This window comes from Schistocerca gregaria, chromosome 1 (assembly GCF_023897955.1).
Source record: "Schistocerca gregaria isolate iqSchGreg1 chromosome 1, iqSchGreg1.2, whole genome shotgun sequence".
Lineage (NCBI taxonomy): Eukaryota > Metazoa > Arthropoda > Insecta > Orthoptera > Acrididae > Schistocerca > Schistocerca gregaria.
The window spans coordinates 220,088,451-220,232,629 of record NC_064920.1 but is presented as its reverse complement, the minus strand read 5'-3'; the positions used below and the strand labels follow the sequence as shown (position 1 = coordinate 220,232,629).

At 43.4% G+C, this 144,179-nt stretch overlaps 1 protein-coding gene, 1 non-coding gene and 1 pseudogene across 2 annotated transcripts; 2 read left to right on the top strand and 1 right to left on the bottom strand.

Moving 5' to 3' along the window:
• Window positions 1-32,112: 32,112 nt before the first annotated feature.
• Window positions 32,113-128,906, bottom strand: LOC126337818 (uncharacterized). The gene is made up of 4 exons (XM_050001501.1): window positions 128,766-128,906; window positions 100,988-101,092; window positions 88,541-88,731; window positions 32,113-32,328 (listed from the first exon to the last, which is right to left on the bottom strand). The coding sequence occupies exons 1-4, from the start codon at window positions 128,854-128,856 to the stop codon at window positions 32,239-32,241; spliced, it is 477 nt and encodes a 158-aa protein (XP_049857458.1). The 5' UTR covers window positions 128,857-128,906; the 3' UTR covers window positions 32,113-32,238.
• Window positions 63,633-63,750, top strand: LOC126292797 (5S ribosomal RNA; annotated as a pseudogene).
• A 10,199-nt stretch (window positions 128,907-139,105) lies between the features above and the next one.
• On the top strand, window positions 139,106-139,181 carry Trnas-cga (transfer RNA serine (anticodon CGA)). Its single transcript has one exon. It is a non-coding gene; the product is annotated as a tRNA-Ser (tRNA).
• The last annotated feature ends 4,998 nt before the right edge of the window (window positions 139,182-144,179 follow it).

Below are 144,179 nucleotides of genomic sequence, written 5' to 3'. Positions count from 1 at the left end.
GATGAACTAAATGGCTTGACACCTGTTTCAATACCACTTCCACTTCATTCTCACACTGTGGAATTCCTTAGGTTCCTTTCTGATGAAATGTGAACTTCAACAACTGTTGTAGACATTATGCAATGTTTGGCTTGTTTATCGTTACCGTTGCTCTGCTTTGTATCAAGACCACTAGCACTGTAGCACTGTTGTGAGTTACTTGTCGATTAAAGCAGTCCAACTATGCTCCGTAGCCTCATGCTGCGCCCATCATTGGATACCTCCATTCTCGCCCCTATTGCCACTGTCAGCCAATAATGTGGTTGCATGGTAGACAATATGCGAGGTGTCGAATGGCATAAACATTATTGGGCTTTTGCGACATCGCACTCATAGGGTTCCTTGTGAATATATCTAGCACTAAATCATATAACACAAAAATAAACGCAACAAATGGCAATAGAATGATGAACCCAATAAAGTTATCACTACCAATGTGTTACTAAGACTTTAGAACGCTATTTAACTTCATATGTGCATTTTACGATAAGAAATAGTCATGACAACAACCTTCTGACAAATAAATGACGTTCCATACAAGGGAGAATGAAGACAGCTATAGAAAGAGCATATATGTGATGCTGCTGCACCAAAAGAGGGATTAGTTATAAATAAAACTATTGCACTGCAACGATTGAGTACCAAAACAGAGAGTCCACCACAGTTACACATCCAAATAGGTTCTGCATAAATAGTTTACATTACTGTGGTTTTTATGTATTAGTACATAACTCTAGTACTGTTGTGAGCGGGTCATTTGAGTAAAGCAGTAATGAAATGCATTTAAATGAAGCTGTGAACTTGGCTAGGCTGCAGCAATTCCAATCCATAATGTAAAAGAATTACCCGAAAGACATAATTTGAGATCTATAGAAAATTAATCTGTATAATACTGGGATTCAAATGTAATGTAAAAATAATTGTTGTTTATTTAATAAGAAATATGTTCCAAAATTATTCAATGGTACACAACCAGGCCATTAAATGTATTAAACCATTGTGTTCCTGCTTTCTGGGAGTTGTCCAGAGATATCGCTATAGGCTGGTTTCATCAGAGAGTAATCAGCAGTAACGGATCATGCTGTAATTGTTCTTCCAGCTTCATCTTTTCTGGAGAAATGCCATAGTATTCCTAATGCAGAATGTAAATCAAATTTAACGAAGGTATGAGGCGTGTTCAGTAAGTAATGCAACACATTTTTTTCTGAAACATGTTGGTTTTATTCATGTTTCCAATACATCATATTATTCCCCAACCTTCTGGCTGCAAAAACCGATTTTTCAACAAAATCTCAGTTCAACGCAATAGCCTTATGCCACCTTACTGGGAGTGCCTGTATGCCAACGTATTGCTGCATCAATGACTCACTCACTTATAGCACACACTGAGCATCGAGTCCGATGGGGCAGGAGACTAAGCAGCGAAGCTGCTGTTGCTCCTTGGTAGGCAATGGTGGTAACGATGGCCTCTGGTACGGATGATCCTCAGGCTACTTTCGAAGATTTTCGAAGTAGGCATGGCGGCTGCGTCCTCTGGGGCAGGTTTTCTTCTTCCGGAGCGCCACTCCTCCTTCAGCCGCTTCTAAGCGATGTGCTCCCAGTCGTCGGAGGTGAAGATGGGGAGGGCGTTGATCGCTCGTAGCTCCTTCCGAGACACCACCTCGTTCAACAGACGAGTGTAGCGGAGGTCGCACGGGCAGAGGGGAAGGGGAAGCTTGAGTACGTTTGGTGGCGTAAAAGGACATGGGTTGTCTCTATGAGGGTACGACCCATCTGCAATGGACGCCGCAATCTTCTTAAGGAAGGGCTGCACACTGCGCTCATTTGGGAGCGGGAGGCACAGGGGCAGCTCCTCCTCCTCGAAAGTCTCTTCCTCGACGTGGGAGGTGACGGCGCCTTTTCCCCGGTTTGCAGGACTGCCTCCATAGGGGGAGGCAGTCCAATGGGCCTCGACGTCCATCGCCACCCGCATATCTGAAGGTGGCGAGGTGATGGGCGTCTGCGTCTGGGTGGCGGCGTCCATCCCCACCGGTCGCATCGCAGAGGAGCCGGGGGTGGGAACGGGCACCTTCTTCTTGAGAACTCGCAGTTCCTCACGCAGCTGCTGGAGCTGACAATGGACTGCGACGAGCTCTTCCTTAAGCGCGGCCCGTTCGGCCGCAAAGGCGGCTTGGAAGCTGGCCATGGCGTCCACAAGGGCGGCTTCGAGTCGGCGAGGCTCTCACTAGAGATCGGTAGTGCGCGAACGAACGGGTGCGAAGGAACGGTTCACCAAGATGAACTAAAGGACCAAGGAACGCATTCCAAGGAACGATCGGTTTATAGTTTACTTCGGTTGTGGCGGTCTACTTATAGTTCCTGGGAACGAGGAACGATCGGTTCATAGTTCACTAGTTCACTTCGGTCGCGGCGGTCACTTCGGCAGTTCTCGTTCCAGCCTCGGTCGGGTGCTCGTCTCAGTCTCAGTCTCAATCTCCCTCAGCCGCACTCGTCGTTCTTCGTATGACCACCCGTCTCAGTTCCACTGCCGACTGCTCCTAGTTAGTTCCGTATCCAGTTGTTCATTTCGTTCACTGCGCTCGCCCATTTTACATGTGTTTCAAACTGTTTTTGTACTTGGTTCTGGCTATTCAGCGTCCACGACCGGTAATCAAAAAGTATTTTATAGTTACGTAAATTACACAAAAATTGCGTTGTATCTAATACTTTTCAGATAACAAAAGGGCATATCAGCTCACTTCATTATATCGATGACCAGCAGAAGACATGACAAGGCAAGTTATTTTGTTATTCATAATTTTTTTGGTATCATCGACTTGTTTTAGCAACTAGCTTTCAATAATTCGCTTAATTTTTAGTGTATTCATATAAAATGATTCTTGTGTATCTTTCATATACAAAACATTACATTTAGGAAGGCTCTAATTATTTTTAAGTTTGGTTGCTTCCAATTCGCATTACCTGCTAGTTAGGTTTCTTTGAAAAAAAAGAAAAAGAGTGGGTTGTGGGTCATTTTGGCTCACTAGGAAAAGCAGTGCCTCTCCATATGAAAAGACATACACTCCTGGAAATTGAAATAAGAACACCGTGAATTCATTGTCCCAGGAAGGGCAAACTTTATTGACACATTCCTGGTATCAGATACATCACATGATCACACTGACAGAACCACAGGCACATAGACACAGGCAACAGAGCATGCACAATGTCGGCACTAGTACAGTGTATATCCACCTTTCGCAGCAATGCAGGCTGCTATTCTCCCATGGAGACGATCGTAGAGATGCTGGATGTAGTCCTGTGGAACGGCTTGCCATGCCATTTCCACCTGGCGCCTCAGTTGGACCAGCGTTCATGCTGGACGTACAGACCGCGTCAGACGACGCTTCATCCAGTCCCAAACATGCTCAATGGGGGACACATCCGGAGATCTTGCTGGCCAGGGTAGTTGACTTAAACCTTCTAGAGCACGTTGGGTGGCGCGGGATACATGCTGACGTGCATTGTCCTGTTGGAACAGCAAGTTCCCTTGCCGGTCTAGGAATGGTAGAACGATGGGTTCGATGACGGTTTGGATTTACCGTGCACTATTCAGTGTCCCCTCGACGATCACCAGAGCTGTACGGCCAGTGTAGGATCGCTCCCCACACCATGATGCCGGGTGTTGGCCCTGTGTGCCTCGGTCGTATGCAGTCCTGATTGTGGCGCTCACCTGCACGGCGCCAAACACGCATACGACCATCATTGGCACCAAGGCAGAAGCGACTTTCATCGCTGCAGACGACACGTCTCCATTCGTCCCTCCATTCACGCCTGTCGCGACACCACTGGAGGCGGGCTGCACGATTTTGGGACGTGAGCGGAAGACGGCCTAATGGTGTGCGGGACCGTAGCCCAGCTTCATGGAGACGGTTGCGAATGGTCCTCGCCGATACCCCAGGAGCAACAGTGTCCCTATTTTGCTGGGAAGTGGTGGTGCGGTCCCCTACGACACTGCGTAGGATCCTACGGTCTTGGCGTGCATCCGTGCGTCGCTGCGGTCCGGTCCCAGGTCGACGGGCACTTGCACCTTCCGTCGACCACTGGCGACAACATCGATGTACTGTGGAGACCTCACGCCCCACGTGTTGAGCAATTCGGCGGTACATCCACCCGGCCTCCCGCATGCCCACTATACGCCCTCGCTCAAAGTCCGTCAACTGCACATACGGTTCACATCCACGCTGTCGCGGCATGCTACCAGTGTTAAAGACTGCGATGGAGCTCCGTATGCCACGGCAAACTGGCTGACACTGACGGCGGGGGTGCACAAATGCTGCGCAGCTAGCGCCATTCGACGGCCAACACTGCGGTTCCTGGTGTGTCCGCTGTGCCGTGCGTGTGATCATTGCTTGTACAGCCCTCTCGCAGTGTCCGGAGCAAGTATGGTGGGTCTGACACACCGGTGTCAATGTGTTCTTTTTTCCATTTCCAGGAGTGTAGATTACCATAAATTCGTATTTACTTATTATTTCAAAAACATTTGTTCAGAAGGAGCTTCCAAACCAAAATCTTTATTACTGCGAACTTTATTATTATTATTATTATTATTATTATTGCTGCATTAACTTTAATAACGCAACATAAAAACCTAATTTTTTGAAGCGTGTGATACAAGTATGACGAGAAAACCACACTTTAATTTATGCTTCCATAAAGTCTCTATTTCGCCTACGAACTCAGAGACAACGTGAAGTACATATAGTGTGTAAACGATTATTGTTTACAACGTTGCATAGCTATGTAGTGGAAGTCGAAACGAAGAATTTTATACAAGACAGTTGCGGTCTATTAAGTTGGGAAACAGCCACCAACAGGTTTACAAGACTACATGAGCTATAGACCATGCGCGTCGCGTGATATGTTCATGTTCTCTTCTCCAGCTCTCTACATATCGTTATCGATTGTTTCGCAGTTGTTGTTTGCATTAGCTTGTCATTTTTTCACTGCCTAATTATTACATGTTTGTCTGTTTGTTGTATTTGCTCGTAAAGGGCAACACATCGTCCGTTATTGGCGAGCAGTCTGTACTCGAGGCCGGTTTTCCGTACGCCACCCTATATTGTTTCCCTGCGATCAGCCACACAACGCTACAGTTGGTTTAACGAGAGGTTCTGCAGAATCACGTAAATTACTTCTAAAAGTGTGTAAGAATTCAGTAATGAGTAAAAACTCTATACACCAGGGGGAAGGCAAGTGCTCCCTCTTGGTGCCCTCCATCCTTCAGTCACCTACACTACTAGTTTTCAGTTTTTCATAAGAAACATATACCAAGCACAAATGAACGGTGAACGAGTAAAAATGAACGGTTCCCAAAAAAGAACTATCAGCTGTGAACTACGAGCTGCATTCAAGTTCTAAGGCCTCCGATTTTTTTTCTAATTAACTACTCACCCGAAAGCGATGAAACTGGCGTTACTTCTCGACATAATCGCCCTGCAGACGTAAACATTTTTCACAACGCTGACGCCATGATTCCATGGCAGCGGCGAAGGCTTCTTTAGGAGTCTGTTTTGACCTCTGGAAAATCGCTGAGGCAATAGCAGTACGGCTGGTGAATGTGCGGCCACAGAGAGTGTCTTTCATTGTTGGAAAAAGCCAAAAGTCACTAGGAGCCAGGTCAGGTGAGTAGGGACCATGAGGAATCACTTCAAAGTTGTTATCACAAAGAAACTGTTGCTTAACATTAGCTCGAGGTGCGGGTGCGTTGTCTTGGTGAAACAGCACACGTGCAGCCTTTCCCGAACGTTTTTGTTGCAGTGCAGGAAGGAATTTGTTCTTCAAAACATTTTCGTAGGATGCACCTGTTACCATAGTGCCCTTTGGAACGCAATGGGTAAGGATTACGCCCTCACTGTCCCAGAACATGGACACCACCATTTTTTCAGCACTGGCGGTTATCCGAAAAATTTTTGTGGCGGTGAATGTGTGTGCTTCCATTGAGCTGACTGGCGCTTTGTTTCTGGATTGAAAAATGGCATCCACGTCTCATCCATTGCCACAACCGACGAAAAGGAAGTCTCATTCATGCTGTCGTTGCACATCAACATTGCTTGGCAACATGCCACACGGGCAGCCATGTGGTCGTCCGTCAGCATTCGTGGCACCCACCTGGATGACACTTTTTTAGGTCGTCATGCAGGATTGTGTGCACAGAACCCACAGAAATGCCAACTCTGGAGGCGATCTGTTCAACAGTCATTCGGCGATCCCCCAAAACAATTCTCTCCACTTTCTCGATCATGTCTTCAGATCGGCTTGTGCGAGCCTGCGGTTGTTTCGGTTTACTGTCGTATGATGTTCTGCCTTCATTAAACTGTCGCACCCACGAACGCACTTTCGACACATCCATAACTCCATCACCACATGTCTCCAACTGTCGATGAAATTCAATTGGTTTCACACCACGCAAATTCAGAAAACGAATGATTGCACACTGTTCAAGTAAGGAAATGTCGTCATTTTAAGTATTTAAAATAGTTCTCATTCTCGCCGCTGGCGGTAAAATTCCATCTGCCGTACGGTGCTGCCATCTCTGGGACGTATTGACAATGAACGCGGCCTCATTTTAAAACAATGCGCATGTTTCTATCTCTTTCCAGTCTGGAGAAAAAAAATCGGAGGCCTCAGAACTTGAATGCACCTCGTAGTTCCCAAGGACGAACGAGTTTGCCCATCTCTAGCTCTCACCCCTCGCCAGAGCGGGAGGGGGGGGGGTCGCCTTCTTGGCACCAGACACCGCCGTAGGACGTGTCGAGGCGAGCTGGCGGCGAAACCCCTTGAGATAGCCGCAGCTACGCGAGTTGGCGGCGTGTGAACCGCCTCAGTTCGCGCATCTGCTGGCCCACCCCTCGTGGCTTGGTGCAACTGCGAGCGACGTGTGCTGCCGCGCACTTAAAGCACGCGACGGCGTACCTGCAAACATTCGCAGTGTGCCCCAGTTGCTGGCGCCTGTAGCATTTCACGATCGTGCGTTTCCGCTGAGTGCGCTTCGGCTGTCGTCGGAAGCAGCTGTTGCTCCCCATCGCGATGATGAGAAGCTCAAGTGCGGCTGCGAGCTGATTTCCCTTGCCTCCAACCATGGCGTTGGGCTAGTGGCGTTGGTGTGCGCGAGCGACGGTAACGAAGTGAGCCGCAACGAGTCGAGCAGTGGAGTGCGTCTTGCTGCATCAACGATCTCCCCATCATTCTTCAGTGGACCAAACACCTGGAATTCAGAAGGTGCGAAAACTGGGCTGCAGGGTAGATGAGAGAGAACAGTCCAATGAAGTTTTGTGAGTTCCTATCAGGTGGGCAGATTTGTGTGAGGGCAGTATTGTCTTGGAGAAGGAGAAGTTCGTTTGCATTTTGCTGGCGACGAACACACTGAAGTCGTTTCTTTGGTTTCCTGAGAGTAGTAGAGCTGTGTGCGGCCAGCCGGCATGAGGGAAGTTGGACAGGTTTGCACGACTTTGTTGCATGAAGACAGACGCCTTGCCCAACGACTCACCATGCTTTTGTTTACTCTTAGGTCTTCTCCCGCCCCCCTTTCCCCGAAAGAAATTCAGTGACAGCTTGCTGTCTGGTACGCACCTCCGTTATAGACGCGTTTTGAGGTCTAAATATAGCACAGCCAGCAATCGGAATTTCATGAATCTAAAGAGCCTGAAGTTTGAATATTCCGAGGTCGCAAGAAGCTACGCGTTTTTTCAATCGAAACTGACCGAGAAGAAAAAATGCCGCTCGTAGTATTTTCAACAAACTGTTTGGTGTCTGACACGGTTACCGCTTTGCGCTGGCGGCGTCCGGCTGCAGCCTTGCTTCTCCTCCCCCTCCTCGCCTCTCACCATCACTCATTGCTGCGCTCAGAACAGTAGGTATGAGTGCGTTCTGAATGCTCGAGCTCTAGGAGTGCTGTTTGGCCAGGTCTGGTCTACTCCAGACAGCATCCCAGAAGCAACCGTGTTCTCACCAATTTCTTCCTGCCCACTAATTTGGCCAGAAAACCTCTGACGTCAGTTATTACCAGCAGCATACAATAGAGTTCTACCACACATGCTGTTCAGATGCAAAGTTCGTTGACTGAGAAAGTTATTTTGGACGGAGAGCTATCGACGGATGCAGAAGCAATTTTGGTGTGCCCCAGGCAAGTACATTTGGACAATTGATGTGTTCATATTTTATGTTACAACACTACGGAGAATATTAATAGTAGCCTCAAACTTATGAATTTGAGGAAGATACAGTAATCTGCGCTACTGGCCATTAAAATTGCTACACCAAGAAGAAATGCAGATGATAAACGGGTATTCATTGGACAAATATATTATACTAGAACTGACATTTTCACGCAATTTGGTTGCATAGATCCTGAGAAGTCAATACCCAGAACAACCACCTCTGGCCGTAATAACGGCCTTGATACGTCATGGAATTGAGTCAAGCAGAGCTTGGATGGTGTGTACAGGTACAGCGGAACATGCAGCTTCAAAAAAATACCACAGTTCATCAAGAGCAGTGACTGGAGTATTGTGACGGGCCAGTTGCTCGGCCACCATTGACCAGACGTTTGCAATCGGTGAGAGATCTGGAGAATGTGCTGGTCAGGGCAGCAGTCGAACATTTTCTGTATCCAGAAAGGCCTGTACAGAACGTGCAACATGCGGTCGTGCATTATCCTGCTGAAACGTAGGGTTTCGCAGAGATCGAATGAAGGGTAGAGCCACAGGTCGTCATACATCTGAAATGTAACGTTCACTGTTCAAAGTGCCGTCAATGCGAACGAGAGGTAACCGAGACGTGTAACCAATGGTACTCCATACCATTACGCCAGTATGACGATGACGAATACACGTTTCCAATGTGCGCTCACCGCGATGTCGCCAAACACGGATACGACCATCATGATGCTGTAAACAGAACCTCGATTCATCCGAAAAAATGACGTTTTGCCATTCGTGCACTCAGGTTCGTCGTTGACTATACCATCGCAAGCGATCCTGTCTGTGATGCAGCGTCAAGGGTAACAGCAGCCATGGTCTCCGAGTGGATAGTCCATGCTGCTGCAAACGTCGTCGAACTGTTCGTGCAGATGGTTGTTGTCTTGCAAACGTCCCCATCTGTTGACTCAGGGATCGAGAAGTGGCTGCACGATGCGTTACAGCCACGCGGATAAGATGCCTGTCATCTGAACTGCTATTGATACGAGGCCGTTAAGATCCAGCACGGCGTTCCGTATTACCCTCTTGAACCCATCGATTCCATATTCTGCTAACACTCATTGGATCTCAACCAACGCGAGCAGCAATGTCGCGATACGAAAAAACGCAATCGCGATAGGCTATAATCCATCCTTTATGAAAGTCGGAAACGTGATGGTACGCATTTCTCTTCCTTACACGAGGCATCACAACAACGTTTCACCAGGCAACGCCGGTCAACTGGTGTAGCAATTTTAATGGCCAGTAGTGTATCATGAAGCACTGTCTCAAAGAAACTGCACAAATATTCTGTAAGATCTTGGTAAGATTTTATAAGATGGTGCAAACATTGGCAACTTGCTTTAAATGTTCAGATATGTAAAATTGTGCACTTCACAAAACATAGTCTCAGATTACTAGCATGCCAGTGAGTCACAGTAGGAATCCTGGGTGTAACATTTTGTAGGGATGTAAGATGGAATGAACATCCTGCTATCAAGGCTTAACAGTGTCAACTAGCAACATCACATCAATGCTTCAAAGATGGCTAACACACAGGGGACAATGTTCCAGCAGACAGACGGCCATGTTCCAACTGTCGATCAGGAGGTGAGCCAAGAACTGCCAGAGGCCACAGGTTGCTCGGATCTATTCTCTTCCACGAGGCACATGACAGAAAATATTCTTATCTGTATCTTAGCGCCATATCGTATTTAGGACAGTGTTCTAGCCAGATCAGACCAGTTCGTTCAGAGTGAGTTTCTTGGGCTACGTGCCGCTTCCGCAAGGATTTCAATAATCAGGATTCTCACTCGAGAGCAGGCTCCTCGACATCGTTACTGCCTGCGTCTGACCATGACGCCCTGAACTGCCAGCTGTGGACTTAGAGTGTTCCTGACCTACTTGCCCAAGAAGATGGGGACTCTGTCGTCGTGGCAGACTTGTGGACTAATAAATTAATTTATGTTTATCTTTCGAAGAGCTACATACTACTCTTAGATAATTTTGCACCATATGGAAATTTAATAAAGTGTGTGTTTAGTGAATTTATACTCAGTGACAATCCAGCCATCCTTCAGCCACCAGAATTATTACTCTTCTATTTTAAGAGATGACTTATTTTCTGTTTTGTTGCAATCCACGTCAGCGAAAGATTGTATTAATCTTTGATAAATTTGTCCAATCATTGCTACCTGAATATTTTTTGTGGCACCTTCAGTGGACATATCAGTTGACGATGAGGTTTTGTGGTCATGTCAGGCTCAAGCATATGCTCCAATCTACATAGTCCGCGGTTCCATTTGATAGTACACTCATTACACTGCTTACCATGGATCCCTGTGCTCATGTGTTGATACTACTCCAGCTGATGCAATGGATGTACGAACTCCTGATTGAGCATCTAACAGCCATCTTCATTTTACTTCTGGAAATCTCCTCCCATGTCTCTGAGATCGGCTCCATGGTCAAGGATTTCTGGTTGGTGCCGGCCATTCGACAGAAAGGTTAGACCACTGGCAAATTGCGTCGCAAGCATAAAGGACCATTTCCTGACTCACAGCATCTCAGGTAACGACTAGAGGCATGCTTTCTTTTTGGCATATGCGGGCCCAGACATTTATCACCTATTACAACATTTAAATCCGGAAGCAGAGTCCAACGCCCTACCGTATGACAATCTGTAGACCAGTTTACTTGAATACTTTTACTCTCATGTGAATGTGGTGCCAGATCGCCACATATTTTTAAATTGTCGTTGACTCCAAGAACACATACAAATAATGGATTGCCTACCTATGGGGTTCATCTTGTGACTGTTGTTTTCAGTGTAGTCACCCGGAGTGCAAGGAATCATATACTGTTCGCTTGGTTAGTGCACATTAGTTCACACCCTGGATAACAGTTTTAGAACTGGTCTCTTGACACTCAAGGACACATCTCTAGATGTTTTCCATCACCAGGGCCTTTGAACAATATCTGCAGTGCCTGACTAACTTACAAGACCTTAAGCAAGTGTTTGCCACTCAGACTACATGTATCCTCAGAGCCAATTATGGGCACCCACCTCATTAGATTTACAAATTTCAGGCAAAGACATGGCACCTAGGAGGAATCTCCAACAACTTCCTCCCTGCAAACACTGCTTTATCGGTCATCAGCGACACCAATGCCATTACAGGCGAGCAAGGTGCACCTATTATGGGAAATCCAGCCATAGAGCCGAAGTGTGTCAGTGTACTGCACCTGCATAGGCCCCTCAGATGTGTTGTCAGACAAAATGGATGAAACTTGTGGGCTTTCCAATACAAAATGAAAGTCAAGTGGGTGGTGGTGGCCCTTAACTACGTACACTCCGACTCAACGTTGTAATTATTGAAACACCAAATCACAACTTAGGCATTTGTGGGCTTTACAGGATGACCATCAATGCCCAGTCAGTCACTGATACCCAAGGTAGAGCACATCACGTCCCAGCTAGTGGGAAGAAAAGTGTGTGCAAAAATTGATCTCAGAGATGCATACATGCAGCCACCATTGGAGAAAGAATCCTGACTATCCCAGTCATTAACATTCCCTCCATGTTGTTCCAGTTGGTGTAGCCATGGACACAGCGATATTTTAACAATATCTGGAGTGGCTCACTCATAATGCACCAGAGGCAGCAAATTACTCAGATGGCATTATCAGCACAGGCAAATGTACCCGGAATTGGCCAACAACTTGGACGCTCTGTTTACAGTCCTCCAACAGGCCAGTCTAAATTGCAACAGGTGCAAGTGTTGTTTCTTTGTTTTTCAAGATCAATATGTTGGACACATTTTCAGTGCTCCTGTCATCCACCTCAAGCCTCAGTATATTGAGGCAGTACAAAAAACTTCTGGCTCCTAACAATAGTAGCCAGTTGAAATCAGTGTTGAGACAATTACATTAGTGCCGAAATTTTATTCCGCATGCAGCCGTCTTTGTCAAACCATTATGCCACCTGCTGCACAAAAACGTGTGTTGGCAACAGACCTCGGCATGTGACAAAGCTTTCAGAAACTTAAAACAAGCCATTATCCACCCCTCATGCATCATATCATATAATCCGACTGAATCTCTTATCCTGGCGGCAGATGTGTCAGATTATGGTGTGGTAGCAGTCCTGTCCCAGGTTACTGATGAGTTGAACGTCCGAGTTTGTGCCCAAAACCCTCATCGCTGCTCAGCGAAATTATAGCCAGATTTGCAAAAGAAGGATTAGCCACCATTTTTTGCCTTAAAAAAATTTCATGATTGAATGTATGGTAGTCTTTTCACGTTATTCACCTATCACAAACCTTTGCAACCTGCTTTCAACGCTTGAGCCAACATTCTCACCGAAACTACAGCCTCCTAAGGTAGTCGGTCCTGTTCCTGTGGTGCTATAATTATAGTATTCAGTATCACTCTACCACACAACATACAAATGTTGCCCTCCCTTTCTGCTTATAGCTGGGTCAGGACCCAGTGTTCGACAATGATACCGAAGTGTGTTTTCACCTGGACATTGCTGTAGAAGAAGCTGTGGTAAACCTATCTCTAGATGCTAAGCCCATCATGCACCACATTATGGAGGACCCAGCACTTAATGAGGCCCTCTGGATGGTATGTGTGGTTGGCTGCCAGACTACAAACAGCTCTGGCAGCTGTAGGACCAGGACTACTGGCACAGTTAGAATAAGCTCTCAACATTGAACAATGTGCTGCAGCTCCAAGGAGAAAATGGACCCTACATCTCTCCAGCAGTGCGTTTTGTCACTTCTCCACTTCCCCACACTAGGCACTGGGATGTGGTCGTCAGTAAATGTCTGCCACCATGTCTATTGGCGTGGCCTGGACACTGCTATCACTCAAATAGTATCCTCCTGCACCTGCCAGATCGAGTAGGCTGCCCATCCATACCATTTCTTCCCTTGCCGAGACTCTCCCAGTCCTTGGCTTCATCTGGATTTTGTGGGGTCTATCTTAAGTCACACTTGGCTCATTGCCATAGATAAGGACTGTGGGTTTGCATATGTTATCCGCTTGTCTGCCACATTGACTAGTCAGATTCTTCAAACCTTACCTCGTTTTTTACACTGAAGGACTCCCTGACACTGTTGTCACAGACAATGGTCCCCAGTTTGTATCTGTTGAATTCTCTGCTTTTTGTTACAATTGTTAAGTCCCATAGTGCTCAGAGCCATTTGTTACAATAATGGCATTATCCTAGTTCACACAGCACTGTCCCATCATGCCTCTCAGTAGCCTAGCAGAATGTTCCGTCACTAGAATATCTAAACTTCACTGTCACCATTCTCTGTACGAGGCCCTCACTACGTTTCTGGTGTCCTAAATGTCAACCCTGCAGGATGCTTTGTGTCCTGCTGAAAAACTCCACAGCTGCTATCATCAGCCCAAACTTTCTATTTTTCAACCCACAGTTCACACCCCACCTACTCAGCGCCATTTTTCACTTAAAGACCCAGTGTGAGCCCTTCTTTTTATTAAGGGACGCCAACATTGGTTTCTGGCACTAATTTCCAAATTACCAGGAACATCATGGCCAAGATGACACTTAAGGACAGCACACTGTGACACCAACATGCCAGATGATTATGAACTTAGCATGGTCTTTCTCCTGACACTGAGCAACTACCACTTTTTTTTGTTGCGGAGTTGGATCCACCTGCCATATCTACCCTGGCCACTGCCAGGTCATTTCAAGCTCTGCCAGCGGCCAGCCCACTGAAGAACCCTTCAGCAATTCCACACACCAAGACTGACACCAAAGGACGTGGGCATCATACCTCAACCATCCCAGCCACCAGTGTGGAACCTGCGTACTCCATGGACACATAGATAAGCGTTGATATCTCATCCCTTCCATGTGGGGGGTCTGTACCAAGGTTGAATGCCTGTGGTGTGAGTAACCAACATCACATCAGTGCTTCGAAGATGCCTAACCACAGGGACCAGTGTTCCGAAAGACAGAGAGCCATGCTTCGACCATCCCACAGGACCGAGCGAGGTGGCGCAGTGGTTAGACACTGGACTCGCATTCGGGAGGACGATGGTTCAATCCCGCGTCCGGCCATCCTGATTTAGGTTTTCCGTGATTTCCCTAAATCACTCCAGACAAATGCCGGGATGGTTCCTCTGAAAGGGCACGACTGACTTCCTTCCCCATCCTTCCCTAATCTAATGAGACCGATGACCATGCCGTCTGGTCTCCTTCCCCAAACAACCAACCAACCATCCCACAGGAAGAGATCCAAGCTCCACTAGAGGCTGCAGGATGCTTGCATCAATTTCTTCCACGAGATATGTGATGAAAGTAGACCCAGCTGTATCCTAGTGCTGCCGAGTGTTATTTGGGGCAGCGCTCACAGTTCCACAAAGATTCCATCAATCAGGATTCTCACTGTCGCCTGCACAACGTTGATGCCGTTCAAGGTATGACTTCGCGACTGAAGGGGCTGCCGAGTGTGTTTTCAGTCTTCTCGTTGGAGAAGACTGGTACTCTGTCGTTGTGCGAGATTTGTGGACTTCCCTGTTTATCTTTCGAACGGCCACATGCTGGACTAAAACAAATTGTTATTTATTGTTATTGAATCATTTGCCGTAACAGAGTCCTCCACGTGTTTACAAATTATCAGCAGCAGCACGTTCCATTCACAATAAGCTCCACGTAGTAAATATATACAAAAGCATTCTATTATAATTATTAATGTTAACAGTGTTTGGTGTGACTAGTATGCTGCTGCCACAGCATGCAGAAGTCAGTCATACATTTGTCTTGAGTTGGGCCATCCGTTAGTAACCTGCTTACAAGACTTCCTGCAAGTATGATGTCATTTTTATGTCACACGCAGTTCTCGAAGACCGCAGGAACTGCTATCGACTTTCGGTAGCGTTCGATGTGCGGTGCTTGGGTGATAGCATACTTCATTCGTTCAAGGCATCGGCACATAGAAGATTTATAAAAACACTTCGTTCTTGGTATTATTCGCTGTAAATGGACGTCACATAATGGCGTATCGACGGTTAAAGCTTTCATGGTCTTAAGAAATACAGCAATGGACGTTATTTCGCAACTTCATTGTGGCGTAGTGGTTGTAAGTGTCGAGTTTGGGAAATGTGAAAATAATCAAGTAGCTGGTTCACTCCTGGCACATACGATTGTTTGTTTTCCTTAGTCTTCGAGTTTCTGAAAGATTTTAGGATTTAAAAAAAATTTAATACAGTGTGTTCTGTAATATTCGATTTTATGTACATATAAGAGCTCTCTCTCTCTCTCTCTCTCTCTCTCTCTCTCTCTCTCTCTCTCTCTCTCTCTCACGCACACACACACACATACACATACAGCAGTGAGTTGTCATTACCAACAATTTACAAATTAAGCGCGGACAACGCATATTCTAATTAATTTTAAAACACATTTATCATCTGGTAAAACAAACAGCCAGGCAGAATAAAAATCACGGAAAAGACCGACACGTTTGGAATAGGTCTCAGCCATCTATAAAGCAGAAAAGACAATTTACGAGCTGGATCTTTTTAATAGATTTCTTTTACAGACAAGAAAGTCTTCAAGTAAAGTGCATGTTAACCGCTAATATTACCTTTATCGTCATTTAATTACAGCAAGTTTTACCAGTACCTGTGCGTTTTCGACAGATCATCAACGTCTCGTCGTTTTGGAACAGCATTTATTCGTAGGACATTAGATAAAAAAATGGTTCAAATGGCTCTGAGCACTATGGGACTAAACTGCTGTGGTCATCAGTCCCCTAGAACTTAGAACTACTTAAACCTAACTAACCTAAGGACATCACACACATCCATGCCCGAGGCAGGATTCGAACCTGCGACCGTAGCAATCGCACGGTTCCGGACTGCGCGCCTAGAACCGCGAGACACATTAGATAAAAGAGGTGCTGCTTTAAGTCATCAGATAGAATGGCTATCCACGAAACAACTCTTGAAAGTAGTTTTCAGAATTTTTAAAAATAAGCTAATGTTGTTGAAACATCTTAATGAACAGTGCTGAATATACACGGTACGTTCAATGGATTCAGTGTTGGCTGACTTCGGGTTGCGTTTTGCCTGTAAATCAGCAAGTCGTCTACCTTTGGTTTGGTGAAGGCTTATTAAGAAAAATAGCTGGCACAACTTCTTTCAGTAAGTTTCGGAGTTAGATCTAGCAGACACTTTAATTTCTCCCTTATCCACAGCCCACTCCACACGAACGCAGAACTTTGCGCATTTACGAAAAGCGTAACTTCGAAGTTTACATATCCTGCAGAAAAGAAATACTGTAACCTCCAGTTATCACTATTTGAAGTGAATGTTATTGTTTTTAACAGCATGTTCGTCTCAGGTTTTCTGAACCTAAAGAACACGAAAGTCGATAGACAGCTCTTTCGTCTTCGATACAGCGTGTGACGTCAAAATGACGTCACGTTTACACAAAGTCTTCTGAACAGACGGTTACTTGCCATCCGCTCACTACAAGTGTAATTCATCTATTTTGCATCGAAAACTTACAACTACACTCCTGGAAATTGAAATAAGAACACCGTGAATTCATTGTCCCAGGAAGGGGAAACTTTATTGACACATTCCTGGGGTCAGATACATCACATGATCACACTGACAGAACCACAGGCACATAGACACAGGCAACAGAGCATGCACAATGTCGGCACTAGTACAGTGTATATCCACCTTTCGCAGCAATGCAGGCTGCTATTCTCCCATGGAGACGATCGTAGAGATGCTGGATGTAGTCCTGTGGAACTGCTTGCCATGCCATTTCCACCTGGCGCCTCAGTTGGACCAGCGTTCGTGCTGGACGTGCAGACCGCGTGAGACGACGCTTCATCCAGTCACAAACATGCTCAATGGGGGACAGACCCGGAGATCTTGCTGGCCAGGGTAGTTGACTTACACCTTCTAGAGCACGTTGGGTGGCACGGGATACATGCGGACGTGCATTGTCCTGTTGGAACAGCAAGTTTCCTTGCCTGTCTAGGAATGGTAGAACGATGGGTTCGATGACGGTTTGGATTTACCGTGCACTATTCAGTGTCCCCTCGACGATCACCAGAGGTGTACGGCCAGTGTAGGAGATCACTACCCACACCATGATGCCGGGTGTTGGCCCAGTGTGCCTCGGTCGTATGCAGTCCTGATTGTGGTGCTCACCTGCACGGCGCCAAACACGCATACGACCATCATTGGCCCCAAGGCAGAAGCGACTCTCATCGCTGAAGACGACACGTCTCCATTCGTCCCTCCATTCACGCCTGTCGCGACACCACTGGAGGCGGGCTGAACGATGTTGGGGCGTGAGCGGAAGACGGCCTAACGGTGTGCGGGACAGTAGCCCAGCTTCATGGAGACGGTCGCGAATGGTCCTCGCCGATACCCCAGGAGCAACAGTGTCCCTAATTTGCTGGGAAATGGCGGTGCGGTCCCTTACAGCACTGCGTAGGATCCTACGGTCTTGGCGTGCATCCGTGCGTCGCTGCGGTCCGGTCCCAGGTCGACGGGCACGTGCACCTTCCGCGCGACCACTGGCGACAACATCGATGTACTGTGGAGACCTCACGCCCCACGTGTTGAGCAATTCGGCGGTACGTCCACCCGGCCTCCCGCATGCCCACTATACGCCCTCGCTCAAAGTCCGTCAACTGCACATACGGTTCACGTCCACGCTGTCGCGGCATGCTACCAGTGTTAAAGACTGCGATGGAGCTCCGTATGCCACGGCAAACTGGTTGACACTGACGGTGGCGGTGCACAAATGCTGCGCAGCTAGCGCCATTCGACGGCCAACACCGCGGTTCCTGGTGTGTCCGCTGTGCCGTGCGTGTGATCATTGCTTGTACAGCCCTCTCGCAGTGTCCGGAGCAAGTATGGTGGGTCTGAAACACCGGTGTCAATATGTTCTTTTTTCCATTTCCAGGAGTGTATTTGGATACTAAATGTGACGTAGATACCTAAGAAATTGTGAATATGCTTATTATCTATGATGAAATTGTAAATATTACATTTCTGTGGCATAGGGAAGCTTATGTCTTGTATACAGCAATGCGTCACATTTACGAAGCTAAAGTACATAGGCAGAGTGAGTCTCGAGGTCTTTTGAAAATTGGATGGTGTCTTTTCGCTGAGGCCGGCAGAACCTTCATTAGTGACATACTTTGATAATATTATATTTATGAGTGTGGATAAAACTTTTATACGTGCTGGTGATTACCTTACTGACTTGCTTGCAGTACGAACTTTAACGGTAGATAGCGCAGCAACACCGCTTACTGCTGTGCTTGCTGCTCACTGTTTGTTTTATTTATTTTATATCAGTAATGCAGAACCACTTAACCGTAAGAGAATTGTATGACTGCAGTACTTATACGATTTCTTAACATGTGATACAACGTTGCAAGTTAATATTTAATTCAGAGCATTCGCCCACATTATTCATGCTTTGACATACTTTTCCTTTACCATTATTTTTTAATTCTCTATAAGTATAATTTGAGTAATCGCTTGGTCATCAAGTTTTATAATTTGACTAAGTACCCTCGTGCTATTGATTAGCGAGTCACGTAAATATCATGCTTGCCCGGTTAGAGGGCGACTGTCAGCTTTGCTCTCAGTTATGGCATACTACATACTGTGGTACTCGTAGTTTGAAAAATTCTCGGAATAAAATAGAAAGAAACGATGTACCTCAGTGAAACGTTTTCATTTTTCAGAGTAATCTCCTTGTACACTAATGCACTTGGTCCAGCGATATCCAATGCCTTGATCCCATCTCGAAAAATTGACTCCTGCAAAATACCCGTCAACTTCGGCTGTCAGTTCTTTGTTTGAAGAGTATCTTCGTCTGCAGAGGAAAATTCTTAGCTCGGGAAAGAGATGGAAGTCTGACGGAGCCAAATCAGACGGCGTGGTAACAATTCGTGTCTTATTTCATGTATTTTTACCATGGCAATGACGTCGGTGTGTGAGCGCACATTGTCTTGAAGAAAGATGACTTTCTCCCTTGCAAAACGTGTCCGTTTTTCCGTATGTTTTGCTGTAGTTGATCCTGGAGGTTGTCGGAGTATTGTCCAGTTTTGACCAGCAGGGAAATTAGCTTTTAGGACAATCTCTTTCCAACGCTGGAAAACTGACGCCAAGATCTTTCCGCCCGACTGTTCTGGCTTTGCTTTCTTTGGTGGGGGTGAATTAACATGTTTCCACAGCTTTGACTCCTGTTTTGTCTCTGGGTTGTAGTAGTGGACCCAAGTTTCATCTGTGATCACAAACAGCTCAAAAACCTTGTTGGTTGCTCTGAAAACGGGAAAAAAATCCTTCAAAGATTCCCGTTCTTACGCGTTTTTGATCCTACGTTAAGCCGGCCGCGGTGGTCTCGCGGTTCTAGGCGCGCAGTCCGGAACCGTGCGACTGCTACGGTCGCAGGTTCGAATCCTGCCTCGGGCATGGATGTGTGTGATGTCCTTAGGTTAGTTAGGTTTAAGTAGTTCTAAGTTATAGGGGGCTGATGACCACAGCAGTTGAGTCCCATAGTGCTCAGAGCCATTTGAACCAATCCTACGTTAAGACTGTAGCATCCATCTAGCACATAATTTTCTCATACCCAATTCCAATGTTAAAATAGATTTTCCAATTCATAAAAAATCTCTACAGTACCCTTTCTTGCACTTTCAGTAGAGGAGCCTCCATGACCTAATTTCTGGGGTAGCTGCACATCTTGGTCGACTATAAAGCAGGTCATCAGCTAAGCTGCCTTGACCAAACTTAAACTCGTTTGTCCACTTGGCAGTTGAATATGAAGGAGCAGAGTCCTCCTGTGTCTTCTAAAAGACGGCATGAATTTCCTTTTCTTTCATGCCTTTCTTTACGAAGTACTTAATCGCTGCGCGAAGCTCAATTTTTTCTATCTTCATAGCTCACTACACGAGAACAACGACAACAGACAGACGTCTGCACCAAAGGTCTCTAGCCAGATTATCACGTATCCATATATATTGTCAAAATATATGTACGTAAGTATGTATGCATGTAAGCATGTTCCACATCTCCTCCTAAACCACTGGATTCATTTCAGCCAAATGTGGTCCACACATCACTTACTGTCTGGAAAGAATCGCTGTGGGGGTAAGGGTATCGAAGGAGCGGGGATGGGGCTGACAAAGGAATGGACCACACGATGCGCAAATTCGCAGAATTTATTCATCCAGTATTTGAGAATGGGAACACTCAGTGACTGGCAACGAACTTCACATAATTTCAAACCTTTACGAAACTTTTTCTCCTGACAAGCCGCACAAATTGAAAGGAGAAATGTTTAGCAGTTACTACATTTTCGTTCTTTGTGTAGTAAACTTCGCATCATGCACAACGTTTCAATTTATTACCTCCTTACAACCAACTGTATTCACTACACATTTTGCACACAGTATTAACCTTTACCACTGAAAGTTCTGCAAAATTATACTATTGTACGATACATTGTCTGGGAGATTTGACGTCATAGAGATTGAGCTGCGTGAAAACGAAAGAGTAGGACTAAATTAGCTACAGGTACAGGTGAAATATGTGTACAAATATGTGTGAAACAAACACAAAATACATGTGGCATGTGCGTATTCTGGCAAAGCCATGGGTAGAAAGCTCCTCCTGAATCACTGTATCGATTTCAGCGTAACTTGGAAAACATATTGCTTACTGTAGAAAGGAATACTGTGGTGGGGCGTAAGAACAAGGAACCTCCTACTGGAGAAGAGGAGATGGACAGTGGAAAGGAGAGGGGGAAATGGATGGAGAAAGGAAAGAGCAGGAGATGGACAGAGAAGGGGAAGAGGTGATGCACAGATTAAGGAAAGAGGTGGATATGGACAAAGAGAGGGGGGAGGGTGAGATGAACTGAGACAGGAGGTGGACAGAGAGATGGGAAGGAGTAAATAAAGGGCAGAGAGAAGGGGAAAATGGGGATGAACAGGAAGAGGGGAGGAGAGGATGGACATATAGGGAGGGAGGAGGGGATGGAAATATAGAAGGGGAAGAGAGAGGGTGGAGAAGGAGATAAAGCGAGTGAGGAGGAGATAGGAGAAGATGGACTCAGAGAGGAGATGAGTAGGAAAAGTAGCACATGGATAGAATGTGTGTGTGGGGGGGGGGGGGGGCGGGGGCGGAGTAGGGGAGCAGAGGGTGTAGGAGATGTACAGAGAGAGATGCAGGAAGAGATTAAGAGTGGGGGTGGAGGAGGTTGACAGAGGGAGGGGGAGAAGAAAATGGACAGAGAGGAGGATGGAGGAGACAGACAAAGAGTGGGGGAAGGAGAAAATGGGCTAATACAACTGGAATAAACACATACACGAACAATGCTGGGATCTCAGGTAGTTTACTAATAATGGATGAGGTATTGTTATGCAGGAACCCCGTTGCGCTAGCGCTGACATCTGGTGGCGATTCTGCGAACTTTTCAACCTATCTCCGTAAATGTAAAGTCCCACACCCGAAAGGTCCTATCTTGTGCAGCTCACTTGCCAGTTCCTAGCTCAATGCACGCCGAGTAGGGATGCCGATGGTACAGTAACAAAAGGCATTTTGCATATTGTACAGGTCAAAGCATTGGACAGTGGCACGAGCAGTACGACTGTACTCGTTTTGTATGTAAGAGGAGATCGACAGCCCCCCTTATTCCCACTGCGAGCTCTCTCATGACGTAGATTACATTCAACACAGTTTTGCGTGTAGTCCACAGAAGTCTGCTAGTAGTGGTAGGACAGAATTAACATTCCTTACGTGTCTGGCGTGTTTTGCGGCGACGCATGCATTTAAAAACATACAGGATAGAGTTTCTACATGTTCTTCATGATGGTGACAAATGATTTTGGGTAGTGTTTTGTGAATTCATTTTGGACACGAAGATGGAAGATAAAAATGTCTCGTTTTCAGTTATGAGGCTACGTTCCACTCGAACAGAAAAGTGAACCGCCAAAACGTAAGATATGGGTAACAGAGCAGCCACTTACAGTACTGCCCATTAAAACTGCTACGCCATGAAGATGACGTGCTACAGACGCAAAATTTAAAAGACAGGAAGAAGATACTGTGATACGCAAATGATAGGCTTTTCAGAACATTCACACAATGTTGGCGCCGGTGGCGACACCTACAACGTGCTGACATGAGGAAAGTTTCCAACCGATTTCTCATACACAAACAGCAGTTGACCGGCATTGCCTGTTGAAACGTTGTTGTGATGCCTCGTGTAAGGAGGAGAAATGCGTAACATCGCGTTTCCGACTTTGATAAAGGTCGGATTGTAGCCTATCGCGATTGTGGTTTCTAGTATCGCGACATTGCTGCTCGCGTTGGTCGAGATCCAATGACTGTTACCAGAATATGGAATCGGTGGGTTCAGGAGGGTAAAACGGAACGCCGTGCTGGATCCCAACGGTCTCGTATCACTAGCAGTCATCTTATCCGCATGACTGTAACGGATCGTGCAGCCATGTCTCGATCCCTGAGTCAACAGATGGGGACGTTTGCAAGACAACAACCATCTACACGAAAAGTTCGGCGACGTTAGCAGCAGCATGGACTATCAGCTCGGAGACCATGGCTGCTGTTACCCTTGACGCTGCATCACAGACAGGAGCGCCTGCGATCGTGTACACAATGAAGAACCTGAGTGCACGAATGGCAAAACGCACTACTCTTGATGAACTGTGGTATCGTGTTGAAGCTGCATGGGCAGCTGTACCTGTACACGCCATCATAGCTCTGTTTGACTCAATGCCCAGGCGTATCAAGGCCGTTATTACTGCCAGAGGTGGTTATACTGGGTACTAATTTCTCATGATCTGTGCACCCAAATTGCGTGAAAATGTAATCACATGTCAGTTCTAGTATAATGTATTTGTCCAATGAATAGCCGTTTATTATCTACATTTCTTCTTGGCGTAGCAATTTTAATGGACAGCAGTCTATTACTGTCGATCGTTATAGAGAACATACTAACGGTCCGTCTTTTTTGCCAAAAATACGGTTAGAGGAGTCACGTACCTGGATATGCTGGAAGTGCTTTTCCCACCATAATAATGGTAGTGTCAACTGTCACCAACTCTTCGCCCGTGATGGGAGGGAAATTTTGAAAAAAGTTAAAAAAGAAGTATTAGCTAGCAAAATATGCTCGTGAACTAAAAAAGGCGCCTGCTCACAGTGCAGTCGTTGACATGGCAACTGTACACAAAAGTCGCTTCATAGTAGCTCCCCAGACTTGGATCCTATACCCTTATACGGGTCGTAACATCAACAAATGACCTAAGTATTCGTCGAATGAGGAGGTTATCTCTGCTACTAAGGACCGGTAGGCACAATCGAAAACTTCTCTCTTTTCTGAAGGAATAAAACATCGACATCTCGTTGAATCCAACACAATGGGCTCAGTCGAGATGGTGTTGAGAAATAAATGTGGATTTTGTTAAAAATGCTTAACAGTTTTTATTAGACTTATCAATATATTCTCCTGCACATTTAGGCTGTTACTTCACCTACTACGTAATCCGAGACCTAAATCAGAGGCGCCACCCATCGTCCCATTACAACTTGCTGATTTATGACAGTAGTGTGTCGGAACTGACATTTGTTACATCGCGATCTAATCCAGCTGACAGAGTCCTCTTAAATAAAGACCACTGTGGCAGATTGTGGTTACCTTATCTCAGAAATGTCGCCGAGAACACTTTCCATAGATGTCTGCACGGAATAATAGTTTGAACTGTTTCGTCACGAGTGTATATCTTTTCCAGTATCATGTCGACCTTAAGTGCCATGAATTTATCAGTTGCGCAATAAACGTATTTAAGCACCCATCCTAAATTTATTGATGGAAATCAGCTGATTAATTTTCGCCAAATTGTCCTTGATGGAGTTCCTATGCAAGAACGTCTGCCACTGCCTTTCTACAGTCATTTTTGTTTAATGTCATCTGGGTACTTTCTTCTGTAGTGTGTGCCAAATGCTTAGGGTCATAATTATGCGAATTGTAAATGATTCTAAACTTTTCACTCTGAGAAACGAAAGTTGTCATTATTCTCGGTTTTACAATGCATTTACGTTTCCCAGTAACGCAAGACAATGTAACAAATTTAATTTTCGTTCAGAATTTGTCCGTATCTGTCGATAAATTTTCTTCGATATTTTTTGTTCTGATTAATAGCTGCATTCCGTGTACCTAAGTGGCCGGGGTCTCCCTCTTTTCATCCTTCCTAGTGGTTCCCACATCATTATCCATAGTGGCTGTCTCTTCTCAAGACATCCATACCATATGAGTTGTTTTTCTTCCGTAGTATGAATAATCGAACTTATCACATCCGTTCTCTTGCTGATGACGTTATTTATGATCCTTTCCTGCTTTTATATCCCTGCAGCCGATCTCCAAAAGCCCAATTAAGGTGCCATCGATTATTTCATTAACTGGAATTTAACTACACTTTAGGAGACAGATAAAGGCACATTTTGTATTTTATTGAGCGGTTTCGCTCTTCAAATGCACAAGAAATCATCAGAACATACAGTGTATATGGTACAAATTGAGATAATACGGAAAACTTCCACTGACATTACGTAAAATACATATTCTACTTCCAGTATCGTGACTTATGTTTAAAGTTGGCTGATCAGTTTCTTTTGTGACACATTAATCCGTTACATAAGAGGCGTATTTTTTTAAGTAAGTACCGTTTTGAAATTTTTAAAAAATGCTAAGATATCTCAATGATTTTATTTTTAGATGAAAGCCTGTGCCTTAATCTACTTTTCTACATAATTTCCGTCAATATTGAGGCACTTGTCATAGCGTTGCACCAGTTTTTGAATACCCTCCTCATAGAAGTCTGCCGCTTGACTTGTTAACCACTGCATCACCACTGTTTTGGCTTCGTCATCGTCTTGAAGACGCTGACCGCCCAGGTGTTTCTTCAAGTGCAGAACAGATGGTAGTCGCTGGGCGCAAGATCGGAGCTGTACGGAGGATTATGTAGAGTTTCCCATCGAAAAGATGTGATAAGATCTTTGGTCTGATTCGCCACATTCGGAGGGGCATTGTCTTGCAGCAAAACGATGCCGTTGCTCAACTTTCATGGATTGTTGCTTTGATTCTGGTGTGACGTAGGCCACTCATGTTTCACCGCCCGTAACAGTTTGGCTTAAGAAATCATCACTGTCGTTGCGGTACCGCTGAAGGAAAGAAAGTCAATGCACTGTCTACACGTTTGGTTTTGTGCTCATCTGTTAACAATATTGGTACCCAACGTGGGCACAATTTTCGGTAATTCAAGTGCTCCGTCACAATGCCATACAAAACACTACGAGAAACATTAGGAAAGTCATCCCGCAAGGAGGAAATCGTAAAGCGTCTGTTTTCTCTCACCTTATTGTCCACTTCCTGCACCAGACTTTCATTAACGACCGAAGGACGCCCACTCCGTTGTTCATCATGCACATTTGTGCAGCCATCTTTAAATGCTCTCACCCATTTTCTTACCATTCCATCACTCATAATGTTTACTCCTTAATCTGCACAGATCTCACGATGAATATCGATGGCTTTTAGGTATTTAGCACTGAGAAATCTTATAACGGCCCGTACTTCACAGTCGGCGGGGCTCACGTTTATCGGAGGCATCTTAAACACTCAGTACACAACATAAAGAAGGAAGAATCAGACTGTAATGCGTCGGTGCATAGGTTAAGGTACAGGCTTTCATCTAAAAATAAAATTATTGAGATAGCTTAGCACGTCTTTTTTAATTTCAAAACGGTACTTACTTAAAAAACACGCCTCGTATTTGTTTCTTTTATACGCTATGAGATGGTTACTCTCCTAAAAGAGGTGGGACTTGTCTCAGCAGCCAATGCGCTACGAGCCGATCGCAAGCTTCCCCTTCCAGCATCTTCCGCACGGGGGCCACGTAAAAGTGTGCGATCAGTACACACATTTAATATTAACCTACTTTAGTTAACAGCAAACTTTAATTTTATACCATTAAAATGCTGTTTTTCTTAATCTGCGATTTTTCCGTCCCCTCCATTCACGAAACTATTAGTCTTAGAAATAAAATGAAAATAACATCTTTTTTAAATAATTTAGTTTAATTTTGCTCTGGGAAACATTTTCGCTAGAAGGCGCAGGTTAGGAGATATTTAAGAAAAAAAAAAGAACAGTGACTTTTAAACGCTCCCCTCCCCTCCCCAAACCCCAACTCTCACACCCCATCGGTCAGTATTTTTAGTACATAGTTCATGACACATCCTTCTAGTACTGTACAAAAATTTGGGACTATACGAATTTTTTCCCAAGTCGACCTTATTTTGGCCTTCGGTGACCAGGCTACAAGTGAGAAACAGTAATTCACCATACCCTATACTCCCATCTAACTACTTTTGTTTGTAGTGTGGACTGATTCCGAGGCACAGGCACAGATCGTAATGTCGTTGCTACAGTAAATGATGCAATTTGTTGCGTAAAGGTATCAGGATGCAATTTCGTTTTTTCCTCCTCACACTTTAGATGGTTCAAATTGCTCTAAGCACTATGGGACTTAATTGCTGAGGTCATCAGTCCCCTAGAACTTAGAACTACTTAAACCTAACTAACCTAAGTACATCACACACATCTGTGCCCGTGGCAGGATTCGAACCTGCGACCGTAGCGGTCGCGCGGTTCCAGACTGTAGCGTCTAGAACCGCTTGGCCACTCCGGCCGGCACAGTTTAGATAACACGACACTTTGTTCCATTTCTTCTTATCCAACAACAATTGTCTCGTGCATAGCTGCTATACCCATTTCCATTATACACGCATACTCTGATTTTGTTCGTATATGTTACTGGATTAGCTAATTTCATTCTTAATTTTCAAAACGTTCAAATGTGTGTGAAATCCTATGGGACTTAACTGCTAAGTTCATCAGTTCCTAAACTTACACACTACTTAACCTAAATTATCCTAAGGACAAACACACACACCCATGCCCGAGGGAGGACTCGAACCTCCGCCGGGACCAGCCGCACAGTCCATGACTGCAGCTCCCTAGACCGCTCGGCTAATCCCGGGCGGCCTTCTTAATGTGCGACGGCACTTAGATCTTGTATACAATGACAAGTAAAGAGGTTACCCACTGGAATTGTTCTTCTTTGAGAGACAGTGATATTTGAGATTTATGCTACGAGTAACTAGCGAAGCCGAATGACGGTATCCATGATGCACTGGGAATGTTAGTAAGAGTAAAGCAGGCAATGCACCAAAGTAGCGAAGCGTAGAAAAAATTGCGTAAAATACATTTCAGATAGATCATTTTCGACCATGTGTATGTCAATAGTATGGAACCAATATGTCTCTAACATTTGAAGGGTGGTGATCCAGAAATATAAGGCTGTAGACTTACCTTCTCCCATAGTAACTTCCAGTTTTAGATTGTAAAGGTTCGTTTGGCTTCGCAGTACTCCAACTAGTCTCGTGAATACATTATAATTTTTATAGATTATTGTCGACTGTTAATACAAGAAAATTGGTGCAATGTACACCTATTCCAAGAATGAAAACTGGTATGATCGTCGTGCCGGATGCAGATAAGTCGTCTGGTAATTCATATGCTGGTCGTTGGTCCTTGATAATATGACAAAATCAGAGGCATGAGCACAGCAGTACAATAAGTATCTGGCTGTGGCGTACAGAGATAAAGAGCAAAACGTAACGTCAGTTAGAAGAGTAATAATGAATTGACCCTCACGATTGGACGGTCAACCATATAGCATATCGTTACGTTGTAATTGTGCGACTGGAAAATCGCCATTCACTGCCTTTTAATGGTGAGGGAAGCAGCTGATGCAATTATAAAGGGCAAGCGTAATACCTTCAGTATACTAATGCATTATGCGTTTTAACTATGACTTCTCTTCATTTAAGTGTGATCGGTTGCTGCGTGTAGTTTTCTCTGGGAGAGCACATGTTAGACAGTAACTTATGAACGTACGGGAAACAGAATTTCTGACAAAATGTGGGAGGGGGATACGGTTTGCTGCGTAGATTTAATTTTTCATTACTTTTAAAGAGGCAAAGGCCAGTGCAGGTGCTAACTGGGACTTCAGTTGCTTCTGAAAATGTTCAAATGTGTGTGAATTCCTAGGGACCATACTGCTGAGGTCACCGGTCCCTACACTTACACACCACTTAAACTAACTTAAGCTAAGAACAACACACACACCCATGCCCGAGGGAGGACTCGAACCTCTGGCGGGAGGGGCCGCGCAATTCGTGACATGGCGCCCTAATCGTGGGGCCACTCCGCTCGCCTGAGGCTTCTGATTTAGCAAGCCACGTCATTGTGTAAGACTTTTGGTGTTAAACGTCCCTTGGGCCTCAGACTTTTTACAAAAGATGCTTTCTAAAGTCTGTTGTAAAATATGATACCCCTAGCCTAATTTCCACTGCCTCCATAATGGCAAGATTAAGCATTTAAAGTGGAACAATATTTTCCACCTAGCTAGAAACAAACGAGTCATAAAACCAAAGATCATTGTTTGAGTTCTTAAGGTGTCTGGCGAGGAACCTGGGGCAAATTTTTGGATAAAGTTAACGAACCAGCTGCGAAGAGCGTAACATCCCTCTTCGACTATCTGTTGTCTCCACCGCCTCCCATTGTCCAAAACACATAGTCAGTATTTCCAGACTGCCATTAAATTGTTCAGTGATATAGCTATGGGGCATAAATTCGCTGACATCCCCTGATCTAAGCATTGATTAGTCGCATTCGAATTCGTAGTGAAATACTTGTACACAATAAATAATAGAGATTGAATAATTCTAATAAGAAGTATTACGACAGGATGCTAATGTGCTTGTTTATGTTTTTATTTCAATCTTTATGTCATGAAGATCGCGTTAATGATTACAGTTAGAACGTAATTAGTTTATCACAGGACAACCCGCAGATAAACGAACTTATCGGAGGAAAGTGGCGTAGTGTTCTCGCCTGATACAATTAACTGGCTCTATGGGAACGCATACATTTACTTTTCCGACATAAGCTATCAACACGGGCCTTCACGTTTTTCTAGTAGGTCATTAACTTTCTGCGTGATTGGATGACGCCCGTAACTACACTCATGCTCATAAATTAAGCATAATGCTGATACACGTTAAACAACGCTCTGGTGGGTGGCTTGCAGGGAATGACGATGCGGTGCATTTGACCTCCGGTCGTCGCACGGTGGCGCTGGCAGCAGTCCACATACGCAGAGGTGTGTTGGTGCATGTCAGAGTACGGTGCAGCGAGTAAGTGTGCAGACGTTTTCAGACGTGCTAATGGTGACTGTGTGTTGAAAATGGCTCAAAGAACACACATTGATGACGTTATGAGGGGTAGAATACTAGGGCAACTGGAGACTGGTCAAACACAGCAGGCGTAGCACGGGCCCTCCGTGTGCCACCAAGTGTGATCTCAAGATCATGGCAACGATTCCAGCAAACCGGAAACGTGTCCACGCGCTACAGTACGGGATGTCAACAGTGGCCAACATCACAAGAAGACCGATATCTCACCATCAGTGGCTGCAGATGGCCACGGAGTACTGCAGGTAGCCTTGCTCGGGACCTTGCCGCAGCCACTGGAACAGTTGTCTCCAGGCACACAGTACAGATGACGAAAAGACATGGTTTATTCGCAGAGAGACCTGCAAGGTGCATTCGACTGATCCCTGACCACAGGAGAGCCTGTAAAGCCTGGTGTCAAGAACACAGTACGTGGTCATTGGAACAGTGGTCCCAGGTATAGTATGAACAGTGATTCTCGTTGGGTTTTCATCTGGCGTGAACCAGGAACCAGATACCGCTCTCTTAATGTCCTTGAAAGGGGCCTGTATGGAGGTCGTGATTTGATGGTGTGGGCTGGGATTATGATTGGTGCACGTACACCCCTGCATGTCTTTGACAGGGGAACTGTAACAGGTCAGGTGTATCGGGGCGTCATTTTGCACCAGTATGTCTGCCTTTTCAGGAGTGCAGTGGGTCCCACCTTCCTCCTGATGGATGATAATTTACGGCCCCTCCGAGGTGCTATCGTGGAGGAGTACCTTGAAACAGAAGATATCAGGCGAATGGAGTGGTCTGCCTGTTCTCCAGACCTAAACGCCATCGAGCACATCTGGGATACTCTCGGTCGTCGTACTGCTGCACGTCTTCAAACCCCTACGACACTTCAGGAGCTCCGACAGGCACTGGTGCAAGAATGGGAGGCTATACCCCAACAGCTGCTCGACCACCTGATCCAGAGTATGCCAACTCGTTGCGCGCCCTGTGTGGGTGTGCATGGTGATCGTATCCCATATTGATGTCGGGGTACATGCGCAGGAAACAGTGGTTGTTTAGTAGCACATGTGTTTCGGGACGGTTTTCTCAACTTATCACCAATACCGTGGACTCAGATCTGTGCTGTGTGTGTTCTCTGTGTGCCTATGCCATTGGCGCCAGTTTTTGTGTAGTGCCACGTAGTTATCATTAATTTATGATCATGTGTGTACTTCCTCTCCTGTGCCAAACTTTTCATCTCAGAGTAGTACTTTTACTCAACATCCTCGATTATTAGTTAGCTGTTTTCTAATACCTGGCTTCTCCACATTTTTTATGCTGGTGCCATGGAAGCTACTCTCTAATACCTTGACAAGGGACTCATCACCTTATTTATCCCTTCTTGTCGTCAGTGTTTTCCACGTGTTCCTTTCCACAACGATTTCGTGGAGAACCTTAATATTTCTTATACTACGTCTACCATACCTAATTTTCAACATCTTTCTACAGTACCATTTCTCAAAAGCTTCGATTCTGTTCTTCGCCTATTTTCCCACAGTCCATAATGAATGCTGTTCTCCAAACGTACAATCTTTAAAAAAATTCTTCCTGAAAATGACAGTGTTTGATATTAGGTGACGTCTTTTGGCCAAGAATGCGTTCTTTGCCTGCGCTAGTCTGCTTCTCAGGTACTTGTTCCGTCCGTCATGTTCTATTTTGCTTCCAAGTTAACAGAATTCGTTCATTCCGGCTACTTAGCTATCTCCAGTTTCCATGTTAAGTTTATCGGTAATCTCATTTCTGTTGCTCCTCAATAATTTTTTTGATTCCATCAACAGGTTCTATGATTCCTCCAGACTTTCAATGATCCGTTGTGTCCTATTTTATATGTATCTCTAATCAATCAAAGGTGACTGAGTAGGAGGCCTGGGCACAATTTCAGCTGACAGTAGGGAAATAAATCTGATGCTTTGCTATAACGATCATGGCAGCAAGTTCTCAGGCACTTAGGTGTGCGTGGAGGGTGTTTGAGACACTATCCTGCCATAACCTAGAGCAGCATTTTTACAGCAGGAATGGTGGGAAATTCTGTTCATATAATTTAACGATGGAAAAATTCTTGAAGAATTGCGCTAATACTCACATCTGTTCTTCTCTGTGTAAAAACCTACGTGCTTGCTAGCAGTCATATTCGAATTAGACTCAGCATACCTCAACAGCTGTAAGAAAATATATGACTTTAGGTAGGATTACTAAAAACATGAATAAAAGAATTTGTCTATTGAGTGGAAAATGTAGTAGTTGCACTACATTAAGAATTATATTCTCTTAACATATCACTAATACTTTATTTACATGTAAATGGTTGTGTATCAGAATATATACAATAAAAATGTGTTACACACAAAAAAACTTGCAATAAATAAATAGGAAACGAACATTCAACACAAAACACTTACAATGAGGCTATAAACAGGAATGCAATGCAAGATTAATTTATTTATCAAGGGAGCAATCTTAAAACATTAGTGTTCTTTTGTCTTTCTTGCAACAATGCAAGTTGACGTTAATTCAGCAGTCTTGTTCACGGATCGGCTGACATCTCCTACGGCCAAAAAATCTGGACTTCGACCTTGTAGCATATGATCTTGTGTTGCACTTCATTGTACATCTCCCAAACCAGGCTACCTTCCACCTGAAAATAAATTTAAAACTTAGCTTCGTACTTGCTGAGTTGATGCACGTATTTGTAATACTTCCTAACCGCCTTACAAATATGCACTGAGTGAACAGCATGCAGAATCAAATGTTTTGTAAGTTAAGCTGTTAAAGTGCTGACAACAGTCACAAAAGAAGGTTCACTTTATGCTATAGGGATTGTATCTGTCTTGTATCTTCCTTTACGTACTAAATTAAAGCTACCAGCTGTTTGTATATTTGGGCTAATGTCAGGAACTACTGTACGGACTCTGACGCACTTTTCACAAATAGGCTCACAAAGAAGATTTGTGTACACAGTTTATAACTGCACTACTGGCCATTAAAATTGCTACACCAAGAAATAAATTCAGATGACAAATGGGTATTCATTGGACAAATATATTATACTAGAACTGACATATGATTACATTTTCACGCAATTTGGGTGCACAGATCCTGACAAATCAGTACGCAGAAGAACCACCTCTGGCCGTAATAACGGCCTTGATACGCCTGGGCATTGAGTCAAACAGAGCTTCGGTGGAATGTACCGGTACAGCTGCCCATGGAGCTTCAACACGATACCACAGTTCATCAAGAGTAGTGACTGGCATATTGTGACGAGCCAGTTGCTCGGCCACCATTGACCAGACTTTTTCAGTTGGTGAGAGACCTGGAGAATGTGCTGGCCAGGGCAGCAGTCGAACATTTTCTGTATCCACAAAGGTCCGTACAGGACCTGCATACGCGGTCCTGCATTATCCTGCTGAAATGTAGGGTTTCGCAGGGATCAAATGAAGGGTAGAGCCACTGGTCGTAACACATCTGAAATGTAACGTCCACTGTTCAAAGGCCCGTCAATGCGAACAAGAGGTAACCGAGACGTGTAACCAATGGCAACCCATACCATCACGCCGGGTGATACATCAGTATGGCGATGACGCATACACGTTTCCTATGTGCGTTCACCGCGATGTCGCCAAACACAGATGCGGTCATCATGATGCTGTAAACAGAACCTGGATTCATCCGAAAAAATGACGTTTTGTCATTCGTGCATCCAGGTTCGTCGTTGAGTACACCATCGCAGGCGTTCCTGTCTGTGATGCAGCGTCATGAGTAACCGCAGCCATGTACTCCGAGCTCATAGTCCATGCTGCTGCAAACGTCGTCGAACTGTTCGTGCAGATGGTTGTTGTTTTGCATATGTCCCCATCTGTTGACTCAGGGATCGAGACGTGGCTGCACGATCCGTCACAGCCATGCGGATAAGATGGCTGTCATCTCGACTGCTAGTGATACGAGGCCGTTGGGATCCATCACGGCGTTCAGTATTACCCTCCTGAACCCACCGATTCCATATTCTGCTAACAGTCATTGGATCTCGACCAACCCGAGCAGCAATGTCGTGATACGATAAACCGCAATCGCGGTAGGCTACAATCCGACCTTTATCAAAGTCGGAAACGTGATGGTACGCATTTCTCCTCCTTACACGAGGCATCACAAAAACGTTTCACCAGGCAACGCCGGTAATTTGCTGTTTATGTATGTGAAATCGGTTGGAAACGTTCCTCATGTCAGCACGTTGTAGGTGTCGCCACCGGCGCCAGCCTTGTGTGAATGCTCCGAAAAGCTTATCATTTGCATATCACAGCATCTGCTTCCTGTCGGTTAAATTTCGCGTCTGTAGCACGTCATCTTCGTGGTGTAACAATTTTAATGGCCACTAGTGTATCTCTGTATTTGAATACGCATGCCTATTCCAGTCTCTATAGCGCTTCACATCTATACTGTCATACTGATTAGGTACAGTAAGGTTTTCAGCGACACACAATAGTAAAATGTCTTTATCAGCATCAGTATGTAATAACAAATGCGCATCAACTTCAGTTTTCGCAGTAAATGTGTTCATCACAACATGAACTTCCTGAGTACGAGTAGGTAATTTCGGCAGAATTTTCCTCCTAGCTTTGTAAATGGATTTACTTAAGCTGTTGGCATTTTAATGGCTATTTCTTCTTTTTGGTTGGTACTAGATACTAAAGAGGGGGGCGTAGGTCCTGCGCCCAAAGCTATAAGATTCACAGTTCCACTGGAGGTGGCCATTTTGCAATGCCTCTGACGTGTTAAAAAAAACCGGCGTGCATCACAACTTTCTTTTCTGAGTAACTGCTTTCCTTAATTTTTCCTTAAATTAAGAGCAGCAGAAGCAGAACAAAAAAGAAAGATAAATTTGCTGCAGCAACGCAATGCACAAGCGCTAGCTCGCCAAAAGCAGCTATCAAGGAGCTTGGTTGATTAGGCATTTGCACATTCCCTACATTCATCCAAAATTGCTCTCTCAGATTTCCATCTTTTCCTCTTTGTACCCAATAACTGTCGAAGACATTGTTTCTGCGACGAATTCGTTGTGATTTTACAGGTTCCGCCCCACTAACAGTCTTGCACTTATATCAGTTTGTTCTTCTCATCTTTACCCTCGCCCTTATCCAGTTTTTCTACGGGGTCAGCACCTTTGGATCTGGCAATGTCAGTAATACGGGGTGGCCTCTGGCAATCGCCATCTCTTCCTCCTCTGCCTATCTTTTGTACCTCATCTGCCTGCGCCCAGTGTTATCACATGTGAAAGTAGTGAACGTTTTCGAATCCTGTAACAGAGGAGGGATATGGATACCAGCCCGGTATTCACCTACTCGGAAGTGGGGAACCACGTAAAAACCACATCCAACTTAGCCAGCACACCGGCCGTCGTCTGTTGGGGAAATCTGGGCGAGTGGACTTATTTCAGTTGAACAGAGGGAAATTTGTGTAGAAGGTTGTGACTATGTTTCGTTAATTCTTACTTAATATTGTACATCTCCATTTAACTCAGTGCAGCATGTTTTCCTTGCACTCCAAAAGATAAAAATTTATGATCTACGAGGGCGCACTGAAAATTAATGCTTCCGAATTTTTAATGTGAAAATTCTTGAAGCATTTTTTTTAAAAAAGAATACATTAGTAAGATAATCTTTACTCTTCGTTTCAAAATATTTATTTCCCAACAAGGTCACGCTAGCGACGAATCCATTCCTCCAAACTAGAGACCTGTTTATGGATACCGTCACTGCGGAATGTTTGAGTTTGTTACAGAGCCACAACCTCACCTGTGCTAGTATCGCTTTATCACTGTCAAAGTAAAGTAAGATTGATAGATTAGGTCTTTGAACATCCCACAGTGTCGCGTCTCAGCACAGCCACTATACCAGAATGAAGTAAGTTCGAACTGCGTAGCGCAATCGGGACGTTAACGAAAATGGGTTAATTATAAAATTGCTGTCAACCTTTATATCGGAGATGAGACGGAGAGAATCTCCTTGGTTTGAAGCAAATAAGTTTCCTGAAAATAGGTTACAGAATTGCAATTGACAAAAAAGATTGGCTAGTTTCTATGAAGTTTATTATCACATGTACTTGTGTGAGGTGTTGGACCATAAACGGCTTAGCAAGATTCAGTCTATTTATTTGGACTTGCTACTTCAAAGCTAATTGCCAGTATATATAAGAAACAAGTAAAAAGCAATCATTTGTTCTTGGTTAGCACTGAAATCTCTCTAAGTAATTGAGACAAAGACTGACAGCCTCTGTTCAACACTATTCCAATGAAACTCTAAAAACCCCACTTTACCTGCAGTTCCTGAGTGTCCACCAGAGTCTATCACCGTCTTCTCGTAGTTAAGTCTTTATCAACTGTATCGGCTGCTACGGGCCTACTCGGCCCCGCTGGCGTCTCGTTGTGGAATCTCCAAACTGCCGGCACTGGCTCTGAATCTGCATCTGAATCTCTGCTGCTAGCTATTCCGCTGCTTGGCCGTTTATTTCGTTTCTCATGTACTTGGGTGCACACGAGTTAATTTGTTTCACACGACCCTTTCATTTCTAAGTGATCGGATTGCACAAGAATGCCTATGGTTCCACACGACACTCTCGTTTCTAATTGGTCGGCTTGCGCAAGAATGCCTTCGGTTCCACACACTTTCGTTCCTAGCTGCACACAATTTAATTTGGTTCCACACGAGTCTTTTCCGCACGTGACTGACACTCTCTCTTGCTGTATTATCGCCCTGGTGTTTGCGTCTTCCATTGCGCAAGTTTGATTCATGCTGCTTCCTCTGGCAGGAAGTCAAACACTAAGTTATTTGATCAACAAGCCATACTTGACAGCCTTTGCCGCTTATCTGTTTGCCTGAGCCTGGACTCTTATTATGGTCACAAAAGCAAGAATAAAAATTAAAATTTTCTACGGTCACAACAACACATTCTTCCAAAGTTGATCTCTCAGAATTCCAACTTTTCCTTTACACTTTTGGAGCAGCTGAAAATCGGATGGGGCCACATCGAGAATATACAGAGGATGATCGAGAACAGTGAATACAATGCATGGTGTTGCTGCAGATGTCACAGTGCTCCTGTGTGTCCTGGCTTTATAATACTGAAGGAAAGGATGCTCCATGTGTGGACTAAGTATTTGAATTCGAAACTCGATCACAGAACATTGTTTCTCGTGCACCGACATAGTTACACGCTACAATTCGTAGCCCTCTAGCGGCAGAAGGGTGCAAATATACAGGGTGTTACAAAAAGGTACGGCCAAACTTTCAGGAAAGATTCCTCACACACAAAGAAAGAAAATATGTTATGTGGACATGTGTCCGGAAACGCTTACTTTCCATGTTAGATCTAATTTTATTACTTCTCTTCAAATCACATTAATCATGGAATAGAAACACACAGCAACAGAACGTACCAGCGTGACATCAGACACTTTGTTACAGGAAATGTTCAAAATGTCCTCCGTTAGCGAGGATACATGCATCCACCCTCCGTCGCATGGAATCCCTGATGCGCTGATGCAGCCCTGGAGAATGGCGTATTGTTTCACAGCCGTCCACAATACGAGCACGAAGAGTCTAAACAGTTGGTACCGGGGTTGCGTAGACAAGAGCTTTCAAATGCCCCCATAAATGAAAGTCAAGAGGATTGAGGTCAAGAGAGCGGGGAGGTCACGGAATTGGTCCGCCTCTACCAATCCATCGGTCACCGTATCTGTTGTTGAGAAGCGTACGAACACTTCAAATGAAATGTGCAGGAGCTCCATCGTGCATGAACCACATGTTGTGTCGTACTTGTAAAGGCACATGTTCTAGCAGCACAGGTAGAGTATCCAGTATGAAATCATGATAACGTGCTCCATTGAGAGTAGGTGGACGAAACTAAAATGAGCTCTAACATGGAAATTAAGCGTTTCCGGACACATGTCCACATAACATCTTTTCTTTATTAGTGTGTGAGGAATTTTTCCTGACAGTCTGGCCGTACCTTTTTGTAACACCCTGTATAGACATGAATAATACAGATTTACAATATTAATAACGTTTGTTTCACTCAAAAGCCTTGAGAGTTATCACATAAAAAAAATTGGAGGCATTCCTATTCTGCACGTCCCCGTAGTAAGGAGCTGTTATTGTGTTTATACTGTTGATGAAGGTGAAGAGCCCATTTCTCTTCAATAAGACCTTTAGGCCGATTGGGTTAACTTTCTGACAGATGGATCATCGTTAACAGTCCCAAAAGGTTAACGAGAAATCACGCACATGCTACTTGTATAGCGCTCAGCTTTAGAATATTAGCGTGTGGCTGTAATAGCTTCCGTAGGTGCGAAGAGGGGACAAAAGTCAACTGCGAGCATCGGTAGGTGAGGACAAGGTGTGAATGGCAGCACCTATGCCAACAGTTCCATTGCGTGCGGACACCTTGTTTACGAAAAACATGCACACCTGAGCAGCAGTTTGACGTCACCCAGTTAGCTGCTGCAGGTGTCCGCTGAACAGTCCCGAAAATTGTGTTTTGGAACTGATAAAGCTTGATGGCGTGTCTAAGGTACAGTCTCGCGAAAGTGACGCAGGCTTTCTCGGTATTAACAGACGCAAAAGGGCGACAGGTTTCGGGAGTGTTACTTAGAACACACACTATTTACATTACACTGTTTTTCTATCGCCAATGTCACAAACAAAAGCACTACGTCGCCAGTCGTCTTATGCCTTTCTCTTCCACCGCCGGTACCAAAACATAAACATGCTGTTTGGAATAATACAGTGCGACATCTACCGACTGTTTTCTCAGAAATTCACGTCTGGTTCGCAGCTTCTGTTTCCAGAATAATGTCAAGACACAAATTCTGCTATTCATTAGCGTTGCTCACGGTCTCTCTCAGTGGCAACTGGGACTGCTAGTTTGACGGCATTTTGGATGTCATGTACCAAAAGCTTTCGATTAAAGTTTAAAAAAATTCTGACTGAAGACCAAATGTGTAAAAATAACAGAAAGCGAAAAATTGTCGACAGACAGTATCAAGTATAGTATAAGGGGCGTTCAAAAAGAAACGAGCCGGAGGTATGGTTACAGAAACCAGTACCTGTATCTTTGCAAAACAGACATAATGTCTTATGGGACAACAGCAATCAGTGAAATTATAATGTTACTTAAAAACCGTCTTGATTGCAAATATTTTTATTCATATGACCGGTTTCGGTTCATTCAGAACCATCTTCAGATCTGATATTTCAGTTACAAGAGTAACCCGTCCAAATCCAGCAGTTTTCACATGCTACGTCACTCATTCAGAACCATCTTCAGATCTGATATTTCAGTTACAAGAGTAACCCGTCAAAACTGCTGGATTTGGACGGGTTACTCTTGTAACTGAAATATCAGATCTGAAGATGGTTCTGAACGAGTGACGTAGCATGTGAAAACTGCTGGATTTGGACGGGTTACTCTTGTAACTGAAATATCAGATCTGAAGATGGTTCTGAATGAACCGAAACCGGTCATATGAATAAAAATATTTGCAATCAAGACGGTTTTTAAGTAACATTACAGTACCTGTATGTTGGAAGTACTGACCCTGGCTGTTGAGGCACTTGTCCCACTGTGACACAAGGCGGTGAATGGCGGCAGGAAAGGTTATGTTGAGGTTCTTCTTTGACCAAGATGGCCCCTTTCTGATTCACTACCGGCAGCACGGCAGCAGTGAGTGCCCAGCATTACTCGCAAACGTTGACCACCCTTCGCCAAGCAATCGAATCAAAACGACCAGGCAATCTCACCTGTGGGGTCATTCTGCTCCACGACAATGGAAAGCCTCATACGGCCAACATAGTCGAGGCACTCCCGTAAACATTCAAATTGGAGGTTCTCGGCCACTCTCCATACAGTCCGGACCTCTCTCCCTATGATTTCGCCATTTTTGGTCCCCTTAAAAAGGGGAGCTGGACGTGCGGAATTGGTTAATATCGCAGCCCCGGGAATTTTATGAGACAGCCATTCACCGCCTTGTGTCACAGTGGGACAAGTGCCTCAACAGCCAGGATCAATACTACTAACATACAGATACTGGTTTCTGTAATTATACCTCCGGCTCGTTTCTTTTTGAACGCCCCTTATATTTAACAATGATACATTTGATCTTTATCGATTATACAAATTCAGATACAGAAATATCAGATTGTAAATGCATTTAATACTTCCGGCTCCGTATCCGAGGTCGCTATGACATACTAATGCGTTGTTCGAGTCTGGGAGAATCGTATCGTGTCTTAGTGATGCTAGGAAGTTTCATCAGAGCGATATGGCTGGTACGGAGATAAGAAAAATATTAGCATGGCGTTTCTGATCAACAGGTCGTGTGCAGTGACCAAGTTCTCCGTAGTGCCTCAAGAAGTAATCACATATAATTCCTTCAGTGTTTCACCGATTCAAAATTTCAGATTAGGGGATTTGTGTCCTCTCTGTATCTGACCATCAAAGAGTTCAAATCAAATGGTTCAAATGTTTCTGAGCACTATGCGACAACTTCTGAGGTCACCAGTCGCCTAGAACTTAGAATTAATTAAACCTAACTAACCTAAGTACATCACACACATCCATGCCCGAGGCTGGATTCGAACCTGCGACCGTAGCGGTCGCTCGGTTCCAGACTGTAGCGCCTAGAACCGCACGGCCACTCCGGCCGGCTTTTTTTTTTTTCAGGACAACTAAACATCAAAGTGTCTAGGAGTAAGAATCTGTAGTTATCCAAACTGGAAATACGTGGACTGCTGGTCCTTTTCAAGGTCTAGGTTTCGTGTGAAAGAACATGCCATCCCATACAGCTTAGATATTGTGATGCTACCATTACTGCTTTTAACATTTGTTGTCGTTATTATTGTTACTACTATTAGTAGTAGTAGTAGTAGTAGTAGTAGTAGTAGTATTCTGAAACATTGATTAATTCAAGAGATGATTATCTGGACTGTGGTAACTTTTCACTTCTTATTACACAGGTCAGCGATGGAAAACTGTTTTAATGAAACTGATTTTCTTGTGTTTTGTAGAGTGTTGAACTTTCATACAATAACAAAAAATCAGATTTTAATGTCATAAATTTCATCTATTAATGTAGTAATATGAAGCTGAAATTTCATGTGATAGTAGTTGCACAATTATAAATTGGTATCTGCTGCGATACGCCCTTGGTCTCTCCTGGCGTTTACGATGAGTTTATGATTAATGAACGTGAAAGAAAAATTACAGGTTTCGTAAAGAGAGTATACTTTTCGCACTTTAGAAACGTTCTGTCCCTACTGAGACAGAGGGAGGTGATGCTAATTAGTTTTAAATCAGTTGCAAAGTGATAGAGCTACAACATATTGAATGTTTAGGACTCTTAAGCACTTCGTCGGCGTCATAGGGTTAAGTGGTTGTCACGGAGTCCGTTGTGAGGCCACGTCATATTCTACACGGTATCAGCGACACAGATAATACGAAAACAATTGGAAAACAGGTACCAATGCTGGTAGGTGTTAAAAGGCTTAACTCACTGTGCAGTGGGATACATTATTTTTTGGTGAAAAATAATGGGGAGGGACAAAGCCCCGCTTACTGAAACGATTACGAGATTAGTCAACGCAGAGAAGATCAGAAATGTTTGTTCAGGCTGCTGTTTTTAATCCTGTATACTGACAAGTTTCGAGAAGATCATCGGTGATTGTGATAAGAAGAGCAAAATTCGTTAGTGTATTAACGAGATGTAAGAGACTTCTTTTAAGAGCAATGTGAAATATTGTAATATTGTCACAGAAAAGAAGCTACAGAGTTTTGGCGATAGCTTGTTTGATATGGTGGAGCAAAACCATTTGAATCTCGTGTGTGCCATAGTAGGCTGCATAGTTTGTGATGATGATGTTTGGTTTGTGGGGCGGTCGACAGCGCGGTCCCCATTTTTACACAGTCCAATATTTGACTCAATTCAATCTAGCAACTGTCACGAATGATGATGATGATGATGATGAAATGTTGAGGGCAACACAAACACTCAGTCCCCGTGTAAAGAAACTCCCCAACCCGGCCGGGAATCGAACCCCGGGCCCAGAGGCAGCAACGCTAGTCACTAGGCCACGAGCTGTGGACTTCACTGTTTGTGAACTGAGAAAATGGCTACGCATCAACGCCCGCAGACTTACTGTTCCGTGAGAAAACGATCTTCATCAATGCTACAAGGATTTCATTCATACAAGTAAATGTTCAGACAATGGATAGTGCAGGGGAAACGACTAATGCCGCCACAAATCTGATTCTTTATTAAATCGGACTCTCATGTATAAAACTGACGCGCCAGGGTAGCCGAGAGCGCTAATGCACTGCTTCCTGGACTCGGTTAGGCGCGCAGGCCCCGGATCGAATCCGCCCGTCGGATTAACGGCCAGCGTTGATGTGGTTTTTAGGCGGTTTTCCACATCCCGCTAGGTGAATACCGGGCTGGTCCCCAAGTTCCGCCTCAGTTACACGACTCACAGACATTTGAAAACGTTCGCACAATTTCATGATTTACACTAGACGCGGACAGCTGGGGTACACTAATTCCGTACCAGGGTCATTCCTGTTGTTACACAGTCTGACTTAAGTCCATGTGACTTTTTTCTTTGGGGTGGCGGCAGGAAGAGCATCCGGCCACCCTCCGCAATTAACACTGCCAAATCCGTCATAACAAAGCCGACCCCGCGTTGGAGCGGGACAAAGGCCGAAGAAAGAAAGAACTCTCATGTACAAAACTGCCTGAAACGTCTGATTAATTTCCAGATGCGTTAATGTGGTAAAAATTTGAAGGTAAGGATGTAAAATTTTTGTGGCTAAAGATGCAAAGCCCTAATTATGTTAGTTTCATTAACGTCGGATTGATATAAGAGGTGTGTGGGATAGGAATGAGGCTGGCAACACTGCGAATGATCTGGCAACTCTGAGTTGTTCTACTTGTGTAGATCAGTGTGTTCATCCCTTACAGATGCTCAGTCCGAATTTCAGCACCGTACAGTCGTCGCGTGATTTTTGAGAGCACTGTCAGCGAAGCTGTGTTTTTGTTGTGTGTTATGAAAATGGAACAGAGGAATGTAGAGGAACTTCATGCCGTCAGGTTCTGTGTTGAACTTGGTGTCTCTGCGAAATCTTTCGAAAAGTTAAAACAGAGTTATGGAAAAATTCCTTATCAAGAGCACAAATTTTTCGGTGGCACAAATAACTTTTGAAAGGTCGCGAACACGTCGAATGTACGCATGGTCTTGTGAGATTGTTCCTCCAGGCCAAACTGTTTACCAAGAGTTTTAGAAAGGTGTCCTTGAAAGTCTCAGAAAAAGTGTGCATCGAGTGAGACCGGGAGACCGGACATTGCACAGAAATGTGTGCTGCATCACAAAATGTTCAAATGTGTGAGACATCTTATGGGACTTAACTCCCTAAGCTTACACGCTATTTAACCTAAATTATCCGGAGGACAAACACACACTCGAACCTCCGCCGGGACCAGCCGCACAGTCCATGACTGCATCGCCTCAGACCGCTCGGCGTGCTGCAACACGGCAACACCCCATGTCGCACTGTGATTTCCATCAAGGAATTTTTGACCTCAAAAGGCATTCCTGTTGTTACACAGTCTGACTTAAGTCCATGCGACTTTTTTCTTTTCCCGAAATTGAAAAATGTCTTAAAAGCACATCATTTTGTGACTCTGGAGATCATTCAAAACAAATGTGACCGACATGTTGAAGGCCCTACCGTTGAAACCTCTCAGCGCTGCTACCAACACTGGGAACAACGACTCGACTGTGTATAGCTGCCAAAGGGGACTTCTCCGAAGGTAACAATATTGTTTTATGAAAAAAATAAAAACTTTGGAAGATAAAAAAATAGTCCCATTATTTTTCTCACACACATCGTAGTCCGTGAAATTTGCACTTCGTTTAAAGAAAATCTTGTTTTTCACGCATTTCAATATTTATGAAGATGTGTTTCCTGAACGATGTGTTGTAGAATAATATAATTTTGCAGGTACATTCAGTGGTATAGCTAGACACTGCCTGGAAAATGTGTTCAGAATAAAAATGGTAGTAAAGAAGTAACTAATTAAAACGGCTTGTCTGAAGCTAAGTTTTAGTGTATGAAAAGCGAAAATGTGACGTGCAATAAAATTTTTTCCTGTTATTGTTTTGTGGTGAGTGTCAGCGAAAAAATTTAGAAAAGGTTTTAAAGTATGTGTTAAGTTTGTTGGAAGTCGGTAATGCCCTAATTCTCAAATACAATATGAATATAGTCAGAGTGATTTGCGCACTGTGAGCTATGCTGCCTGCAGACAGATATGCAGTTTATAATGTTAATACTTGCCTTATTGTGGTGAACTTTTAACGTACCATTATGTCTCATAATGAAAAGCTCAAGTTAGCATATGAAATAGAGAAAATCAAATTTTTGTTGTCCCTGGTACACGTTACACAGGCAACATTCAAGTGGAACTGGGTGACCGGGTCATCGTTTCAGCCGCTTATTGATATATACGGTAACAAGGTAAAATATTTAGTGATACTTATTGAGAAATGATTAAAATTTCCACAGGAAGACCACGAAGTTTCTTTTTGAAAGCTTTAGCTGTTAATGTTTCTAATGTAACTAGCTCAGCGCCCGTTGCTTCGCTCTCATAGACTGTATGACACGCAGAGATTTTTTTGTTTTTATTTAATCGATTTTTTTAATAAAAACCGTCATCCTCCGTTTCACCCCCCTAGGGCCTGAATGTCTAAAAGTAGTGATATACTTATTTTTTAAATTTCTGACTGAGAAACCAAATTTAAATTTTCATAGATTTATCTTTAAAATCTCATTCCCTATTTCATCCCCTTAGGGGCTCCTTTTCCAAAAAAATACTGAAACAGATACCTTTCTACTTGTAAGCAAGAAGTTAAATACCAATGTTCATAGATGTAGCTTTAAAAATACTTTAGTAGTCCTTTAACAATGATACTTTTCAAAATAAGCTTTTACCCAGTATTTCATCCCTTAGAGGGTGAAATTTCAAAAACTGCTGAAACGCCTATTTCGTTATTTCTGGAGGAGAAACGAAATACTAATGGTCGTAGATCTAGCTTCAAAATTGCCTTAATAGCGACATTTTTAAAAAAAAAAGAACCTTCACTCCCTATTTTACACCGCTGAGTTCGGAATTTCGAAAAGTCCTTTCCTAAACGACGCCAGATGGGTTCCACACCTTCTTCAAATTTCAAATCTCGTTCCTTAGCGGTTTGGGACTTGGCGATAATGAGTCAGACAGTAAGGACATTGCCTTTTACATATAGAGATATCTTCACTGAAAACATTAAAATTATAATTAGTTTCAATGAAGATTGAATAACACATTTTTGATTTTCAATGGAATTCATAATTACTCTATCAGTTTCCACGTCTTTTATTTAGTTACAGTGTGGCGACTGAAACATTGGCGTTGAAAAGAGTCTTCTCGGCTCTAGCTTGGCTGATGTGTGGAAAACTCCTATTAAAGGAAGTACTGACATTAGCAACTGAGTTACTAGTTCTATATGTCTCTGTAAGTCCATTTTAATACAGATGGCTGCAGGACCTCGGATATTTAATATAAAATGTCGAATCAAAACAGCTTCAGCCGTCTAAATTTCCAATTTTATTTCAGCAATCAGTTTCAGAGCTATATTACGCCATCTTGAGTCGACAAGTGATGATAGGAGCGACTGCTGTATCAAAAAACTACGGATACCAGTCACCGTATGCCGGCTCCTGTTCTGACTGGACGAGGGTTGGGATTTTTCATACATGACGGTCAGGGGACCTTAAGATGGAGTAATGTAGCGCTGAAACTGGTTGCTCAAATAAAATAACAAATGTAAATTTAGATGGCTGAAGGTTTTTTGATTCGAAATTTTAGTTCTACATGTACTCCTAACTGAAAGAAGTTCTTGTGGTAATTATTCTATCGAAGATTGGATAAAGATCCGTCTTAACGGAAAATCCCGTATTGCATTTAAATCTAAGGCCTTATTATTCAGTTTTACTGGTGCCTTATTGCTATGTGTACAAGATATTATAGTTGCTCAACAAGTTCTCGGGACATTGGAATAAATTTCATTCTACTCCGTTGTCTGCTTGGCAGTAGAATTTAGTAAATACGCCAAACGAGAAAGATAACCTTTTTTTTTTAATGTTCATACACGGTATTTTTCATTTAACAACGTATGCGAACGTGTTCTGAGCGTCGAAGGAGACTACACAGCAGTCAGATCTTTGTGATTTTTTAAAACATTTGCGGTACGTGAAGTTTAGAATTGATGTATGAATCGACTAAGACAGTTCCACGCAACTCTCAAAAATTATAAAATATTGTTAATAAAGAGACTGTCTGTATAAAAAAACATTACAAATTAATTTTTTTTTTACATTTCATAGAAATGTTCGTGGACCATGCACCTTTGAAAAAATTACCACGGCTGGGAATCGAACCTGGGTCGTCCACGGTGCAAGAAAATATTTTAGGACAAAGCCACACAGCTAAAAAAAAAATGACCTTGCTTTAGGTATGAAACGCAAATCGGAAAATTTCAAGGTTGGTTTCGTCTAGAATTTTTTGAGAACTGCATGAAACGGCTTTTGAGGATTGATATTTGAGTTCTTAACTTGAGATAGTGAAAAAAAAAAAAAGGCTGCCATGTGATCTCCTGGTTGGTGCCTCAGACACGACTGGAGGCCGGGTCACTTTGTGTGTGGCGTAAATCGACGGATTTTTGTGATTTATCCGCGTGCGTGGGCGTGGTCAGCAGTGATCGCTCGACACAGCGGGGGTGGCTGGCGACGGATATCAGTACTTGCGACTGTGTCTCACTGAAACTTCGTTGTATGGTGCTGCCTTTTTTAGGCATTACTTTATTACAGAACATTTTTGCATTTTGAAACTCGATTATATCGTCGAGAGGAAGCTAGTGTGAACGATAGTACGGTGAAAATTTTGGCGTCCGCCGACGGTTTGTACTAGGACTATTCGGAAAGTAAGATCCGTGTTCAGAAGAACGCGAAATCCCGAAGATGGGCTAAAATTTACAGACGCGCGAAATTTGGCACGTACTTCGATGCGAGATGCCTTTAATAGGTTCCACAACGAAACATTGTCTCGAAATTTGGTAGAAAATCCGAAGAAATTCTGGTCGTATGTAAAGTACACAAGCGGCAAGACGCAGTCAATACCTTCGCTGCGCAGTGCCGATGGTACTGTTATCGACGACTGTGCCGCTAAAGCGGAGTTATTGAACGCAGTTTTCCGAAATTCCTTCACCTGGGAAGACGAATGGAATATTCCAGAATTTGAAACACGAACATCTGCTAGCATGAGTTTCTTAGAAGTAGATACCTTAGGGGTTGCGAAGCAACTCAAATCGCTTGATACGGGCAAGTCTTCAGGTCCAGATTGTATACCGATTAGGTTCCTTTCAGATTACGCTGATACTATAGCTCCCTACTTAGCACTCATATACAACCGCTCGCTCAACGATAGATCTGTACCTACAGATTGGAAAATTGCGCAGGTCGCACCAGTGTTCAAGAAGGGTAGTAGGAGTAATCCATTTAACTACAGACCTATATCATTGACGTCGGTTTGCAGTAGGGTTTTGGAGCATATACTGTATTCAAACATTATGAATCACCTCGAAGGGAACGATCTATTGACACGTAATCAGCATGGTTTCAGAAAACATCGCTCTTGTGCAACGCAGCTAGCTCTTTATTCGCACGAAGTAATGGCCGCTATCGACAGGGGATCTCAAGTTGATTCCGTATTTCTAGATTTCCGGAAAGCTTTTGACACCGTTCCTCACAAGCGACTTCTAATCAAGCTGCGGAGCTATGGGGTATCGTCTCAGTTGTGCGACTGGATTCGTGATTTCCTGTCAGGAAGGTCGCAGTTCGTAGTAATAGACGGCAAATCATCGAGTAAAACTGAAGTGATATCAGGTGTTCCCCAGGGAAGCGTCCTGGGACCTCTACTGTTCCTGATCTATATAAATGACCTGGGTGACAATCTGAGCAGTTCTCTTAGACTGTTCGCAGATGATGCTGTAATTTACCATCTAGTAAGGTCATCCGAAGACCAGTATCAGCTGCAAAGCGATTTAGAAAAGATTGCTGTATGGTGTGTCAGGTGGCAGTTGACGCTAAATAACGAAAAGTGTGAGATGATCCACATGAGTTCCAAAAGAAATCCGTTGGAATTCGATTACTCGATAAATAGTACAATTCTCAAGGCTGTCAATTCAACTAAGTACCTGGGTGTTAAAATTACGAACAACTTCAGTTGGAAAGACCACATAGACAATATTGTGGGGAAGGCGAGCCAAAGGTTGCGTTTCATTGGCAGGACACTTAGAAGATGCAACAAGTCCACTAAAGAGACAGCTTGCACTACACTCGTTCGTCCTCTGTTAGAATATTGCTGCGCGGTGTGGGATCCTTACCAGGTGGGATTGACGGAGGACATCGAAAGGGTGCAAAAAAGGGCAGCTCGTTTCGTATTATCGCGTTATAGGGGAGAGAGTGTGGCAGATATGATACACGAGTTGGGATAGAAGTCATTACATCATAGACGTTTTTCGTCGCGGCGAGACCTTTTTACGAAATTTCAGTCACCAACTTTCTCTTCCGAATGCGAAAATATTTTGTTGAGCCCAACCTACATAGGTAGGAATGATCATCAAAATAAAATAAGAGAAATCAGAGCTCGAACAGAAAGGTTTAGGTGTTCGTTTTTCCCGCTCGCTGTTCGGGAGTGGAATAGTAGAGAGATAGTATGATTGTGGTTCGATGAACCCTCTGCCAAGCACTTAAATGTGAATTGCAGAGTAGTCATGTAGATGTAGATGGAGATGTAGATGAGCTTTTCGTTGTGGTTTCCATTTCGCGCCCGACCGGACCTTATAATCCGAATAACTCTCGTACGATATGTATTCATATATTTCTCGAAAGAAAAAGCGCACCAAAATAGTTTTAATTGAAAATGATCAATACGTTGATATATACAGTTCATCCTTTACTTTTCCACTTCTTTTTGAGGCCTCCATCTTTCTGAACTCTTTTCCGAAACTGGATCTCATACTGTAAGTAGGCTGTTTACGTTTTCTTATTGGTAACGCCACATAGCGCTCTGTATGAAAAATCACTGGCTGTGCTGTGTGCAGTCTGTGGCTAGTTTGCATTGTTGTCTGCCATTGTAGTGTCGGGCAGCGGCAGCTGGATGCTAACAGCGCGTAGCGTTGCGCAGTTGGAGATGAGCCGCCAACAGTGGTGGACGTGGGGAGAGAGATGGCGGAGTTTTGAAATTTGTAAGAATTGATGTCATGAGCTGATATATATATTATGACTATTAAGGTAAATACATTGTTTGTTCTCCATTGAAATCTTTCATTTGCTAACTGTGCCTATCAGTAGTTAGTGACTTCCGTAGCTTGATTCTTTTACTTAGCTGGCAGTAGTGGCGCTCGCTGTATTGCAGTAGTTCGAGTAACGAAGATTTTTGGTGAGGTAAGTGATTTGTGAAAGGTATAGTTTAATGTTAGTCAGGGCCATTCTTTCGTAGGGATTTTTGAAAGTCGGATTGCGTTGCGCTAAAAAATATTGTGTCAGTTTAAGCACAGTCTTGTATAATTTTTCAAAGGGGACGTTCCAGTATTTAAGCAAGTTTCATTACAGTTTCGTTGGCAATTGGATTATTTTCTAGGAATGTTTCCGCTACCTCTTTGTATGGCTTTTTTGTATGTTACTGTTCGCGTAATGTTCATGGGCCAATTTCCACACAAGTGTTTAAGTTTTGCGATGTGGACAGTAGTCTTCCACCATACTTGAAAGTCTGTGCCTCCAAACAGTAGCGAAGAGGCCTTTACAAAACAGGTGACGACGGTTTACAAAACTGGCGACGAGGGTTTCCAAAATTCCTCCACCGTTGCATCGACACACCCCTGTTTCCACTCCGAGTTCTTTTCTCATATGAAGTACACTACGGATGTCGGGATAGACGAAAGCCCTCATGCCATGCATATTCAGGGATTTCAGCACCGGTTTGGTATTAATACGCGGGCAGGTATTCTGGACGGTCGTGTGATTGGGCCATACCTCCTTCCACTCACGCTAACTGGTCCTTATGCTTGATCTTCTACTAAAATGCGTTGGACCCGTTCTTGGAAGATGTGTCACCTGATGTCCTTCAGGAAATGTAGTTTCAGCATGATGGTACACCATATCACTTTTCATGTGCGGTTCAGAAACTATTAAAAGACGATGTGGTCAAAGATGGATAGGTCCAGATGGTCCAACCGCGTGGCCGCCGCGTTCGCCGAATTTAACTCCGATGGACTACTTTAAAAAAAATGGTTCAAATGGCTCTAAGCACTATGTGACTTAATATCTGTGGTCATCAGTCCCCTAGAATTAGAACTACTTACACCTAACTAACCTAAGGACATCACACACATCCATGCCCGAGGCAGGTTTCGAACCTGGACTACTTCTTGTGGGGTCGTACGCAGAGTTAATTTACGAGATTTCTATAGTGGCAGAGGGAGATCTGCTGGCACTAGTATTGGTCACTGCACTATAAACTGAAGAGACACCAGGTGGAATAGTGTGTTCACCAGAACATAACTTCGTAGGTGCAATGTCTGCAAGAACGTTGGTGGTCGCCACATCAAGCCGATGTTATAGGCATCTGTACTGTTCTCTACGTACAGTATGCTGGGTTCTTTTTTGTTTTGGGATAATGTAAACTCGTAGTGTTTAAGTGTTAATACCAACAAATGTGATAAGGTGCTAAATGGATATTTAATCATATTTCCTTTCGAATTGTTACCTAATAATTGTACTGCGTCACTCCTAATTCAGTTCCTCAAGCAGAAGTGGATGAGTTAAACCTCCGAATTGAAACAGTCGTTGAACGGAAACAATACATTTTCGGACTTGGGTTCATGTCCAGAATATTATGTACTCACTCCACTCTAAAAATTCTAGAAGTTTGTAACGGGAATTTCCGAACCCCCTGTACATATTGAACTAAACTGCTATTGTCGTAGTGTACTGCCTTATTACGGATACGCACATTCACCGTACTCATAGCGAACGACCTTATACTTATCTACTTACTCTTACTAAACAAACAGTTCTAGAAGAAACGTAACATTACGAAAGTAGGTGCGTAATGCGTTTATCCTAAAGCACCAAGTTATCTGTATATCTCGATAACAAGTGTCTTCAAGAGGTCGATTTCTGTGTGATCCTTCTTATCACTTTGTCTCACAAAGCGATTAAAGTGCCTGAGATTTCTGTGACCACTGCCTTGCAATGGCCTATTTTTCAGCTTATTGATAAAACTGCCTACAAAGTTGTCAGTTCCGGGAAGTATCCGTTGGTATCTGATTATCTTTGGAGACAACCATAGGGCCTGGTTTCAGTGAGACCTCAATATTGTGATCCTTCGCGTTGTTCAGCATCATTGAAACATTGACTGATGTGTGCAGTCATGAAAACTGCACTCTGGAGCTAGGGGTGCCAGATATGTGCCCACGTATGCCTTTGCTTCCAACACTTCGTCACATTTACGCTGTTCCATAATTTGTCACTGAATCACTTACTATGTGCTTCGCATGTACTTACACATATATTTTTAATCATCAGATGTACCATTTATCTAAAAAGGTGCTGGGTGTACAGTACACGCACCAAACGCCAAATGAAGATTCAGTGTAAGTAGGCTGTTTAGGTTTTCTTGTTGGTAACGCCACATAGCGCTCGGTATAAAAAAATCACTGGCTGTGCCGTGTGCAGTCTGTGTTTAGTCTGCATTGTTGTCTACCATTGTAGTGTTGGGCAGCGGCAGCTGGATGCTAACAGCGCGTAGCATTGCGCAGTCGGAGGTGAGCCGCCAGCAGCGGTGGACGTGGGGAGAGAGATGGCGGAGTTTTGAAATTTGTAAGAATTGGTGTCATGAACTGATATATATGACTATAAAGGTAAATACATTGGTTGTTCTCTATTAGAATCTTTCATTTGCTAACTATGCCTATCAGTAGTTAGTGACTTCCGTAGTTTGAATCTTTTAGTTAGCTGGCAGTAGTGGCGCTCGCTGTATTGCAGTAGCTTGAGCAACGAAGATTTTTGTGAGGTAAGTGATTTGTGAAACGTATAGGTTAATGATAGTCAGGGCCATTCTTTCGTAGGGATTTTTGGAAGTCAGATTGCGTTGCGCTAAAAATATTGTGTGTCAGTTTAAGCACAGTCTTGTATAATTTTTTCTAAGGGGACGTTTCATCAGGATTGATTTTAACAGCAAGTGGGAAGAAATGACTCTGACGCTCGCAGGGTCCAGCTCTCGGACCACTACTATTTTTGCTTATTACGTTGACAAAGGCAGAAATAGTGCTATCTTCTGACCACGAGTAACGTACAGTACAGAAAATAAAGAAATATGTAAAACTAATTCTTCACAATTTCTAAGTGTATGCATTGATCACGATTTGCTTCAAAATTACATGTTACAGATCTTCTCCAGTGCTTGAGCGGAGCAATATTTGCTCTAAACTTATTTCCTGATTTTAGTGCTTAGAGCACTAGAAACGTAGCTTAGCTTTCATCAACTGATGTCATATGGAATAATTTCCTTTAGCAGTTCCATTCGTAGACACAAAGTACCCATTTCACAGAAGAGTGCTGCAAGGATAATATATCCTTCATCTAAACAATTGATTACAAAACTGGCCACACGAAAAGCCGTCTCACAATACATTTACTCTTATATGACGTTTGATATGAGGAATAGGACACTATTTTAAAATAGTTGTATTCATAAATATATCGATTGGATCAAAAAGAGTCTCCAATATCCACAATTTAACCTTACATTTGCACCGACAGGAGCATAGTATGCACCCATCAAAAATGATTTGTCCATCTTTCTAGTGATTTAAAGTACGTCTGACTGATGATCCACAGTTAATATATGAATTTCTGAACAAAAAGCGTGTGTGTTATTGGGCTATACTTCCAAATTTTATCCTTTATTAAGGTTTAAAAAGATAAAAATTGAGTTATTTGAATGAACAGCACGTAGCTATACTTCCACAGAAGTAATTTATCTTATTTATAAATCCACTGAGACGCTCAAAATACGAAAAAAATGAAAAATACAATGAGTATGATCCGAAACGAAGAAAGTGAATGTTTTAGTGGCATTAGAGTTTGGGACACAAAGTGGCTATTGAGGATGTTAAATGCCAGCTTGTCTGACTAGTGCTAAGTTGCACCTATCTATAAGGCTTAATAAAATTAATAATTGACACACAAATTTGCTATGAATTGAACTGAGAATCAGGTTTCTACAGCGAATGGCTTCACTTTTGTGGGGAAAAATTAGCATTTTTTTGTGTGCTAAAAACAGCAGTCCTTGTGAAATGTGAACTTAATGAGGCGCGGATTAATACTATCATGCTGAGCCCAAACTTTGGCAAGCTACACAACAGTTTTCCAATCACATTTTATAACAGGGTAGACAAGAAAAGTTGAAACATTAATTTCTTGTGAAATGTGTGGTTCTACTCCTTTCGCATTTAGAGTTTATTAGTGGCTTATCAAATTGTGGGAGGAAGGTGAAAGTGAAGGGGAGTCAAAAACATTTTAATAGTGGCTGAGTCGACGTTTTTAGAACTAAACAAGTAGTACGGAAATCCTTATGTATATGAATTTTTTGATGTCACATGTTCTTTATTATGAAGTGAGGTGGTGGTGGCAGAGGAAAGATAATTACGTAGATACACTCATTCATTTATTTCCATGTGCGGTCAGCATTTCCAGAAGGTAGCAGTTCCGATGGCCATGTTGTTTCCCTCGTTCAGGTCCTGTGCTGTACAGGGTTGTTCATGTTGAGGACAAATTAGCAGGTGGGGCGGGTCCTTTGTTGTTCCGAACTCGCCGGATATATCTCCATCAGCTGAAAGAATGTCCCATTTTCGTATGTTGGTCTTGAAAAGAAGAACGCCCACCCTAAGACGATTGAGCGATCTCCAAATAGGGTAGGGCAAGTCATTTCCTGGAGCTAACTCTTCATTTACAGGGATATCAGGTGGTAGCTTACTCTTTCACCTGGTGATGCGGTTAGACTCTGGTGTTCCCTCTAGTGGATGAGTCCTGGTGATGAAGCTCTTTCTCGACTTCAGTCGACGGACTACAGCCTGATGATCACGCAGTGGATGTCAGGGATCATAAGTTTGCTTAGCCCTCTCTACATCAGCAGCAACAGTCTTTCTAATAGTAGGGGTGAGCTATTCCAACAATCGGGTAGATTTTATCGACTGGATTTGACTTCATACATCCCGACAAGATCCGGACGGAGTCATTCATTGCAATATCAACCTGTTTGGTGTGAGTGGATGCACTCAACACAGGTGAAGCATAGTCTGCAGCGGACACACAAAGCACGAACCGAAATTCTCAGGACGGGAGGACTTGCTCTCCATGCGGAGGATGTGAGCTTCCTCAAGATGTTATTCCGTGAACTAACTTTCAGCCTAGTGTTATGGCAATGTTTCTTGAAGGACAGAGTTCGGTTAAAGGTAACACCCAGATATACTGGTATTGAACAGTGCTCCAGTCGTTTGCCTTGCCATGTTACGTCCAGTTCCCATCGAGCTTCTCTATTCTTCAAGTGAAATGTGCACACCTGAATCTTGTTGGGATTTGGCTTTAGATTATTGGCTTTGTAGTAGGAGCCAAGTGTCTCTAGCCCAGAACTTTTCCTCTGCTTCTTCAAACGTCTTTCCTTGAGCAACCACTGCAGTACCTTCAGCATAGATGAAAAGCCTGGAATTTTCCGTTATGGGCTGGTCGTTAGTGTAAACATTGAAGAGCACAGGGGCGAGCACACTGCCTTGAGGTAAGCCATTCTTTTGTATGCGCCATCTGCTCTTCTTGCGATGGAGAGAGACTTGGAATCTTCTGTTCTGCAGGAGAGTACCAATAAGGGATGTTAGTTTGTAATCCTTGGAGAGTTGGCAAATTTTCCTCAGAAACGTACACTGATAAGTGAAAACGTTATGACCACTGTCCAACGCGACGTTGGATGCCGTCTGGCGGCGTTGAGGCGGTAACAGAAGTATGTACGCGGAGCAGACAAGGACAGGGGATCACCCTAGCGAAGACGTGGGCTGCAAATGTGGAGATACATTGAGATAAGCGACTTTGACAAAAGGCAGATTATTATTACGCAGAGCCTATGAGCGAGTATCTAAAAACGGTGAAACGGTTCGAATGTTCACATGCTACTGACGTGAGCATCTACGGAAAGAGGTAGAAGGAGAGTGAAACTACCACTAGGCGCTAAATGGTTGGACGTCCACGAGTCTTCACCGAATGTGGGGTTTTGGGGCTTGTCTGCTTTGTAAAGTAGGGTGATGATCTGTGGCATCTCTGGCGAAACAGCACAATGCTGGTGCACGCAGAAGTGTCTCGGAGCACACCGTTCATCGTTCATTGTCGAACGTGGAGCTCAGCAGCAGACCACCCCTATGTATTCACAAACTACATCGTCAATTACGATTGCTGTGGGCACAGGCCATCGCGATTCGACCCTCGATTGATGGAAACGTGTCGGCTCTCCGTGGTGATTCACATTTTTGCTACACTAGGTCGATGGTCGTCTCCATAGACGCCGTCACTGAGGTGAACGGCAGCTCGAAACGTGCTGCGCGACGTTGGCACAGACTGGTGGGAGCAGTATTAGACTATGGAGGCATGGGACCTGCGGTGGTAATCGGAGACACGCTGACAACTGCGAACCACCTGGATCCATTCGTGTTTGGTGTCTTTCCCGACAGCGATTTCTTTCACCAGGATAAATGTTCATGTCTCGGAGCCAGAACCATGCTAAGTGGTTTGAGGAGCACTTTAGCGAACTCACGTTGATGTTTCGCCCACCAAATTCGTCTGATGTAAATCCTATGGACACCATATGGGTCGCTACCGGGCAGCATCATTCCATTCGCAAATAAGTGTCCCGTTATTTACGCGAATTACATGACGTGTGCGTAGACTAGCTACACTTGGTCCACGACACAATGTTCCTGTAATACCTCCCTCTGAAGATCACCCTGCAGTGGCTCGTAAACATGTTTATGGTTGAATAGATCGTAAAAAAGCGACTGGTTGCATATTTATTACCAGATAAGCGCCAACGCACGGTGCTGTTTTTTTAGCTTGCTATATTTGAGAAGCTCAATATGATAGATGTTATGTACGTACTCGTAACACTCAGTCCCTACAGTGCCGTTCTTAAACCCTTCAGTTTTAAACTAAACGCATGCCGTATGCGGTTCACTAAGTACAGCCACGGAAAAATACTGCACTACGTCAATCAGCTGCGCGCAACAGTGGGTATACTTGGCGCGTTCATTTGTTGGCAGCAGTAGTCCTTTTAAAAATAGTAGGTCTTCATTGCAAGCACCGGTATTAAAATGAAAATGCAACATTGTCAGGGCTTGTTTTGTTTGTTGTTTTTTGGCGCTACATGATATAACCGTGTAGAGAAACAAATAGACATAAAGTGATTGGTTGGTTGGTTGGTTTGGGGAAGGAGACCAGACAGCGTGGTCATCGGTCTCATCAGATTAGGGAAGGATGGGGAAGGAAGTCGGCCGTGCCCTTTCAGAGGAACCATCCCGGCATTTGCCTGGAGTGATTTAGGGAAATCACGGAAAACCTAAATCAGGATGGCCGGACGCGGGAGACATAAACTGATATTGTAACCTTGCTTCAAGTCCACGTGAAACTGTTATGCAGCTATCATAAGAAAATACAGGCTATTATTGGCCTATCTTTTCTAGTTCGTTCTTATTGGAGCGCTCTTCAAATGACTTGACCACAATAGACACGGTGGTGTAATAAAAATAAAACAAAGCCTCTTTGACCTCTCTGACGCCGTTTGTCGAACAAATGAACAAGCCAGCCTACATTAAAATACACTGAAATTTGCTGTGACAAATTCACAATGCTTCCAACTTGTGACACAGTCTGATAAAAAATATTGAAACCAACGAATAATCAAATAGAAAAGTTTAACTGTTTCCGTTTTCATTACTTGGATTTGTAAAAAATTTTAAAAGATGACATCAGTAAATATGAATTTAGCCTAAGCCCGAAAACACGACTTTTGACGTCCGGTCGGGATGTTCCACCGGATACCATAATTTTTATTTAAAAACCGGACGGTCCGGTCTAAAATCGGACGTTGGGAACCCTATCCGTTTCTCCGTATATGTAATACTAGACAAAAATTGTACACACAAGAGTGTGCCGTTTTATCCGTTTTTATCAGAAACTTTTATATTAGGAAAGTTGTGTATGTGGCTTATCGGCCTATGGTTAGAATATTACTAGACAGTCTCATTGAGCCGAAACATTGTAATGCTGCCCATTTGCAGATTAAAACTATGCAGAATAATATCACAGAAGCTACTATCCGCGAAGACTCAAGTGCTAGAGAGGTCTCTATCATACCCTCTATACCAATGATCCCATCCTATTTATCCATTCAATTTAAGCTAACCACGGTTTCGTTTGAAGTAACAGTAAAGGAGGCTCAAGATGGGACATTCAAATACGTTGTAATTAATTTAATATCAGTGTTTTTACCAGACTCGGTTGTATGTTGCCCTTTCACTAACTCTCACCACATAGTACACCTAAAGCTAAAACTATATACTACTACGACATAGGGTGTATATATTTCTAACCAACAACTGGGTACTCAATTACATATATGCTGTGAAAACGTACTATTTTGTTTTCTTCCTCACAGTCGAGCACTTCAAGAATTCTCTTCAGCACTCCAACAACTCTCGCATGGTCAGCTTGTTGTACGTTGCCCTTTCATTACTGGTAGTTCCGGAAACCAGTTCATACTCTTGTCACACAGTATCAAAAAAATTGTAATATTTTCGACTTTAAAAATATTGTACTGTGTACAAAAAATTTAAAAAGGAAACCTAAAAATAATAAAAACCAAAAACGAAAACAAAGTAGTATTTTTCATTCATATTCGGTATGATTTGTTGTATTATAATTTCGAGATCCATAGCTTGAAAGTGGACGAAGTCTCAACGAGAACCCGAAATTTGCGTTCTGGCACAACTGGCATGGACATCCCAGATTAGGACGTACATCCAGTTTCTATATGCATTTAGCTGTTACGAGGGATTGCCAACTTCGCTAGTGTAAAGTGTAAATCATAGTTGGATATCTGATCTTCAGCCGAAGTTAAGCATCGAATGCTACCGTTCATTAGCAGCTCTTGTTAGGCAACAGACATGGGGAATTCCTAACCACTTTAATACTCTGACAAAAATATACGATTATTAGACTTGATATAAAATGAAGTGAGAGATAGTGGCTCTAATCTGGTAGAAATCCCCGTTTTTCACTTTTGATCTCATGGTGCCGTCTCTCAGACAATTTCCCATTCAGTGATTTGATTAGATCTTCCCAGATATGATGGGTCTGCATTTCACCAAGAACTAATCTCTTTATATCGAAAGGCAATATCGGCAGTACACACTTCAAGTGTAATTGGTTTTCGTGTCCTGGTAAAACATGAGACGCTCTAAGAAAATATGCTTCATGACAAGATGCGAGACTTAGGCGATTCTGTGTAGCTTGAGTATCTCTTTAAACCAGTATATCGCACCTTGTTGCAAAGGTTAAAAATTATTAAAAAATCCGCTGCTGTAGAGCGCTGTTTTTTAAAAGTTAGTAGTGTTTGGAGGCTCACCTGCTCCTTGGCTCGGGCGATAACTATTTAGAACAGGTGATTTAATCCGCTATGGAATTCTAGCTCACTTTTAATTTTACACCCACAAACAGAATCGTAGAACAGTTTCGATATGCTCGCGATACAGAGCAACGATTCTGCAATGCGGTAGCAGTCAGCGAGGACCGGGGCGGTGTTATCGGTGCTGGGGTGCCGGCTATTCTTCGTATTTTGTGTAGTATTGTATTGTATGTTAACCGGGGACCTAGAAACGACGGAGAGGCTCCGTCCCCGCCGCAGCCGCAGTGGTCCACAACCCCACGACGACTACCGCAGTCCACTTCACCCCTCCGCCGCCCCACACCGAACCACTCTTTCAGGGTTATTGTGCCCCAGACTCTCCCCCCCCCCCCCCAGTGGAACCCCCCCCCCTCTCCCCGTGGACACCTCCCCCCCGAGAATGTCTCACACCAGACGAGTATAGCCCTATGTTTGGGTGGTAATGGTGGTGTACTCGTACGTGGAGAACTTGTTTGTGCAGTAATAGCCGACATAGTGTAACTGAGGCGGAATAAGGGGAACCAGCCCGCATTCGCCGAGGCAGATGGAAAACCGCCAAAAACCATCCACAAACTGGCCGGCTCACCGGACCTAGACACAAGTCCGCCGGGCGGATTCGTGCCGGTGACCAGTCGCTTCTTCCCAGTCCGGAAAGACGTGCGTTAGACCGCACGGCTAACCGGGTGGGCTTCTTCGTATTTTACTGTCCGTGTTAATACAAATCGATACAACAAATACTGCAAACTAATTTGGGATCGCTCTATCGAATGGACACTTAAACTTCCCCTTTTACAAATAATTTTGTTTGTAACGGGAAACAAGCCCACGATTTCCGTCGACAATGGACTTCACGTGAAAGACCCGATGAGCCGTAATTGTTTGGGCTGACCCTGGCTACACAACTGCAGATATCTGCCGAAACACCAGAGCCTGAAGACTGTTAGGAAGGACACGCTGTGGGTGTGTGAGTGTGTGTGGGTGTCCATGTGTATGTGTGTGTGTGTGTGTGTGTGTGTGTGTGTGCGCATGTGTTTTCTCTGGAACTTATAAAGAATACACGAAAAGAAAATTTATTTGGATAGGTAATCATAAGAAACGTCACTGTTTCTGCGGAATTACGAACACACGCTAGTAAGTAATTTCCAAGAGCAACGATTTATAATTTTTTGAGTAGATCATAATATTTTATCATGCTGCTGAAGTATTTAAAGCCGGCCGGAGTGGCCGAGCGGTTCTAGACGCTTTGGTTCTGGAACTGCGCGACCGCTACGGTCGCAGGTTCGAATCCTCCCTCGGGCATGGATGTGTGTGATGTCCTTAGGTTAGTTAGGTTTAAGTAGTTCTAAGTTCTAGGGGAGTGATGACCTCAGAAGTTAAGTCCCATAGTGCTCAGAGCCATTTGAACTATTTGAAGTATTCAAATCAGCGGTGTATAGATCACTTTGTACAAAATTTCCTTAGGGAGCCAGAAACCATCGAAGTTTTAGAGCTCCTTCGATGTGGTGTTCGAAGTCATCTAGAGTTGTCGATTCTTTAGATCTGTATCCACTCAAACAGAAATCTACTGGTGTTAATCCGGACGACCGTGCAGGCATTTCCTGAGGACCACGGCGACCTAAACATCTGTTGTTCTTGTACAACATCACACGCAGAAAGCACTTGACAACCATTTGCTAAATCCACATTCAGTCTGTATGCCTAGACAGATCTTTTTGAATAAGATTAAATGTCGATGAAAAAAGATCGACACACTTCACCTGTCGGGGAACTGGTAAGTACTGTGTGATTGCCTATTCCATGTCCAAGAATTCCACACCAGACATTAATGCACCACATCATTCGACGATCGATACAATCTACTCACCTAGACTTTCTGTGACGCAGTAATCTGTATTACGACGGTTCAGTGTAGCGTAACTTGTGATTGTGGATTCACCACATAACATAATACATTGTAAGGCCTATAAAGTACAAGTGTTAACGGTGCACTCGCAGAAAGTGTGGGGCGGCGAAGATGTTGTCGAATGAGTTGTTTGAATGTTCATTTCACGTAACAGACTATTGCCGATGCAACATATGTGGGACGGCGAAGAAGTCGTTGTTTAATGTTGAATGAAAGTTGAACATTGCCACCTTAAATCACGCGAGCCTGGCAACTAATTTGGTGGCCAGTCAGAAAGCGAAGGGAAACTTACTGACCTTAGTTCCCAGTCTGCACGGCCACATTCCTGTACAGCCCAGCTAAACGAAAAATATTCATAGTTCTTCACGAGATTAGGGCTGCTTCAATAAAATTTAAAGTTCCAAACAAGATTTTATTATCTTAAAGGCTCACACAAATTACTCGAAACTTCTGAAAATGCTAAAGACATTAAATATTGTTAATTCAGCCAATCGTTTAATAGTTCAGAGGCGACTTCTACAGCAGGTTCCTCCCGAATAGTTCATTACTCTAACTAACGGTGCTCTATTAATAGTTCGCAATAATGTTAAAAAAAAAGATTAATGCTCGCCTTAAAAGTGGAGTTAGTCACCACTTGCCACGCGGAATTATACTTCACACGGACGGCACAATAACAGTTTGTTACCGAAGTCTAAACGATCCAGGACGGTGTACAGTCCTCGCGATTTTCAATGTCCGTTTACATTGCTAAGTACGCGCATGTCACAGCCCGCTATGACGTCACCCGAGGCGAGGCGCGATCGGACGTTAAGCTCGCATGGACTAGGCGTTGGTCTAATGCGGAGTGAGCTTACTACTGCCTCTGCCGCTCTTTTTATATAGCTCCGGCGCGTACCGCCAAGAGAGCATCTGTTCTTTCCGTTCCTATGCAGATGCCTGCAGCCTCCAAATGATCGCTATCTCAGGCACATAATCTTAAATATCACATTTAATAATAGCTTTACAAACTTCTCAATTTTTGTATACATACATCTGAGCAGTACAGAAGCACGTAGAAAATCTCAGCCCGCTAAAATTAAAACTTTACTCTCTAGAATTTTTACAATGGAACTAACGGTAGATTGTTACCTCTGAACCATAGCTTTATCAAGACTTGTATCAGCTGTTAATTATGCTACAAGACTAAAACTTGGTGTAGCTTTGTTAATTGTCCTATCTGATCATTGGTCTTAAAGAATTTGTTTTATCATTAAAATTTAAAGTACTTAATCTATAATGCTTATGTACATTTTACTCACAAAAGTAGTTTTTACTAAATTACTAAAAAACTAGAAGAGGTAACTGATTGTGGTATTTCCATTATTATTATTAGGGTGAACTGAAGCATCCTACCAATTTTCAATATTGTAGCTCTATTATTTCGCGCCTCTGATTTTTCCAAAAAACGCGGATTCTGGAGTCAATTTTAGTTTTATGGTTTTGGAAACCAGCACCACTCATTAATGACTTCTTACTGCACCTTCTCACCAAATTTTGGCTTCCTAGCGTCATTATTTAGCGCCTCCTATTTTTCTTTCAAAACGTGAATTTTACGTAAACTACTAATTTTATAACATTAAGATTTGTTACCTGAAACATTATTACATAGAACTATACTTTAACAAAGTTTTACACACAAATCTTAATTTTTACTTTTATGTTAAATGTGGTGCAATACTATATGCAGGCGCGTTACGATGACGTGACGCTACTAGCAGTGAACTAGGGTAAGTCCCGTGCACTCGCTCGCCTCTGTATCTTATACATGATACAGCGCTTGCTTTGCTTCAAAAGTAGCTCTCCGATTCCGATCGTTCCCTTGTAGATCCTTTTTCAGTGACAGGTGGAAGTGTGAAACGTGAGACCGCATAATGGAGAATGTTGTACCTAGTAACACTTTCAAACTTTCGCGTCCAGCCAGCCCTTTAATAGAAGTTAAATATATTTTCTTAGAAGCTGACAAACGCAGCTATTCATTTTGCCAATTTTCTAGCATAAACAAGAACAAAAATTGAAGGTGTTTGTCGTGTAATATCCAGAAAAAGTTTCATATCCATGTATTCGAAAACACTTTCGAAATTGTGAAACAGTCGAACAAAGAAATACGCATAATGTACAATGTATAAGTACAGCTACCGAGCCGGCCGGAGTGGCCGTGCGGTTCTAGGCGCTACACTCTGGAACTGAGCGACCGCTACGGTCGCAGGTTCGAATCCTTCCTCAAGCATGGATGTGTGTGGTGTCCTTAGGTTAGTTAGGTTTAATTAGTTCTAAGTTATAGGCGACTGATGACCTCAGAAGTTAAGTCGCATAGTGCTCAGAGTCATTTGAACAGTTACCGAGCGATATGGCGCAGTGGTTAGCACACTGGCTTGCATTTGGGAGGACGACGGTCCAGACCCGCGTCCGGCTATCTTGATTCACGTTTTTCCTTAATCTCTTCAAGCAAATGCCGGTATGGTTCCTTTTGAAAGGGCACGGCCGATTTCCTTCCCCATTCTTTCCTAATCGCAGCATATGCTCCGTCTCTAAAGAACTCGTGGTCGAGGGGACATTAAACACTAAACTCCTCCTACAACTACAGCTACTTCGCGTGTCTACACGCGATTATGCAAACGCCTCTGCGGAAACGCCTCTTCATAGCTCTATTGTTTTCGCATACCGTCGTTTGGGCTTCAAGGCTGAAAGCTGTCAATAGCTCTGCCAGGTGTCAGGGATTTCCTGAAGTTGACTCGACTGCGGGAGTGTCATGTTTTAATGCTTCATGCATGATGCGGCTTTTTTTCAAGCATCTCAATGCTTATGACGTCATATGTCTTGAATTATGAGTCGCCATTATTCAGCGCCATATGTGGATACTGCCTGCAAAACATGTTACCAATGCAGTTTGTATCAAAGAAGTAATAAATGTAAACACCATGCATGAAGCGACAGTTTTTCACACATCTCAGTGTTTTTACGTCATATCTTCTGATATATGTGTCATACAATGATAGTGTAGGTACATTCAGCGGCATATGTGGATACTGTCTGCCAAATTTCTTGCGACTACAGTTAGTATCAACGAAGTAATAAATGTAAACGTCAAGCACCATGTGCCAACGGCCTTGCTGCAGTGGTAGCACCGATTTCCGTCAGATCACCGACGTTAAGCGCTGTCGGGCTGGGATAGCACTTGGATGGGTGACCATCCGGTCTGCCGAGCGCTGTTGGCAAGCGGGGTGCACTCAGCCCTTGTGAGGCAAACTGAGGAGCTACTTGATTGAGAAGTAGGCTCCGGTCTCGGAAACTGACATACACGGCCCGGAGAGTGGTGTGCACCTCCATATCTGCAACCAGTGACGCCTATGGCCTGAGGATGACACGGCGGCCGGTCGATATCGTTGGGCCTTCATGGCCTGTTTCGGGGGGGGGGGGAGTTTAGTTTGTAGTCAAGCACCATGTGGCTGTTTTTTCACACACCTCAGTATTTATGATGTCATATTTCCCTGAAGTATGTGCGGTATCCATATACAACTTTGTAGTTACATTTAGTGGCGTATGTGGATACAGTCTGCGAAATATGTTACGAATACAGTCAGTAGCAAAGAAGTAGTAATTTTAAATGTCAAGCTTGATGTGACAGTTATTCACGCGTGTCATTGTTTATGATGTCATATCTCCTGAACTGTGATAGGTAGGTGGTTCTTACCACCACAGCAATGTTTGCCTGACATTAAGAGATACGTGTACTAAGATTGGCTGAAATCACTCTAGTGGTTTAGGAGGAGATATGGAACATACACACACACACACACACACACACACACACACACACACACACACACACACACACACACACACACATATTTATAAAATGTATGTATTCCATTTTGTCGTGACAGCATTCACTTCTTGTATGCTACAGTGTTTTATGAAGCTACAACCATTACTCTGGAAAAGTGACGTTTTTACAAATATGAAAAACTGTTCCAAGCAACAAAGTGGTCTTGTACCTAGAAACAAATACTGTTTGTGAAAAACTGTTTCAAGATGCAACATAATCTTGTATCAAGGAACAAATACTGTTTTCTATTCAAATTTAAAAGTGTTGCAGTCGAGAACCTCTTGTCAGTACTGTATTTAATAATTTGTGTGTTACATTATTACTCTATTACACACAAATAATCAGTGAGTGCAATTACGTTAAACGGAAGTACGTATTATCAAAAATCAATTACAGTTTGAAAACGTTATGAAATAGAAGCTAGTGACCAACCAGCACAAATTCCCATTTTTCAAGACGGGAAAATTGTTAAGAAGTTCTAGAAACTCAGTTCATTTGCAAATATCGCGTCTTCCATGGTAGGAGACTTTCCGTTTCAAGCTGCAAGACGGTGCACAATTGACGACACGTTATCTAACTAGTTTTCTACATCTACATTTATACTCCGCAAGCCAACCAACGGTGTGCGGCGGAAGGCACTTTACGCGCCACTGTCATTACCTCCCTTTCCTGTTCCAGTCGCGGATGGTTCGCGGGAAGAACGACTGCCGGAAAGCCTCCGTGCCCATTCGAATCTCTCTGATTTTACATTCGTGATCTCCTCGGGAGGTATAAGCAGGGGGAAGCATTATATTCGATACCTCATCCAGAAACGCACCCTCTGGAAACCTGGACAGCAAACTACACCGCCATGCAAAGCGCCTCTCTTGCAGAGTCTGCCACTTGAGTTTGCTAAATACCACCGTAACGGTATCACGCTTACCAAATATCCCTGTGACGAAACGCGCCGCTCTTCTTTGGATCTTCTCTCTCTGTCAACCCGACGTAGTACGGATCCCACACTGGTGAGCAATACTCAAGTATAGGTCGAACGAGTGTTTTGTAAGCCACCTCCTTTGTTGATGGACTACATTTTCTAAGGACTCTCCTAATGAATATCAACCTGGCACCCGCCTTAGCAACAATTAATTTTATATGATCATTATACTTCAAATCGTTCCATACGCATCCTCCCAGATATTTTACAGAAGAAACTGCTACCGGTGTTTGTTCCGCTATCATATAATCATATAATAAAGGATCCTTCTTTCTATGTATTCGCAATACATTACATTTGTCTATGTTAAGGGTCAGTTGCCACTCCCTGCGCCAAGTGCGTATCCACTGCAGATATTCCTGCATTTCGCTGCAATTTTCTAATGCTGCAACTTCTCTATATACTACAGCATCATCCGCGAAAAGCTAAGGTATACAGAATGTTGCAGCTAAAGAGTTCATAACTCTATTGTATTATACAGCACTTAAATATGTAAAACTTGTAATACTTACTAACGAAAAGCTGCACCAAACACCTCATATCTAATAACAAAAGTAGTAAAAAATGCCGGAAAACTGTTTATGGTGGTTTCTAGCGCATAATTCTTTGTGATTTAGAAATCCGTAAGTAGACTGAAATTGTGACTTGATGCACTACCATCCAGGTAGTATGAGCTGAAATTACGTATGTCAACCTAACTTTGATATGCTAATGTGTTGATGCGGAATTGATTTACGGTGGAAAAAAGTTCGTTTCAGTTTTGGCCACTAGGTGTAACTCTGGTCTGTACAGCATATCGTCGACGTCTCCAGTGCTCGTATTGTTCAGATTGTGTAGGCGGTTGTCAATAATAAAACCAACAGTTGGGTCTCTCACTTGTTTTACTTTGACTACCCATGTCCTGTTCCTAATCCAATATGTGCCTGGTGGCCAAAATTGGAACAAATTTTTTTCATCGTAAATCGGATCCGCATTAACGCATTAGAATATCTACCAAGTTTTGCTGCCATACTATAATTGCAACCCACACTGGACCTGCAGCTGCAGCTGCATTTTAATTGTAACAAGACAGTACAGCTCTCGCCTACTATTTGCCACACAGATATAAAGCTGAAGCCGGCCGCTGTGACCGAGCGGTTCTAGACGCTTCAGTCCGGAACCGCACCGCTGCTACGGTCGCAGGTTCGAATCCTGCCTCGGGCATGGATGTGTGTGATAGGTTAGTTAGGTTTAGGTAGTTCTAGTCTAGAGGACTGATGACCTCATATGTTAAGTCACATAGTGCTCAGAGCCATTTGAACCATTTTATAAAGCTGATATTACTGACTGGACATGAGGATCGTCTTGTATTGCAACACTTCCATATCCTCAATTCTTTCTGGTCTTCGTCTTTTATGACCCAAGCTTCAGAAACTACTAGTTTCTTGAAGCTGTAATTTAGCACGTAAGCTGATGGAACTCCTCGACCAAGATATACTATGTGATCAAAAGTATCCGGACACCCCCCAAAACATACGTTTTTCATATTAGGTGCATTGTGTTGCCACCTACTGCTAGGTACTATATATCAGTGACCTCACTAGTCATTAGACATCGTGAGAGACCAGAATGGGGCGCTCCGCGGAACTCACGGACTTCGAAAGTGGTCAGGTGATTGGGTGTCACTTGTGTCATACGTCTCTACGCGAGATTTCCACACTCCTAAACATCCCTAGGTCCACTGTTTCCGAAGTGATAGTGAAGTGGAAACGTAGCGGGGCATGTACAGCACAAAATCGTACAGGCCGACCTCGTACCGGTCGATGTGGCCGAGAGGTTCAGTCCGGAACCGTGCTGCTGCTAAGGTCGTAGGTTTGAATCCTGCCTCGGGCATGGATGTGTGTGATGTCCTTACGTTAAGTAGTTCTATGTCTAGAGGACTGATGACCTCAGATGTTAAGTCCCATAGTGCTTAGAGCCATCTGAACCATTTTTAGAGCCGACATCGTCTGTTGACTGACAGAGACCGCAGACAGTTGAAGAGGGTCGTAATGAGTAATAGGCAGACATCTATCCAGACAATCACGCAGGAATTCCAAACTGCATCAGAAACCACTACAAGTACTATGACAGTTAGGCGGGAGGTGGGTTTCATGGTCGAGCGGCTGCTCATAAGCCACACTTCACGCTGGTAAACGCCAAACAACGCCTCGCTTGATGTATGGAGGAGCTTGCATCCCTTGTTTTGCGTGGCACTATCACAGCATGATGTTTTAAGCATCTTTTTGCTTCCCACTGTTGAAGAGCAATTCGGGGATGGCGGTTGCATCTTTCAACACGATCAAGCACCTGCTCATAATGCGCGGCCTGTGGCGGAGTGGTTACACGGCAATAAGATCCCTGTAATGGACTGGATGTACAGAGTCCTGACCTGAATCCTATAGAACACCTTCGTGCCAGGCCTCACCGATCGACATCGATACCTCTCCTCAGTGCAGCACTCCGTGAAGAATGGGCTGCCATTCCCCAAGAAACCTTCCACCGCCTGATTGAACGTATGCCTGCGAGAGTGGAAACTGTCATCAAGGCTAAGGGTGGCCAACACCATGTCGAATGGCTCTGAGCACCATGGGACTTAACTCCAGAGGTCATCTGTCCCCTAGAACTTAGAACTACATAAACCTAACTAACCTAAGGACATCACACACACCCATGGCCGAGGCGGGATTCGAACCTGCGACCGTAGCGGTCGCGCGGTTCCAGAGTGTAGCGTCTAGAACCGCTCGGCCACCCCGGCCGGCAACACCATATTGAATTCCAGCATTACCGATGGCGGACGCCACGAACTTATGTCATTTTCAGTCAGGTTTCCGAATACTTTTGATCACATAGTATACGTAACGGCATTAGTCACGCCTGCTTCTGGCATGTTGGCATTACTCGAGCATTAGTAACATCCCAACGTACGCACTGGATGTGTGCTGCATATTTATTCCACATCAGTGCCTGCGGCATGTCGAATCTTATTTGTTTGTACAATCAGACTTACTTCGTCTGTGCCGGTGTAAGAACACACTTTACACTCTAAAAGAACATAACTTCAAAGAGGGCATCGAGGAAGCTTATCGCTACGTGACACCAGCAACTTTTTTTGTAGCACAGTGTCGTGCATCCATACATAAAACGTTGAAAGTTTCTGGCTCCATTACGAAAACTGATAGAAAGATAATTTAAATAGATTTTTACGTAGTAGGTTTAAATATATCAGCTAAATGATAGAAAAAATACACTCCTGGAAATTGAAATAAGAACACCGTGAATTCATTGTCCCAGGAAGGGGAAACTTTATTGGCACATTCCTGGGGTCAGATACATCACATGATCACACTGACAGAACCACAGGCATATAGACACAGGCAACAGAGCATGCACAATGTCGGCACTAGTATAGTGTATATCCACCTTCCGCAGCAATGCAGGCTGCTATTCTCCCATGGAGATGATCGTAGAGATGCTGGATGTAGTCCTGTGGAACGGCTTGCCATGCCATTTCCACCTGGCACCTCAGCTGGACCACTGTTCGTGCTGGACGTGCAGACCGCGTGAGACGACGCTTCATCCAGTCCCAAACATGTTCAATGGGGGACAGATCCGGAGATCTTGCTGGCCAGGATAGTTGACTTACACCTTCTAGAGCACGTTGGGTGGCACGGGATACATACGGATGGGCATTGTCCTGTTGGAACAGCAAGTTCCCTTGCCGTTCTAGGAATGGTAGAACGATGGGTTCGATGACGGTTTGGATGTACCGTGCACTATTCAGTGTCCCCTCGACGATCACCAGAGGTGTACGGCCAGTGTAGGAGATCACTCCCCACAACATGATGCCGGGTGTTGGCCCTGTGTGCCTCGGTCATATGCAGTCCTGATTGTGGCGCTCACCTGCACGGCGCCAAACACGCATACGACCATCATTGGCACCAAGGCAGAAGCGACTCTCATCGCTGAAGACGACACGTCTCCATTCGTCCGTCCATTCACGCCTGTCGCGACACCACTGGAGGCGGGCTGCACGATGTTGGGGCGTGAGCGGAAGACGGCCTAACGGTGTGCGGGACCGTAGCCCAGCTTCATGGAGACGGTTGCGAATGGTCCTGGCCGATACCCCAGGAGCAACATGTTTCCCTAATTTGCTGGGAAGTGGCGGTGCGGTCCCCTACGGCAGTGCGTAGGATCCTACGGTCTTGGCGTGCATCCGTGCGTCGCTGCGGTCCGGTCCCAGGTCGACGGGCACGTGCACCTTCCGCCGACCACTGGCGACAACATCGATGTACTGTGGAGACCTCACGCCCCACGTGTTGAGCAATTCGGCGGTACGTCCACCCGGCCTCCCGCATGCCCACTATACGCCCTCGCACAAAGTCCGTCAACTGCACATACAGTTCACGTCCACACAGTCGCGGCATGCTACCAGTGTTAAAGACTGCGATGGAGCTCCGTATGCCACGGCAAACTGGCTGACACTGACGGCGGCGGTGCACAAATGCTGCGCAGCTAGCGCCATTCGACGGCCAACACCGCGGTTCCTGGTGTGTCCGCTGTGCCGTGCGTGTGATCATTGCTTGTACAGCCCTCTCGCAGTGTCCGGAGCAAGTATGGTGGGTCTGACACACCGGTGTCAATGTGTTCTTTTTTCCATTTCCAGGAGTGTACGTTCTATTAAAAAAATTACAGCTCATTGCTGCAACTCTCCTGAAGAAGAATTGATAATCTAAGTTCATAACTGCACAGAAACAGTGACGTTTCTTGCGTCTACTTATCAAATAAATTTTCCTTTCACATATTATTTTGTAAGTTTCAGAGAAAAAATCGTTACCTGAAACACCTGGCACGTATTAAGCACGTTCGACAACGGATGCAGAATTGTTTTGTACCAGCTTCCTGTTTTATTTCTATTTCTCTTCCTCTAACCTATCTACCTCTTATATATCTCTTTTACCCCATTCTATCGTCTTATGTCTCTGCTCGATGAGAATAACTCACAAGCTGCAAGAATATAACGAGAAAATTCCCAACTAACAATGGAACTGACATTCACAAAAGAAAAGTATGTTTACTTTCATATACATAGTCACTATTATTATTATTATTATTATTATTCTTGATTGTTATAATTATTTTTTTATTGTTATAATTATCATTGTACTACTTTTATAATCTCTATTTTTTTTCATTAACATCAATACTACATAATACGTTATATGTCCTTAATGTTATGTAGAAACTGTAACTCGTTCAATCTGAGTATGCCTGGTTAGGTGTAAGAGAGGGCCTGAAGGCCCTAATCTTGCCAGGTAAAATAAAGACATAAATAAATAAATATCGTCACCTCACCAGTAAGCAGTACAACTGCCTTTCCCAAAAAGAGTAAATAATCTTTTGAATTGTCGATCAGCGTGATTTGTTAGTGTAGCATCTGTATTATCACCAAATATTATCAGTCATTCAGTGTCCACCGTGATTGTAATCATATCGCAGTGATTAAGTCATAATTTTTTCTGTTGAGGTAACAGGTACTCGTCCCCTGTGTAATTTGCTTGTCAGTTCTTTGTGTGTTGATACGTTTCCGACGCATCTTTAATTTATCGGTTTTATCTGTCATCGCTAATTGAGTTGGCGCCATTTGTGACGGTCCGGAAAGCATAGCCCTGATAAACACTTACCATTGCGCAACGTCGGTATAAAAACTTCATTAAAGAAATCAAACCTGAAACAGGGTGATGAACTGTGGAAAATGAACACAGCTCAGAAATTTTATATTTGCATGGGACACTGATAGAGATCAGTAAGCACTGCATTGGAAATTTGCCACTTGAGACAATGATGTATATAAGAGTCAATTGTGCTGACCTCCGTCAATCCTGTGTGGTAAGGATCCCACAGCAGAGCGATACTCTAGCACAGGACGGACAAGCGTGGTGTAGGCCCTATTATTATTATTATTATTATTGTTATTGCAGTGCCTAAACCAGCGAAAAGAACGAATGAAATTTTAGAAACACGCAAAAATTCATTACAAATAGCCAGTAGGCTAGAATCAGATTGAAAATGTTTCGGTTGCCTTGAACTGTTGTTTCTGAATTAGGCTCTCTCGAAAAGGTCCGATCACGGTAAGAGGATTTGAAAGAAGAATGTCCATTTCTACCATAAACTGTGAGCGCTCACACACATTTGCATGATTGTTCTCCAATTCTCACTTATATGTTTGGTAGACGCTACAAAGAACACTTTCAGACTATTTCTCCACCGTTCTAGCCCAGAACAGCTTGTGGAAAAAAATAAAATAAACATATAAATCTTTTCGTACGATCTCTGACTTGTCTTATTTCATCACGGTGATGATTTTTCCCTATGTTGACGTAAGTCACCAAAATACTTTGGCAAAGTTGATGATTAAAGGTTCGTGAAAAACGACTTTGTTTTCATGATTGCCATCCCTCACTATATTCTTGACACTCTCTCCCCTATTTCCAGATAATACAAACCGAGCTGCCCCTCTCTGAAGTTTTTCGATGTCTTTCGTCAATCCTATCAGATAAGGATCCCATACCGCGCAGCACAGCTACTGCCTAATAATAATAACAACAACAGTAATACTAATAATAACAATAAGATGCATAACCGACAAAAATTTTTTTTTAGAATTTTGTTGTTTTGTACGTAATAAAGAACAGGCAATAACGAAATAATGTGTAAGGCTTCGCAACCCTCCATTTCACAGTTTGGGGTAAGTGGGAGTTTTTCGTGCTTTTCCATTTTTTAGTGCAAGTGTACAAGATCCCTAACAGATGTATTAATTCACGAATTTACTTCCGGTCTGAAAATCAGATATTCTTATGCTGCACCCACACATCAAATTGTGCTAACTATCACAAACAAAGCATTTGTTCTCGAAGGTCCCATTTCAATTGCAGCTAACCTTTGTTGGTAATTTACTTTTCTGTTCCAAGAACGAGATTTTCACTCTGCAACGGAGTGTTCTCTGATATGAAACTTCCTGCAGCACCGAGATTCGAACTCGGGACCTTTACCTTTAGAGGGCAAGTAATCTACCGACTGAGCTATCCAAGCGCGGCTCACGACCTATCCTCACAGCTTTACTTTTCAGTTAGCATTTGAAATAGATTCAGCAAAGTTCATGTTTACACTTTACGCGATAGCCGATTCCCACATAGTAAGCAACCAATTTCAAACACAAAGTGCCGTTTGTGGAAATGATTAAATGTTTCAAATGGCTCTCAGCACTATGGGACTTAACATCTGAGGTCATCAGTCCCCTAGAACTTAGACCTACTGAAACCTAACTAACCTAAGGACATCACACACATCCATGTCCGAGGCCGGATTCGAACCTGCGACCTTAGCGGTGGCGCGGTTCCAGACTGAAACGCCTAGAACCGCTCGGCCACACCAGCCAGCAGAAATGACTAAACTCAAGCAGTAATGTTTACCAACAAGGTCGCTTGACTAGAATACAAATGAGGCACGGAGATCCATAAGTGCCTAAAGCACATGAAAGTGAATATCAGCGAAACCAGCTTTTCGTGAATTTTCATAATTACATACAATGTCGGCCTACAGCACGGGAAGCCTGACTCACCATAAGATCAACAGATTTCAGAAGCTTGAATAAATGCTACTATCTCACAATCGATAGTGACGTGCTTGTGATTCTCACAAGGGAAACTACCAATCGCAACCCCCTCAGATTTAGTGGCAAGAGCACCCTGTCGACAGCCGGTCAAAAACTGAATACAAATCAAGAATAAAAATAGGAAGAAGGTGCACTGAACTGTGAAAACAAACAAAAGAGAAACAGTGAACGGTACAAGCTCAAAAAATACAACATCGGGCACAGACGAAGAGCCATGGCGTCGAGATTAAGCGGTGGCGGTGTTGGACTCCAACGCGAATGAGCCCATACTCAAAGCTCCATTGTGTCAAATTTTTTTTCACAAAAATTATGAACTGTCCGTCGGGTCATTGACGTGTCTATTCGTTATATTGAAACTGATATCTCTGTTGTGGTGTAACGTCCGTCTGCAGCAGCGAGTTGTAAGGAAGAGACTTATAATGAAAGTTGATTCTGGACAACTATCATATTGGCAGCTGAAAGGAAGTGGCTTTCGAATGGGAACCGCAAACCTTTGATGACAAGGCGACAAGTCAACTGAATTCTCCACCAAACAATACATCTGGTGTGTCACACACGGCATTAGTGACAGTACGTGAGTCTTATGATAGGAATCTCTTATCGATGCGCTGGCCGGGGTGGACGAGCGGTTCTAGGCGCTTCAGTCTGGAACCGCGTGACTGCTACGGTCGCAGGTTCGAATCCTGCCTTGGGCATGGATGTGTGTGATGTAATTAGGTGAGTTAGGTTTAGGTAGTTCTAAGTTCTAGGGGACTGATGACCTCAGAAGTTGAGTCCCATAGTGCTCAGAGCCATTTGAACCATTTTTTCTTATCGATGCACTAACCTGTACGCCTGATGAGTGAGTGAGATATGCCGCCTTGGCCAATTTAAGTGTTAGTGTGAATGTGGTCACTCCCAACGAAATGATGAAAACATAACAGTTGTCACATTTGCTGGACTAAATGAACGCAACAGCTTCACAAGCACAGTTTTCCTTGTGCTCTATCAAAACATATGTCTTTAACATTTTTGAAGTTGTGTTCCGTTTTGGAGTCTTTGACTCTTTTAATTCCTTTATTCTAACATTGTTAATGCCCGTTTATTTATTGTTTTCATTTCTGTGAGATGTCTATGTGGTATCTCGCCTGCTCTTATTGTTCATCACATTTGCATTCGACGGTAACTTATTCTTACATGACTCATACACTATAACCAATGTATAGTATGACACCTGCCAAGACTACAGAAAGAGAACAAACAGTTCAATGACCGAACAGATAGTTCATAATGTTGCGAAAAAAAATTGGCACTAGGGAGTTTTGAACATGGCTCGCCTGCTTGCAGTCCATTCACTGTTTATATTTTGCTTTTCTTTCCGCAGTTCAGTACACTTTCTTCCTGTTTTCATGCTTGATCTGTGTTCTGTTTTTGACGGTCTATCCACTAGACCGTTTTACCACTAAATCTGAGGGGGTGCGATGGGGAGTTACCGTTGTCAGCGCCTCAAATAGATTACTGTATGATAAAATTCATAACTTAATAAACTATAACTCATTCACAAAATAAGTCTACTGAGAGTACATCATTAATATATACCGACACCTCATCTAATTTTACTCCAGTAATAGTGACTCAATCAGCATATCTGACGAGTCTGCTATCATCTAACTGGATTTGTATGGAGCAAATGAGGGTAACAGTCTGCCACAGTGTGCTACTAACTGGTGGTCCTGACGTAAGCTTGTTGTTGAAAGGCAAGGGCTAGCTGTGCACATGTTGAACCGTGCACATTATTTGTCAATGCGTGTTCATTTGGCCCATATGGTAATTACGTCACGAACGTTGCGCATGCACAAAAGCAGGTGCAGTTCTGCGACCCAGTGCTAACCACCACGGAAGAACTTTGGATCCGGGTGAATGCAGCATGGATGGCTATACTACAGGACGCCAATCACGCCTTATAAGCGTCGATGCCATCAGGCATGGAACAACTTATCATGGTCCATGGCGACTCTGTGACTACTAGGCAACAGGCACATGCTGAGCCGAGCTGAACGAAATGCTGATTATTTCTGCAGGGAACACTAATGTACATATCCTGTGAATAAAAAACGTTCTATCTCTAGTCGTTCAAGGTGTTCTGTTTCTTTTTTCTCAACATGAGTGTATATTTCCAGACCAAAGACGAATGGAGAATCAGTCTAGCGACGAAGATAGCCGCAAATAATGAAATCCTCAGATATAAGAGATTTTATCAAAGGTGAGGTTGCTATGGTCCGCCGCCTGACAAAAAGAATCTCAGAAACGGAAAATCTGGTCGGCTTTTCAAGCTACTGTCGTGAGTGTCTATGGAATGTCGTTGAAGGATAATGAAACCACGAGTAGGTGACAAGCTGTTTTATGTCTACGCTTCATCGTAGAACATTGATGTCGGAGGCTTTCCCGCTCTCTAAAGCTCTCGCTGTGGCGGATAAAACGCCAGAGTGCAATATGGTGCTGGCCCAGGTGTTTCTGAACATATTGTTCAGCACACGATGTCAAACATGGGGCTTCTCAGTAGCCGATCCTTGTGTGTTCCCATGTTGACCCAGCAAGAATGTCAGCAACAACTGCAGTGGGCGCTGGATTATCTAAACTGGACCGTGGATCTATGGAAACGTGTCGCCTGGTGAGATGAATCACATTTCTTGTTACACCTGGTCGGTGATCGTGTCAGGATATGCCGTCATCTGGACAAACGGCTGTTCGAAAGATGCATCACGCTTCGGATGCAAACTGATGAGGGCAGTATTACCTGGACTTTCATCCCACCTGTGGTGCTATTAAACAGAAGAATCATGACAAGCCGTGAGCTATGTGAATGTTATTGCAGACCATGTTACCTCTTCACGCTCGGTGTCTTCCCTGATGGCGATGAGATCTTCCATCTGGATAACTGTCTATGTCACAAGGCCTGATTCTTGCTACAGTATTTTGAGGAGCGTTCCAGTTAATTCACGCCGACGTCATAGCCACAAAATTCGTCTATTCTTAAGCTGATGGAACACGTGCGTTGCTATAGGGAGCCTCCTGCTTTCCTTAAACCTCCGACCGGTAATTTGGGAAATTGCCTGATCTATGAGTAGATATTTGGTGCTACCTGTCACGAGAAACCGACCGTGTACTTGTCTTATACATATCACGTAGAATCTCTGACGTATTGCGTTCCAAATGTGACCCACCATGCTACAAGTTCATAATGTTGTGGCTCATCAGTGTATATAGGGGCTCCGAAACAGTCTGAAAAGATTAGGGTGTTGGAGGGTAAATTCAGCTGGGAAATAATAGTTAAGAAATATATTCGATACGGTGCGTCGTTTCCGAACTAATTAGCATTGAAAAATGAAATGATCGGATGGCATTGTTGGCCGGGAGGCCCCATGCAGGGAAGTTCGACCGATGTATTGCAAGTCCTTTTTAATTGACGCCACTTCAGCGGTTTGCGAGTCAATAATGATGAAGAACAGACAACACCCAGTCATCACGAGGCAGAGAAAATCCCTGATCCCGCCGGGAATCGCCCCCGGGACCCCGTGCGCGGGGAGCGAGAACGCTACCGCAAGACCACGAGCTGCGTACTAATTAGCATTGATGCTAGCCAATCAAGCGGCACGCCAAATACAATTAGTGACAGCTGTTGCCATAGCGTTGATGATAGCACACGAGACTGCTCGCAATTGACTCGGATTCAATTTTTACTGTCGTCTCATCTCTAAGTTTTGTTCGGTTTTAGAAAAAAACAAACGAAAACCTCGTTTGGCGACGCTGTTTGTGGTGCTATACTTGAATTTGCTCACTGGCTAACTTCAGTGTTAATTGAGTAGGAAACGTAGCAATGTAGAGATTTTTTTCTTAGCAGTTGTTTGTCTGCACAACCTTCTTTTCAACATACTTACATGCTTTTCAAGCTGTTTCTGATCACCCTTCATAAACGCCCTAGTGAGTAACATCTGGAGGTATGTGGGGGTGTTAGCAGATGATGCTGTCGTACATAAAGAGTAGTCATAACGATGGAAAGTTGTAGTGAAATGCAGAAAAATATGTATTGGTACAGGGATTGGCATTCGAAACTCAACATACGAGGTGCATTCAAGTTCTACGGCCTCCTATTTTTTTTCTCCGAACTGGAAAGAGATAGAAACATGCACATTGTTTTAAAATGAGGCCGTGTTCATTGTCAATACGTCCCAGAGATGGCAGCACCATACGGCAGATGGAATTTTACCGCGAGCGGCGAGAATGAGAACTGTTTTAAATACTTAAAATGGCGTCGTTTTCCTTACTTGAACAGTGTGCAATCATTCGTTTTCTGAATTTGCGTGGTGTGAAGCCAATTGAAATTCATCGACAGTTGTAGGAGACATGTGGTGATGGAGTTATGGATGTGTCGAAAGTGCATTTGTGGGTGCGACAGTTTAATGAAGGCAGAACATCGTGTGACAACAAACCGAAACAACCTCGGGCTCGCACAAGCCAGTATGACGACATGATCGAGAAAGTGGAAAGAATTGTTTTGGGGGATCCCGAATGACTGTTGAACAGATCGCCTCCAGAGTTGGCATTTCTGTGGGTTCTGTGCACACAATCCTGCATGACGACCTAAAAAAGTGTCATCCAGGTGGGTGCCACGAATGCTGACGGACGACCACATGGCTGCCCGTGTGGCATGTTGCCAAGCAATGTTGACGCGCAACGACAGCATGAATGGGACTTTCTTTTCGTCGGTTGTGACAGTGGATGAGACGTGGATGCCATTTTCAATCCAGAAACAAAGCGCCAGTCAGCTCAATGGAAGCACACAGATTCACCGCCACCAAAAAAATTTCGGGTAACCGCCAGTGCTGAAAAAATGATGGATGCCATGTTCTGGGACAGCGAGGGCGTAATCCTTACCCATTGCGTTCCAAAGGGCACTATGGTAACAGTTGCATCCTACGAAAATGTTTGGAAGAACAAATTCCTTCCTGCACTGCAGCAAAAACATCCGGGAAGAGCTGCGCATGTGCTGTTTCACCAAGACAACGCACCCGCACATCGAGCTAACGTTACGCAACAGTTTCTTCGTTATAACAACTTTGAAGTGATTCCTCATGCTCCCTGCTGACCTCACCTGGCTCATAGTGACTTTTGGCTTTTTCCAACAATGAAAGACACTCTCTGTGGCCGCACATTCACCAGCCGTGCTGCTATTTCCTCAGCGATTTTCCAGTGGTCAAAACAGACTCCTAAAGAAGCCTTCGCCGCTGCCATGGAATCATGGCGTCAGCATTGTGAAAAATGTGTACGTCTGCAGGGCGATTATGTCGAGAAGTAACGCCAGTTTCATCGATTTCGGGTGAGTAATTAATTAGAAAAAAAAACGGAGGCCTTAGAACTTGAATGCACCTCGTAAATATCCCGCTCATAAACGACTGCTGAACAAGCGCTGGGTGCAATCACATAAATTAAATACATGAAGTTATGCGTGTGGAATGATTTAAAGTGAAGCAACAACGTAAAAATAATCTACATGTACATGTGGTATGTTATTTCAGGTTCAGTTGTGAGTAACCGGCTGGGAATTTGGATCGGAAGGCTATGCCGGCGTGGTAGGTCAGCGTGTTCAGTCGCATTATTAGCTACCTTCTGTAGTAAGAAAAAACTGAGTGAACGGATCAACAAAAAACCTGACTGATGTCACAGGACGTCCGCCCCGAAAGCATTCAACGAAAAATATAGAACAAAAAGAGACAAACAAAAGGAATGACAGTTAAGGCGACTGCTTGTGTGAGAAATCCAGTTTCGAGTGCAAATCCAGCACAAATTTTAACTTCTTGCCCAGATGCGGGTAACGTCATTAAAACCCTTGAAGAACAAAAATAATCGGAAGAAAAACAGACGGCAGACTAAGATACACTGGAAGAACCGCCAGGAAGCTTAGTCCACCCACGAAGGAGGCAACTTACAAAACCCTCATTCGGCCGATACTTCAGTATTACTCCTCGGTCTGGGACAGTTACCAGATAGATAAATGGAGCAAATAGGGAACATCCAAAGAAGACCAACGTTTTTTCATGACAGGTTCGCCTCAGAAGCGCGAAAGCCGTATGGAGACGCTCATCCAACACTAGACTTATTGTTCGTCATGGTGTGCTCGCAGTTAGCATTCCACGAGCGTACTTGTCCGGATTATTTAAAAAACATAAAAATATACAGAAGAAGCCACTTGGTGCTCTGTGATTATAACGCAGTAATGCAATTCTGCAATATAATATAGTAGTCCCATCAGGAGATACGTGACAAATTAAACCTGGAACTCAGAAATCACAAGTAAAAGCTCTGACGTGCAGAGAGATTGTTAAATAATTAGTGCATTGTGCTAACTGGTGCCTGAATATAGTTATGCATCCAACATGGGCATTTTTACAATCAGTAAGGAGCGACGAGAGAACAACAGGGATGAGTGGGCGGAACAACATTACATCAGTATTTACTTCATCTGACGACTAATAATTATAGTACTTTGTACGGAAGCCAGATGGCAGTTATGTACAGGGGCACAAAAGGGAAGCGATAGTTGAGAAGTGAGTGAATCAGGGTTGTAGCCTATCCCTGATGTTACTGAATCTGTATATTGAGCAAGCAGTAAAGGAAACAAAAGAAACATTTAGAGTACGAATTAAAATCAATGGAGAAGTAATAAAAACTTTGTGGTTAGCCGACAACATTGTAATTCTGTCAGAGACTGCAAAGGACCTGGAAGAGTAGCTGAGCAGAATGGACAGTTTTTTGAAAGGAGGCTATAATGATATAAGACGAACATCAACAATAGCAAAACGAGGATAATGGAATGTAGTCGAATTAAAGCAGGTGTTTCTGAGTGAATTAGATTAGGAAATGAGACACTTAAAGCAGTACACGAATTTTGCTATTTTGGAACCAAAATAACGGCTGATGGTCGATGTAGGGAGGATATAAAATGTAGACTGACAATGCCAAGAAAAGCCTGTCTGAAGAAGAGAAATTTGTTAACTTCGAGTGTGTCAGGAAGCCGTTTCTGAAAGTATTTGTATGGAGTGTAGTCATGTATGGAAGTGAAACATGGACGATAAATAGTTTAGACAAAAAGAGAATAGAAGATTTTGAAATGCGGTGCTACAGAAAAATGCTGAAGATTATATGGGAATATCATGTAACTAATAATAGTTACTGAATAGAACTGGGGAGAAGAGAAATTTGTGGTACAACATGACTAGAGGAAGGGATTGGTTGGTAAGACACTTTCTAAGGCATCAAGCGATCACCACCAATTTAATTCCGGTGGGAAGCATGGGGGGGGGGGGGGGAGGTGCGGGTGATTAAAAACGTAGAGGGAGACCAAGAAATGAATACATAGGAAGATTAAGAAGGATGTAGGTTTCAGTAGGTACTCGGATATGAAGAGGCTTGCACAAGATAAGAGTTGCGTGGAGAGTTGCATCAAACCAGTCATTGTACTGAAGACCATAACAACAACAGTACTTCCAGGTACATGTGGCACAAGCAAGCCACTAATGTTTATTTTCTCTTGGGCAGCAGGTCAGGTACTGAAGCGTGGACACATGGCTCAAAACGGCTAGAGTATATTGATAGGCGTAGTGTGCTTCACAGTGCTGTTACGACGACGCAGAAAACCAGTCCTTGACGATGCGAGCTGCGTAAACAGGAACGCTATCGATTTGGAACACGCAGTAACAACGGGGTACAAAAATTCTACGACTGGACGGACCAGATCAGCCAAAATTGTCACAAAATTCATGGTAGTAATGAGACCTTGCAGAATAAATACAGAGTCAAAGGAATGCCATGAACTGACTGCCCAAATCATCATCGAACCCTTGCCATTCTTCATTCTTGGGAGGTAAACTCGGTCAGAAGTCGGAAAAGTGCGAAACAAGACTCATCCGATTAAATGACTTCCTTGCTTTGCACCATTGTTCAGGTTTTACGTCATAAGTAGCACATTTTCCTGCTACTGGCATTTGCATCATTGATGAGTGAATTCGAATTACAGATCGCCTTCAATTCACTGCTTCTGGAGCTTCCTTCATGTCGTTTTGACGCTGATAATGTTGTGCAGTAAGTTTCACAGATGCCGTCCTCTTATTTTTCGTGTCAATCCTCCCAAGAGACCGTCTCATTCTACACACACGTTAGTTATGACTTAGCGGATGATATTTTACCATTTTCCCTGTATGTGATATACATCTTTGATACAGTGCCTCTTGAAACACCAAGCTCTTTGGCATGGGAACACCTACCATGAGCCATATTCTGTATCATTTATACCGATTGGTGCAGTAGTGCCTTGGTAGTGACGTCATTTTCGGTTCTTTATCCAAAGTAGTTATTCTGTAACCTTCTGATACCTTTTACCGATCGGTCCTCCTGCCGTTTATGTGACAAATGCACCGAGAGGTTTTAGGTTTCGGTATAGCCCTCTCGTTCGGTTCAATGTGATTTATTTGCATGTAGAATTTGTTGTTTTAGACATATTGAGCGGTTTTACCTTCAGATTTAGTGTTTGTGTTACTGAAGAATCACAAGGACGCATCTGGGTGACAAGTGAGTTCATGATCGACTGTTTCGCTTTGTTAGAAATATGGTTTGTATTGTTGTTACTGTCAATAATTATAACATAAAAAACAGTTTCGCTCAATATTATCACAAAATACCTATTATTTTTACGTAATTAAGAGTTTAAAAATCATTAAATTTCAAAAGGTCGGCTCTGTTTACGTATATCACTTGAGTGTAAGTTGAAATTACTAGTGCCTTCACTTACTTTTTTCTGCAAATGGTTTACTTATTAACTATCGAAACGCTTTTAAAACTTTTAAGTAACAATGCAAAGCAATTTTGTGAAGCCTGGTAGAGAAAAACCTTCCAAAATTTCATGCATTTACTACTTACGCCCGCATCACTTGCCAACGTCTCTCTCGACCGGAATTAAGTGGAATTAAGTGCTGAAGGCATGCAAGCTGTAGCAGCCAATTTCGCAAGGCAACGAGCTGCCGTGCCAAAGGTCAAAGGTTCACATACCGCTGGGTGCAAAGGTGCAAAGGACCTCATTAATCGTCAAAATGAAGCATTTATCTGAAATATTCGTTGTTATTTACACATATGAGCGCGCTTTCTCAGTAACGAGTATATTCGATTTCGAGGCTAATGAGATGAAAGATAAAATTTCTGTGCGTGAAACAACTGACAGAGACATTTATACTTTTTCTTTTCACAAATAATTGACAATTTTTTCTGAATATGTAGCGATTACAGAGTGTGTGGGTAGAAGGAATCTAAGAGCACAACTTAAATTACTGCGAATGAAACTAGCAGCAATCGTCTTTATACTCTAGCTTGTCACAAGTATTTACCTGCGATCGAATCCTTAACAACAGTAGACAAAGAGGAAAGGTTCCCGCCATAGTATTTTCAGACAATACCACCATATATAAAACATTTTGATTCATGGGATGCGTGTTATGAACTACAACGAACTTCTGCAGCTGCACTCGCCACATGCTCTTTATTTTTATTTTTATGAAACAAATAGTTGATGTATCACACAGTGAAGTAGGCTACTTCGTCGTTTGGATCTCTAGAAGCAGTTTGTTAATTGCCATACACGTTTCGCTTCTTTTATTTGTGAAGCATCTTCACGGATAAAAGAAGGAAAACGTGTATGGCAGTAAACAAATTGCCTTCAATTAGTTGCATAGACGAAAAGAACCTCCATGAATTCTGAAGAAACTAAGGAACGACGGAAAACAGAAAAAAAGAATTTTTCGGGTGTTTCTATAGATGCATTTGTACAATGGTGTACTATATTCCTAATTCATATTCCGAAACGTAAAATACAAAACAAGACATCGATGTGAATGAGAATAAGGTGACATAATGTGACATTTATGGAAGCTTCCAGAACACAATGAATATTCTATTGTATCATGCATTCATGGAAGAACGCGGTCAGCGAAAGTTGAAAAGTATTATGTACTCTAACTGTGAAGAGTAACGTGCCAGTCTCGACTGCTAGCCACTTCAGGTTGGTGCCACTGTGGCGATGCAGTGCGCATGTGCGGATCTGAGGGAGATTGCTTTTGATTGGTTGGCGTAAGGAGAACTGACAACAGCGCTTCGGCTCGCTAGGACCGTTCGGCACCGCTTCTGCAATGCTTACAGAATAATGTTGGGACTTTCCTTCGAAAACAAGACCGTTCAGTGTGCTCGCATACCGAACCGATCGGCAAAATTGGCGGAAGGATACAGAAAAGCGCCAACAATTGGCTAACATTATAAGTAACTTTACTGTGACATAATGCACTCATAACTACACAGAACACTTCTGACCATGAGTGACATTAGAAAGCTGTTGTGGATACTGTATGAGGGAGTAAAAAAAATCGGTAAAACATTGCAGTGGGTGGAGCTAGTGTAGTACGCATTTCTGCCACTAGGCGTGTATAGAGCAACTCATTGCCCGTTCAGTGCCGCCTGTGTTGTCAACCTGGCTTGTTCTGTTTATCTGCAGTGATTATTTTTGCTAGCACTGTTTTGTTCTTGTTTCCTTTTTCATGATGGCAAGTTTAAATGAACAACAGGCAGGTGTAAAATTTTGTTTGCTGCCTGGTAAAAGTGGTGCTGAAACTGTTTTAATGTTGAAGACAGTTTACCAAGATGACGCTATGGGAAAAACTCAAGTGTACGACTGGTTTGCTGGATAAAAAAAATGGCGACATGTCGATTGATGACAAATCTCTTTTTGGACATCCATAAACTGCCCGAATCTACGAGAATATTGAAAAAATTCGAGATCTTGTGCTCCCAAACTGTCGACAGACAACTGATCAACTGTCAGAGATTAATTGGTTATCTTGGAGCTCGTCTCAGCGAATTTTAACGGAAGATTTGGATATGAAAAGGGTTGCTGCCAACTTTCTTACTCGGTTGAAAGGGAATGTCGAGTTCAAACATGTCGTGCTTTGAAACGAGAGATTGAAACTGATCGAGATTTTCTGTCAAAGTCATGGTGCTATGGTTACGAACGTGAAAGTAACAGTCAAGACAAGTCAAAGCAAACATCAAAACATGCTGATTTGCTTTTCTGATACCAATGGCATAGATCATTCAGAGTTCCCTCCCCCCCCCCCCCCCCCCCCCCCAGGTCTGACCGCCAATCAAACCTTTTATTTGTAAGTTTTAAGAAGATTGCAGAACAGTATGTCTAAAAAAAGACCCGATTTGTGCCAGACAGGAGACTGGTTCTTCCATCCCAGCAATGTATCTGCACTCACAGCCACCCCTGTTAGTTTTTGGCTAAAAATGGCATGATCCCACTGCCCCACGTACTTAACTCACCTGACCTGGCACCGCGCGGCTTTTCCTTATTTCCATACATGAAAAAGGGCACAGAAGGACACCAACTTGACAGCACTGAAGAAGTCAAGAAAAAAAAAACGTGGGAGGAGCTGTCAGCTATTTCTAATGATTACTACGAGGGTCACTCCAAAAGAAATACATATTATTTTTGTTTAATCCATCTTTTATTCTACATGTTTGAAAGTTTTACAGTGTGTAGATACATCCTTTAGGAACAATATTTTCATTTCTCCACATAATTTCCATTCCTCTCAACTACATTACACCATCTTGGAACCTGCACCTGTGTAACAGCACGGTAAAACTCTGGACCAACCTGTTGGAGCCACTGTTTGGCAGTGTGCACAAGGGAGTCATCATCTTCAAACTTTGTTCCACGAAGAGAGTCTTTTAGTTTCCCAAAGAGATGATAGTCACATGGATCCAGGTCAGGACTGTAAGGCGGGTGTTTCAGTGTTGTCCACCCAAGTTTTGTGATCGCTTCCATGGTTTTTTTTGACTGACATGTGGCCGTGCATTGTCGTGCAACAGCAAAACATCCTGCTTTTGCCGATGTTGTCGAACACGACTCAGTCGAGCTTCAAATTTCTTCAGTGTTGTGACGTATGCATCAGTATTTATGATGGTTCCACTTGGCATGATGTCCACAAGCAAGAGTCCTTGTTTCTTTGTGAACCACTGTCAACATCCTAGTAACCCACCTGGCACAAACCTTTGTTAACGCCGACACTTTCAGTATTCTGCAGACACTTTCTTCCCCTATCCCAAAGTAGCGTGGCAGTTCGTTCACTGTGATGCGTCTGTCAGTAGTCGCCAATTCGTTAGCTCTCTGCACATTGTCTGGAGCGTGTGCAGTACGAGGCCTTCCACTAAGCGGAGAATCCTCAATATTGCCATGCCCGCTTTCATCACGTAACCTGCTTGCCCACCGACTAACTGTACTGCGATCGACAGCAGCATCTCCATACATCTTTTTCAACCTCGTTTCCCACTGTCTCGTTTTCACAACACAGGAACTCTATGACAGCACGCTGCTTCTGACGAACGTCAAGTGTAGCAGCCATCTTGAAGATATGCTGTGACGGCGCCACTCACTGGAACAGGTTGAACTAAGTTTGAAAACAAGCGGGAAGGATGTATCTACACACTGTAAAACTTTCACACATGCAGAATGAAAATTGTATTTTTACAAAAATAGTGTGCATTTCCTTTGGAGTGACCCTCGTACAAAAAATGTTTGGAGCAGTGGAATCAGTGGTGGGGTGAAATGGAGAGTATTTTGAAGGGGATAAGGTTGTTTTGTAAACAATTTGAAAATATATAGCTTTAAAAAATAATTTTTTTTGGGTACCGCCTCGTACAGGCGCCGTCTGTAGTCAGATAAACGAGCGCATCTACAGTCAGTGTTCAAGCACGCGTTTCTCGTGGTGTTTCCATATTTTTGTCCAACCCCTAGTGGAAAATAAACACTTCCCGGCGTGTCTGCGAACTGCGTCGCCACTCGTTTAAAAGGAACCCTACAGAGGGGTAGGAATAAGTTAGTGGAAGATGGTTTGGGTGCTCTCTTATGACGTACAATCGCACCAAAAAATATTGGTACACGTGAGTATTTATCGTTGCTGGTTACAAACACCGCACCTTCCGCTACACAGCACTTGTACGTGCTACCTCACATACCAGACACTACAATTCTGCCCAAAGTGCCTACCATTAACAAAGAAATGCAATGTTAAGGACAAACCTGTATCTCCTCAGCATACAAAAAGTATTGGCACAGAGCGTGGCTTCTCGGCATATTGCTGGGTTTTCAGGTACCAGAACGCCATCTGCTGACGAAATAGACACGGCGTGTTGTTGACGGCCCAGTCGCTTGTATGTTGCTGTATTGCGCGATAGTGGTCAGCATGGGGCCGAAGAAGAAGGAACATTGAGTGGCGTTGAGTGAGAGAGTGGTATTGCTCCATTCACAAGGGAGTAGCTATCGACAAATTGGAGCAGAGGTGTCTGTTAGCTACACCACGGTAGGAGCCATCATTCAGAAATATAAAGAGACTGGAAGAACAGTGAACAGGTGTCGTCCTGGAATTCCAAAAGTGTTTACAACCTGAGAGCGTCGCCGTATCATCGCACTTGCTCGGAAGGAAGCTGCTACAAATGCAGCAACTACTGCTGAGGTTGTTCAGGCAACGTCGTCAAGACGGTTAGTGTTCAAACTATAAGCAATGTTTTGAATGAGGCTGACATGCATGGATGTTCTCCCAGGAAAAAGCCATACATACCGGAAATTAACCGGCAGAAACGCCCGCAATTTGCCAAGCACTGCATCAGCAAGCCGATGGAGTTTTGGAACACTGTGATATTTGGCGACGAATCGAAGTTCAATGTGTTCGGAATTGATGCAAGAAAGAAAGTTTGGCACCAAGCCGAATACGCACCTCGACATCAAACACATACCTCCCACAGTCAAACACGGTGGGGGCGGTATCATGGTATGGGGCTATATGGCGGCGTCCGGCGTTGGAAATCTAGCTGTAATGCACGGTACAATGGATCATATGAGATACATCGACGTGTTGCGAGGTAATTTACACGCTAGTGCACAGACTTTGGGCCTTACTGGGGTGTTTCATTTCCAGCAAGACAAACATACCGCCATGGTAACCAGGGAGTGGTTACTGTACAATGCCCCCAGAAGGGTTCTAACACCACCTCAGAGACCTGATTTGAACCCAATTGAGGACCTGTGGGCTCATCTTGACACACAAAGCAGAAAAAAGGCGTCAGTCCGGTAAAAACGATTTGGAGGAAGTGCTCCTGGAGGAATGGTCGAAAATTACCCCTGTTATCACCTCTGCTGTTCCTGATCTATATAAATGACCTGGGTGACAATCTGAGCAGTTCTCTTAGGTTGTTCGCAGATGATGCTGTAATTTACCGTCTAGTAAGGTCATCCGAAGACCAGTATCAGTTGCAAAGCGATATAGAAAAGATTGCTGTATCGTGTGGTAGGTGGCAGTTGACGCTAAATAACGAAAAGTGTGAAGTGATCCACATGGGTTCCAAAAGAAATCCGTTGGAATTCGATTACTCGATAAATAGTACAATTCTCAAGGCTGTCAATTCAACTAAGTACCTGGGTGTTAAAATTACGAACAACTTCAGTTGGAAAGACCCCATAGATAATATTGTGGGGAAGGCGAGCCAAAGGTTGCGTTTCATTGGCAGGACACTTAGAAGATGCAACAAGTCCACTAAAGAGACAGCTTGCACTACACTCGTTCGTCCTCTGTTAGAATATTGCTGCGCGGTGTGGGATCCTTACCAGGTGGGATTGACGGAGGACATCGAAAGGGTGCAAAAAAGGGCAGCTCGTTTTGTATTATCACGTAACAGGGGAGAGAGTGTGGCAGATGTGGTACGCGAGTTGGGATGGAAGTCATTACAGCAAAGACATTTTTCGTCGCGGCGAGATCTATATACGAAATTTCAGTCACCAACTTTCTCTTCCGAATGCGAAAATATTTTGTTGAGCCCAGCCTACATAGGTAGGAATGATCATCAAAATAAAATAAGAGAAATCAGAGCTCGAACAGAAAGGTTTAGGTGTTCGTTTTTCCAGCGCGCTGTTCGGGAGTAGAATGGTAGGGAGATAGTATGATTGTGGTTAGATGAACCCTCTGCCAAGCATCTAAATGTGAATTGCAGAGTAATCATTTAGATGTAGATGAATTTAATACAAAGCATTGCTGGGCATTTACGTACTGTTACAGATGCTAAAGGGATGCACACTAGCTATTAGAAGGTGAACATCAATGAAGAAAACGAACACACTGTCCGATTGATACGCGTGTGCCAATACTTTTTTGGATGCAGAGGAGCGATGTTTATTTTCATAACACTGTATGCTACTTTACGGACAGGTGATTCGGACATATTAGTAACCTATGTAATGTAAGGTGGCACGTGTCTGGGTTCTGTTCTGAAATATATGTTTCGTTCAACCTACAACCACTAAAATGTAACTGTGGCAATACTGTTTGGTGCGATTGTATCTGGGTATAGAGCGGACTGACTGCAGCGTGCTACACTCACCGGCGGCAACCCCCTACCGACGAGCACCTGCGCGTGGTAATCCATTGTCGCGCCCTGGGCGATGGCGCAGCCTTCTTGGCCCACGCACGTGCCCTCCACGCCCGAACAGGTGCACGAAGTCACCGTGGCCGGCAGCTGCACTGTGTTCATCACGAAGTACACGTCATTCAGCACGCTGTTAGAGGCGGACTCTGCAAAGAGAATAAATCTGCTCTATTTCACTCATTAGACGTCACACGTATCTTGGGATATGGATACCTTTGAAAGCCATACAGATGAATGACCATCTTTTGGATGTAAGAATTTTAGAACCTGGTATACAGAAGCATCAGAGCATTAAAAATCAATGGCCCCCACTCAACAATTGCTGGTTACTTAATAGTTCTGAGTCAGCACCCAACGAAACATTTAAAAATTCTTAGAACTAGCAACAGCCTATACCAAAGGCTCACAATAGAAGAGAATTATCACACCCAAAAATCGCCGGCCTCGGTGGTCTAGCGGTTCTAGGCGCTCAGTCCGTAACCGCGCGACTGCTACGGTCGCAGGTTCGAATCCTGCCTCGGGCATGGATGTGTGTGATGTCCTTAGGTTAGTTAGGTTTAACTAGTTCTAAGTTCTAGGGGACTAATGACCTCAGAAGTTGAATCCCATAGTGCTCAGAGCCATTTTTTTGAATACACATATCAATGGAACACAATGTTACTTTCCGGAGTAGAACTGTATGAATCCCCCCTCCTCCCCTCCCCCCCCCCCAAATAAACAGCAAATGGTTACCATCGTTATCAAATTCGCCTTCCCCTCTCCATTGCTCTCTCTCTATTCCTCTCCCTCCCTCTCTCTCTCTCTCTCTCTCTCTCTCTCTCTCTCTCTCTCTCACTTACTCACACTCACACACAAACACACACACACACACACACACACACAAGCTAACAAGCTAAACATCTTAAATTGTCAACATGTAAGCATAGAATTGTATCGTTCACTATCGATAGTCTCCACTCTGCCGAGCGCAGAGCAACAGTGGGGAGTCGTGGCGTAGCTTTCGTGGAGTGTGGTCAGAGCGTTGGGTTGATGCCGTGGCAGCAGCACATCTCTTACAAATTATGGTGAAGTAATTGATAACGTTTGCCACACAAGTTTTGCGTTTAATTTCAGTGTTCACGACGCAGTATCAATGTTTATCCAAAAGGTGATTTTTCTCGTTTTCGTGTGTCGTGCCGGGAGAACAACAACCAACCGCGTCGCGACGGTTATGGGATAATAATGTGCTCGCGGTCTTGCGGTAGCGTTTTCGCTTCCCGCGCACTGGGTCCCGGGTTCGATACCCGGAGGGGGTTAGGGATTTTTCCTGCCTCGAGATGACTGGGTGTTGTTGTGTCGTTTTCATCATCATCTTTCAACCCCATTACGGTAGCAGGAAGGCAATGCCAAACCACTTCCATTAGGACCTTGCCTGGTACAGCGGCGCGGGTCTCCCGCAACGTCTCCTGCGTTCCTCGGAGTATGGGACCTCATCATCATCAATGTGGACTGATATGATCCTAATTTCAAGTTCAAAGTGAAAGAAATACATCGTTTTGACTAGCTGAATATCACGAGCGCTGGTGCTTTCACGTTCGTATATCGTACCCGAAATTTTATGGGCCATCCGTGTCGTGATTCGGTCACGCGCACGCTTGTGTTATAAGCTATTGAATTGTTGGAAGAACAGTGCCAATTGTCAACTGATAGAACATCCGTTGAAAAGTGATTATTTTGTGTTCTATGCACCGTGTTTTGCATTGGATGCCATCGTTTAGACAGCAACCTTATACGTCACAACGGACGCGTACATGGAGTACGAATACTGATCACGTCCATTGTGGCATAATGTTAATTGTAAACAGTGCAGTCCAAGCCTGTGAGAGTGTTTAACAGAATACAGCGAATTCTACAAGATCGACTTGGTATTGTTGGTGTGAGTGGCTCCTCTTCGGCCCAGACAATAGTTATTACAGGACACATCATAGCAGGCAGTGCAGAAACGAGCAGATCAACTACCGCGGGAAAGATCAGGTACGGTGGTTTAAGCACACGGTCGTTAAATGTTCAGCCCCGTTCCTGTGTCAAGGGAGTGTTGTACAGTCTCGAGTGCTAAAGGCTAGCCTTTATTAGTTCTGCATATTAACCCACTTTCCTCCCGGGCGTGTTACAAACAAACACTTTGAAGTCGCGCACCATCATCGAAACGAACGCGAAACGAAGCAAATGAACAGCACAGATCTGTAACAACACTTGAATTTAAGGTGAAACTTAGTGTTTTGCTGATGGAATTATATCAAATCATTGTGTAACTGCAGGAAATGATGGTAGCAAAAGAAATAAGTGCATAAACACGTCATAAACAAGGGAAGCAAGAGCTCAATATCAAAAGACCCGTAAGTAACGTGCTAAATATTTCTATATATAGCGATTCTCTGTCTGAAATGGACAAAAACTGCAAAATTGAAAACATCTCATTGTTTTGCAGATGATAACCTGTTAAATGTACAATAGACATAAAACTGCCATCGTACACAAGTAACAGACTCATGTGACGCATGCGAACAAATATATATCTGTGTTCCCAAATTTAGTATCCTACACCTGAATCTTCCAACATAGCGTAACTGAATAACATATAAAACCTGAACTCAGTGACACGTGACTGCGTTCTATACGTAATCTAATGCAAAACATTTGACACTTTTGGTCATAGAAATACCCTGCAGCCAAAAATTCATAAAACCCACACAGGTTGTTAACATGTAATAAGATTTTTTCAGAAAGAAAATAAAGAATAATCCCATTCAAGGTAGCACATAAAATGCTGAAACATGTTTAGGTAATAACAAAACAATAAAACAGCTTCTTGCATAAAGAGGAATTTGTCTCCAAATAATGATCGTGTGGCAAACAATTACATTCACTCTTATTGGCTGTTACACCTGGGTAGCATTCGGCTCTTGGAAAAACGTTGTCCACAGGATTCCAAAGGTATCTGAGATAAATGAATGCCAGAACATTCGTGTAATCATGCTTCGAAATTGCTGACAAGAGTAATATACAGAAAAATGCAAAAGGAACTTGAGGATCTGTTAAATGACAAGTTTGACTTTAAGAACGGTAAAGGCACAATATCAAGACACTTGCTTTGGAATAATTCAGTTAGAAAAAAAAACTGATGACGTAGAACTGTGCCAGGTGACCGAAATTCTCAGAAAACTAGATATAAGCTATACATGAAGACGTATGACACACCATATATAGGGTGTCACAGAAGGAATGGTCACTATCCACGGATACGACAGGAACGATCTTTCGCGCGAAACGTGTAGTAAACATGGGCTCTGAAAAGCATACTTTACGAGCTATAAATACTTCTTCATCTTCGATACTCCGATATATATCTCTCCCACTGCTGGCTCTTTGCTTCCCTTATTTTGAGAAGTGCTAGTATGAGCCAAAACAAGAAAAAAAGACCGGTAAACATGGGGTCTAAAGCGTGTACCGTAAGAACTAAGAGCACAACTATATCGTCGCTACTGTGAAACATATCTTCTACTCAACAAGTGCTCATAGCTCTCAAGACATGCATTTTAGAGCCTAAGATTACTAGACTATTTTTTTGTTTTGGTCCATACTATCTTATCCCAAAACATGGAAAGCACAGAGCTTGGAGTTGGAGATGTTTGTTTGAAAGTATGGAAGATAAATTAGTGATGGTAACTCTTAAGGTATGCGTTTTGGAGAGCGTGTGTACTTGACTTTTTTGCTTCGAATGATCGTTCCTGTCATATCATTGAATACTGACAATTCTTCACGGGACACGCTGTATACAAGAACCAACAAGAAGCTGCGACCGCTACGGACGCAGGTTCGAATCCTGCCTCGGGCATGGATATGTGTGGAGTCCTTAGGTTAGTTAGGTTTAAGTAGTTCTAAGTTCCAGGGGACTGATGACCATAGATGTTAAGTCCCATAGTGCTCAGAGCCATTTTTTTCTTTTTTTTAGCAGTAAGAAGGGAAGACTAAGAACGAAGCGCTCGGATTGAAAAGAAAATAAGGAAGGAATGCAAGCTATCTTCCCCACTGTTCATCCTATGTACCGAAGAAGCAATGAAGGAGAAAAAGGTTGAATCACGGGTGATTACATTACTGGCCACTATAATTGCTACGCCACTAAGATGACGTGCTACAGGCGCGAAATTTAACCGACAGGAAGAAGACGCTGTGATATACAAATGATTGGCTTTTCAGAGCATTCACAAAAGGTTGGTGCCGGTGGCGACACCTACAACGTGCTGACATGACGAAAGTTTCCAACCGATTTCTCATACACAAACAGCAGTTGATCGCCGTTGCCTGGTGAAACGTTGTTGTGATTGATGCCTCGTGTAAGGAGGAGAAATGCGTACCACCACGTTTCCGACTTTGATAAAGGTCGGATTGTAGCCTATCGCGATTGCGGTATATCGTATCGCGACATTGCTGCTCGCGTTGGACGAGATCCAATGAGTGTTAGCAGAATATGGAATCGGTGGGTTCAGGAGGCTAATACGGAACGCCGTGCTGGATCCCAACCGCCTCGTAGCACTAGCAGTCGAGATGACAGGCATCTTATCCACATGGCTGTAACGGATCGTGCAGCCACGTCTCTATCCCTGAGTCAACACACAGGGACGTTTGAAAGACAACAACCATCTGCACGAACAGTTCGACGACGTTTGCAGCAGCATGGACTATCAGCTCGGAGACCACGGCTGCGGTTACCCTTGACGCTGCATCACGGACAGGAGCGCCTGCGATGGTGTACTCAACGACCAATCTGAGTGCACGAATGTCAAAACGTCATTTTTTCGGGTGAATCCAGGTTCTGTTTACAGCATCATGATGGTCGCATTCGTGTTTGGCGACATCGCGGTGAACGCACATTGGAAGCTTGTATTCGTCTTCGCCATACTGGCGTATCACCCGGCGTGATAGTATGGGATGCCATTGCTTACACGTCTGCGTCACCTCTTTTTCGCATTGACGGCACTTTGAACAGTGGACGTTACATTTTAGATGTGTTACGACCGGTGGCTCTACCCTTCCTTCGATCCCTGCGAAACCCTACATTTCAGCAGGATAATGCACGACCGCATGTTGCAAGTCCTGTACGGGCCTTTCTCGATACAGAAAATGTTTGGATGCTGCCCTGGCCAGCACATTCCCCAGATCTCTCCCCAATTGAAAACGTCTGGTCAATAGTGGCCGAGCAACTGGCTCGTCACAATACGCCAGTCACTGCTCTTGATGAACTGTGGTATCGTGTTGAAGCTGCTTGGGTAGCTGTACCTGTACACGCCATCCAAGCTCTGTTTGACTCAATGCCCTGGCGTATCAAGGCCGTTATACCCAAATTGTGCGAAAATGTAATCACATGTCAGTTCTAGTATGATATATTTGTCCAATGAATACCCATTTATCATCTGCATTTCTTCTTGGTGTAGCAATTTTAATGGCCAGTAGTGTAAAAATCAAGCTGAAAGGTTATCAACCCGACAAGATCCGATAATTCTCAAGGCATCTGAGGAAGAATTACTGGATGTGTTGAACGGAATGAACAGGCTAATAGAGGACAAAATTTGCACTGAAGTTAAACCATAGGAAGATGAACGTCAGTAGGTACGATGCTCTGTACGGTTCTATCACACTGAAAGCCCCAAGAATCAACAATAATACAGATTTTTCTCCAGGAAGGAAAACATCTTTCAAATATATTTTGACCTGGTCAGACGTTTGTTCACCAGATTTCTATGCTGTCACACAGACATTTGGGACTTTAAGAAAAGAGTCTCGAGTTCTCGATCCAAGCTCAGCATTCGTTTCCTTTAAAACCATGATAGGCGGGTGGTCAGTGTGAAAAAACCGGTTTGATCATCATACCGCAAGACAAGGCCCTTGTTCACCCGGCCATCCAAAGGCTCGACGGCACGGCTACAGTCGTGACACGTACACGGCTGCGAAGAATTTCAGAGCTTGTTCTGTTGAATGATGATGATGTGAATCTCCACTTGAGAAACAAGGTAATCGAACAGCACTCACTAGTTCATAATCGGTTATCTTCGCCAAGGCATAGTAATATACTGAAATATTCTTGATACGAATCAGAATATTTAGAGGGTCACCCACAATAATTTAAAATAATGCTGAATTTGTTTTATATTGTGTTCTCTGTACTGTATATTATATGGAGAAATTTCGTACCTTTTAATGCACATGTTGTAAGAAAATCTTATGTTTGAAGCATTTATTTACAGATTGTCATTATTGTACTGAGTTATTTATTATTTTCAGTTAGCAAAATACTGGTATGTGAAAAGGCAAACTAAAAATGATTGTAAAACGTAAAATAACAATTTAGAACATAAATCAAAGTTAAATACATAGATAGACTAATAATGAATGTTTAGATCTTTCAATTAAGTATCTTGAAAACTCTCTGGCAGCACAATGTGTACGGCTCATTTTCCAAAAATAGGATTTTGGAAACCAGCTGAATTACACATGGATGTATGTAGAGTGAAAGCGTCTTTAACTTACGTTGTGACAAAAGTTTTCATTTTCCAAAATTCGTTAATGGTGACGGAACATTGTGTAAAATTTAAGATTATTACAAATTCGATTGTACAATTTTTTTACAAATCAACATTTACATGAGAAATACTTTTTATACAGGGTGTTACAAAAAGGTACGGCCAAACTTTCAGGAAACATTCCTCACACACAAATAAAGGAAAGATGTTATGTGGACATGTGTCCGGAAACGCTTAATTTCCATGTTAGAGCTCGTTTTACTTTCGTCAGTATGTACTGTACTTCCTCTATTCACCGCCAGTTGGCCCAATTGAAGGAAGGTAATGTTGGCTTCGGTGCTTGTGTTGACATGCGACTCATTGTTCTACAGTAGTAGCATCAAGCACATCAGTACGTAGCATCAACAGGATTGTGTTCATCACGAAAGTGGTTGCGCAGTCAGTGTAATGTTTACAAATGCGGTGTTGGCAGATGCCCATTTGATGTATGGATTAGCACGGGGCAATAGCCGTGGCGCGGTACGGTTCTATTGAGACAGATTTCCAGAACGAAGGTGTCCCGACAGGACGACGTTCGAGCAATTGATCGGCGTCTTAGGGAGCTCGGAACATTCCAGCCTATGACTCGCGACTGGGGAAGACCTAGAACGCCGAGGACACCTGCAATGGACGGGGCAATTCTTCGTGAAGTTGACGATAACCCTAATGTCAGCGTCAGAGAAGTTGCTGCTGTACAAGGTAACGTTGACCACGTCACTGTATGGAGAGTGCTACGGGAGAACCAGTTGTTTCCGTACCATGTACAGCGTGTGCAGGCACTATCAGCAGCTTATTAGGCTCTACGGGTATACTTCTGCGAATGGTTCATCCAACAATGTGTCAATCCTCATTTCAGGTCAAATGTTCTCTTTACGGATGAGGCTTCATTCCAACGTGATCAAATTGCAAATTTTCACAATCAACATGTGTGGGCTGACGAGATTTCGCACGCAATTGTGCAATCACGTCATCAACACAGATTTTCTGTGAACGTTTGGGCAGGCATTGTTGGTGATGTAATGATTGCGCCCCATTTTCTTCCAACTACACTCAATGGAGCACGTTATCATGATTTCATACGGGATACTCTACCTGTGGTGCTAGAACATGTGCCTTTACTAGTACGACACAACATGTGGTTCATGCACGATGGAGCTCCTGCACATTTCAGTCGATGGATTGGTAGAGGCGGACCAATTCCATGGCCTCAACGCTCTCTTGACCTCAATCTCAACCCTCTTGATTTATGGGGGCATTTGATAGCTCTTGTCTACGCAACCCCGGTACCAAATGTAGAGACTCTTCGTGCTCGTATTGTGGACGGCTGTGAAACAATACGCCATTCTCCAGGGCTGCATCAGCGCATCAGGGATTCCATGCGACGGAGGATGGATGCATGTATCCTCGCTAACGGAGGAGATTTTGAACATTTCCTGTAACAAAGTGTTTGAAGTCACGCTGGTACGTTCTGTTGCTGTGTGTTTCCATTCCATGATTAATATGATTTGAAGATAAGTAATAAAATGAGCTCTAACATGGAAAGTAAGCATTTCCCGACGCATATCCACATAACATATTTTCTTTCTTTGTGTGTGAGGAATGATTCCTGAAAGTTTTCCGTACCTTTTTGTAACACCCTGTATACCATTGTTTCGAAAATATTCCCTCCAAACCCTCGTAATATGTCAAATTATCTTTCGGGGTGTGTTTAACCCCATGAAAGTGAAATTGGCCACAAACAATAAAAAAAAATTGCATGTTGTCCCCTCTACACACTGCAAGTAGCTTGTTTGTATGTTGGCAGCGCTCTAGACTGTGTTAATATCGCTGACAGCGCTCTGCACCCTCGGTAAGAGATTCTGTGGTTGGACGGAGTAGAAGTTAGCGAGTGGATAAGATATTTACGGACATGATATTCTTAGTGGAGAGACTGTGTTGGTAAGGCATGTATTTTAAAGTGAGATGAAACGATGTGTTTATAAGAAAATACACAAGGAAATTTATGATGGTGGATGTTTGGTTGATAATGTTTGGGCAGTGGAATTACTAACACCTACATAATTTTTGGATCTGGATGTCATATAAAAAGGTAAAATTTTCTAAATACATTGTTTGCTTTTTAACAAAATCTTTCTTTCATTAACCATATGCCTCCTAGTAGTTAGAGTCTATAGTATTAGAATCTTGTTATTTAGTTGGCTGTAGTTGCTACTTGCTGTAATTGCTGTATTTCGTGTTATGAAGAGTTTCTGTGAGATAAGTAACTTATGAAAAGGAATGGGATTTGCATTGTAGGAATTCGTGATCGAAATGAGTTCAGGCAATTAATGGAGTTGGAGGTAGTTTTATACTTTTTTAATTTCATGTTTTTTACATTTGTATTATTATTAGGATTTCTTGCAATTCAGAGCCATTTTTTGTGTTAATTATTGGAAGCCTTATTGTCAATGTATAGCGGTCAGACTGCGTTGGGCTTATATATTGTGCGTAATCAACGAATCGGTTAAGTTTGAGTCATCTGAAGACTAGTATCAGTTGCAAAGCGATTTAGAAAAGATTGCTGTATCGTGTGGTAAGTGGCAGTTGACGCTAAATAAAGAAAAGGGTGAGGTGTTCCACATGAGTTCCAAAAGAAATCCGTTGGAATTCGATTACTCGATAAGTAGTACAATTCTTAAGGCTGTCAATTCAACTAAGTACCTGGGTGTTAAAATTACGAACAACTTCAGTTGGAAAGACCACATAGATAATATTGTGGGGAAGGAGAGCCAAAGGTTGCGTTTCATTGTTTTTTTTCCCGCGCACTGTTCGGGAGTGGAATGGCAGGGAGATAGTATGATTGTGGGTCGGTGAGCCCTCTGCCAAGCACTTAAATGTGAATTGCAGAGTAGTCATGTCGATGTAGATGTCTTTGTCAGAGAAAACTCTGTAGATCAATTTTAGTAAAAATAATTAAAAGGCAGTTTCAAGACCTGCCAAGTTTCAACAAGTTCGTTTATTGACACAATGGAATGTTCCCTTGTCAGTCATTTCTCTGCATTATCCTTTCTTCCAGCAGTCCTAGCCTCGTAGGATACACAGGAGACGTTCTGTGAAATTTGAAGGGAGATTCTGTCGGAAGTGAAGCTTTAAGGACGGATTGTGCGTCGTGCCTGGACAGTTCAGCTGGTAAGAACATTACCCACAAATGGAAGGTTCCGGTTGGAGTCCCTGTCCAGCGTACATTTTTATTCGGCCTGGAAATTTCAGTGCATTTTTACTTACAGGTCCAAAAGTTTTGGCCAAGACTGTCGTGATCGGTCTTTCAAAATTTCGCTGAAGATAGTATTAGCAAAGTCACTACCAATCCACACTCCTCCCACCATTTTTCGACAAGATAAATCCAGTTCCTCGGCTGTGATGTCTCTCACTAGGAAAGCACTTGATATTCAACCAGGTGATATTCATATCAAATCTCCAGCCGGAACATACCGTCATCTTGACACAATATTTTGGCTGTCCATCTGGTCGTCATTTTCAGTTGAGTGAACCATCGCACTAAATCGCCGGAATTGAAATCAGACTCGCAGCGGCGGCTCTATTATACACCGCCTGTAGGCTGAAAGCGCGATCGCGAACATAACTGCCCTCTAACGCACCGGTGCTGAAAACTCGCGGAAACGATAAATAGATAGCAGACGCTGTTGGCACCTTTTGATGATCGAACCAAAAACCGTTGGTTTTTAAATGTCAAACTAAACAGGGTTTCAATTCTTTTCTCTGTTTATAATATTGTCGGACAGCCGAATTTCAGTAGTTTCTTTCACTACACAGTCCCGACAACGCGGCGCAGGGTGAAAGACTGGAGGCAATGAAAGCTCAAAAAGTAGTAAGACTCCTTCACACAGTGGTTGCTCCTCTTCTCTCCCATCCCCGCCCCCTGCCACGTCTTCACTGTTGTGCCCCCCCACCCTCCATCCCTACACCCTTCATCTCCTTTCCCAAGGTGGCTTCCATCAACTCCCCCTCCCAGATGATGCCCTCTCTCCCTCCATTTATCCGTCCTATCAACTCCCCATCCTTTCCTCTGTCCTTTTCCCAGGCTCCCTCTCCCCATCCTCTTTTTTCCCCACCTCCCCTCTCTCTGCCCCCCTTCTCCCCACAGAGTCCTTTTGCATTTCCCTCCTCTGCCATTTCCCATTCCCTCTCGCATCTGCCCTGTCCATCTCCCCCCTTATGAGTGTTCTCCGTCCTTTGTTTCCCCTCCCCTTTTCGTTTTTTCCTGTCCTCCATTCTTGTTTTCCCTCTCCTCTAGCCCCCCCCCCCCCATCTGCCCTTGGCTAGGGAGTGTGATCTCTGTGCCGACATTTTCGTGCAGTGTTTTACAGTGAGTGTTTTCCAGTGCATGTTCCATGTTGTGTGTCTTTTGGGAAGTGTTGCGAACAGCCATCACACTGTCGCTGGGTGTGATTTTTTATCTCTTGCAAACAGAAACCAGACTGCCGCCATGTTTTTTTAAGTGTGTGTCTACTATGTTACTTGTCTGACTCCTGTGAATTTTGTTAACATTTCCAACGCCTTTGCTTTCTGTTTTAACTTTCCACAATTTTCCGCCATTTTGCACTTTATGTCACCGTTTTATCGCCTGTTTTTTCTTGTTTCTTCCCTTTTTCCGTTTTTAAAAAAGTCTGTGGGCTGTCGAGCTGCGTACTAAGCTGCTGCCAGCCCACCCCCTTCAGGGGGAATTGAAATTCAATAAAGGAAAAAAAAAATTCACACAGTGAAGGTAAATTATGTTCTAGTATAATTTCAAAAGAACAACTTCATTTTTTTGCCGAAAATTATGAAAAAGATATAATATGAAACAAAAATATCGATACTGACATTTTGGTATCGATATATTCGGGAAGAAGTATCCCCGATAATTATCGATATTCAGTGGAAATAAATCGATGTATCGGTGTTTCACCATCAGCCCTAATTCTGTTGTGGCACCGATCCGATTTTGGACAACTTTTGAACGTGAGAGGAGGCGTACTCGCCAAGGTTCGAGTTGATTATGTCTGACCACCCCGTGGAGGATCACCGTATTGTGCACCATGCACATCATAACTATTTTTGCGCGTGTCATCCGAGAACAAGTAATGGAGTCACTGCAATATTCTATGTCTTCCTGCACCATTGGTCAGAGGCTAGTAGCATCTGAACTAAGGAATTACAGTCACCTACGTAGGTTGCCACTAACACCGAAGGACAAACGACTGCGTTTCGAATGGCGCGTCCTCATGTGTTATTGTCCACACATGGCACGTGCCTCTATGAGCTATCTTCGTTATGATCTAATTAATGTCCTGGCCATCAAGATCCCCAGGTATGACTCGATAGGTCAAGCGTGGGACTAGCTTGGACGTCAGGTCCATCCCAGAGCCAGTATCCAGTATATCAAGGATCCGTTACAGCAGTTGTGGGCCAGCTAGTCCTGCTAGAGGATATAACGGCTGTAAAACACACTTCGGCACAATTCCCAAGCGAATCGGTGTCTGCATCCAGGACGTACAACGCCATGTTGGTATGTGGACTCATATTGCCAAGCTCTTGGGTCATTTTACTCGATTTTGTAGTCACTGAAATAACACCATAAATTCCATTTCCTCCTCCCCTTTGGGTCTTCGCTTTTAAGTCGGGCAAAGTATTATTATAATTTTTTACTATTCGAAGAATTATTTCTGTACACTAGCTGATAAATTCTAACTTTTTCCTCCATTGTAGTGTCTACTGTTTTTGTTGATATTAAATTAAGAACATAAAGCGAAGACGTGCGACTTACTGGCGTAGAACGTGGAGGTGACGTTGATCGTTGACCCAGCCACCAGAGGACACGGCGGGTTTTCACAACCTGCGAAGTCAACACCCAAGAGGTCGTATGTGGAACCTGTGAACAGAAGAGAAGCAGTCACTCGTCGGCAGAGAGGGCGGGAGCTTCCGTTACTGTGCTGAGATTCTGTAACTACTTTCCATATTCTTTTTTATAACTTACAAAAAACACAATTCATTCAATTCTGTGTGAGGCAAGATACACTATCATCAATAACAATACAGCATGAGAGAAAGGCAATTTTAAAAAATTCTGGATCTCCATATTGATCATAATTAAAATTGGAAATCACACATCGTAGATTTTCTCGAACGCAGAATTTCCGTTGTACCTGATTTTGATGATAACATCCTTAGAAAATTAGTTTATTTTACATACTATTTTTCCCTGATGGCATGTGGAACAATTTTCTGTAGCAGTTCCACACATAGACACAGTATTCATTGCCCAGAAATCTACTACACTACACGACAGTTGCTAAGGAACAACTGACACTTACGAAGGAAAAACTATCAGTTTTTACAGAACGACCGGTAATTGCTACGGAACACCCGACCAGTGGTAGTGACAAGAAAAAGAGAGGGCGGGACGTGTTGACTGTAGCGAAGCCTGTTATAAACACTCTTTTAATTAAGAACAACGTTATCAGACTTATTGGGGAGATGTGATCGATAACATCGGGAATAATTAATAGCATTGACAAAGTTTTAATTGAAATTATCGATATACAGGGTGTTACAAAAAGGTACGGCCAAACTTTCAGGAAACATTTCTCACACACAAAGAAAGAAAATATGTTATGTGGACAAGTGTCCAGAAACGCTTACTTTCCATGTTAGAGCTCATTTTATTACTTCTCTTCAAATCACATTAATCATGGAATGGAAACACACAGCAACAGAATGTACCAGCTTGACTTCAAACACTTTGTTACAGGAAATGTTCAAAATCTCCTCCGTTAGCGAGGATACATGCATCCACCTTCCGTCACATGGTATCCCTGATGCGCTGATGCAGCCCTGGAGAATGGCTCTACATTTTGTATTGGGGTTGCGTAGACAAGAGCTTTCAAATGCCCGCATAAATGAAAGTCAAGAGGATTGAGGTCAGGAGAGCGTGGAGGCCATGGAATTGGTCTGCCTCTACCAATCCATCGACTGAAATGTGCAGGAGCTCCATCGTGCATGAACCACATGTTGTGTCGTACTTGTAAAGGCACATGTTCTAGCACCACAGGTAGAGTATCCCGTATGAAATCATGATAACGTGCTCCATTGAGCGTAGGTGGAAGAACATGGGGCCCAATCAAGACATCACCAACAATGCCTGCCCAAACGTTCACAGAAAATCTGTGTTGATGACGTGATTGCACAATTGCGTGCGGATTCTCGTCAGCCCACACATGTTGATTGTGAAAATTTACAATTTGATCACGTTGGAAAGAAGCCTCATCTGTAAAGAGAACATTTGCACTGAAATGAGGATTGACACATTATTGGATGAACTATTCGCAGAAGTGTACCCGTAGAGGCCAATCAGCTGCTGATAGTGCCTGCACACGCTGTACATGGTACGGAAACAACTGGTTCTCCCGTAACGTGGTCAACGTTACCTTGTACAGCAGCAACTTCTCTGACACTGACATTAGGGTTATCGTCAACTGCACGAAAAATTGCCTCGTCCATTGCAAGTGTCCTCGTCGTTCTAGGTCTTCCCCAGTCGCGAGTCATAGGCTGGAATATTCCGTGCTCCCTAAGACGCCGATCAATTGCTTCAAACGTCTTCCTGTCGGGGCACCTTCGTTCTGGAAATCTGTCTCGATACAAACGTACCGCGCCACGGCTATTGCCCCGTGCTAATCCATACATCAAATGGGCATCTGCCAACTCCGCATTTGTAAACATTGCACTGACTGCAAAACCACGTTCCTGATGAACACAATCCTGTTGATGCTACGTACTGATGTGCTTGATGCTAGTACTGTAGAGCAATGAGTCGCATGTCAACACAAGCACCGAAGTCAACATTACCTTCCTTCAATTGGGCCACATAACATCTTTTCTTTATTTGTCTGTGAGGAATGTTTCCTGAAAGTTTGGCCGTACCTTTTTGTAACACCCAGTATAATCTCTCATCGATTGTCACAGACTGCAAAGTAGCGCTTCAGAGATATCAAAGAGGGTTTAACGCGACTACTTTTATTTCTAAATCCTACTATATAAACCATGCACGGGTATTGTTAGTTCTCGTGTCTTGTTTCCTGCGGTCTGATTAAGTCTACGTACACTATGTGATCAAAAGTATCCGGACACCTGGCTGAAAATGACTTACAAGTTCGTGGCGCCCTCTGTCGATAATGCTGGAATTTAATATAGTGTTGGCCCACCCTTAGCCTTGATGACAGCTTCCATTCTCGCAGACATACACCATGTGTTCAAAAGTACCCGGACACCCCCAAAATATACTTTTTCATATTGGATGCATTGTACTGCCACCTACTGCCAGGTACTACATATCAGCAACCTCAGTAGTCATTAGACATCGTGAAAGAGCAGAAGGGGACGCTCCGCGGTACTCATGGACTTCGAACGTGGTCAGGTGATTGGGAGTCACTTGTGTCACATATCTGTACGCGAGATTTCCACACTCCTAAAAATCCCTAGGCCCAATGTTTCCGATGTGATAGTGAAGCGGAAACGTGAAGGGACACGTACAGCACAAAAGCGTGCAGGCCGACCTCGTCTGACAGAGATGGCCGACAGTTGAAGGAGGTCGTAATGTGTAATAGACAGACATCTCTCCAGACCATCACACAGGCATTCTAAACTGCATCAGGATCCATTGCAAGTATTATGACAGAGGCGGGGGGGGGGGGGGGGACTTAGATTTCATGGTCGAGCGTCTGTTCATAAACTACACACCCGTAAATGCCAAACGACATCTCGCTTAGTGTAAGGAACGTAAACATTGGACGCTTGAACAGTGGAAAAACATTGTGTGGAGTGACGAATCACGGTACACAATGTGGCGATCCGATGCCAGGGTGTGAGTACGGCGAATGCCCGGTGTACGTCAAATGCCAATGTGTGTAGTGCCAACAGTAAAATCGGAGGCGGTGATGTGATGGTGTGGTCGTGATTTTCATGCTGTTTTGATGTTTTGCGTGCCACTATCGCAGCACAGGCCTAAATTGATTTTTTTAAACACCTTCTTCCTTAACACTGTTGAAGAACAATTCACGGATGGCGATTGCATGTTTCAACACGATCGACCACCTGTTCATAATGCACGGCCTGTGGCCGAGTGGTTACACTAGAATAACATCTCTGCAGTGGACTGGCCTGCACAGAGTCCTGACCTGAATCCCATAGAATACCGCTGGGATGTTTTGGAAAAATTGAGTTCGTGCCAGGCCCGTCCGACATCGATACCTGTGCTCAGCGCAGCACTCCGTGTAGAATGGCCTGTCATTCGCCAAGAAACGTTTCAGTACCTGATTGAACGTATGCCTGCGAGAGTGGAAGCTGTCATCAAGGCTAAGGTTGGGCCAACACCATACTGAATTCCAGCATTACCGATGGAGAGCGCCACGAACTTGTAAGTCATTTTCAGCCAAGTGTCTGGATACTTTTGACCACGCAATGTTCCTGGTTGTTGTTCTTTAACTGCGTCTGCAAGACGCCTCAGTTGTTGTTAATAAATGTCAGCAGTGGCGACAACAAGTCAGCGAAGTAATTTGTAGTACCACACAGTAGTAATTGTACCAGATGCAAGACATTATCTTTTGTGCATGAGCACAGGTCTTTGTATGGGCAGTTACTGCTTTGTGTGGCCTCAACCATTCCTTTCTTTTCCTTGAATTAGCATAAAGACACGATTTCTCGTCACTAGTAACGTTACAGGATAGGAACGATGGGTATTGTTCACGAGCCAATCGATGGCGACCAAACTGCAAATGCACATATGACACCCACTGATTTTTGTAATTTTGGCTTGCAGGATGTGGTGACCATACACCCTATCTTTCAACCATTCCCATTGCATACAAATGTCGCACGATGGTGGAATCATCACATTTGTCATTTCTGGAGTACACTGACGTGGAACAGTGTGGATTAACGTAGAGAGTCACTAACGTAAAAACGAGAAGACAATTTTCTTTCCATGTTCTGTCCAGTGGCATTATCCCCTTACACCGCGCAAATGTTTCTAGCTGCTTCCGGTGCTGTCACACCTCTTTTGAACTCAAACAAAAGAATATGTCGAAAATGTTACGATTTCTCCACTTGGCACTCCATTTTCTAGCACCCACAGCTCCACTCGTTATCTCCAAAGGGCAATATATAATCTCAAATAGCAATAGTGAACTACAACTAAAAACTGACATTCGATAAATAAACTCACAGCAACCGGAGTGCCAACATGCAAAACAAAAACGCAACGAATTTATGCACCATGCTAATAATTATGGGGTCTTGGGGTTTAATGCCATGTAACAGTTACCGGCTTGATATCTCGTACTCTTTAGATGAATTTCTGAGCAGATAATATGTATATGGTTGGGTTACATTTACGACATTTTTGTTGTAGATTAAGTTTAAAAAAATACAGTTATGTAAATGGCCAGCGTACAGCTATGCTTTCAGAGAAAACGTGTCCCATTTGTCATCCTAGTGACAAGTGTCACATCACGACGAGTTGCCACGAATATGACTCATGGGACATATAAGGAACTAAATTAAATGGAGCACTCTAGTACACTCTGACGTCCGATGAGGAGCACTGGAATGGAATTACCTTCTCGTGTCATTAAGAATAGCCGAAATCATTGTGTAACATAATGTTTACGGTGTTGTTCAAAATTTAAAACTGGTGAGCAAAGGCAGTTAACATTATAATGTATCTAGTTTTAGTTTGTATGTTCTGCAAATAGGAAAACTACCATACTACCTCTTTCATATCTGGCATCTGATACAGAAGTATCACTATTCAAGCTGGAAATTCAATAATACAGTGACAAGTATCGTAACCTCCATATACTGCCAAATTATTATTAACATTACTTTTATAATTAATTTTTATTTCGAACGTTTACTTTTTGATTCGATAAGGGCTAATTTAACGCATTCAATCATTTCATGGACGAACTGAGAGGCTTCATTAGAGTATAAAGATGTTAACAGTGGGTAGTTATGAGCTATGTGAGAAATGTTACGGAACTGGAATCTAGATAACCAAGTGTTGTATAAGCCCGTTTATTGCGCATGCGATATATGTCCTCACAATACACAAAAAATGTGTAAAACCTCAGAAATTGGATGTAACACGGATCTGCGTGGAATGCTAGATATAATCTAGTAAGAATTAGTATATACAAACCGAGAAGTGCGAATAGGAGTCGAGCTCTGAGTTTACGCACAAACTTAATGACGCGTATAGGCAACAATCATAATTAGTGATGCTGGTGCAAGTCTTTCTATTGGACGCCGCATCGGCGAGTTGCAGGTCTCTAACCTGCCCCAGTTCTCCAACCGGGGAAAGGGGAGTCACAGTTTACATGGAATTCGAGCCACATTTTGTTTCTGCCGAATCCTCACATCGTTGAGGGGTGAAGGCTAGGTTAACACCGAGACTGAAAAATCCGTTGTCCGACCGTGATTCGATCGCGTTACCTCTCCGTTGCCCGGGACGCAATTTACCACTAGTCTCCCAGGCTCCACATGTACGGGGTGGCCGTTATTCAACTACACGAAATAAAATCGTCATAACTTCTGAACGGTTTGCTTTAGAATGTTGCAACTGCACGGCTGGCCAAGGGGTATAATGGGAATTGTCTGGTTTGCTTTAGCGACGAACCCCACTTTAATTTGGATGGGTTCGTCAATAAGCAACATTGACGCACTTGGGGGATTGAAAATCTGCATTTCGCGACGGATAAGTCTTTTCACCCTCAACGGGTGAGTGTGTGGCGTGCAATGTCCAGTCACGGAATAATCGGTGCGATTTTCCTTGATGGCGCGCTAACTACCGAACTATACGTTAAGGTTTTGGAAGACGATCTCATCCCCATTATCCAAAGTGAGGCTGATTTCGAAAAGATGTGGTTCATGGAAGGCGGAGAGTGTTTGTCCTGGAGGACCACTTTGGGGACCGCATCCTGGCTCTGGAGTACCCAGACGCCACTGGAATGGGCCTCGATTGCCCGCCATATTCTCCGGATCTGAAAAAAAGCGTCTCCTTTTTTGTGGGGCTACATTAAAGACTTATCTAATAAAATAGATTATAGAAAATATATTATAGAAAATACATTATACAAAATATCTTAGAAAATAGGTTAAGGAAAGGCAAACCTACGTTTCTAGCATTTGTAGACTTAGAGAAGGCTTTTCACAATGTTGACTGGAATGCTCTCTTTCAAATTCTGAAGGTGGCAAGAGTAAAATACAGGGAGCGAAAGGCTATTTACAATTTGTACAGAAACCAGATGGCAGTTATAAGAGTCGAGGGGCATGAAAGGGAAGCAGCGGTTGGGAAGGGAGTGAGACAGGGTTGTAGCCTCTCCCGGATGTTATTCAATCTGTATATTGAGAGAAGAAATAAAAAACTTCGAGGTTCGCCGATGACATTGTAATTCTGACAGAGAGATCAAAGGGCCTGAAAGTGCAGCTGAACGGAATGGATAGTGTCTTGGAAGGAGGATATAAGATGAACATCAACAAAAGCAAAACGAGGATAATGGAATGTAGTCGAATTTAATCGGGTGATGCTGAGGGAATTAGATTAGGAAATGAGACTCTTAAAGTAGCAAAGGAGTTTCGCTGTTTGGGGAGCAAAATAACTGATGATGGTCGAAGTAGAGAGGATATAAAATGTAGACTGGCAATGGCAAGGAAAGCGTTTCTGAAGATGAGCAATTTGTTAACATCGAGTATAGATTTAAGTGTCAGGAAGACGTTCCTGAAATTATTTGTATGGCGTGTAGCCATGTACGGAAGTGATACGTGGATGATAAATAGTTTGGACAAGAAGAGAATAGAAGCTTTCGAAATGTGGTGCTACAGAAGAATGTTGAACATTAGATGGGTAGATCACATAACTAATGAGGAGGTATTGAATAGAATTGGGGAGAAGAGAAATTTGTGGAACAACTTGAGTAGAAGAAGGGATCGGTTGGTAGGACATGTTCTGAGGCATCAAGGGATCACGAATTTAGTATTGGAGGGCAGCGTGGAGGGTAAAAATCGTAGAGGGAGACCGAGAGATGAATACACTAAGCAGTTTCAGAAGATTGTCGGTTGCAGTAGGTACTGGGAGATGAAGAAGCTTGCGCAGGATACAGTAGCATGGAGAGCTGTATCAAACCAGTCTCTGGACTGAAGGGCACAACAACATATTACAGACAAGGTGTACAGCAATAATCCCAAGCTGAATACGGCCATTCAGGAGGTCATCGACAGCATCGATGTTCCGACACTTCGGCGGGACATGCAGAATTTCGCTGTTCGTCTGCGCACCATCACCAATGATGGCAGGCGTATCGAACATGTCATAACCTAAATCCGAATATCCATAATGACTTTAACATGTTGAATAAAGTGTGTGCACTCCGTAGTTTGTAACTAATTTACGTTTGTTTCATATAGTTCAGTAATCGTCTCACTTTATGTAGGTAGTTCATTTGTAGGTATTGATGACTGAGTTTGTATCAAAATATGTGACGTATATGGCTGTATCTTTTGATTGCATGCAGTTAGAAGCTTCGCTAGGCATCGGTGCATGGAATCTCATTGACTGAAGTAGAATTGTCCTCGGTGATGAGTCCCGCTTCGGAGTGAACCCCGATGACAGAGAAGACGTGTCTGGAGACGCCCTGAACAGCTGTGGGATACTAACGTGACTGATGCCCTCCTTACAGCCGGAATGATGGTGTGGTGTCTGATTTCATTTCATAGCAAGACCTCTTTTATTGCCATCCTCGGCACCCTTGAACTACAGCGGTATGTAGAAGATATTTATTCTATGCCCCGTTTTGTTGCCCTTCACGGAAAGTCGTCCTAGACTTACATTTCAGCAAAATAATGCCATTCCGCACACGGTGAGAGTTTCTATTGATTGCCTTCGCGCTTGCCAAACCCTGCTTGGTCCAACAAGGTCGCCGGTCCTTTCCCCAAAAGAGAACGTTTGGAGCATTACGAGCAGGGCCTCCAAGCAATTCGTGATTTGGACAATCTAACGCGCCAGTTGGACAGGAGGACACCCACCAATTGTATCAATCAATGCCAAGCTGAATAACTGTTTGCATAAGGGCCAGAGGTGGACCAACGCGTTATTTGTGAAGTTCCCTCTCTCTCTCTCTTGAAAAGTCCTTCAATTTTAATGAAACTGTAGTCATTGTTTGTCGGCACATGTACGTCACATCTACTGATTTTCGTCCTATAAGGATAATTCTATCGTGATGTGGTTGTTCGACTTAAAAATTTAAAAATATTGCGACGGAATGGAGATTAGTGGATCTTAAGACCAACAGAAAACAATCAGCAAAGTAAATCAGCTTTGTGCATAATACTTTCCACTTCCTTTCCAGTCTGCGCCTCTGAATGTTGGCCGCTGTAAATTCGTGCAGGCGCTGGTAGAGAAAAGGCAAGGATTGAGGTTTATCTCTTCAGCCACGAACGAAAACCCGCCGCCAAAGACAATACTAGTGCCACTCATCCATCAAGGAAGTTATTACAATCGAGCGGTCAATGCCATTGATAGCTACGCAGCTTAGGCAGGAGGAAACCGTTCAACACATACATACTGCGGAGATGTTCGACTTCATGAAAAATGTGAAAAATGCACTAGACTTATATCAAGTGCCACAGGTCAGTATTGATTAATTACGTCTCAGCTAGAATGGACCACACTCGTACTCCCACAAATACATGGCAGCTAACAGGATTCGGACTATCGGAAACACCCGTGAAATGGTTGAGAACTAACACTGTCAGCAAGATTTAGAAGATTTCATATGTGACGAAAGAAGATTATTTTGCTCTTTGAAAGTCCATATTTACAAAAAATAAACTACTCCCACACAGGCCATGAAGGCACCGACTGGCCGCCGTGTCTTCCTCAGCCCAAAGCGTCACTAGATGCGGATATGGAGCGGCATGTGGGCAGCACACCTCTCTCTCGGCCGTATGTCAGTTTCCGAGACCGGAGCCGCTATTTCTCAATCAAGTAGCTCCTCAGTTTGCCTCACAAGTGCTGAGTGCACCCCGCTTGCCAACAGCGCTCAGCAGACCGGATGGTCACCCATCCAAGTGCTAGCCCAGCCCGACAGCACTTAACTTCGGTGATCTGACGGGCAACAGGTGTTACCACTGCGGCGAGGCCGTTGGCAGTCCATTTTTATACATTTTATTTTTATTGTTTTATTCTTTATGTCAGTGTGGGACCATGTGGCATGCTCAAATGACATAATTGGGACCACACTGTCCCCAAAAGGTTTGAGGTACAAACACCAGTGCGACACACCATTTTAATCTGTCATAGACGATCACCGATGCAAAAATTCTGACTGAAGGAAAAAAATTCTCATGTGTATTTTAGTTTTGTTGCGATTTTGACAAACTCTATTACCACGGTATAATAAAATGACTTTCGTCGTTGCTGGTACTGCTATGCGAATGCCTCTAGCCTAGCTTTGCAATAGGTATTTCGTTTGACTGTTTGCTTAACACATCCCTCCCAAAGGCGCGAACAATGGGTTAAAACTGCGCCACATCGTTGCGTCTGTAGTTTGACACTTACTGAGCCCGTTTCTTGTTTGATAATACTATTTGTAGACTATACAGTGACTGCCACTGCCTGAATACAATGCATAACGATAAAAAAATTATGATTCAATGAATCTTACGTGAACATCCAGTACATACGATGTTTTTACCAGAATTCCTACTTAAAGCTTGTCTGTAATTTTTTTCTTAGTTTATGTACGTCAACTTAATGCTAGAAGTGTGAGTGGAAAAAATCATCCAATAAAATTCATATTCCTTAAGCAACGTATGTTTGTTCCACAAAGAACTTATTTATGTACGTAAAATCTGTGTAAAGCATTTTCGATTCTAGAATTGGTCGTAATAACGTCTTGTTTATGAGAAGATGGATGCAATGTTAGGATTTAATGTCCCGTCGAGGACGAGATCATTAGAATCGCAGAAGAAGTTCGAACTGTAGCAAGAGGAAATCATACGTGAGGTTGAAAGTTGGCTGTTACGTTGCAACTTTTAATATTTGATTTGTTGTTTTTACAATTCAGTTATTTCTTGTTCTAGCTGCCGCAGGATTAGTGCAAAAATGCAGTTCTGCACCTACTATCGATTCCAAACAACTTAAATATCTTTGGACCTTCGACCGTAAATATAATAGACTGGCCCTGACGTCATTTTCGTGGCTCCAACATCTCTGGGCTGAAGTTACGTGAATGCTGGCAAAATATGGTTGTTTCGTGTTGCGCGTATGGCTGTACTCAGCGTTTTGCCGGGGGAAATGGCATTACATTTCACGTGTAAGTGTTTCTATGATAGTGCAGATGCGTTTATTGAAATCTGCTGAAGTGACTTTTATATGTTTTTTTTACACTTGAAGTAGAGTCCTCTAAAACGGACCTGCTTCTAAAGTCGACAATTTTGGCACCTATAGTTTACATAATTCCCATATCCCATTTTCTTTTATAAGTGACTAGAGCTCAAAGTGCGGCGAATCCAATGTTTAAAGTTTTGACACGAGCCCACTCTTACTGTTTAAAAGAATTTTAACGACATTTTACTTTAATTGATAGTTTATAGTAATTTCGTCCCACTGCCCACCAGAGTGGCGTTTGATGTATTTGCTAGATTTTATAAATGGTACTGTGAACAAATCTAGATCAAATATAGTTCTGGCATAATTTTTCGCAAATATAAAAGTAATTTTTGTTGGAAGCGTTTGGCAGTCAATTGAGAAATGTGGAGAAAATACGATACAAACATAGGATGGCAGACCGCTGATTTGAAATCCCGCCACGTTTTGCCAACAGTCCCGTGGCTTATGTTACAGCCACACCAGCCCTATAGCTTCTACACAGCAAGGCCAGTCTACTAGTATCTATGGTCGAAGCTATGGATCAGCCTGAGAGGTATTCAGAAAGTGTTCTTTGAGTTCCGGCTGTGTCGGCCGAACAACTCACAGGCCGCCTCGCTGAGAATGCTGGGAAGTGAGTTTGAAGAGGGCACACTATTGCTTTCACTTGTTGGAGGTCTTGAGAGGCGGATGCCACTGGTTGCCTTTCTGCTGTACTGTGAGGTTATGATGCGTGGCTTGTCTGTGTTCAAGCTGAGCACGCTTGCAATAGGACCTTGTTAATCTTCACAGTGAACGCGGGCTTCATGTGTTCCATGCGCCGCCTCGCTCGGCAAGGTGGTCATAAAGACTCGATCTATTTCCAAAAAAGTAATGGATATATTTACATAATAAGCATGTATGTTCACTGTCAATACTTAATGTTCATCGCACTTTAACATTGCCTCCGACCGTTTTGAGATATTACTCGCTTCTCTCGCTTGAAGAGCAGACCTGAGTACATTTTCAAGCATACCTTGTGAAATACACGATGCTGCATCCTGGACTGGAGCATTTAGATTCTGGCAATCCCTTACCTTAGCTTTGTACGCCCTTGACTTCATGTCCAACAAAATAATACCAACGGCGTCGAATCAGGTGAACGCGATGGCCACAGTCTTGCAGGATCTCTGCTACTCACCCGTCGGCGTATCTTCAATTTAGGTGTTCTTTTATTACGAGGGCAAAAAGAGTGTGTGCTCCACCCTGACGGAACACAACAGTGTCAGCTGCGTCTTCTTGCTGAAGCTGTGTTTCCAGTAATTTCTCTTTGACATTCAATGGTAATGTGAGGTGGTTCGTTTCCCCATATGTGGCAGTTCTGTTTCTCAACTTCTCCACAGACGTGGAATTTGGCTTCATCAGTAAACAAAATGCGATGCATAAAGGTGTTCGTTGTGTGCAGCTCCTATCGCATCGTAACGTGCAGCGTGCCAAGTTGCGGAATCTTTGTGGTCTAATTCGTGAGCCAGTTGATGGTGGTACACTTTTTCTCTTAGTGTAAAATGTAAAACTTCGGCAATCATCGATTTTGGCACTTCTAACTTGTTGTTTAAACGACGAGTTGATTCACTCAGACCTCTTTCGATTGTTTTCTGAGTCACTGAACAGCATCTTGTGATATAGGACGTCTCCATGCACGAGATTCATCGGCAACTTTTCAAGTTCTTTGGAACTTATGGACAATTAACAAGATGTCTGTTCTTGTTCGCTTTGGTTTTTAAAATTTCCTTTATAAGTGAATAAGGCTGCATTACCAAACAGATGGATTATATTGATATATTATATACGAGGGTTGTAACTTAAATAGCTGCAACTATTTATTCACAACCTATACAAAAGAGTTACATGTTTGCACCTGTTACTGTCATTCAAAGTAGTCGCCAGTGTTGTGTAGAACCCGTTGCCAGCGATGAGGAAGGCATTATATACCGTTAGCAGAGCCTGTTCTGTTGATGGTGCGAATGGAGCGGTCTAAAGTTGTGGTGATTCTCGTGTACGACTGTGATGGTGTTATCCTAACGCATTACATTCCTCTACGGCAGACCGTCAGTGCACAGTATTACTGTTCGTTTTTAGAGCGTCACCTGTGACCAGCTTTGCGAAAGAAGCGGCGACACTTTCTGCGCAACCCACCCATCATTCTCCACGCCAATACGCGGGCGCATACAGCGCAAGCTGTGGCTGCTTCGTTTGGTTGATGGGACTGGGAAGTACTGTACCATCCACCGTACTCCACGAACTTAAGTCCTTGTGACTTTGATTTGATTCCGAAGATGAAGGAACCACTTCGTGGGATTCGCTTCAGAATCTATTATTGAGAAACATTCTTAACCGCATTTATTATTATTGTACCGGCATCTAGTTTCAGCCCGACGTAGGGGTCATCTTCTGGGCGTTTACACTGTGGAATTATAAATATCCGTCAAAAAGATTCCATTATACAGCAGCTAAAATTACGTAAATTTAAAATATGTTACCCATTCGTCGACTGCTGGTGATGTCACTCCTGTCTACATAACGGCAGGAAACTATTCGAGACTAACCCTTCGTATGGGCTTAAATAGCGTGCTGAGATCCCGTGAATAGACGGTCCTTCTATTATTTACTGTCACTTAAACTTATGTTAAACCAAGGTCGCTAGTAATTACATATTATAAACTGTATTAAATGCCGTTGATCGCCGCCGGAGGTGTTGCCGTCTATTCACGTGAATTCAGGACGCTATTTAAGCCCATACGAAGGGTTAGTCCCGAATAGTTTCGTGCCGTTATGTAGACAGGAGTGACACCACCAGCAGTCGACCAATGAGTAACATATTTTAAATTCACGTAATTTTAGATGTTGTATAATGGAATCTTTCTGACGGATATATATAATTTCACAGTGTAAAAACCCAGAAGATGACCCCTTACGTCGAGTTGAAATCGGTTGGCGGTAAAATAATAACAAATGCGATTAAGACTGCTTTTGAATAATTGATTAATCATACTAATCGCTGCTTCATCCCCACAACCATGTTGTCCAAAAATTCGCTTCAGAACTGTTCCAGAGATTCAGATGGTTCAAATGGCTCTGAGCACTATGCGACTTAACTTCTGAGGTCATCAATCGCCTAGAACTTAGAACTAATTAAACCTAACTAACCTAAGGACATCACACACATCCATGCCCGAGGAAGGATTCGAACCTGCGACCGTAGCGGTCGCTCGGCTGCAGGCTGTAGCGCCTAGAACCCCACGGCGACTCCGGCCGGCTCCAGAGATTCGACAGGCAGTAGATCGCTCCATTCGCACCATCAACAGAACAGGTTCTGCTAACGGTATACTACACCATTCACGTCGCTGACAATGGGTTCTACACACCGCTTGTGACTGCCTTGAAGGACAGTAGCAGGTGCAAACATGTAACTTTTTTGTATCGGTTGTGAATAAATAGTTGTCACTATTTAAGTTCCAATCCTCGTAAATGCATGCAATGGATTTTGGGTATGGATGGAGACTTTATGACCACCCTGTATTTCATACCTTTGCTTGCGATTTAGCAGAAAAGGTAGATGTGACTGTAGTCGCAGAACCCTGTATTTCATACCTTTGCTTGCGATTTAGCAGAAAAAGTAGATGTGACTGTTGTCGCAGACGTAGTGGTTTATTTTGCAAAAATGTGCGCCTTCGATGCCTTGTATCTGTGAGTAATTATACCATACTGGATCGATATACCCCCCGCAGTGCGCAGGGCTATAAGTCACTCTGCTTTACATGTCTTTGCGCTTGATGAGATATTTGATCCGACTGTTCATGTTCACTTAAATTCAATTTGCAGATCCTATGCCCATTGTAAATCGTTGCCCAAAAAATTTGTGTTCACTTTCTAGGTAATTTTCTACAAACTCTTTGCTGTTAGATCGCGTTACTAATTTGACTAATGGGACTAACCAATGTATTTAGTGCGGACTTTTCTTAATTCAGCACATATCCAGACTCACATTTGTTGGTAATCTGTCTTTAAAACGATACAAGATTTTTCGAAGGAAACGTACTGGTATCTGAAGCTTCCTGACGGATATAAATTGTGTGCCGGATTGGACCCTAATATAGAACCCGTAATCTTGCCTTTCTCGGTTAGTGATCCCACTAATTGAGCTATCGAAACACGACTCACAGTTTCATTTCTTCCAGTAACTGTCTCCTGCTTTCAAAACCTTACAAAAGCTCTCTTGCATACCTTGCTGTGCATAGCTTAGCTTGAAGAAGAATATTGCGGAAACGCAGCACAGGGTTTTGTTTCAGGACGAAAAATGCACTGCCTGACAAAAAAGAGAAGCACCCAGAAGGGGAGAAAAAACAGAAATTAAGCTTCACTGATTGAGAGGGTATTTGTTTTGATTTCAGCGATCACACAATCAAGGCAAATTTACAAAGCACTTGGCAGTATGAGCCCACTTATCAGCTTAATCTAGCACCCGCTCTGGTCTGGACGCATACACTGATTCGATTACGAAGGTTGCATCCTCTAGTGAGACTAGTTGGCCGAAAACTATTGTAACTGGTCCTTGATAACCTGGATACAGGTGTGGGATGGAGTTGACGCCCGAGCTGGTCAACACATGTTCTTCTGGGGAAAAATCTGTGGATGTTGCTACACACGGAAGTACGTCAGCATCACACACAGCTCATAGCGACAAGTGTCATGTGTAGATGAACACTATCCCGTTGAAAAATGGCGCCATGATGCTGTCACATGGAAGATAACATACGAGGACACAGATTTCCGTGACATGTTCCCTTAATCATTAGTAATCGTGAACTGAAGTTAAAGCCAGTAGCTGCCTACACCATGACGCCATGCGCTGTACCTCTACAAAATATTGGAAGAATGCCACCTTGTCTCCTCAGGTGGCGGTCGTATTTGCCGATGATATTCGTTCAGGGCCGTCCAGAAGCACTACTCGTCGCTGAACGACATGTGAAGCCATTAATGAGCAGTTTGTGCCTCCAAGTCACGGCACCGCTCCATTTGCAGCCGTTTTCAGTTGCGGTGCTAACGGTGGCCCAGGACATGGTAATTGCCCAGTTCGGATGCTCCTAGTCTGTGGCTAATAGAGTGGGATGACATGGAATGTGTCAGGTAGTCCATTACTTATCCCCGAATGGCAGGTACGATAGTGAAACCTCGGTGTTACTGGTGCACAATACGACAATATTCCCTTGTGATGATCAGGTGTGGTCGGCCGGAAACTTGACGCCGAGCATGTCTAGCCTCACTTTCCTATGAAATCAAACACCGGATGACTGTCACATCGTTATGCCCCACAAATCTGTATACTGCACGATTCGACCAGTCGACAAATGAAGATACACAATGACACTCCTTTCAAACTCTGTTGGGCGCTGACAACGCTGTCTCACGCGTGTATGTGTCATCTCTGTGTCCTCCACAACTGTCTCTCAACATCTGACGCTGTTAACACCAGTTATAAGCCATATGAGGCCTGGTAACAACACTACACACGAGCGACACAAATGCACTATGGTGGCTGTTCTACCTATGACAGAGAACTGCAAGATGATATACAGGACATAAAATCACCTCTGAGGCTTGCGATCATTTTTGTTTAATAATTGGCAACCGATGTTGTACAATCGCAATAAGGTCATGAGATGTGCAAATGACTCTATTATTAGAACATCTCATGGCTTTATTTTGATTGTACAGCATTGGTTGCCAATTATTAAGAGAATTGCAACTCTAATCGTTTACATAGCCGGTACTGAGTTACACTGACCGAGCGAGGTGGCACAGTAGTTAGCATACTGGACTCGTATTCGAGAGAACGTCGGTTCAAACCCGCCTCAGGCGACCTCGATTTATGTTTTCCGTGATTTTCCTAAATCGCTTCAGGTCGGCCGACTTCCTTCCCATCATTCTCCAATCCGATGGGACCAATGAGCTCCCCAAATTAACCAACCAAGTTACATTGACATTTGAGCTTTTCTTCTGGGTGCTCCACGTCTTTTGTTGGGCATTGTAATTTTGTCTTGAGTAAAACAAGAAGTAAGTTAGCGCAGAGGTTAAGAAAGTATGATTGTGCTGGGAAGGAATGGCCTTCCGTTTTCATTCGGTAACGTCAGGAGAATGTAGGGATGGCTGTTTTGATGCGGCCACTGTAGACCCCTTCCTCTTTCAGTTAATCTCCTGGAAGTGTCCTACAACTTCGTTGCCGGTGGTGTGATAAGCTCTAATTCTTCTGTTTCTTTTCAGTCGTCTTTATCTCGACGAGGCTTATCAGTAAGATGCGATAGTGCTGCAACTGGTGTATTATACTAAACGTAAAAATGATAAAACCCTGTCATTTCCTTTACGTGAGGGAAAAACGGATGAGTAAATAATTCATAGCTGCAGATGCACACTAAAATAAATGCACAGGAATACCTTTGACTGCAACTTATGCAATTAATCTAAGAAACGAAGGAAAATTAGGGGAACAAATTTGTGTAGTCGCTAATTTTTGTACAGCACTAGTGGAGAGTCTCATGAACAAGGTACTAAAAATCTTTCCTTGTGAGGCGTGAGGATGCGGTTTGGGTTGCGGTCATATAAAAGTCACTTATTTATTTTTTTCTTGACTATCTCGAAAACCGCTGCTCCGACGGAAAATGTTCTCCAGTACAAAAGCAAACTATATTAAATTTCCTACAAAATGATCCTATTCATTTTTATCAAGGACTAATAGTTTCTGCGTTAAGGGAATGGAAAAATTATTGAAAATATTGGTTTAACGGTGTAAAATTCATGTATATTGCTGACTAATGTGGGTTAAGAACAAATGTGATTACTTTGTTCCCATATGAGCTCAGTAGAACGTTATTAAGGGGTATATTGTGTTCTGGGAGTGTAACGGAGTGGAAAGGTGGGGGTGGAGGTTAGAAGCGTGAGAGAAGGTAGGTCGCCGGTTTGTGGTCATGCGCTTTCCTCCTTCATAAGTCTGGAACGTGAAAAGCGTGCAGGCAAAACCAAATCCTCTCTACTGCACTTCTCCACAATGCTAGAGCGAAACTGATTCTTAGTCACTCTGTACGCCAGCTGTAGTGCTGCTCGCTTTTCAGTTGCCGCGCAGTGTACCCGCGTGGTTTGGGGCGCTTTGCCACGGTTCGCGCGGCTCCTTCCGTCGGTGGTTCGAATCCTCCATCGGGCTTGGGAATGTGTGTGTTGTCCTTAGCGTAAGTTAGTTAGATTAAGTAGTTTGTAAGCCTAGGGACCGATGACCTCAGAAGTTTGCTCCCATAGGAACGTAACAAAAATTTAAAAAAATTGCTTTTCAGTTTGCAAACAGACATAGCTTCCCAGCATTTCTGTCCAGTTCTCCTATGTGAGTAGACAAAATAACTTCACTGAGCACGTGTCCGTATATTGCAGTTATTTTCAGTTTATTAAGTGACTACTTATTTGCGGTTGTGACTGAGCTATCATATAAAAAAGCTCAACCGCTGGAGCTGTCAACTTTCTACCACACTGAAAAGCCTGTCGAAAGTGTAACATGCTATCAATATGTATTTGACAGTATCAATGGCTGCGTTACTTTTCGCACCTTAGGGGTATTAAGTATCTCTCAACGCCTGAAGAGGCACAGTGGCTTATTTGGGTCCCGCTGCAACAGAAATCACCTATATGTTACGGAACTTCAGATATTTCAACACAAATCAAGTAATGCATAATGACAGATTACTGTTCTAGATTTAAACATGATCAGTCTTATTCGATCAGACATATTGACACCACAATGCGAGATAAGTGTTAAGTGGCTCCACTTAGAGTAGCTCACTCTACAAGTAGCAGTAATTTCTGAATGGAAGAGATTTATGCAGTCTTCCTCTAACACAACTAATGGTGAGAAAGAAAAGTGCTTTTTCTGGTCAGTCAGTAACTCAACATCAAGGGACTAGAGCATAGTTACATGGTTTTACAATTTGCACTCAACAACAGACATGAGCATGGTGCAACATTTACCAATTCAACCCCATCCCCACCAACGTTACATAGCCGAACGGCAACATCACACTTGCAAATTATGCACTTCTCAGTCATTACTTAGAGGAACGTACTTTCACAATAACTTTCTTAAAACCTACAGAGCGAAATGGTGCAGCAGTTAGCACACTGGAGTCGCATTCGGAAGGACGACGGTTCAAACCCGGTTCCGGCCATCCTGATTCAAATTTTCCGTGATTTCCCTAAATCGCTTCAGGCGAAAGCCGGGCTAGTTCCTTTGAAAGAACACGGCCGATTTTCTCAAACATCTTTTCCTAATCTAAATCTGTGCTCCGTCTCTAATGACCGCGATGTCGACCGAGCTCAGTGAAATTATTTTGAGTGCTTTCATAAGACAGGATATTCTGGGGAGATATACACTGTGTCATTCTCCAAATCGAAACAGTTGTCAGGTTAAATGAGATCTGACCTCCGACTGCAAAAGAAACTGGTACAGGAGTGCGTATTCAAATACAGAGGTACGTAAACAGGCAGAATACGGCGCTGAGACCGGCAACGCCTATAAGAGACAAACAAGTGTATGACGCAATTGTTGGATCGGTTATTGCTGCTACAACGGCAAGTTATCAAGTGAGTTTGAACACGGTGTTCTAGACGGCGCACGAGCGTCGGGACACAGCATCTCCGAGGTAACGATGTGGGGATTTTCCTGTACGACCATATCACGAGTGTACCGTGAATATCAGGAATCCGGTAAAACATCAAATCTCGGACATAGCCGCGGCAGGAAAAAGACCCTGCAAGAGTGGGACCAACGACGACTGAAGAGAATCGTTCAGCGTGACAGAAGTGCGACCTTTCTGCAAATTGCTGCAGATGTCAATGCTGGGCTATCAGAAAATGTCATTGTGCGAAGCATTCAACGAAACGTCATGGATATGGGCTTTCGGAGCCGGAGGCCCACTCGTGTACCTTTGATGACTGCACAACACAAAGCTTTACGCATCGCCTGGGCGTACACGGGTATGGAGACAACCCCATGAACCCATGGACCCTGCATGTCAGCAGGGGACTGTTCAAGCTGGTGAAGGCTCTGTAATGGTGTGGGGCCTGTGCAGTTTGGGACTCTGACAGGTGACACGTACGTAAGCATACTGTGTGATCACCTGCATCCATTCATGTCCATTGTGCATTCCGATGACTTGGGCAGTTCCAGCAGGATAATGCGACTCCCCATACGTCCAGAATTGCTACAGTGTGGCTCCAGGAACACTCTTCTGAGTTTAAACACTTCCGCTGGCCAGCAAACTCCACAGATATGAACATTATTGAGCATATCTGGGATGCCTTGCAATGTGCTACATCTACATCTGTATGTACATACATACTCCGCAATCCATCATACGGTGCGTGGCGGAGGGTACCTCGTACCACAACTAGCATCTTCTCTCCCCGTTCCACTCCCAAACAGAACGAGGGAAAACCCCCTCGCACTCCTAAGGATTTACGGACAGTCCTGCAGGATTCATGGTATCAGTTCCGTCCAGCATTACTTCAAACATTAGTCGAGTCCATGCCACGTCGTGTTGCGTCGCTTCTGCGTGCTCGCTGGGGCCCTACACGATATTAGTCAGGTGTACCAGTTTCTTTGGCTCTTCAGTGTAGTCCGTCTGTAAACCGAAAGGCGAGCAGCGTTTGTGGTGGACTTATTCGCCTTTCTCGAAAGAAGAGTGCAAGTACGTTAAAGGAGACTAAGAAACAATTTTCACTGTAGCAGTGTATAATAGTGTGCAGAGATATATGTAGAATCTGTTCATATCCTTTTCATGTGGTAGCGTTGTCAGTATCTCACGTCTGCAATCGTTGTAGAGTAACACACTTAGTGTAAGATATACATCCCGTGGGAGTGTGTGCACTCAGCATCGCCATTGATTCTTAACGTGAAGTACCCTGCTTGCTCTTCGGTTTGCAAACTTACAAAGGACGGAAGTGCATGAGCACAATTCGGCGAAGAGCCTTCCCTTACGCATCTGACCTCCATCCGCCCTCCATAGCGCACATCCGCGGGACACAATCTATCCCGTAATACGGTTCTACTGCACGTAAATGTGGTACAAGCATCGAATATTTGTTCTTAGCACACTTCATTTGACAACAAACGTTAATTTTGCACCATTAAAACACTAAAGTGCGGTTTTTCCATCCACTGCACTGAGCAAGGTTAGCGCAGTGGTTAACACACTGGACTCGCATTCGAAAGAACGACGGTTCAAACCCGTGTCTGGCCACCCTGTTTTAGGTTTTCCGTGATTTCCCGAAATCGTTTCAGGTAAATGCCGGGATGGTTCCTGTGAAAGGTCACGGCCGACTTCCTTCCCCATCCTTCGCTGTTCCGTTCGGACCGATGACCTCACTGTTTGGTCCCCTAACCTAAAACAAACAGCCAACCATCCCTTGCAACGCCGAAACTATTGTATTGTTTGTTAACCGGGGATCTAGAAACGACGGAGAGGCTCAGTCCCCGCCGCACCCACAGTGGTCCGCAACCCCACGAAGACTACCGCAGTCCACTTCACTCTTCCGCCACTTCACACCGAACCCAGGGTTATTGTGCGGTTCGGCCCCCGGTGGACCCCCCAGGGAACGTCTCACACCAGACGAGTGTAACCCCTATGTTTGCGTGGTAGAGTAATGGTGGTGTACGTGTACGTGGAGAACTTGTTTGCGCAGCAATCGCCGACATAGTGTAACTGAGGCGGAATAAGGGGAATCAGCCCGCATTCGCCGAGGCAGATGGAAAACCGCCTAAAAACCATCCACAGACTGGCCGGTTCACCGGACCTCGGCACAAATACGCCGGGCGGATTCGTGCCGGGGACCAGGCGCTCCTTCCCGCCCGGAAAGCAGTGCGTTAGACCGCACGGGCAACCAGGCGGGCGGCGAAACTATTAGTGCCAAGGAAAAAATGAATAGTAAATTCCATGTAGTGTAATTTTGTACTGCGAACCGTTTTCGCCAGGAGGTGTGGTTTTCGAGATAGTCAAGAAATACCTAAAAAGTGACTTTTACATGTCCCCTCCAACCGCCCTCCCACGATAACGCCCCATTGGCCAGGATTTCTAGTATGCTTTTCATGACACTCCCCTCTACCACTGTACAAAAATTTGCGACTACACGAATTTTTTCCTCCAGTAGATTGGGCTAAGTTGGGGTATGAACGTGATGGATCTTTAATAAAAGTCTGGATGCGGTTCTGGAGCTATACTCATATTCGGCAGAATCTAGCTTCAGATTCGTGTCTGGCTCGGCTGGTTCTTATTTTCCATGCTTTTCATCAACAGTTACCGATTAAAATTTTTCACAGCAGTTCATGGCAAATTTATTATCCCAGTTCTTATCTAATTTTTGTTCTCTAAAGTTTATGTAGGCAGTTTTGATGACAGTACAGTGAGTGGAACTACTCATCTAATATAGATCACATTCATTAAGGAGCGTATGGTCGTTACCCAAAAAAAATCCTGTGTCAGGAAGTTGCGCGGCACAGCTTATGACAAATATTTTCTGTCCTGTAAGGGATTCCTTTTGAAGGCGGCGATAAAGTCCACGGAACGTAAAACTTTGAACTTTCTTCCTTGGAGAAGTTAAATTATGACCATTCTTTCCTTGTAGGGAAATGAAAGTGAATTCAAACTATTAATACTCCATCTAATGTAACTCTCTGATATTTCATGTTACGTCTAGCCCAAATCATGGACTTATGAGATGCCAGACGATTTATTGATGAAAATAGTAGAGCCCCTTTTTCTTGCAGTATTTTATTCGAGGAGCTACGTGGAGAAGATGTCTCTAGGCTTTTCGCAAGTCGACTTATACATTCCATGAAATTCCTATTCAGAAGTGATGTTGTGAGGTCGTCTCCAAATTGAAACTAGCGATATTGCTCTTCAGAAATATCTGCCGCTTAAAGATTGCTGTGCAAGGACAAACTCCTTCCACAACCAACGATTAAAAATGCGTCACCTTTAAGTTTCTTGATGCTAAGTGTACTTAAAGCCAGCAGTTGGACAATATGCTGTTAGAGTCGTCAAATGTTTTTCAAGAGTCAAAAATGTTCAAATGCGTGTGAAGTCGTATGGAACTGCTAAGATCATCAGTCCCTAAGCTTACACACTACTTAACCTAAATTATCCTAAGGACAAACACACGCACGCATGCCCGAGGGAGGACTCGAACTTCCGCCGGGACCAGCCGCACAGTCCATGACTGCAGCGCCCTAGATCGCTCGGCTGTTGGGTCAACCTTAAGAAATGATGTAGCCCCACGTCGGCAGTGGATCACAATTATAGTTGAACACATCGATTCGTTTGCAGGATAGTAACTGATTGTTGTTCCCTGAAGAGCGAATGTGATCTCGTTGGTACATTGACTCTCAGGGGGCCGTCGTAATAACAAGTAAAAATTAACAGTGGTTATGTTTCGAGGGGCTGCGCTGAGAGCCAGGCAATCAGCACTTCGTAAATGTGGCACATACATGTGCGGGATTCCCGACCAGGTAAAACAAGTGTTTTGACATGTAGAAGGGCTTTCATTCTGCTTTTGCACACTCTTACACGTACATCCAGGTTCCGTCCTACCAGCTGCTGTCCTACGTCTGATTCACTCCCGTTACGATTGCATTGACGGAGATCACTTATGGTGTTGTTGAAAGCTACCGCAAAGTTACCTGAAGGCTTTTCCGGGATATTTCATACATAGGAATCTTTACATCTACATCTACATGACTACTCTGCAATTCACATTTAAGTGCTTGGCAGAGGGTTCATCGAACCACAATCATACTATCTCTCTACTATTCCACTCCCGAACAGCGAGCGGGAAAAACGAACACCTAAACCTTTCTGTTCGAGCTCTGATTTCTCTTATTTTATTTTGATGATCATTCCTACCTATGTAGGTTGGGCTCAACAAAATATTTTCGCATTCGGAAGAGAAAGTTGGTGACTGAAATTTCGTAAAAAGGTCTCGCCGCGACGAAAAACGTCTATGATGTAATGGCTTCCATCCCAACTCGTGTATCATATCTGCCACACTCTCTCCCCTATAACGCGATAATACAAAACGAGCTGCCCTTTTTTGCACCCTTTCGATGTCCTCCGTCAATCCCACCTGGTAAGGATCCCACACCGCGCAGCAATATTCTAACAGAGGACGAACGAGTGTAGTGTAAGCTGTCTCTTTAGTGGACTTGTTGCATCTTCTAAGTGTCCTGCCAATGAAACGCAACCTTTGGCTCGCCTTCCCGACAATATTATCTATGTGGTCCTTCCAACTGAAGTTGTTCGTAATTTTAACACCCAGGTACTTAGTTGAATTGACAGCCTTGAGAATTGTACTATTTATCGAGTAATCGAATTCCAACGGATTTCTTTTGGTACTCATGTGGATCATCTCACACTTTTCGTTATTTAGCGTCAACTGCCACCTGACACACCATACAGCAATCTTTTCTAAATCGCTTTGCAGCTGATACTGGTCTTCGGATGACCTTACTAGACGGTAAATTACAGCATCATCTGTGAACAGTCTAAGAGAACTGCTCAGATTGTCACCCAGGTCATTTATATAGACCAGGAACAGTAGAGGTCCCAGGACGCTTCCCTGGGGAACACCTGATATCACTTCAGTTTTACTCGATGATTTGCCGTCTATTACTACGAACTGCGACCTTCCTGACAGGAAATCACGAATCCAGTCGCACAACTGAGACGATACCCCATAGCTCCGCAGCTTGATTAGAAGTCGCTTGTGAGGAACGGTGTCAAAAGCTTTCCGGAAATCTAGAAATACGGAATCAACTTGAGATCCCCTGTCGATAGCGGCCATTACTTCGTGCGAATAAAGAGCTAGCTGCGTTGCACAAGAGCGATGTTTTCTGAAGCCATGCTGATTTACTTCGTGGTCTAACTCATTCTGTGTAAACCATACGTGACAGATAATAAACTAACCTAAACTACGCGATCAGTCGTTGAATGCTCGAGGGACGTCGGCCGGAGATCGTGTCATCTTCTGCTTTGTGGCATCACGCGGATGCCGTACGGGGGGTGGGGGCTTGGGTCAGAGCTTGGAGCCGCTACCTCTCAATCAAGTAGTTCCTCATTTGGCATCACGAGGCTGAGTGCACTTCGTTCCAGTCATCTCATCGAAGAAAACGTAGTGGCAGCTGCGTCTGAGAGTCACACACGCTGGTAACTCGGAAACAGAGGCGGATTTGCAAATAACGCTCATTGTAAAATCAGTGAATCTGCTAACGTTTCTCTTACATACGAGCTCAACGGACAAAAAAGTAGTCCCCCTGGATAAATCATTACAAACATCATTTAACATCGTGTAATTCCACCACTGGACGTAATGCCCGCTTGGATTCGGTTAGCAAGTGAGTCACACAAGGTTCAGCAATTACGTCGTATACATGTTAAGCCACCCGCTGAGGATTTGATCACGCAGTTCAGCCAAAATGTAGGGATGCTGAAGATGCAGTTTTATCCACTTTTCCAACATGCCTCACAGATTTCCTATGAGTGACAGTTGATTTTGCAGGCCAGTCAAGAAGTATTACGGCTTGGGAGTGTCCAGAAAACCAGTCATCTATTCTTGCTGCCCAATGAATTTTGCTGTTGTCGTCATTACGTTTATGTGCGAGCAATGGTCTCTTGCCAGGTAGCCAAGTCTAAATGTTCATCGTATGCAGTTTCCGTCGCACTTTCGCTAACATTTTGGTATCGACCTTCATTCACTGACTGCAGGAATCTCTGTCGCGTTTGAAAGCGATTTTTATTCGCAAGCCGTGAAACGCATCTCCAGCCGCTCTCAGTTTTTTGTGACCACAATTAAGATGTCGTATTTCGCAGCCACTTGTGTTGCACCACTACTTGTACACACTTTGCAAAAACAAACATAATGTCAGATGGAATGACCGCAATCAGTGGTTTTACAATGTTACTTATAATCCGTCTTGATTGCATAAAATGTTTATTCACATGACCGGTTTCGGTTCCTCTAGAACCATCTTCAGATTTGCAATTTCGGTTACAGGAATAACCCGTCCCTATACAGAAATATTCACATTCTGCGAACTAGCTTAATTCCCACTACTTCGCTCGCGTACGGTCTATGGTCTACACAGTTTTTTGGTTTTTATCTAATGGAATTCGTATTTTGTTCACATATTGCAACTCCTTCTAATCTCTTCACGCCAAATAAGCTCTTAGAAGCATGGTCTTTACCGAATATACTTCCCAGCAAAACGCGATTCTGGTAGCTGGAGTCGAAGGCTTTTGTTAACAATGCCTTTTGCGTTCTTATGTGGGTATTTCCCTAAAAACTTCAACCCCTAACACAAATTTCTTTATTTGTAACTGAGAAGTGAAATACTAATTTTCATAGATTTACCTTCAAAAATTTTTTAATCTAATGAAATATTTTCATAAAAATTTTCACCCCCTATTTTACCCCCTCGGTGGGTGAATTTCCAAAAGTGCTGAAACAGGTATTTTTTTTAATTTCTGATGGAGAAACTAAATATCAAATTTGGTAGTTCTAGCTCCAAATTGCCTTTATAGCGACGTATTTTCAAAAAGCCATTCATTCGCTCTTCACTCCATTAGGAGTGTAATTTCGAACAATCGCTTCTTAACCGATGTCTACAGTATAAGATACAAACCCTTTCCATATTTCAGATTTTATCACCTATTTTACGCCCTTAGGGGTGGAATTTCGAAAAATCTGTACTTAAACTACGCCTCTAGTTCAAGATCAGCATCTTCTGCAAATGTTAGTGGTTTGGGCTGGGCGATGATCAGTCAGTAACTGAGTTAGTCAGACTTTTTTTTATACATAGGGTGGTCCATTGATAGTGACCGGGCCAAATATGTCACGAAATAAGCATCAAACGAAAAAACTACAAAGAACAAAACTCGCCTAGCTTGAAGGGGGAAACCAGATGGCGCTATGGTTGGCCCGCTAGATGGCGCTGCCATAGGTCAAACGGATATCAACTGCGTATTTTTAAATAGGAACCCCCATTTTTTTATTACATATTCGTGTAGTACGTAAAGAAATATGAATGTTTTGGCAGGAGCACATTTTTTGCTTTGTGATAGATGGCGCTGTAATAGTCAGAAACGTATAATTACGTGGTATCACGTAACATTCCGCCAGTGCGGACGGTATTTGCTTCGTGATACATTACCCGTGTTAAAATTGACTATTTACCAATTTCGGAAAAGGTCGATATCGTGTTGATGTTTGGCTATTGTGATCAAAATGCCCAACGGGCGTGTGCTATGTATGCTGCTCGGTATCCTGGACATCATCCAAGTGTCCGGACCGTTCGCCGGATAGTTACGTTATTTAAGGAAATAAGAAGTGTTCAGCCACATATGAAACGTCATCCACGACCTACAACAAATGATGATGCCCAAATAGGTGGTTTAGCTGCTGTCGTGGCTAATCCGCACATCAGTAGCAGAAAAATTGCGCGAGGATCGGGAATCTCAAAAACGTCGGTGTTGAGAATGCTACATCAACATATTATTACACACCAGAAATTGCATGGCGACGACTTTGAACGTTGGGCGGAAGAGAAATTAGGGGACGATGACAGAGTTTTTGCACGCGTTCTATTTAGCGACGAAGCGTCATTCAACAACAGCGGTAACGTAAACCGGCATAATATGCACAATTGTGCAACGGAAAATCCACGATGGCTGCGACATGAACATCAGCGACCTTGGTGGGTTAATATATGGTGCAGCTTTATGGGAGGGAGGATAATTGGCCCCCATTTCATCGATGGAAGTCTAAATGGTGCAATGTATGCTGATTTCCTACGTAATGTTCTACCGATGTTACTACAAGATGTTCCTCTGCATGACAGAATGGCGATGTACTTCCAACATGATGGATGTCCGGCACATAGCTCGCGTGCAGTTGAAGCGGTACTGAATAGCATATTTCAAGATAGGTGGATTGGTCGTCGAAGCACCATGTTACGGCCCTCACGTTCACCGGATCTGACGTCCCCGGACAGGCTACTCACCACAGTCGTAGTAAGCCACAGCTGAGACGGCGGCGCTCAGCAGGCAGGCGACGAACGCGAAGAGAAACACTTTGGCGGCAGCAGGCGCCATGGCGGGCGACGAACGCAGACCTCGTGTACACACGCAGCCCCGCTGCCGCCGCCTTAAATACCGACGCCGCTGATATCACACGGAGACACAGGGTCTGCGTCACGGCGCCTGCGTGCCGTGTCGCCCGCCGTCCCCCAGTGGAGCAGGTGTTTTCTGTCTCATCAGCTGCCTGCAGCACTCCTCAGTCTCAATGCCGACGCCTACAGCACGCGACGCAATAACAGCCAACCGTGTGCGATGAATACCGGCGGTGCGACACAACATTAGTCCCTGTGACGCTCCGATGTACCGTATTTACTTGCGATAACTTCGGTAATCTGTAGGTAGACGTAGAGACAGACTTCCTGCGTGATCGTAACACTTTACGATATCAATCCCTACTGATGGCTGATACGGTGGTGCTGAGCCCCTATGGGACCAAACTGCTGAGGTCATCGGTCCCTAGGCTTAAACACTACTTAAGCGGGGTAGGACGTCAAACGGGCCGACTTCCAGAAGGAGAGGCACCACAGGACATTTTAATTTGCACTGTCTATACTTTTACAAATACAGTAGAGTGCCGATTACCCTAAGTAATTGGGGGACATGGGTGTTCGGAAAACTGGTTTGTTCGGATAATCGAACTGTACATGTTTATTTGCCAAAAAGAAGTACTGTACAGTAAATTTATTCATAAAAACAGGCATCTCTTTTAGTATTACAAAGTACAAAGTAACACACAAAGGCAACTTCAGTAGGAATATATAGTATGTTGCACAGTTCATTAAACAAAAATATATACATATTACATACGCATTTTGCATGAACAATACACACAGTATACAAAATTAACATTTTTAAAAAAATCCTTTATTTTGGTCTGTCTAAGCAAGCCTACACGCTTACGAGCAGCTAAGTCACGTACTTTTTTCATTACAGATATCTGAAACTGGTCCCTTTCATCTTAGGTTTCAAACCATCGCAATGCAGTATCTAAACAAGTGAACGCCTCAGAAGGTGGTGGCATACTTTCATCTTCACTTTCTGGAGCACTGATTGATGAGATGCTGGCGGCGTCATCTTTATCAGCGGCGACGTTTACAATCTCGCTGTCCCGCATGATTCGGTGTCCTGGATCTGCATCATCGATATTCATCACATTCGTGGCAATCTACTTCTTTTAGCATACCGAGAATTTCGGATATATTCTGTTCGTCATTTTCAATCATACCTTGTGAATTTTTTTCTGTGTCCAAAATTTTATTCCAGGCTTTCTTCCAACTCACTTCCTTTACACTATTCCATGCTGCGCTGATCATGTAGGACGCGTCTTTCAATATTCTTATGATTTCTTAAGAGACTTTCTTCTCCATCCTCTTCTCTTTCTAAAAATAACTTACGCAACAATTCTTTCCTGTAATATCGTTTGAAAGTCTCAATAACGCCTTGATCCATGGGCTGTAATAAGGAGGTTACGATAGGTGGAAGAAATATTATCTTTAGGAACTCGTCTTTTTCGTTTAAAATGGTGTTTTTTTCCCTCTTCCCATTCTTTAGCTGATGAGCTTTTACAGAGGGTACGAAAAAGTCCAGAAACCACTTCATAAAAATCTTACTATCCATCCAGGCACTCTTTTGTGAGGTGTACACAACAGGAAAGGCGGACATATTAACGTGCTTGAAACAACGTGCTTGGTTGGGACTGAGGGGGATGATGGACGGTAGGGTGGGAGAGTAAGAGGTGCGAGCGAGTACACAGTTCGGTTAAGCGGTCGTTCGGTTGACCGACGTTCGTATAATCGACGCTCTACTGTAAATTCTTAAAACTTTTCAGCAGGACCAGGAAGGGTTCAGGATTCACACTCATAGCAGTGGAAGTTCAAAAACACGAAAAAATAATATTTTTTAAATGTGAAATTTCATGATTTTTTTTTACTTACTGTTGGCTGCATTTGTTGCTATAGGTACACTTTTCTTCATAAGTAACATAGATTCTTCGATGAATATTGCACAGCTTACAAACCATACTTACAGGTGTATGAAACACTAGAGTTTATTTAATCTATGGAAAAATCAATGGGCTGTTAAGTTTTAAACTTTGTGTTTAGAGAAAACTCGAATTTTATAGTTAATTATCTCAATTTTTACCGCAGTTTTTAACAGATTTGGGAAATTCTAGAGTTTCATACACCTGTGAGTATGGTTTGTATGCTGTGCAAAATTCATCGAAGAATCTCTGTTACTTATGAAAAAAAGTGTACCTACAGCAACAAATGCAGCCAATACCAAGTGAAAAAAATGATGAAATTTCACATGTAAAAAAAAATGCTTCGTTATGTTTTTGAACTTCTTCTGCTATGAGTGTGTATCCTGAATCCTTCCTGGCCATTCTAACAAAGTTTTATGAATTTTTTTGCAAAAGTATAGACAATGTAAATTAAAATGTCCTGTGGTGCCTCTCCTGCGCCAAGTCGCCTCGTTTCACGTCCTACCTCCCTTAATCTAACTTACACTAACTTACGCTAAGGACAATAAACACACCCGTGCCCGAGGGAGCACTCGAACTTTCGAATGGGGGAGCCGCGCGAACCGTGGCAAAGCGCCTACACCAGGCGGATACCCCCCTCGGCTACGGCTGATACGGTCTACCTCTCCAAGTAAGTGGTTTTTCACGATATGATCCAATATTGCTATTTTGTCTAAAACTGACATAGTGAGACCGTGGCTGTGTACAATTAATGTAGGTTGCTTCTTACAAAGAAGAAGGCAGCAACCAGCCACTATTAATACTGCTATTTATTTAAGTGCAGTAACCGGTTTCGAACTGACAAGTTCATCATCAGACAGCTGTTCACTTGATTTGCAAGATACACTTTACATAATAGTCAGTTTTCGATTTTTATCCTTCCACTGTGGCGAAATATTCTTGGTTTGTTGGTGCCATCGAAATTACCGCGCGATTTTGTTGCGAAGTAGCTGGATTGTATTTTTCAAATATTCCAAAATATATGCACCATAATTTTCACGTCACCATATTGTGCAAAGCACCACACACACACACACACACACACACACACACACACACACAGAAGTACCTGGTGTTCCTGGTCTTGAAAGTTTTGTATACAAAGACAATGCAGAAGCGGACGACTTAGTTGTGATGGCAGATTCGATTGAAAGTTTGCAAAGTAATATTTCAGTGCTAGATCAGATATGTAAGGACTATGGTATGAAGATTAGCATCTCCAAAACGAAAGTAATGTCAGTGGGAAGAAATATAAACGAATTGAGTGCCAAACAGGAGTAACAAAGTTAGAACAGGTGGACGGTTTCAAGTACTTAGGATGCATATTCTCACAGGATGGCAACATAGTGAAAGAACTGGAAGCGAGGTGTAGCAAAGTTAATGTAGTGAGCGCTCAGCTAGATCTACTCTCTTCTGCAAGAAGGAAGTCAGTACCAAGACTAAGTTATCTGTGCACCGTTCAATTTTTCGACCAACTTTGTTGTATGGGAGCGAAAGCTGGGTGGATTCAGGTTACCTTATCAACAAGGTTGAGGTTACGGATATGAAAGTAGCTAGGATGCTTGCAGGTGCTAGTAGATGGGAACAGTGGCAGGAGGGTGTCCACAATGAGGAAATCAAAGAAAAACTGGGAATGAACTCTATAGATGTAGCAGTCAGGATGAACAGGCTTAGACAGTGGGGTCATGTTACACGCATGGGAGAAGCAAGGTTACCCAAGAGACTCATGGGTTCAGCAGTAAAGGGTAGGAGGAGTCGGGGCAGACCAAGGAGAAGGTACCTGGATTCAGTTAACAATGATTTTGAAGTAATAGGTTTAACATCAGAAGAGGCACCAATGTTAGCACTGAATAGGGGATCATGGAGGAATTTTATAACGGGGCTATGCTCCAGACTGAACGCTGAAAGGCATAATCAGTCTTAAATGATGATGATGATGTTGATGACAATACAGAAGGAGACATAAGAGCTGATTTACCAAAGTCTTTATTTGCAAGTTCTGCCATGTGGTAGGTACGATAGGCAATAATGTCTCTATCAACAAAACTTTCAAGTCCAGGTACGTTAGGAACACCAGTACCTCCACGTACAATAGCTGCAGTGAGCCATCCATTACCATGTGAGAAAGTATCATTAATGTCAATGCTAAAATTAAACCTACAGCCACAAAACACGCAAGGTCCGTCGACAAGAGCAGTAGCAGTAACACTCTTAACTGGTATGCGATTCTTCTTGTCCCCAGCAGTTGTGGCGAATTCGATGTTCTCGATCGTTTTATATACTGTCTGTTTAGAACGGCGACGAATCCTCCTGCGTCTGCTGCAATCTTTCTGTCAGCTTCACGGGTAGCAAACAAATAATTTTTGGTGTGTGTGTGTGTGTGGTACTTTGCACAATATTGTGACGTGCAAATTATATAAGTGCTACATATGTTTTGGAATATTTGAAAATACAATCATGCAACTTCTCAACAAAATCGTGCGGAATTTTCGGTGGCACCAACACGTCAAGAATATTTCGCCACAATGGAAGAATAAAAATCGAAAACTGACGATTGTGTAAAGTGTATCTTGCAAATCATGTGAACAGCCGTCTGATGATGAACTTGTCAGGTCGAGACCGGTTACGGCGCTTTTACCTAAATAAATAGCAGTATTAAATTTTTAGCTGGTTGCTGTCTTCATCTTTGTAAGAAGCAACCTACATTAATCCAATATTTCTTGCTTATTTGTTGGTTTATCATACCCAGCTATAGCCTGCACTCCCTTACTGACGTCGGACCAGACATCTTACACGTAACATGTTGTACACGAACAATTAACATAACCGCCTTTCCGCTCTCACCCCTTCCACCAATTCTGTAACGAATCCGAACACTCATGTGTAAAACAGTTTGAAACTTCTCATTACTTTAGAGTACGCGTGTTAAATATTTGCCAGTAAGCTAGTTAAAATTCTATCATTCAAGATGCAAAACACTAGTTGTGTTGGTTTTATTAGTTTCGAAGTTTTCATCCATGGACTAATGAAGAAGTCAAAACGAAAACTCAATGTATATGACATATCATCTCCTGAACTGTGCGACATACAATGGCATAATTCTTCAGGCACACTGAGTGGGATATGTGGATGCTGAATGCAAACGGTTTTGTTAACGCAGTTAGTAGTAAAGAATTAATATATTAAAATGCCGGGCCGTATGCTGAAGCTTTACTATACAAAGAACGAAAGTGTATTATTTTATGGGACTGGAACTATTCTCTGCGTACCCACACAAGTACAGCTCTCACGTCGCTTTGGTAATCGGTCTCTTGACTAGAAAATACAGTTGTAAAGTTACCTTCTCTACTAACAATAGTTTGAAGAAAAATTTAGTACATACATTAAAATCTGAACAAGATCCTTTCACACAATCACTTGTCTATGAAACTGTCTGTAAAAAATACCCTAGTTATTATGTAGGGCAAATTGGTAGAGCTATTAAGGGGACCACACCGTGGTTCAGGTCGAAAAAAATCGATTTTTGGTTTTCATCATATTTCGATAGATTAAGCTTCTATTTAAGTACTCTGTAAAGTATTTTGCTGAAAAAACATTTTTTCGAGTTTTTAAAGAGCATTTTCCTACCACATGTGTTTATGTGCCACGCCCACTTTTCTGTCACCCACTGTCAACCCACCCACTGTTAACTCTAAGCCATATGGAGATGCCATTGTTAACAAAATAGAATGTGTAGCTCGTGTTCAAAAACGTTTGGAAACAAGGCTGAGAAAACAAGCTGTTGATACGAGAGGAAAACAATTAGAAGATGGAAAATTGTTGACCGGACATGGTCGGTTAACTAAAACTGAAATAGAAAACTTGCAGGTATACTATGGGCAGGCAATTAGGGGAAATAAAGGAAATCTGGAGGCAATGAAGAGAGATTTTTGGACCATATTCTTCCATAAGTTCTCCACTGATGATAAGCCATGTCATGGATTGTGTCCATCAGAAGAGAATTCGTGGTGCAAATGCAATAGGGGTCAGGCAACTGGAGTATCTTATTCTCACCTGCATTCTCTTCCTGCTACTGTCATCACAGAAATTAAACCTATTTTCAGAGAATTGGCTCATCCTGACCTTCTAAGGACATGTCTGCATGGGCAGACACAGAACCCAAATGAATGTTTTAACAGCATAATTTGGATCGCCTTCCTAGAACTGTATTTGTAGGCATGCATACAATGAAACTAGGAGATCATGATGCTGTTATTACATTCAGTTGTGGTAATATTGGAAAGTGTTGGGTACTGAAAAAGCTGGGGATTAATCCTGGTGAAAATATGATCACTGGACTGCAACACTGCGATAAAATGAGGATAGCCGATGCAGACAGGTCTGCATTTAATATGTCCAAGAAAGCAAGACAAACTTCCAGAAAGGTGAAAAAGAAGTTGGAAGACCAGCTAGAGGACAAAGAAGGGGCATCATATGCAGCAGGGCACTTTTAATTAACTGTAACAAATTTCAAAAGCTTTTTCTTTAAAGTCAGTTTCCCACAAACTAAAATTTTCAGTACATATGCCCCATTATATCATAAACTATCATAGATAAATGAATGAAATTTTCAGAGACTCTGCATAACAAAACGCCACATCTGGTACTACATTAATTAATATTTCCCCATTAGATAGTTCACAAAAAATATTTTCTACAGAAAAAACTTAATATTTTTTGTTGATAAATTTAAAAAAGTATTTCTTAAAAACTATAAAATGGATAAAGTAGATTTTAGTACAGTTGACTATTAGCATCATGTAACATACAGTAAAAATATTAAGGTCCTGCATCAAATAGTTTCTTCAGAAATGGGTCACATATTTGCATAAATTAAAATGGATTAGATAGGCAGGGTGTGGTCTCCTTCAAGCGAGATATAAGGAGCACCTGTTGGATAAGAAAGGGGGAAATGGTCATAATTCTTCTCTTGCTGAACAGTTTCTTATTCCAGACCATTCTCCGAGGGACTTAGCAGAAACCGTAATCCTACATAAGGAAATAAAAGGCTAACCATTTCCACAATGGCTTTAAACAGTTGCTCACGGTCACATAATACTTGTTTATCGATCTCCGCTAACTGTAGCGAATGTGCCGTTTTCCTCAAAATGCTCCTCTCTACTGACATTTCGTATCACTGGGTTTCATATCTCGTGGCCTTTTTAGCACGTTTTCCGCATAAGTCTCCTTACAGTTAAGCAGAATGTTCTCATTTTTTATGTTGTGATTATCCATTTTAGTCTTTCCTCCACCTTGTTGTAACAGAAGTAACTGAGAGCTGGTTTCTCAGAATGGGGCAGGATAAGGTTCGATTGTGGATGTGGCCGTAATCAGTTACTCTCTGTTACACAACAAATACGTCAACTTTATTTAAAGAAATTAAAATTTAAAACAATCTCATGAAAAAAAACACGGCTGAAGGCTCTAACACTGAAAAAAATTCCACAATTTTAGGGCCAAAGGCCACCAACAATAACCTCTAAGAACAAATGGCTGAAGGCCTGAATTAGATGTCAGAAGAACAATCCTAAAAAGCACATATTAAGGTAAATACTTCGTTTTAAAACAAACCGTAACACGGCTAAAGGCCTTATTATAAAAGAAGTGAAATTATTACTCGGCTGAGGGCCACACACAACTTCAAATCACAAACGGCTGAAGGCCTGAATTAGGAGTCAGAAAAAATTCCAAATAGCACATATTAAGATAAATACCTTGCTTTTAAAGCAAGTTTGCTTAAAAAAAACTTACTGTAACACGGATGAAGGCCTTATCACGAAAGAAGTGAAATTATTACTCAGCTGAAGGCCACAAACAACATCAAATAACAAAACAACTGGAGGCCTGAATTAGAAGTCAGAAGAACAATTCCAAATAGCGCATACGAGGGCTATCCACAAAGTACATTACGTTTTCGTTTGTGTCCGTTAGGGGCGGGGCTAGCGCGGCCATCTTGGTGTCATGGCAGTCCGCCGCTCAGTCGGCATCCTGCCGCGCTAGTGAGAGGTTAGTGCTGTACTCCGTTGAGTTACTGTGACAGATTGAAATGTCAGCGTTAATTGAAAATGCCGCGAAGTGTGAAGTGCGTGCTGTAATAAGGTTTCTGACTGCAAAAAACTGTACACCGATAGAAATCTATCGGCAGCTTTGTGAAGTGTATGGGGACAACATAATCACTGAAGGTGGAGTTCGCCAATGGGTCATTAAATTTAAAAATGGCCGAACTAACGTTCATGACGAAGAGCGAAGTGGTAGACACAGCATAGTGACTGCCGAACTTGTTGAAAAAGTCGATGCTGCGGTCCGTGAAAACCGTAATTTCATAATAACGGAACTCTCTACGAGTTTTCCACAAATTTCACGAAGTTTGTTGCACGAAATCATTACAGAAAATCTTGGTTACCACAAGTTTTGTGCAAGATGGATACCAAAAATCTTGACAGAGATTCACAAAAATCAGTGAATGGCTACAGCGTTAACGTTTTTGGACGCTTACGAGAAAGATGGCCACTCATTACTCGATCGCATGAGTACTGGTGACGAAACATGGGTTAAGCATGTGAACTGCGAGACAAAATTGCAGTCAGTGCCGTGGGGGCACACAAATTCCCCCCAAAAACCCAAGAAATGCATGCAGACAATGTCGGCAAGGAAGGTGATGGCGACTGTCTTTTGGGACAGAAAAGGTGTGATTTTTGTGGATTTCCTGGAAAGAGGCACTACAATAAACTCTAAAAGGTATTGCCAAACTCTGCACAACCTCAGAAGAGCAATACAAAACAAGCGCAGGGGAAAGTTGGGCTCAAAGATCTTGCTGATTCACTACAATTCCCGGACCCACACGGCAAATGCCACTCGTGAAGTTCTCGAATCTTTTAAGTGGGAGTTGTTTCCTCATCCGCCGTACAGTCCCGACCTGGCACCGAGCGACTTCCACATATTCCCAGCAATGAAGAAGTGGTTGGCTATGCAGCGTTTTGATGACGACGCACAGCTTCAAGAAGAGGTAACCATGTGGTTGTAGGCGCAGGTGGCCGAATTTTACGACGAAGGAATTTACAAGCTCGTCCATCGCCACGATAAGTGCCTTAATTTAAATGGCAACTACGTAGAAAAGTAGTATTTAAGTGTGGCTTTCATCTGTATATAATTTAAAAAATCCAATACTTTATTTATTTTTAATTCCAAAACGTAATATACTTTGTGGATATCCATCGTATTAAGATAAATACTTCATTTTGAAACAAGCTGTAACACAGCTGATGGCCTTATCATAAAAAGTGAAATTATTACTTGGCTAAATGCCACAAACAATTTCAAATAACAAACAGCTAAAGGCCTGAATTAGAAGAAAGGAAAACAATTCCAAATAGCACATGTTAAGATAAATACTTCGTTATAAAACAAACCGTAACAATGCTGAAGGCCTTATTATAAAAGAAGTGAAATTATTACTCAACAACAATAATTAGAAAATTACAAATATCCTTAAAACAAACATCACAATCTAAGGAATCAGGAGAAGCGGTTTTGAGCAAGTGTTCCAAGAGTCGGTATGGGAAGGTAACTAAAACATAAAGTAAGGTAAGACAGGCAGCCAAGAGTTGTACTTACGTAACAGGATACACGCCCCCCCCCCCCCCCCCGTCCTCCCCATGAACCATGGCCCTTGCCGTTGGTGGGGATGCTTGTGTGCCTCAACGATACAGATAGCCCTACTGTAGGTGCAACCACAATGGAGGGTTATCTGTTGGGAGGCAAGACAAACGTCTGGTTCCTGAAGAGGGGCAGCAGCCTTTTCAGTAAAACTTCCTGGCAGATTAAAACTGTGTGCCCGACCGAGACTCGAACTCGGGACCTTTGCCTTTCGCGGGCAAGTGCTCTACCAACTGAGCTACCGAAACACGACTCACGTCCGGTACTCACAGCTCTACTTCTGCCAGTATCCGTCTCCTACCTTCCAAACTTTACAGAAGCTCTTCTGCGAACCTCTCCCGAGGAAGTTTCATATCAGCGCACACTCCGCTGCAGAGTGAAAATCTCATACTGGAAACATCCCCCAGGCTGTGGCTAAGCCATGTCTCCGCAGTATCCTTTCTTTCAGGAGTGCTAGTTCTGCAAGGTTCGCAGAAGAGCTTCTGTAAAGTTTGGAAGGTAGGAGACAGATACTGGCAGAAGTAGAGCTGTGAGTACCGGACGTGAGTCGTGCTTCGGTAGCTCAGTTGGTAGAGCACTTGCCCGCGAAAGGCAAAGGTCCCGAGTTCGAGTCTCGGTCGGCACACAGTTTTAATCTGCCAGGAAGTTTCATATCAGCGCACACTCCGCTGCAGGGACCGATGACCTAAGTAGTCTGGTCCCTTTAACCCCCACAAACCAACCAACCAACACTCCGCTGCAGAGTGAAAATCTCATTCTGGAAACATCCCCCAGGCTGTGGCTAAGCCATGTCTCCGCAGTATCCTTTCTTTCAGGAGTGCTAGTTCTGCAAGGTTCGCAGAAGAGCTTCTGTAAAGTTTGGAAGGTAGGAGACGGATACTGGCAGAAGTAGAGCTGTGACTACCGGACGTGAGTCGTGCTTCGGTAGCTCAGTTGGTAGAGCACTTGCCCGCGAAAGGCAAAGGTCCCGAGTTCGAGTCTCGGTCGGGCACACAGTTTTAATCTGCCAGGAAGTTTCATATCAGCGCACACTCCGCTGCAGAGTGAAAATCTCATTCTGGAGCCTTTTCAGTAGTTGCAGGGGCAACAGTCTGGATGATTAACTGATCTGGCCGTGTAACATTAACCAAAACGGCCTTACTGTTGTGGTACTGTGAACGGCTGAAGGCAAGGGGAAACTACAGCCGTAATTTTTTCCCGAGGGCATGCACCTTTACTGTATGATTAAATGATGATGGCGTCCTCTTGGGTAAAATGTTCCGTAGGTAAAATAGTCCCCCATTCTGATACCCGGCGGGGACTACTCAAGAGGACGTCGTTATCAGGAGAAAGAAAATTGGCGTTCTACGGATTGGAGCTTGGAATTTCAGATCCCTTAATCTGGCAGTTAGCTTAGAAAATTTAAAAAGGGAAATGGATAGGTTAAAGTTAGATATAGTGGGAATTAGTGAAGTTCGGTGGCAGGAGGAACAAGACATCTGGTCAGGTGAGTAGTTTTAATAATGAATAGGAAAATAGGAATGCGGGTAAGCTACTACAAACAGCATAATGAACGCATTATTGTGGCCAAGATAGATACGAAGCCCACACCTACTACAGTAGTACAAGTTTATATGCCAACTAGCTCTGCAGATGATGAAGAAATTGATAAAACGTATGATGAGAAAAAACTAATTATTCAGGTAGTGTAGGGAGACGAAAATTTAATAGTCATGGGTGACTGGAATTCAACAGCAGGAAAAGGAAGAGAAGGAAATGTAGTAGGTGAATATGGATTAGGGCTAAGAGATGAAAGAGGAAGCTGCCTCGTAGAATTTTGCACAGCCCTGGAGATACTACAAGGTATGAGATAGATTATATGATGGTAAGACAGAGATTTAAGAACCAGAGTTTGAATTGTAAGACATTTCCAGGGGCAGATGTGGACTCTGGCCACAATCTATTCGTTATGAACTGTAGATTAAAACTGAAGAAACTGCAAAAAGGTGGGAATTTAAAGAGATGGGACCTGGATAAACTGAAAGAACCGGAGGTTGTACAAAGTTTCAGGGAAAGAGTAAGGGAACAATTGACAGGAATGGGGGAAAGAAATACAGTAGAAGAAGAATGGGTGGCTTTGAGGGATGAAATACTGAAGACAGCAGAGGATCAAGTGGGTAAAAGGACGAGGGATAGTAGAAATGCTTGGGTAACAGAAGAGATACTCAATTTACTTGATGAAAGGAGAAAATATAAAAATGCAGTAAATGAAGCAGGCAAAAAGGAATACAAACGTCTGAAAAATGAGATCGACAGGAACTGCAAAATGGCTAAGTAGGCATTGCTAGAGGACAAATGTAGGGATGTAGAGACTTATCTCACGAGGGGTAAGATAGATACTGCCTACAGGAGAATTATAGAGACCTTTGGAGAAAAGAGAACCACTTGCATGAATATCAAGTGCTCAGATGGAATCCCAGTTCTAAGCAAAAAAGGGAAAGCAGAAAGGAGTATATAGAGGGTCTATACAGAGGCATGTTCTTGAGGACAATATTATGGAAATGGAAGAGGATGTAGATAAAGATGAAATAGGAGATATGATACTGCATGAAGAGTTTGACAGAGCACTGAAAGGCCTAAGTCGAAATGAGGCCCCAGGAGTAGACAACATTCCATTAGAACTACTAACAGCCTTGGGAGAGCCATTCCTGACAAAACTCTACCATCTGCTGAGCAAGATGTACGAGACCAGACGATAAATAGTTTAGACAAGAAGAGAATAGAAACTTTTGAAATGTGGTGCTACAGAAGAGTGCTGAAGTGTAGATGGGTAGATCACATAACTAATGAGGAGGTACTGAATAGAATTGGGGAGAAGAGGAGTTAGTGGCACAACTTGACTAGAAGAAGGGATCGGTTCGTAGGGCATATTCTGAGGCATCAAGGGATCACCAATTTAGTATTGGAGGGCAGCGTGGAGGGTAAAAGTCGTAGAGGGAGATCAAGAGATGAATACACTAAGCAAATTCAGACGGAAGTAGGCTGCTGTAGGTGCTGGGAGATGAAGAAGCTTGCACAGGATAGAGTAGCATGGAGAGCTGCATCGAACCAGTCTCAGGACTGAAGACCACAACAACAACAACAACAGGATGGTAACTCAAACTAGGGGCAGCATAAGTGCTGATGGACCGACTAACCAATACACGTAACGTCCGGTCACCGGTACAACGATGGAATATTTTCAGGCAAGGGTGAGGAGACAGACAGCACTACATCTTCAGAGAACACCCAAGGTTGAAGGAAACATTAGAACCAAAGTACCTCCCCAAAAATATGCACAGTACAATACAAGAGGCTGTCGAACTACACGCCGGGTCAGACAGCATCAACACAACATGGAAAGGTACACTGCCGGAAAAGTATGCTAACCTCCAGGGCAGGTAACTGGGATGTTGGCAGCCACAAGGCAGAAAATGCCGCTGGTTGCACTTGACTAATAAGAATAATACTAAATTCAATGATGAATAACAAATAGAGAAAGACGGCTGCAATATTTCACCGACTCAAAACACTTCAGTTGTTGCTGCCAGGCTCAGCGGCCCTGGGGGTAACAACCCGCCGACCAAAGGCGAGATCTCAAAATAGTCAAGGTTGCATTAGCAGTTAACTCTTCACTCAAACATTCAGGGTTCGGTGTACAACGAAGTTGTCGCTCTCGTAGCTACCACTCCTCGATCTGGCAGTGGCAGCACGCCACCAGCGGCCCCGGCTTGCGCTCATGTTGCACTAACCTGCTCGCTGCTGTGCCCCAACCGAACTGTGTCCGTTCGCAACTCTCACCAAATCCAGTACACAGACAGCATTAAAATAACTGCTCATTCAAAGCCTCAAGATACACATGGATCCGGGAAAACAATTCCACCAACAACTCACAATGTTAGCATGAGGTTGATCTACTATTCTGTTATTCTGCGCAACAGATTAATCTGAGATGTAACCTTTACCCTGTGGCTCCTGCAAGATGCAATTTCCACCCCCATACTACTACAGAAGTCAGACAGACGCTCCTAACGTTCTAAAGAGAAATGCCTGAAAAACTTTCAGCAATAAATATCCTGAAAAACTTTCAGCAGTAAATATCTTCTGGAGTCGTCTGCCATAAGGAAATGACACAAAAATTCACAAAATTTCTTAGTAACTGGTGGGTACTGGAGTAGTGCTAGTCAGTGTAAGAAAACATGAAACTAACGAAAGTTATTATTTATTTTGCAAAAATTCTGAGAAATCACAATGGCACTTTTAGTTATGAATTGAACAAGTTATATCCTGGTTCTTTTCAGAATGTGAAGTTACCTCTCAAGGATAGAATTCGCTAATGAAATTTCTATACAAAAGGTAAGATTGTTGTTGACTTGGCAGAATGGCTGAGAGGCGCGCCTACTCAACTTGAATAATTATCCTTTAGAATGTTGCTAGGTACGGTCGAGGCTATCGCATGTGAAATACAGTGAAGTGTACTGTTGTGGAGGAAATATGGGGCTCGCAATAGCTGTAGCGCACAGTACCGTAAGCTGTGATGACTGCAGTCTGCGCCGCTCGCTGCTGACAAATAAGATAACTCTCGTTCTATCTGGATTGACCTTCGCCAATCAAACTCTCCCTACGCCTTGATGAAGTCAAGGATTCCTATTCGCCCCTAGTCTATTGGCGAGGCACACCGGTTAGATAACCAGTCCACTGCGATGCCACTCAAAAATTCGCTCGCAGGCGTTTAACTATAACTCTGTCCGTTCACACAATAAGTGTGTCGGCCAACACAGTGAACAACGCTTAATCGCAAGGACTTAATATAGAATCGCCATTTGATTCACTCTCGACAGAGGTGCTCTCCCAGTGAAGTACTGATAGAGACTTGTTCCGCGCTCCAAGAGCGACAACGGAACGGCGCCTCTCCACGCCAGACGTGAAGGGGTATATCTTTCGGTCTCTTCCATTACTCCTACAGCTCAAGGCGTCAGAAATATCGTCTGCCAATCAGCATTGCTCTTCTAAACCGAGAGAATGACGTTTCGTTTAAGGAGACCAACCCAGAAACCTGTAGTATCGGCGTTTGGCGTTTACTGTCTCCCTGTGAAAATCTCTGAAACTGTGTGCTATGTGTAAAGAATGCGTAGGCTGGCCGCTCCCACACAATGTAGCTGAATTTGCTTTTAAGCCGAACACGGGGTCGTTCCTCCTTTCCCTCGGGCGAACGCTGTCCGCTCCATGGGCTGCCACCGACGGACAAGATGGGTTGGGACTGGCCGCCTGGCATGCGGTTGCCTCTCTCGAACTAAAAGCTCCTACGACGGTCGTGTCTGGAATGTATGTGTATACGCCAGCCTCGAGTATTTCAACCACGGTGCGCACTTGCGATTTATTAGTTATTTGCATATCGTTTACATGAATTCATACAACATTGACTTTATCTTAGAGAATTTGGGTTCGAATGAAGCGTCTTGATGTGCGGAATATGATTGTGAGGGCGGAATATGTAAGCAATGAAGGTCAGGAGACCACGACGTCTTACAGCAATACTAAAACCAATCACTGTGAAACACGGACGGATTATAAGTCGGCACAAACACAACGGTCGGGCGAGTAC

Coding starts and splice junctions, on each gene's coding strand:
- LOC126337818 (XM_050001501.1), bottom strand. CDS start 128,856: ATGGCGCCTGCTGCCGCCAAAGTGTTTCTCTTCGCGTTCGTCGCCTGC. Junction 101,093..128,765: donor TGTGGCTTACTACGACTGTG/GTGAGTAGCCTG, acceptor TTCTGTTCACAG/GTTCCACATACGACCTCTTG. Junction 32,329..88,540: donor TCGGTAGGGGGTTGCCGCCG/GTGAGTGTAGCA, acceptor ATTTATTTTCAG/GTGGAAGGTAGCCTGGTTTG.